Genomic DNA, 137,908 nt, shown 5'->3' with positions numbered 1-137,908 from the left:
AACCACTCACAGTATCCTGGTGTATTTTTTTTTATTACTTTTCTCAGACATGTATACAGAAGCTGTTTCTCACTACTAACTAAACCCTGCATGAATATTGTGTTTGTCAGTGTGAGAGTAATGTATATTATTCGCTATTTCGTATTGTGCGAATGTGTGGATACATGCGCACACTGGGTGCATGCGCACGCAATGGTGCATCATGGACTGTACCAACATAAATTGGACAGCGGATGACCAAATCATCCGATAACAGTTGAATTGCGGTCGCATGCAATTATTCGACTTCGACAGAAGCGAGTGGTGAAGCTTGGAGTTAAATTCACCACAAGTAAAATAATTCGCTAGGCGGTTATTTTACTCCTCATTTATGCACACTGACCCTATCGCTTAGCGGGAAAGTGGTGCATAGCGGGAAGAAGCGAGCGGCTAAAGCTTGGTTTAATGTCGCCGCAGGTAGAATAATTTACAATAGGTGGTTATTCTGCTCCTCATTGTGGAAGCCGACTGTAACACCCGGTGGGCCGACTGTGCATAACGGGAGGGAGTGCGTGAATGTAGCTCTCTGAAAATCGTTCACCAATCGAAATTCTCTAGAAATTGCTAAGCGTTTTCTCAGATGGGTGTAAGGCAATCTCTAGTAATGGTCGATGATGTGCTGCTGATGGAAGGGCCGACTGGATCGGCCAGCTATGTTATGTTTAAAAAGTATGGTGCGTACGCTATGGCGTACTGTGACATATGGGTCAACATGACCAAGAAATGTAGAACACCTTTTCTTAAGATTGGTAGCTTTGATTCGGAGGTACTGAATATTGTTAGAGAGAGTATATGTTTAGTGAATTCTCTAAAGAAAAGGATAAAGTTTAATGACTGTTTAAAGTTGTGGCAGCACGAGGGAAACATGTGGCTTAGCAGTGTGCATGTGCCGCTAACTAGCGTCACACCCACGATGCAAGGGAGCACTTACGCAATGCTAAATAGCATGTGTGTGCTGAAGAAAAAAGCGCGCACGCACTGCAAGGTAGCGTTGCGGAAGGTGTAGCGCATGCACACCACCTCCGCCTTATGCGGATGGGGGTCAAGGTACAGTCAATCTCAAAAATCATAAAAATGTATCAAGTAACTTGTACCCTATCCTGAGTAACTATAAGGAACATGTTTTTGATGCAGATGATAAACCTGTTGTAATGTCAGCTCTTTCCCATGTTGCCCAAATATTAGATGTACCATCACAGCAAGCACAGGTAACTGCCCCGCTAGTACCAGAAATGGAGGTAGCCACACCAGTGCAGGAAGTATTAACACCCACGTTAACAGTAGCGGAGGTTGTTAATACCATACGTAAGTAGTAGTAGGCTGAACCCTCAACCAGGTAATCAGGCCAAAGGTAGTAGTGTGGCAGGCATCCATCCCGTCCGGACAATAACTGTTCCCAATGGGAATCCGGACGTACATGGTGTAATGGCCACAAGGAATGTATCGATGCATTGTCCATGGACAAGAGCAGAGCTACATTCCATAATGACAGATTTCCCTGACCCTAGGAAAGAACTAACAAAGTGCCAGAGATTTGTAAAAGATTTAGGTAATGCTCATGAGCCAACCAACAAAGATTGGAGAGTGGTATTACGGGCCTGTCTTCCACACAATACCAACGTGAAAAAGTTTATCACGGCCTGTGTATTGGATGGAGATAGTCCCATAACTGATGAAGGTAATCAGGACAATATAGCCCACATTGTCACCCAGTTGGCCGTATATTTCCCAGTAGTAATTAACTGGAGTAAGATTTTTACAATTAAGAAGAAAGAGAATGAGCCTGCAGCAGATTATTTCACCAGAGCACTGAAGACTATTACCCAATACACAGGTATAGAGGATATAAAAGACAACACACACCACAGGGAAATGACAATCACGGTGCTTATGGATGGTCTTAAAGACACTCTAAAGGCCAGGGTTCAGACCTCACTTCCTGGTTGGAGGGGAGTTACGGTAGACACACTCAGGGAATCTGCAATTGAACATGATAAAAACATCCTTAGGAAGAGAGAAATACAGAGCGAGAAACTAATGGCTGTTAGTATTCAAGCTATGGAAGGAATGCAAATAACACCGCAGCATTCTTATCACACACAGCCACAATACACTCATCCCACACAACCTCCAAACCCTTATCCCCATAGACAACCACAATCTTCATACCCCCAACCCACACAACAACAACCTTTCAATACACGTCAACCACAAAGGTGTTATAGATGTATCAAGGAGGGGCACATAAGTAGGTTTTGTAAAGCTAGACAGTGGGAAACCCCAAACCAGGGAACACCGAGATACCCACAGAAGGGACACCCACCACTATCAGGACAATTCCAGCCATCACCTGCTCACATTGTAGCAGTGAATGCTTTGCTGGAAGAAGATAGTCAGCTCTAGGAGTCAGGTCACACCTGTAGTCTACAGCCAGTCAGGTTAACTGGGAGTACTAGGGAATAACCTGTAATGATGGTTGATGTAGCTGGTACTAAACATTCTTTTCTTGTAGACACAGGAGCGACCAGATCAGTGATAAAATCTCCATCTAATTTACAGGTGACCAGAAAAACAGTACCAGCAATGAGTGTAATGGGTAAAGTACAACATTATCCTTTAACCAAATCTGCAGAGGTTACTATCGGTCCATTGTATACCAGGCATTCCTTTCTCCTGGCAGCAGCGGCCCCTACTAACCTACTGGGAAGGGATTTGTTATGTAAAATGAGATGTGTCATTTATTGTATTGTCATTTATTGTACCCCTGATGGTATATTTTTAGATAGCCTAGAGAGAGTTGCGCACGAGGTGAGGGATATATTCGACACTCCCCAAAGGTTAATGTTTAACTCTACTGTTTCAGATAAAAATCCATCTCAGGTAGAGCAGATATGATCTCAAATACCAGGTTAATTTTGGACCAAAGATGGACAGGACACTGGATTGATGGCAAATGTAGCTCCCGTAATTGGTAAATCTAAAAAATGGAAGGCAAGCTCCAAAAATTCCCCAGTACCCGTTAAAACCAGAAGTAGAGATAGGGGTTTTTCCCATAATTGAGCGGTTACTACAACAGGGAATTTTAGTTCGTACAGCAAGTGTAGCCAATAGTCCCATTTTTCTAGTGAAGAAGGCTGGGGGAAGGGGCTATAGGTTAGTACAGGACCTTAGAGGGGTTTATAAGGTAGTTGAGAGCCAATTTCCCGTAGTGCCAAATCCAGCTGTCATTCTCATGCAGATCCCACCAACTGCAACCCATTTTACTGTCATTGACCTCTGTTCTGCTTTCTTCTCTGTCCCTCTTCATCCTGACTGTCAGTACCTATTTGCATTTACATACAGGGGGGTACAATACACATGGACACGATTTCCCCAGGGCTTCATAGACAGCCCCAGTATCTTCTCCCAGGCCTTACACGACTGTTTACAATCTTTTCAACCTGCCAATAGATCTGTTCTAATACAATATGTAGATGATTTATTGTTGTGTTCTGATTCGTTTATGTCATGTTTAAATGATACTAAACTACTGTTGCTTCATCTCTCACAGACAGGACACAAGGTTGCTAAGCACAAATTACAGCCATGCAAGACCAGGGTTAAATACTTGGGACACTGCCTAACCCAGGGGTTACGACATCTGACTAATGACAGGACACAGGCCCCGATTCAGAGCCGGACGCTCTGAAAGAGCGTTCGCTCTGAATCAGGGTTTTTTTTTTTTTTATGCGGCCTCCTGGCCGCTCGCATAGCTGTGGGTGACCACCCACAGGTATTGTTTGGCTGAGGCAGTGCACGGTCTGACTCACCTGGGAAAGCAAGGTATGTGCAAGTTGGTCAGGGTGTACTGGTGTGCACCAGGTTTCTCTTCCCAAGCCAAAAAGAGGGCAATGACCTGCTTGACATGATTGAGGAAGAATGTTGGAAAAACAATACCAACCGAGCCATCCCACATTCCTCCAACAGACGGACTCTTTCAGGTAATACAAATTGATTGCATCCAATTACCACCCTGCAGGAACCTCAAGTATGTATTAGTTTGTACAGATGTATTTTCTAACTGGGTAGAGGCATACCCAGCTGCCACTAATACTGCTGCGTTCACTGCTAAAAAGATTGTACAGGAGTTTGCATGCAGATATGGTATCCCTAGAATTATTGAAAGCGATAGGGGTACTCATTTCATAGGTGATGTCTTCCAGAACATGTGTAAGTTGATGAGCATTAATGGTAGACTTCACACCCCTTACCGACCGCAAGCCAGCGCCAAGGTGGAGAGGGTAAACGGTACTATTAAGAATAAATTGAGTAAGATCATGGTAGAAAGTGGACTGGGATGGCGAGAATCATTACCGCTAGTCCTTCATAGCATCAGGACAACTCCTAGACCCCCTCTTAATCTGTCCCCCTTTGAGATACTGTTTGGCAGATAACCTTATTTGATTGTAAGTCCACAGGAAGATTTGAAGAGTAATAATGAGGTAACTGTGAAGTATCTTTTAACAATGAGTAAACAGTTGAAACAGCAGCAGCAGAAACTTGTTACGTTCAGGTTGTCTGACAGATCGGTGGGAAGGTCCGTATCAACCAACCAGTGGAGATACAAGAAGGAGTCGAGACAGATAACGTAGACCTGTCAATTGCAAGCTTGTTCTGGGAGAGTTAAAAGTTGCAGTGAGGCACCCGAGCTAAAAATAAATTTGTAGATCACTTTTCCAGCAATGGAGCGGTGTGTTGGGGTTATGTCTGAGTCTTTTTCCAGAGTTTTTATCATCCTCATTTGTTCCGGGATTTCTGGTTTCTGTGACGGAGGACAGATGACAGAGAGAGGAGTTGATGATGATATCGATGGAGTGGAGTTGGAAAAAGGAGTGCTAAACCTATCGGGGAAGTATTTGACCAAACCCATTACAGTATTACTAAGAGATCTGTTGTTTTGGGAACTCGGAGACAGTGTGAAGGTCTATCGTCTGAGGACTATTGTATTTGTGAGTTTTGTGGGTCCCTAGTCGATGAGAGATGCATCCAGCGGTGTCAGCCTAAGTATAACCCGTATTGGGGTGGGTATCCTTTAGAGGATTATCATAACATGGTGGGCAAAGTTTTAAACCAAACTGACTGTTGGGTGTGCTCTCACGTGCCCTAGGGATAGCATAAACAGCGGGTTAGTGCCATTCCCATTGAATGTCTCTGAGGTTTTAGAATTGCAAAAAGGGGAGGCACTGGATGGAAAATGTCTTATGTCCAAACCACCCCATTTTAAACTCCACCTGTACCAAGTAGATAGATCACTTTTATGTTTGAACATCACCAACTCCAACAAACCAGGAAGTTGGGAGGTGACTGGGAATAATCAGACAATGACCTTCTCACTAAGAGCTGACAATGAACCTATTCATTTTGAACTTTTACGCTGCATTAGACTAGGTGTTTGACACTTCTGGTATAAATATACACTTAGTTCCACCAAGGAAAAGGTTGGTAGGGTACCAGAAAGGTACTGTGCCAGGATTATACAACCAGAAATGTGTGCTAGTCGAATGGGGAAAATCTGAAATAGGACTATTTGTTAGAGAATTATGTTCAACAATAATGATATATTCCATCCCTTATGTACTCCCAGAAGATATGTATTGATATGTGGAAGGAAAGCGTATAAGTGGCTCTCTCCGAGTTCCGAAGGTTTATGTTATTAGGGAAGGATACTTCCAGAGGTTATGACCCTTACACATGCTGAAATGCTTGGTATCCATAAAAACACACCATCTCCATATCTCCATACGCATTATGAACACTGGTGACCCCAAGGAGGTGATAGACTAGAAGATGGATGAAATTCTGCAGCTGAAATGGGAATTTTGAAAGAACCATAATGCTTCACTGGTTGAAGTAGAGGAAAAGGTAGAAGAGTGGTTCACTTGGTTGAACCCTGTGAAATGGTTCTCCGGTCTAGGAGAGTGTGTCCAGGAACTGGTTGCTACTGTGGGTAAACTACTGATCCTTATACTGATTGTCATCATAGTAATTGGCTTATGTGTCAGGTGTGTTCCTAATGTATTGAAGTGCAGAAAATGTACCAGGGAGAACAGAGAAACCAAGATGATGATGATGAGCAATGATATTATGGATACCAAGGTCAAGGAGGAACTGTATTACAATCCTGAATTAGAGTTTACAATATGATGATATAATCTAGATTCGTTTGGTCATGCAGAGATGTATTGTTGATGATATTTTTAAATCATCCTAGATAATGCACTCCCCATCCCCCTTCAAGACTTTCCTTATAGGTTAGGTGCATCCCCACATCTTTCCCATGATCCCTTATAGATCCACGTTGTGCATATAAGGGTAGTTTTATGTCCCTTCCAGAGGTGCATTATTTAATGGTTCAAATGACCACACTGTGTCATACCATACATAACATTATCCAGTATATTATCATGCATGGCTAAACAGATTCAGGACAGGTTGTGATAGCGCTTTATTTGCTATCAAAGGGTGGACTGTCGAAGCCGGATGGTTGGCTAAGACAGAATTTGTTAAAATCAAAATCTGCATGACGCCATTTGCGAATGGCTACTCAGTGCCATTTTGCGAATCCTACACAGTATATGGCGATATGTTATTATTTAGCGTCGTGCATTTCCTATGCAATAGAACACTGTTAAAAGTCCTTACGAAAACAATACGTACATTTATTAATACACATATATTAGTGATGACAGACAAAGTCTTGTAGATATGTCTGTGACAAATAATTAAGAATACACAAAGATACTGTGAGTGTTTGCTCCGCATACAGAAACAGTATGTCTGTGACAATTGAAGTATAACACAGACATTGATATGCTCAGAGAGAGTGGATTTAGAAACAATTGTCAGACGTTTAGCTATCGTTTAACAATTGTAGGCCTTGTATCCAATGCTGATGTGGTTAAGTAGAACGAACGGTTGTATTCTGGATAAACATAGGAAAGCCTTTTGTTAAAATTATCAGACTGTTAATTACATTGTCTGTCATTGTCTGTCATTTTTTAGCTCAGACAGAAGTAATATTGATAGTAACCAGTGACTGTTTGAAACTGTATAATATATATATATATATATATATATTAATATATATATAATATATATATATAAATATTAATATATATAATATGTATTCGTATATATACACTTAAACGATCGCATGTGTATCCACAATGCGTGAACACATATATACTGTTGCAATGATAAATAGAAACACACAGCGCACCTTTTACACTGCATGTAGACACACAACGCATACTTACATATAATCATTCTGTATGTAGTGTCTATTGATTAGTTACAACACACACAAAGAGCCATTGGAGGGCTGAACTACCATTGTACAAACTAACCTACGACAGAAGAACCAAGAGGAAGAACCAATGGGATTATGCCAACTTGTTCCTATTGTATTGCCTGCTCTCTGTAAGGGTGTATATTCAGGCGCTCTATATTCAGTAGTTAATCATCATATTCTTTCTGTTGACGGAGGCTTCACCTTTGATGCCGGAAATCTGAATCCAGAGCGCCTGCATAATATATCGACTGTACTTTATTTCTGTATAATCCTTTGCGCTAATTGTACTTAGATCACAGCGTGTAACTAAATGCTTTTTATGTGAATAACAACTTTTTGTGCTTTGGAACCACACTCAAAGTCTGGAAAGCAATTATTTCTTGTGCGACTTACAACGCTAAATAGCGACATTTAGGGTGTATAGATTATTAGATATTCATAAAAGGTACCAGTGGGCCTGTAATGCCCCGCATGCTGGTACTTGTTGTTCTCCAAGTACCAACATGCAGGGGAGGCTTGCTGGGATCTGTAGGTTCACAGCAAAAGACAATAATTTTACTTTTATCAAATGCACTACACTACACTATCAACCCAGCACCCACCACCTCAGGGGTGCTGGGGATAGCCCTGGGCTATCAACCTAGGCCTTGGGTGCCCTGGAGAGGGTGACCCCTTTATTGGGGGGTCCCCAGCTTCCCAGGGATCCCTGGCCAGGGCTGACTAGCGGTCAGGGTTAATGCTTTGGATTGGGGGCCCGGAGGCTGTGGCATTAGCCTCCGCTAGAAAAAGTTCTGTGCTGGTTCTGGATAATACAGGGTGACCCTACTAATTTTTTCCCCCTGTATTTCCAGAAGCAGGACCGGATCAGAGCCCAGTGCTGGTTGCGCAAAGTAGGGGGGACCCCTACGTCGTTTGTCCCCCATATTTTGGCAACCAGGGCTGGTTCTGACTAGCCCGGTGCTGGTTGTTCTTAAGTATAGGGGACCCCTACATCATTTGTCCCCTGTATTTAAGCACAATCAGCACTGGGTCACTAAAAGCCCGGGGCTGGTTGCTCTTTTTTGGGGGGGGAACGCTATTTTTTTTCTTTTTTTACACAGGTTTTTTTTTTTCTTCACCAAAGCAGCACAGACGGGTCTCTCTGATCCTGCCCATACTCTGTGTCAATGACACAGATGTATGTAGCACGGATCTCTTGGTCCATGTGTGCATCTGTGACATTGAAATACACAGCAGCACAGATGGGTCTCACTGAGGGGTGGTGTGACAGGGGGGTGGTGTGACAGAGGGGTGGTGTCACAAGGCTGTTGACAGAGGGGTGGTGTGACAGAGGGGTGGTGTGACAGGGGGGTGGTGTCACAAGGCTGTTGACAGAGGGGTGGTGTGACAGAGGGGTGGTGTGACAGGGGGCTGGTGTGACAGGGGGCTGGTGTGACAGAGGAGTGGTGTGACAGGGGGCTGGTGTGACAGGGGGCTGGTGTGACAGAGGGGTGGTGTGACAGAGGGGTGGTGTGACAGGGGGGTGGTGTGACAGAGGGGTGGTGTGACAGAGTGGTGGTGTGACAGGGGGCTGGTGTGACAGGGGGGTGGTGTGACAGGGGGCTGGTGTGACAGGGGGGTGGTGTGACAGGGGGGTGGTGTGACAGGGGGCTGGTGTGATAGAGGGGTGGTGTGACAAGGGGGTGGTGTGACAGGGGGTTGGTGTGACAGGGGGGGTGGTGTGACAGGGGGCTGGTGTGACAGAGGGGTGGTGTGACAGAGGGGTGGTGTGACAGGGGGGTGGTGTGACAGAGGGGTGGTGTGACAGAGTGGTGGTGTGACAGGGGGCTGGTGTGACAGGGGGGTGGTGTGACAGGGGGCTGGTGTGACAGGGGGGTGGTGTGACAGGGGGCTGGTGTGACAGAGGGGGGGTGTGACAGGGGGGTGATGTGACAGGGGGCTGGTGTGACAGAGGGGTGGTGTGACAGAGGGGAGGTGTGACAGGGGGGTGATGTGACAGGGGGCTGGTGTGACAGAGGGCTGGTGTGACAGAGGGGTGGTGTGACAGGGGGTTGGTGTGACAGGGGGGTGGTGTGACAGGGGGCTGGTGTGACAGAGGGGTGGTGTGACAGAAGGGTGGTGTGACAGGGGGGTGGTGTGACAGAGGGGTGGTGTGACAGAGTGGTTGTGTGAAAGGGGGCTGGTGTGACAGGGGGGTGGTGTGACAGGGGGCTGGTGTGACAGGGGGGTGGTGTGACAGGGGGCTGGTGTGACAGAGGGGTGGTGTGACAGAGGGGTGGTGTGACAGGGGGGTGGTGTGACAGAGGGGTGGTGTGACAGAGGGGTGGTGTGACAGGGGCATGATGTGTCAACGGGCTGGTGTGACAGAGGGGTGGTGTGACAGAGGGGTGGTGTGACAGGGGGGTGGTGTGACAGGGCGGTGATGTAACAGAGGGGTGGTGTGACAGAGGGGTGGTGTGACAGAGGGGTGCTGTGACAGGGGGGTGATGTGACAGAGGGGTGGTGTGACAGGTGGCTGGTGTGACAGGGGGCTGGTGTGACAGAGGGGTGGTGTGACAGAGGAGTGGTGTGACAGGGGGCTGGTGTGACAGGGGGCTGGTGTGACAGAGGGGTGGTGAGACAGAGGAGTGGTGTGACAGGGGGGTGGTGTGACAGAGGGGTGGTGTGACAGAGTGGTGGTGTGACAGGGGGCTGGTGTGACAGGGGGGTGGTGTGACAGGGGGCTGGTGTGACAGGGGGGTGTTGTGACAGGGGGCTGGTGTGACAGAGGGGTGGTGTGACAGAGGGGTGGTGTGACAGGGGGGTGATGTGACAGGGGGCTGGTGTGACAGAGGGCAGGTGTGACAGAGGGGTGGTGTGAAAGAGGGGGTGGTGTGACAGGGGGTTGGTGTGACAGGGGGGGTTGTGTGACTGGGGGCTGGTGTGACAGAGGGGTGGTGTGACAGAGGGGTGGTGTGACAGGGGGGTGTTGTGTCAGAGGGGTGGTGTGACAGAGTGGTTGTGTGACAGGGGGATGATGTGTCAACGGGCTGGTTTGACAGAGGGGTGGTGTGACAGAGGGGTGGTGTGACAGGGCGGTGATGTGACAGGGGGCTGGTGTGACAGAGGGGTGGTGTGACAGGGGGGTGATGTGACAGAGGGGTGGTGTGACAGGGGGCTGGTGTGACAGGGGGCTGGTGTGACAGATGGGTGGTGTGACAGAGGAGTGGTGTGACAGGGGGCTGGTGTGACAGGGGGCTGGTGTGACCGAGGGGTGGTGTGACAGAGGGGTGGTGTGACAGAGGGGTGGTGTGACAGGGGGCTGGTGTGACAGGGTGGTGGTGTGACAGGGGGCTGGTGTGACAGAGGGGTGGTGTGACAGAGGAGTGGTGTGACAGGGGGCTGGTGTGACAGGGGGCTGGTGTGACAGAGGGGTGGTGTGACAGAGGGGTGGTGTGACAGAGGGGTGGTGTGACATGGGGCTGGTGTGACAGGGGGGTGGTGTGACAGGGGGCTGGTGTGACAGAGGGGTGGTGTGATAGAGGGGTAGTGTGACAGGGGGGTGGTGTGACAGAGCTGTGGTGTGACAGAGTGGTGGTGTGACAGGGGGCTGGTGTGACAGGGGGGTGATGTGACAGGGGGCTGGTGTGACAGGGGGGTGGTGTGACAGGGGGCTGGTGTGACAGAGGGGTGGTGTGACAGGGGGGTGATGTGACAACGGGCTGGTGTGACAGAGTGGTGGTGTGACAGAGGGGTGGTGTGACAGGGGGGTGATGTGACATGGGGCTGGGGTGACAGAGGGGTGGTGTGACAGAGGGGTGGTGTGACAGGGGGGTGATGTGACAGGGGGCTGGTGTGACAGGGGGGTGGTGTGACAGGGGCCTGGTGTGACAGAGGGGTGGTGTGACAGAGGGGTAGTGTGACAGGGGGGTGGTGTGACAGTGGTGTGGTGTGACAGTGGTGGTGTGACAGGGGGCTGGTGTGACAGGGGGGTGGTGTGACAGGGGGCTGGTGTGACAGGGGGGTGGTGTGACAGGGGGCTGGTGTGACAGAGGGGTGGTGTGACAGGGGGGTGATGTGACAACAGGCTGGTGTGACAGAGTGGTGGTGTGACAGAGGGGTGGTGTGACAGGGGGCTGGTGTGACAGAGGGGTGTTGTGACAGAGGGGTGGTGTGATAGAGGGGTGGTGTGACAGGGGGCTGGTGTGACAGGGGGCTGGTGTGACAGAGGGGTGGTGTGACAGAGGAGTGGTGTGACAGGGGGGTGGTGTGACAGAGGGGTGGTGTGACAGAGTGGTGGTGTGACAGGGGGCTGGTGTGACAGGGGGGTGGTGTGACAGGGGGCTGGTGTGACAGGGGGGTGTTGTGACAGGGGGCTGGTGTGACAGAGGGGTGGTGTGACAGAGGGGTGGTGTGACAGGGGGGTGATGTGACAATGGGCTGGTGTGACAGAAGGGGTGGTGTGACAGAGGGGTGGTGTGACAGGCGGGTGATGTGACAGGGGGCTGGTGTGACAGAGGGGTGGTGTGACAGAGGGGTGGTGTGACAGGGGGGTGATGTGACAAGGGGCTGGTGTGACAGAGGGCTGGTGTGACAGAGGGGTGGTGTGACAGAGGGGTGGTGTGACAGGGGGTTGGTGTGACAGGGGGGGTGGTGTGACAGGGGGCTGGTGTGACAGAGGGGTGGTGTGACAGAGGGGTGGTGTGACAGGGGGGTGGTGTGTCAGAGGGGTGGTGTGACAGAGTGGTTGTGTGACAGGGGGCTGGTGTGACAGGGGGGTGGTGTGACAGGGGGCTGGTGTGACAGGGGGGTGGTGTGACAGGGGGCTGGTGTGACAGAGGGGTAGTGTGACATAGGGGTGGTGTGACAGGGGGGTGGTGTGACAGGGGGGTGGTGTGACAGAGGGGTGGTGTGACAGGGGGATGATGTGTCAACGGGCTGGTTTGACAGATGGGTGGTGTGACAGAGGGGTGGTGTGACAGAGGGGTGGTGTGAGAGGGCGGTGATGTGACAGGGGGCTGGTGTGACAGAGGGGTGGTGTGACAGAGGGGTGGTGTGACAGGGTGGTGATGTGACAGAGGGGTGGTGTGACAGGGGGCTGGTGTGACAGGGGGCTGGTGTGACAGAGAGGTGGTGTGACAGAGGAGTGGTGTGACAGGGGGCTGGTGTGACAGGGGGCTGGTGTGACAGAGGGGTGGTGTGACAGAGGGGTGGTGTGACAGGGGGCTGGTGTGACAGGGTGGTGGTGTGACAGAGGGGTGGTGTGACAGGGGGCTGGTGTGACAGGGGGATGGTGTGACAGGGGGCTGGTGTGACAGGGGTGTGGTGTGACAGGGGGCTGGTGTGACAGAGGGGTGGTGTGACAGGGGGTTGATGTGACAACGGGCTGGTGTGACAGAGTGGTGGTGTGACAGAGGGGTGGTGTGACAGGGGGGTGATGTGACAAGGGGCTGGGGTGACACAGGGGTGGTGTGACAGAGGTGTGGTGTGACAGAGTGGTGGTGTGACAGGGGGCTGTTGTGACAGGGGGGTGGTGTGACAGGGGGCTGGTGTGACAGGGCTTGTGGTGTGACAGGGGGCTGGTGTGACAGAGGGGTGGTGTGACAGGGGGGTGATGTGACAACGGGCTGGTGTGACAGAGTGGTGGTGTGACAGAGGGGTGGTGTGACAGGGGGGTGATGTGACAAGGGGCTGGGGTGACACAGGGGTGGTGTGACAGAGGGGTGGTGTGACAGGGGGGTGATGTGACAGGGGGCTGGTGTGACAGAGGGGTGGTGTGAGAGGGGGCTTGTGTTGCTGAGAAACCACCATAAAAGTAAGGTGTATTTTTATTGCATACACACAAAACTAGATTTTATTACTGGACTGTAATATATATCTAGCCCAACATGCCCCAGTTTGATACCGGCTCTAACATTTATTTTTATTTCCCTTTAATTTAACCCCACACGCTGGACACGCCACCTCTCTTGCAGACTTGGGGAGTGGGGGGGGCGCTGTAGCATGCACATGCTCTGGGCGCTTGTCCACATGCTACACCTCTGGGTGGGTTAGTCCCATTTTTATGGGACTGTCCCACCCGCTAGCCACAGTGTCCCACGGTGTGGGGGGGATGTTGGGGTGAGCACACACAGCTGCTCTGCATAGCAGCAGATGAATTGATGCCATGCGCATGCATCTATACTGTGCAGGGAGTGTCTCTGGGGGAAGCCCATCATTTCCGGGACTGTTGGGCACGCCACCAGAGTGACGGAATGGCGGAATGCGGCAAGACCGTGACCCCTCCCCACTAGGTCACGCCCGAGTAGTCCCTCTTCCAGGATCTATAATGTTGGGAGGTATGGCTGCCTGATCTGCATCAACGTTACCGATGTTTACGCTGGTGTGTGATGTCGGATGGATATGAGGAGGCAGCAGCGGGTGTCCCTATGTTCAGGTAAGCTTTGGAAACAGAATAGTTTTGCAGATGCGATTGCATTAGCACACATCTGTGAATCAGGCCCAGTGACCGATGTTGTGTATGGGACCGTTCCCATTTGAGCTGGCAGTGGCCGTTCCTGGGAGGTGAGCTGAATTAAACTTAGAAAAGATCATCTTATGAGAGTGTTTCGGATGTGTCAGTGAATGCGGCTGTGTTCTAAAACGCAGATCCAAAACCACAAAGGCCATGTTCAGAGGATTTTCAAAAGGAACCACTGCACTAGCCTAATGCTGGCCATACACTAGGACGATTTTAAGCTGATTGCCAGATTTTTGACGCGCCGTACGATTAATCGTGTAGAAATAATGTATTTTTAAGTAGGATACGATCCGATGCATGCTCCCGCATCTACTAAGATGTATCGTATGATCAGAGATGCAGCCTATATGATCCATCGTATCGTGAGAGATCGTACCGTATATTTTGTGCATTCGATACATCATACGTCCATTCATGTCATTTCAATGACTTTTTCCTGATGAACGGTTCACGCATGCGCATTGCGATGCGTACGCATGTGCAGAATGCAACAATTGGCCGATTGCATGCGTATAAGCAACTGTGGGCCTGATTCAGACCTGCTCGCGAGCGCTGAGCGCTCGCAAGCGGGTCGATGTTGCCCAAGTGTGCATGTGCACAACAGAGGCTGCTCCGTCGTGCGCATGCGCGAGACCCGAATAACGACGGTCATGCCGTCGTTATGGGTCTCGCACCTTTGGTGGGCGTGCCGGGGGCGTGGCTGCCCAGACGGAGGCGTTCCCATGGGAACGCCTACCGTCTGGGTCCGGCCCCACTGACATCACTAGTGAAGTCAGTGGGAGTGTTTTTGGCTCTGTTAGAGCCAAAAGCACTCTGGGCTTGCGGCCAACGAGACCCTACCGCAAGGGTCTCGTTGCAAGCCCGATGGTCGCGATGGTCTTGACCATCGCGACCATCTTTTTGGCCGCTCGCATAAGCTGTGGGTGGTCACCCACAGCTATGCGAGCGGCCCTGATTCAGAGCGAGCGCTCTTGTCAGAGCGTCCGGCTCTGAATCAGGCCCAGTGTCCCCTATAGAATCAGGCCCTTAAACACATATAGCATGATTGAATGCAATACAGATGTTTGCACAGTTGAGCGATTATTTGCTATTGCGTATGCACAAAAAAATACTTAAAACCCCTAGGATTAATGCATTCCACTGACTGTACGCTATTGTTTACGGCACCAGTGGCATTTGGAACGGCAAGGCAAAATAATGGGCCTGATTAAGAGGTGAATGCAATGAAAAAGTTCACGCAGTTGAGCGATCTTTTGCTCCTGAACATGCGCGAAAAAGTCCTGGAAACCTTTACGGCGCATGCATACCACTGAGTGTATGCAGGCTGCTGTTGCGCATGGGATCGTTCCCATTTAAGCTGGTGGGCAGAAAGCCATGGACGTTCCTGGGAGGTAGCCTGAAGTGATCACAAAAAAGTCCGTCTTGTGAGTTTTGGGATTGTCAGTGAACGAAGCTGCACTGTCAGATGTCGAGCTGCAGTCACAGAAGCCATGTTCATATGAAATTAAGGAGCCATTGCGTCTGCCATAGGCTGGTTCAAGGTCGATGGTACTCTTATGGTGGAGTGTTCAGGACCACCGGCTGTCCACAGTAATTGAAAGTGGGCATCCTAGGTCTTGCACTGCCCAATGCACGCTAGTACACAAGGGGAGGGCTGAAACTAGCATTTGCATTTTATCACCATGGGCTGGCTCGGGGACAGTACATGCGTAAGGGGCACCACCCACTAAAGGGCGCAGTGCGGTGGAAATCGGTACAGATGACTGGTACTGGCCACATCATAGGCAAACGCAGGGGGGTTTCCGATTGCCTGGGAACCCCCACCCCAGCCCACACCATGACCACAATAGAAATAGTAATATAACAGAATTTTTCTAGTTCTGCATATTCTTCTCAGTTTCACAAATGAAATAATCAGCACCACCTGTGCAGGGTCGGATTTAGCCTTCGGGGGGCCCGGGGCACTAAAGACAGGGGGGCAATCTCCCTCTTGTCAGCACCGCACCCGTCTGGCTGTGCTCGCTGTGTCTGTCCCCCAGCACCTCCATGACTCAACAGCTCAGGTCCTACCTGCACTCCTACAGTGGGGGGCAGACTCTGGAGCTTCCTCTCGGTATGGATGGATCTAGACTTTCCTTTTATAGGGAAGGGTGGTTTAAGAATTAAATTTTCCTACTCCCACTTTCAATCCCAAATCTTTTGGGCCTTGCACCTCTCTACACCGCATTCGGACACAGGCTGAGCACACCTACTGAGTGGGATGCAGGTCTGTGTGCTATACGTTACACTGTGCAGCTGGGTATTGCCGTCACCGTTGCTGCAGTTACTGGCACTATACGGTGTGTCTGCAGCACGTCTGCTCAGTAACGTGTGAGGAGAACTGTAACACAGACCTTGTTATGCATGGTGTGCAGGGAGACTGGCTGTGAGCTACACACTGGTCAGCACTAGGAGATGGGCACACATCTATGTAATCTGACTGTCCTGGAAAATAGTATGTTTTGTGTATATTCTATCAGCGGCTGTTGCACCTCAGTGGTTAGATCTCTGGGCCTGATTCAGAGCTGAACGCTCTGACCAGAGCGCTCGCTCTGAATCAGGGCCCTCCTCCATGAAAATGGAGCGGCCTCCTGGCCGCTCGTATAGCTGTGGGTGACCACAGCTATACGAGCGTCCAAAAAGATGGTCACGATGGACTTGACAACCGCGACCATCGGACTTGCGACGGAGACCCTGCGGTATGGTCTCCCTGCCACAAGCCCTGGAGTGATTTTGGCTCTATCACTAGTGATGTCAGTGGGGCTGGCTTCAGACGGTAGGCGTTCCCATGGGAACGCCTCCGTCTGGCAGGCACGCCCCCGGCACGCCCACCAAAGGGGGCGTGCTGTCAATCAACATCGACAGCACGCCCCCTTTGGTGCGAGACCCGGAGCGATCGAAAGCCCGTCGCTCCCCGGGTCTCGCGCATGCGCACGGTGGAGCTCCCTCCGTCGTGCGCATGCGCAGTGGGGAACATCGACCTGCTTGCGAGGGTACTGCCACTCACAAGCGGGTCTGAATGACCCCCTCTGTGCGGAATACCATAACTCTACATATTACACCAGGTCTACCTTATGGATGTCCCGCAGAGGGTAATGCACCAGGATGCCCATGCATGTAAGGGAAATGCCTGTAGTGCCAGCGGCCCTGCTGTCCTCTGTATCTGTAGTACAGTCGCTGGATGAAAACATCACACACTGACCTGATTAGGACCATCTGCAACTCCGTTCCCCAGTGCTTCCTCTTGGTACCTCTTATAGTGGCAGCACTGGACTTACAGCTGTACAGCTGCCACATAAGGAACACTTTAATTCATAACTATAAAATGGCTGCAAAAGCTGCAACATCCATGATGGTGGCTTTGTTCTTGTCCATATGCTAATACTCCTCCACTCCCTCCAATACATCACAGACCCATATTTCTGCAGTGGTAACTTATTTTCATTCTTGTATCATAAAGTTGACTCCTTACCTTTTACTGCCTCTGGTCTGGGCTGTTACTGAACAATGCATGCACCTTCAGGCTCTGTCTCTCCTCCTACTGGCTCTGCCCCCATTCCTGCTCCTCACTCCCCTAACTACTGTGCTGGGGCTGGCGGGTCTCACCGCTGGGGTGGAGCGGACTGTGGACACCACAGCACAGACAGTGTAGAATCCCTAGGACTGTCTGCAGACAGTCAGGTGAATGCAGATGCAGCCTGTCACCCCTCCTCGCCAGACGTGACATGCAGGGAGCAGGGCAGATCAATGTACTAGTAGGGTCTGCCTCCTAGAGTACCGGGAAGAGGGGCTGTACCACTCACAAGCCCCTCTTCCATCCGCTGTATGACATTACGTGTGCGGCTGTGCACGTGTCCACCTCTCCCTTGGATCTGTCCTTGCCTATCTGGCAGCACAGGGACTGCTTCTTCTCATCTCCAGCCTCCGTCGATGCTGCTGACTGCGGAGGCTGGAGACAGCAGCACCAGAGCTGGGGCAGAGCAGCTCTGGCTGGGGGGCCCCCTCAGAGAGGGGAGTCCGGGAGTACTCGCCCCCTATGCCCCCCCCTTAATCCGGCTCTGCACCTGAGGATTTTTTAACATTTGTCAGTCAGTAGTAAATACACCCGTGCACCAACTAGGAGATATGGAAACATGCATTGTTAGGGACTGAACCCTGAGTTTTGGTTTTGGATCTGTGGGCCTGATTCAAACCCGGTTGCGACGGCATAGCGCTCGCAAGAGGGTCAATGGTGGAGTACTGCACACGCGCACTGTGCGCATGCGCAAGCTCACTACCAAAGGGGCGGCTGTCGATGTTGATCGACAACTCGCCCCATTTTGTAGGCGGGGAGGGGGGGTGGCTACACAAACGGAGGCATTCCCGAAGGAACGCCAGCCATTTGTGGGAGGCACCACTGACATCACCAGTAATGTCAGTGGAGAGCTTCCTGCTCTGTTAGAGCAGGAAGCTCTCTGGGGCTTGCGAAGGACGAGACCCTACCACAATTGTTTTGATGCAAGGGTCTCATCACCCACAGCTTAGCGAGCGGCCAGGAGGCCGCAACAAAAAATAAAAAATGCCCTGATTCAGAGTGAGCGCTCTTCAAGAGCGTCTGGCTCTGAATCAGGCCCTGTATCTCCCTCGTGTTTTGTATCTGGATTTGGTTTCGCCAAAACTTCCCTTGCATGTTTTTTTTTTTTTTTTGGTTTTGGATCTGTATCTTTTCTAAAAAAAATCATAAAACTGCTGAAATCCCATAATTTATGCCTGTTTTTGTTACTACAGTATTATTAACCTCAGTAACATTTATTTCCAGTCATTTCCAGTCAATGTTGACCACCTCACAGCTGACAATTAGGGGTGAGCGGGTTTGGATTTCCGAAATCTGAACCCCCCCCTCCTCGAGCTTCCCTGATTCAAGCTGGGAACCGAGTCTGACTCGGGTTTTCCTGCCTGGCTTGGAACTGAAATCAAGGCAAAACATCATCATCCCGCTGTCGGATTCTCGCGGGTTTTTTATTCTATAAAGGTCCCGCGATCACCACCATTTTTCTTTCCGGCTGTGAGTTAGGAGGGAGCTGGGAGCACAGTGTGTTAGAAGGACTGGTCTGTTATAAAAAAAATAATAATAATAAAGTACAGCTGGCTACTGTGAAGAGGGAGGAAGCTGTTGCTGATGCTGACCATATGGGCTGGCTGGCTGTAGGGGTAATCTCTTACAAATAATTGTTATAGGGGTTGCCCTGTCTGCTGTAGGGGGACACTCATACAAATAATTTTTACAGGGACTATTCACTCCATAAAGATAATGGAGAACAAAAAATTGGAGGATAAAAAGAACCACTTCCCCCTAGTGCTGAAGCTGCTGCCACTAATCATGACATAGACGATGAAATTCCATCAACGTCGTGTGCCAAGGCCGATGCCCAATGTCATAGTAGAGGGCATATAGAATCCAAAAAGCCAAAGTTCGGTAAAATTACCTTAAAAAATAAATTTAAATCGTCTGAGGAGAAACGTAAACTTGCCAATATGTCATTTACGACATGGAGTGGCAAGGAACGGCTAAGGTCTTTCCCTATGTTCATGACTAGTGGTTCAGCTTCACATGACGATGGAAGCCCTCCTCCCACTAGAAAAATGAAACAAGTTAAGCTGGCAAAAGCACAGTGAAGAACTGTGCGTTCTAAGAAGATATCACAAATCCCCAAGGAGAGTCCAAGTGTGGCGGCGGTTGCGATGCCTGACCTTCCCAGCACTGGATGGGAAAAGGTGGCTCTATCCACCATTTGCACGCCTACTGCAAGTGCTGGAAGGAGCACCCACAGTCCAGTTGCTGATATTCAAATTGAAGATGCCACTGTTGATGTACAACAGGATGAGGATACTGGTGTAGCTGGTGCTGAGGAGGGAGTTGATAAAGAGGATTCTGATGGTGATGTAGTTTGTTTAAATCAGGCTCCGGGGGAGACAGTTGTTGTCTGTGGGATGAAAAAGCCCATTGCCATGCCTGGGTAGAAGACCAAACATTCCACCTCTTTGGTCTGGAAATATATCAGTCCAAATCCGGACAACTACTGTCTTGCATATGTAGCATATGTAAAGGTGTAATAAGTAGGGGTAAGGACGTTTATTTTTATTTATTAACAGTTTCTTATATAGCGCAGCATATTCCATTGCTCTTTACAATTGGAACATTAATAGAACAAAACTGGGTAATAACAGACATATATACAGGTAGGAAGGCCCTGCTCGTGAGCTTACAATCTACGTTAACCACCTAGGAACATCCTCCCTTATACGTCACCTGCAGCACGTTCATAAAGTGTTACTGACAAGTTCAGAAACTGTGGCTAAGACCATAAGCTATTCAGGGACACCTATATCCCTTTGTCCTGTTGTATCCAAGCGCCTGCAAACCACACTAGCAACTCCCTCCTCATCAATTTCCTCCTCAGTCAGGATTGGAAGAAGACCTGCAGGCCATGTCACTGGCATGACTGACTCCTCTCCTTTCCAGAATTACTCTGGAGGATCCTGCATTGCTACGCCTACTGCTGCCACTGCTGCTGATTCTGCTGGGAGTCATTCATCATTCCAGAGAGGAAGTTGGAACATCACTACTTCTATTACTAAGCAATTGACCCTCCAACAGTCCTTAGTGAGGAGGATGAAGTACGACAGCAGTCATCCTGTTGCAAAGCGGATAACTGAGGCCTTGATAGCTATGTTGGTTTTAGACGTGCGTCCAGTATCCGCCATTAGTGTAGTGGGAATTAGACAATTGATGGAGGTAGTGTGTCTCTGGTACCAAATCCCGTCTAGATTCAACTGCACTAGGCAGGCGATACCGAAAATGTACAGAGACGTCAGAAAAAGTGTCCTCAGTGTCCTAATAAATGCGGTTGTACCCAATGTCCACTTAACCACGGACATGTAGACAAGTGGAACAGGGCAGACTAAGGACTATGGGCTTTATTCAGAGGCGGCCGTATGGTCTACGACCGCATGGCCACCTCGATGTTTGTCCAGTGCGCATGCTCACGCGGGAGCCGGCTCCTTCGTGCGCATGCATGAGACCCGCTACGACCGACAGCGCCGGTCGTAGCGGGTCTCTTTCCAAAGGGGGCGAGCTGTCGATTTTGATTGACAGCTCGCCCCGTTTGGAAGGCGGGCCGGGGGGTTGGCACCCCAAACGGAGGCGTTCCCATGGGAACGCCTGCCATTTGGGGGGGGCCCCACTGACATCACTAGTGATGTCAGTCTAGAGCTTCCGGCTCTGACAGAGCCAGAAGCTCTCCGGGGCTTACGACAAGTGAGACCCTACCCTAGGGTCTCGTCGTAAGCCCCGATGGTCACGATGGTCTCTGACCATCGCGACCATCACCCTAGCGAGTGTTAGAGCTGTGGGTGTAAACCCACAGCCTAACGACCGAAACAGAGGCAGGCGGTCAGGATGCAAGCGGCCGCCCAGTTTCTGAGCGACCGCTTGCATCCTCCGACCACCCCTGAATGAGGGCCTATATGACTGTAACAGCCCACTGGGTTGATATATCGCCTTATGCAGAAACAGCAGCGTCACCAGTAGCAGCATCTCAGAAACGCTAGCTCGTTCCAAGGCAGGCTACGCTGTGTATCATCGGTTTCAGTAAGAGGCACACCGCCGACAACCAGTTAGAAAAACTGAGGGAAATCATCGCCCAATGGCTTACCCCACTTAGACTCTCCTGGGGATTTGTGATATCTGACAACACCACCAATATTGTGCAGCACTACATCTGGGCAAATTCCAGTACGTCCCATGTTTTGCTCACACAATTTATTTGGTGGTGCATAATTTTCTGAAAAACGACAAGGGCGTGACCCAAAAATATTCTGCCCACTTTTGCCATTCAGCGACTGCGTGCCGAAGACTGGAGTGCCAGCAAACACTCTTGAATCTGCCCTGCCATCACCTGTAGCAAGAGGTTGTGATGCGGTGGAACTCAACCCTCTATATGCTTCAGAGGATGGAGGAGCAGCAAAAGGCCATTCAAGCCTATACATCCACCTATGACATAGGCAAAGGAGGGGGTATGCACCTGACTCAAGTGCAGTGGAGAATGATTTCCGTGTTGTGCAAGGTTCTCCAGCCCTTCGAACTTGCCACACGTGAAGTCAGTTACGACACTGCCAGCTTGAGTCAGGTCATTCCCCTCATCAGGCTTTTGCAGAAGCAGCTGGAGAAAGTGAAGGAGAAGCTAAGGTGGAGCGATTCCGCTCGGTATGTGGGACTTGTGGATGAAGCCCTTCATTTGCTTTGCCAGGATTCCAGGGTGGTCAATCTGTTGAAATCAGACCACTACATTTTGGCCACCGTGCTCGATCCTAGGTTTAAAGCCTATGTGGTGTCTCTCTTTCCGGTGGACACAAGACCTGCTGGTGAAAACACAGTCAGCTGAAACGTAAAGTGACATGTCAACAGCTCCTTCTTCATTTTCTCCTGCAACTGGGGCTACCATGAAACAAGGACCAAGTTTGGACATTTGGTCCAGACTAAAGGACCTTCCAACAATTTCTGACATGTCTACTGTCACTGCTTATGATACTGTCACCATTGAAAGAATGGTGGAGGATTAAATCGGTGACAGCATCCAAGTACGCATGTCAAACAGTACGTACCTGTACTGGCAGGAAAAAGAGGCAATTTGGAGGCCCCTGTACAAATTGGCTCTATTTTACCTAAGTTTCCCCCCCTCCAGTGTGTACTCCAAAAGAGTTTTTAGTACAGCCTGGAACCTTGGGCCTGATTCAGAGCCACGCGTAAGCGGCCGCTCGTTCGTTCCGAGCGATGTTAGCCCAACTGCGCATGCGTACGGATCGTTATACGCATGCGCTAACCAGTCAGTGCGGCCGAAATTCATGTGCTCGCAAAATAGCGAATGCCTGCTATTTTGAGTGACAGAAAGAGGCGTATGTGGGTGGTAACAGGGGAAGGAGCTTGAAAATGGGGAGTGGAAATCAGAACGCAGGCGTGCTTAAAGGTCAAAACGGTCGTTTTATGGGTGTGCATATTTAAAACAGCAGCGTCATTGACCACGTCACTGGGTTATTTTATAGTCAGAACTGCTCGCAAAATTGTGGTAGCAAACACCAACCCCAAGAATAGCGAGCAGTTCATACCCTTGTCGATGTACTCGATTAATCTAATAAATAGCGGACATGACGTAGGATGCGAGCGGCCAGGGGGCGTATTTTTCCAAAAAACGAACGCAAGTTTTGTTCGCTCGTTCAGACATAGAGGCGTGAACAGCGAACGGTTCATTTGAATAGCCACCCCTTGTTTTAGAACGAACGACCGCAAATAGCGAGTGGCTCTGAATGAGGGCCCTTGTCATCGAAAGGCGTAGGAGGTAGCTTCCACAAAACGTGGAGAAGATGATGTTCATCAAAATTAATTATCAATTATTCCAGGAAGACCAGCCTCCAAAAAGTACAGAGGGACCTGTGGTGGTGGATTCCAGTGGGGACTAATTAATACTCTGTGAGGATGAGGATGTACACAACACTGACGAGGGTGAGGAATTGGTGGATGAGGATGAGGAGGACATCTTGCCTCTGTAGAGCCAGTTTGTACAGGGACAGATTAATTGCCAGCTTGTTTTGTGGGGGCCCAAACGAACCAATCATTTCAGTCACAGTCATGTGGCAGACCCTGGCACTGAAATGATTGGTTTGTTAAAGTGTGCATGTCCTGTTTATACAACATAAGGGTGGGTGGGAGGGCCCAACGACAATTCCATTTTGCACCTCTTTTTTTTTTTTTGCATTAGGTACTCTTTGGGGCCTAGTTTTTCAAACTGCAATCCTGTCTGCCACTACAGTGCCACTCCTAGATGGGCCACATGTTTGTGCCACCCACTTGTGTTGCTTAGCATAGTCATCCAGCTACCTCGGTGCAACCTTTTGGCCTAAAAACAATATTGTGAAGTGTGAGGTGTTCAGAATAGACTGGAAAGTAGTGGAAATTAATGTTATTGAGGTTGATAATAGCGTAGGAACAAAAAAAAACATATTCTGTGATTTTAGCTGTTTTTATGCTTTTTTCAAAAAAATACAGATCCAAAATACAAAACCCAAAACACGGAAGGGTGGTTTTGGCAAAACCAATCCAGATCCAAACCACGAAGAAAGAGCCAGATCCAAAACCAAAACACAAAACACGAAAAGTGGCCGGTGCACAATATTGATTTCATCCAGTTTAGGACAAAAGGTTGCATCTACCTAGCTGGCTAACTATGCGAAGTGACAACAGTGGGCGTCACAAACATGTGGCAGTTCAGCTTTCAATATGGCACATGTAGGATACAGAATGGCACTACAGTGGCAGACAGGATAGCAGTTTAATAAACTGTACGGCAACATAGGAAGTTAAAACTAGAGATGTGCACCGACCCCGTTTTTTGGATTTGGTTTTAGATCTGTATCTCCTCTTGTTTTGGATCTGGATTGGTTTTACCAAAACCACCCTTGCGTGTTTTGTTTTTTGGTTTTAGATCTGCTAAAATCACATAATTTGGACCTGTTTTTGTTCCTTCAGTATTATTAACCTCCATAACATTTATTTCCAGTCATTTCCAATCAATTTTGGCTACCTCACAATATTGATTTTTTTCATGTAGTTTAGGGCCAAAAGGTTGCATCCAGCTAGCTGGCTGACTACGGGCCTGATTCAGAGCCGCTCGTAAGCGGACGCTCGTTCGTTCCAAGCGATGTTTGCCCAACTGCACATGCGTACGGATCGTAATACGCATGCGCGAACCAGTCAGGGCGGCCGAAAATTGTTTGTTCGCTAAATAGCGAATGCCTGCTAATATGAGTGACAGGAGGAGGCGTATGTGGGTAATAACAGGGGAAGGTGCTTGAAAACAGGGAGTGGAGATCAGAACGCAGGCTTAAATGTCAAAATGGGCATTTTAAGGGTGTGCATAATTAATACAGCAGCGTCATTGACCACGTCCCTGGGTTATTTTATAGTCAGAACTGCTCGCAAATTTGTGGTAGGAAAAACCAACCACAAGAATAGCGAGCAGTTCATACGCTGGTCGATGTACTCGATTAATCTAATAAATAGCGGAGATGACGTAGGATGCGAGCGGCCAGGGGGCGTAGTTATCCAAAAAACGACCGCAAGTTTTGTTCGCTCGTTCAGACATAGAGGCGTGAACAGACCGCAAAGAGCGAACGGTTCATTTGAATAGCCACCCCTTTTTTCAGAACGAACGACCGCAAATAGCGTCCGGCTCTGAATCAGGCCCTAAGCTAAGCAGAGAAAAAAGACATTTGCACCCCCGGGACACTGCAGCTAAATCAAAAATACTTGAATCCTACATGATAATAGAAATTCAGAGGTATTGGTTACATACATTTGCAAATATATGAATAAGCGCTGGGCCGACGTCAAGGCTCCTCTATACCAGCGTCCCTAACATTAAGGGGTTCACGTCTGAGAAGCAAGGCACCCTAAAAAATTCCAGCCAAGGACCATCCCCAGGGCATCACACGAAAAGGGGAAAAAAGGTGATAGTGAAGTGTAAAAGAATAGATGTGTAAAGATAAATCAATAAGTGTTAATGAAATGTAAAAGAATTAAAATGACATAAATAATATACAAACGAATAGAGAAGTGAAAAAATACAAGGTTTTGTATTCTCTTGGGAAATGAGTTTAAACAATTATGCGCAAAAAATAACAATCCTGCAGCTCCAAAAAACACAAAATGGAAGTAATACCAAACTTCAAGGCAACATTTTAAGACAAGTGGGTGTATTTAGTAGCACTTATTGTTGAAAACCTTTGCCTGAGGAAGGATCTCCAACGATCCAAAACGAGTTGCAGGAGGTGTTTTGTGGACCAGGAGGATCCTTTGTTTGGGAACCCAGCCATCCTTGGATTATTACGCTTTCTGCGGTGGTGCCGAGCGATTGAGGCCCGGGACCCTTTGCTACCCATTAGCACTAGCCCACCGCAGCACCTGACCTTGGTGAGAGGCTGTTATTTGGAACCCTACTCCTATGTCCTATATTGTAATATATTTATTTTCTAACTTGCTATTGCAAGTTTTACACATGTTTTTTACTTTGTTTGTTTTAAGTGTGTAATAAATGACCTTATTTTGCACACCCTTGGGTAATTTATCCATTATCCCGATTCAAAAGGTTTTCAACAATAAGCGCTACTAAATACACCCACTTGTCTTAGGATCACAAGGTTTTGCCTCGGAGATGGATCCGAGGCAGTCAGGGAGATCCGAGCTGTGGCTCGGATTGCCCCGGATCCTCGAAATTAGGGTGTGTCCGGTTCTCTGAGAACCGGACCTGCTCATCTTTAGTTGAAACCAAAAATGTGTTCACTAATCAAGAACTAGGTCAGAGGCTCAAGGGAGTTGGAGTATGTTTATATGCACCGTCGCACAGAGATTCTAAGGGCGTATTTGGGAGTAGACTCACTGAAGCCCTCACATTGTGCACTATGTGAACCAACCACCTAAAACCTGATTACCTGAGTGACATCTGCAGAGCACCTGTTGCTAATACAGTGAGAGCAGCAATATTGTGCCACATCCTGATTGCATATTGATCCAGCCCATATACGCTGTATATTTTTTACTTCTAATCGAAATGCGTTGGCCTTGCTTGTGGAGGTGCTGCTAAGCAGTACACACTGCAAACAGACATTCACTTTGTGCTCAGGGAGGTTGTTGGGGATAATGGGACCAAAACCTGCTGTTTACATAAGAGGAAAGCATCCTCTAGCTCTCCGGCTGAACTAGAACTCGCAGCATCCGTGATATTTGCCGGGCCTACTGAAAGTTGTTTGTCAACAAAGGATGGCATGCCTCAGGTTACCTCAGCCTGCTTTACACATTGTGGGCCTGATTCAGACTTGGGAATAGAGAGAGATATCTCTCTCAACTGATCATCTTGGTGAAACCATGCTGCACTGCAGGTGGGGCAGATTTAAAAAGTGCAGAGAGATTTAGATTTGGGAGGAGTGTTTCCAAACTGACATCTAAATTGTAGAGTAATAATAAAGCTGTGCAGTATTTGTGGGCTACATGCCAAAGCAGCCAGTATTTACCCCACATGTAAAAATAAGTATGTATTTACACCCCTTGCATTGCAATATGGTTTGTTCAGGTTCACAGTTGAGAGAGATATCTCACTCTATTCCCAACTCTGAATCAGGCCCTGTATGTAGCAAGTAAATATGTATATAATGTGAACAGAGGGCCTGATTCAGAGCCGGACGCTCTGACAGGGCGCTCGCTCTGAATCAGGGCCAGTCTTTTTTTCTTTTGGAACGGCCTCCGGGCCGCTCGCATAGCTGTGGGTGACCACCCACAGCTATGGCAAGCGGCCAGGAAGATGGTCGCGATGGTCAAGATCATCACGACCATCGGGCTTGCGACGAGACCCTTGTGGTAGGGTCTCTTGGCCGCAAGCCCCAGAGAGATTTTGGCTCTAACAGAGCCGATATCTCTCCAACTGACATCACTCGTGATGTCAGTGGGGTCGCCCCCAAACGGAGGCATTCACATGGGAACGCCTCAGTTTGGGCAGCCACTCCCCCGGCCCACCCAACAAAGGGGGCATGCTGTCACTCAACATCGACAGCAAGCCCCCTTTGTAGCGAGACCAGGAGCAAAGGTTTGCCTGTCGCTATCCGGGTCTTGCGCATGCGTACGACGGAGCCGGCTCCATCGTGAGCATGCGCACTGGGCCACCATCGACCCGATTGCGAGCAGGTCTGAACCAGGCCTAGAATACACAACTAATATTTGTATTAAACGCACTGTATTTCACACCCAAAGCCTTGTTGGGAAAACCTAATTGCAAGTGGGTCATATGTAAATGACCCAACTGTGTGAGATCCAAATGTCATATTAGTTGCACAAGGTTATCTAACCCTTGCAAAACTACAGGTACTTAATCAAATGTTAAAAATCTGGTGTTTGTGCCCACTTTACCAGCCTATTTCATGCCCAAAACCTTGCTTGGCAAGGCCAAATACAAATGGGTCATATGTAGGTGACCCCCCTCTCTGTGGATTTCAAGTGTCAAATTTGTTGTCCGAGGCTATTTAACCCTTGCACAACAACAGCTACTTATTCAAATTTATAAAATCTGGTGCATGTGCCCAATTTATCACCCTATTTCATGCCAAAACCTAGATGGGCAAGGCCAATTGCAAGTGGGTCATAAGTAAGTGACCTTCCTCTGTGGATTCCAAATGTCATATTTGTTGCTTAAGGCTGTTTAACCCTTGCACAACTACAGCTACTTATTCAATAATATAGTGATTGTGCCCACTAAACCACCATATTTCATGCCCAAAAACTTGTTGGGCAAGGTCAATTGCAATTGTCTCATATGTAAGTGACCACCCGGTGTGGATGTCATGTGTCAAAATGGTGCCCGAGGCTAATTAACCCTTGTACAACTACAGCTACTTATTCAAATATAGAAAATCTGGGACCTATGCCCACTTTACCACCTATTTCATGCCCAAAACCTTGTTCGGCAAGGTCAATTGCAAATGGGTTATATGTAAGTTATCCCCCTCTATGTATTCTGATGGTCACTTTTGTTGCCCAAGGCTATTTAACCCTTGCACAACTACAGCTACTTATTCAAATATATAAATCAGTCATTGTGCCCACTTTACCACCCTATTTTATGCCTAAAACCTTGTTGGGCAAGGCCAATTGCATGAGGGTTAAATGTAAAAGACCTTTCTCTCTGGATTCCATGGGTCAAATTTTTTGCCCAAAGCTATTTAACCCTCGCACAACTACAGCTACTTATTCAAATAAATAAAATATGGTGCTGATGCCCACTTTACCACCCTAGTTCATGCCGAAAACCTTGTTATGCATGATCAATTGCAAATGGGTCATATGTAAGTGACCCCCCTCTCTTAAATTTGTTGTACAAAGCTATTTGCACAACTACAGCTGCATATTAAAATTTATAAAATCTGGTCCCTGTGCCCACTTGATCACGCTATTTCATGTCCAAAAGCTTTGTGGGCCAAAATACAATTTCAATTTGTGTAATAAATACAAAGTTTTGTTTATTCAATGCAAGCTTATTGATTCTAATTGATAAAAATGTTTTAATATAACATGTTCTGAATAAGAAACTGGAGCTCGAACAAAAAGTGAATAAGAACTTCAGCCTCGTGTAATCACCAGCGATTGTGGTATCGCCTCTGTGTGACATCACAAGGAGGGGGCATGGCCTGCACCGGTCCCGCGGATAATGTTATATATATATATATATATATATGTGTGTGGACAGGAAGAGACAGCGGCACTCAGGGTCTTGTCAAAAAATCAACAAAGTGTATTCACAGAACGATCACAGCATGGTTCCAACGTTTCGAGGCTCGTAGCCCCTTTGTCAAGATGAGTGAAGGGGATACGAGCCTCTAAATGTTTAAATAATTTCTCAGAAGGCTCCTGGGCAGTTTCACTCAAGCTAGAGGAGTGCAAGTCCGTATCTAACTTTCTGAATATCAGAATGGCCCTCGGCAGAAAAAAGGTTCCCCACCCCTGATCCACTTTGGTGTGTAATCCAGTGGCTCCCAAACTGGGTGCCTCGGGACACTCTCAGGGGTGCCTCAGGTTGGTGGTCCAGCACCAAAACAAACCATTTTAGGACATACTTAATGTTGTTTTCATTTTGATGGTTTAGGAAACAATCCATCCACCGACAGTAATGTCACAGCTGTATTTCATGTCCAAAACCATGTTGGGCAAGGCCAATTGCAAGTGGGTCATATGTAAGTGCCCCCCCTTTGTGAATTTCAAGTGTCAAATTTGTTGTACAAGGCTTTTTAACCCTTGCACAACTATAGCTACTTAAGCTGGCCATCCACTATACAATTTTTTTGTCAGATATCTGTCCAACTGGCTGGTTGGAATGAAAACTTGGTAATGTATGGGAGCAAATGCCAGTCGATCATATGGTTGTAAGAACTAAAACAATCCATCCACCGACAGTAACGTCACAGTTGTATTTAAGAAGATGGTAACAGACAGGAAACTGGTAGAGGTTCGGCTTTGGGGGAAGAGCTCGCTCTGACCAGTGTACGTAGGAGATCTGTGTGACTTAGGAACATGGTGCAATTACAACAAAAACTCAGTAAAACAGGAGTCAGACAATACAGCCTAGGTCACTGTATATTAGCCCTGAAGATCACAGCAATAGTTACAGCCCAATTAGAGAGGAGGTGGGTGGCTCTTAGAAGAGACTTTGTGTTCATGTGGGAAGGAGAAGGAAAGCAGATCACATGGCGCTGGTGTACTTGGTCACGGCCTTGGTGCCCTCGGACACGGCATGCTTGGCCAGCTCTCCCGGCAGCAGCAGGCGTACAGCGGTCTGGATCTCCCGGGAGGTGATGGTGGAGCGCTTGTTGTAATGAGCCAGGCGGGAAGCTTCCCCTGCAATGCGCTCAAAGATATCATTCACAAAGGAGTTCATGATGCCCATAGCCTTGGAGGAGATGCCGGTATCTGGGTGCACCTGCTTCAGCACCTTGTAGACATAAATGGCGTTTAACAACGTTCTCCCAATTAAATTAATATGTAGTTTATGCTTCAGTTCTGATCCGTAAGGGCAGCTTACGGATTAGCAGCTCAGTGGATTTCTGGTAGCCACAAATTTGATCACATATTTGTGCTCGTTTAAATAGCACTTGTAATTTTTATCACACATAGCGATAGCTCTAATCTACATTAAATGTAATTAATCTTGGTGGGTATGTGTATGAAAACATTTGCTGTTATGTACCTAATTTAGGTTTCTTTCTCCAAGCCTGACCCACTCTTCCATGTAATTAGTGCTTTATATTATAGTCATTTCCAATAGACGGTCATTCACTGTCTCACAGGTAGCATGTATCAATATCATGCACAATTTTGCCGGCACCTCACTAGTTACTATGCAGCTTTACTCCAAAATGATTAGTAAATTAATGTTATCAGTATAGATCTGGTATTATATTGTTGGAGTCAGACCTATGGTGCTTGTATTATACCATCTCTCTATTTTATCTCACAGACACGATGCCACTGACGTGTCCTGTGAGTTGTTCGGATGTTGCCTGCATCCAAGTGTGCTACAAGCTAAGCACAGGATCACCTTATATAATCACTGTAATAGATATATCTAAGGCCGGCTGTCTTTCTGTACTCCCTACGTTAACAATCATGGAAAATGCAGATCAGGGCGTACTTTATTATCTAAATAAGGGATGGTTTTTATTCTGGATACATTTTAGCTCTTCAAAAATAGTTTCCCCTGAAAGAAACTATTTTTTTTGCAACCAGCAGAGTGCAAAGAAAACTATGCATGTAAGAGATTCAGGCTATACAGCCTCGGTTTCTGCGATTCAGCCAAGTATATAAGTAGGGTCACAGCACAAACCATGATAGTTACAGCCCGTTAAGAGAGGAGGTGGGTGGCTCTTAGAAGAGCCTGTGTTCATGTGGGAGGGAGAAGGAAAGCAGATCACTTGGCGCTGGTGTACTTGGTGACGGCCTTGGTGCCCTCGGACACGGCGTGTTTAGCCAGCTCTCCCGGCAGCAGCAGGCGTACAGCGGTCTGGATCTCCCGGGAGGTGATGGTGGAGCGCTTGTTGTAATGAGCCAGGCGGGAAGCTTCCCCTGCAATGCGCTCAAAGATATCATTCACAAAGGAGTTCATGATGCCCATAGCCTTGGAGGAGATGCCGGTATCTGGGTGCACCTGCTTCAGCACCTTGTAGACATAAATGGCGTTTAACAATGTTCTCCCAATTAAATTAATATGTAGTTTATGCTTCAGTTCTGATCCGTAAGGGCAGCTTACGGATCAGCAGCTCAGTGGATTTCTGGTAGCCACAAATTTCTCGAAGGGCAACAGTTAAAGCGCCCTTGATCCTGATTTCCTGAGAGAAATTCTTGGCGGGCTTTTTCAAAGTTACAACGACTTTATGTTTCCTCATCAATTGATTATGTACAGAATGTAAGATTACACGCCAGCGCGGAAATTACAATAAATGTTGTTTTTCGTTTTTTTTTTTTTTTTCTTATTTATTGAAATCAATACAATTTGTACCTGTGCCTAAATTTGGCAGCCTATTTCATGCCCCAAACCTAATTGGGCCAGGCAAAATATGAGTGGTTCATATGTAGGTTTTGGTATCTATTGGTTGAGTGGTTCATATGTAGGAGTTTGTATCTGTTGGTATCAAATGTCATATTAATGGCTCAAGATATTTAATCCTGGAAACACTACAGCTACTTAATCCAAATGGTAAAATATGGTGCCTTTGCCTACTTCGACAGCCTATTTGATGGCCAAAACATTTGTTGCCCATGCAAAATACAAGTGGGTCATATGTAAGTGACCCCCATCTGTTTGATACAAGTGTAATTTTTGTGGTCCAAGGCTATTTAACCCTTGCAAAACTACAATTACTTATTCAAATCAATACAATATGTGCCTATGCCCACTTTGCCAGCCTATTAAATGCCTTAATCCTTTTTGGGCCAGACAGTATACAAATTGGTCATATGCAAGTGACCCCCCTCGCTGTTTTTTTAAGTGTGATTGTTGTGGTCCAAGACAATTTAACCCTTGAAAGACTACAGCTACTTATTCAAAATGGTATAATTCGGTGCCTGTTCCTAATTTGCCAGCCTATTACATGCCCAAAACCTTTTTGGGCCAGGCAAAATACAAGTGGGTCATATTTAAGTGACCCCCCTCTGTTTGTTTCAAGTGTAATTTTTGTGGGCCAAAGCTATTTAACCCTTGCAAAACTACAGCTACTTATACAAATCAATACAATCTGTACTTGTGCCCACTTTACCAGCCTACAGTATTTAATGCCCAAAGCCTTGTTGGCCAGGGAAAATACAAGTGGGTCATGAGAAAGTGACCTCATGCTATTGGTTGGTAGTGTCAAATTTGGGGCCCAAGGCGATTTATCCCTTGCATCACTACAGCTACTTAATCAAAATGGTATGTGGTTCCCCCGAGCTGGCCCCTCTCGCTGGCTGAGGGCCAATGGCTTTGTTTCGTCCAGGCACGAAAGGCTCTCAGATCCGGGTCTTGCTTCTGTTGCAGGGCCCACTCGGGGGTAGTCCTCCATAGATGGAGGCCGCAGCTGGTGGTTTCTAGGGGTTGGGGGGGTGGCCTCACCCTGGCCAGGTCGGGGATTTCCAGCCCCTCCTGGTCTTCATCAGACGGGCCTCCAGGCATCTCGACGGGGAAGCGGGACAGGGCATCGGCGTTGGCGTTGTCCTTCCCCGGGCGGTATCTGATTTTGTATTGAAATTTTGCCAACCGGGCGACCCAGCGCTGCTCCAGGGCTCCCAACTTGGCTGTACCCAAGTGTGCCAGGGGGTTGTTATCCGTGACGACCTCAAACTCGGCTGCTGTCTGGTACTCTGCAAACTTCTCAGTCACGGCCCATACCAAGGCCAGCAACTCGAGCTTGAAAGAGCTGTAGTTTTCAGGGTTCCTTTCAGAGTCCTGCAGCCCCCGGCTCCCATAAGTGATCACCCGTTCTTGCCCATCCTGGACTTGGGAGAGAACCACCCCCAGCCCATTGTGACTGCCATCGGTGTAGATTAAGAAAGGCTTGTCAAAGTCCGCGTAGGCGAGTACTGGCGCCTGGGTGAGGGCCTTCTTCAGCTGGTTGAAGGCATCGTCCTGCGCACGGCCCCATGCCACCGTCCTTTTTCTTGCGTCCGTCACCACTCCTCTCAGCAGCTCATGCAGGGGTCCGGCTATTTTGGCAAAGCCCCGAATGAACCGGCGGTAGTAGCCGACTAGCCCCAGGAAGGCCCGTACTTCTGTCACGGTGGTGGGCGTCTTCCATCCCTGAATTGCTGCCAGCTTGCCGGGTGTGGGTTCCACCCCTCCTTGGGAGACGATGTGCCCCAAGTACTCCAGGCTCGGTTGGAGGAGGTGGCACTTCCTTGGGTTCAGCTTGAGCCCATATCGTTCCAGCCTCTGCAGTACCTGATCCAACCTCCAGAAATGCTCATCCAGTGTCGGGGCGAACACGATGATATCGTCCAGATAGATCAAGATGGAGTCAAAGTTCAGGTCCCCTAGACAACGTTCCATGAGCCGCTGGAAGGTAGCTGGCGCATTGGACAGTCCAAAGGGCATCCGGCAGAAGTCAAATAGGCCCATGGGTGTGATAAAGGCAGTCTTGGCTTGATCTCCTTCAGCCACTGGCACTTGCCAGTAGCCGCTGGCCAGGTCCAATGTTGAGAAGAAACAAGACTTCCCAAGGGCCGCCAATGACTCCTCAATGCAGGGCAGAGGGTATGCGTCCCGTACAGTGCAGTTGTTCAATCGCCGGTAGTCCACGCAGAAGCGTAGTGCCCCATCCTTCTTTTGAACCAGGACGATAGGAGCTGCCCACGGGCTCTTGCTTTCTTTGATGACGTGGTTATCCAGCATCTGGCAGATCATGGTCTTCACCTCCTGGTACAGCTTCGGTGGGATGGGTCTGTAGCACTCCCGGATTGGTGGCTGGTCCCCAGTGTTGATCTCATGTTCCAAATCCCGTGTGTAGCCGAAGTCCTCCTCGCTGCGAGAGAACGCCTTTTGCCTCTTCCACAGTAGTCGCTCGAGCTTCTTGACATTGGCCGGGCTGAACTCGTCCAGAGGGGCGTCCACTTGTTCCAGTATGACTCATCCATTCCAGTCCTCTGTGGGCTCTTCCTGCTCTTCTACCCTCACGGCCAGCGTCCATGGCTGACGCATGTTGGGATCTAGGAGAATGGTTTGTCCTGACTGGGCACCGCCTCTACTTGGGCCAGGATGGTCCTGGGTGAAATTCGGGCAGGGGAGTCCCCCAGGTTACAGATTCGGACAGGCACCACCCCATGCCTGACCACTGCCAAAGTCCGAGCTACGATTAATCCGGCTTCGGTCTGGCCAAACCAGCAGGGTTCTATCAGGACTTCCCTTCCCTCCAGTCACTGTTGTGCCCGTACGGCCAGGTCCAGGACCACCTCCTGCCTGGCGGGGATCTTTATCCTTTGGCTGTGGCCGGTTTTGATACGCCCCAGAGGGGATGCGTTGGAGGCTGGGGATGTTTCCTCGCACAGGCGCACCACCCTCTGCAAGGCCTGCTGCACAGGCTTCTGGACCCGCAGGTGTCTCCAATATCTGGGGCCTCTCTCTTGGACCAGAACTTGGTCCAAGCAATGTAGTATATTCATCCTTAGGATGACAGGTCCATGCTTCAACTCTTCTCCGGAGACAACCATGATGCCTTTCTTCCCTAGGGGTTGGTCGTATAGTCCCACCTCGATCCACACCACGCCCAGGATGGGAATGAGGAGGTTGTTTGTGGCCATGAGGGTTACCCAATCCCCGACGTTGGTTTTCTGCAGGTGGGAGTAGTTTTCTCTGAAGCATCGCTCGGACATGGTGGACATTTGGGAACCTGTATCCAGGAGGCAGCGATGACTTTTTCCCGCCAGCTGGGCTACTACCGTGGGGCACTCTTCAATGAGATCTGATGAGTGGGTCAGGTCCACTTGTTCGTCTCTCCTCCTCGAGGTTTGGCCCGCAACCGCGAGGGACGTTAGTTTAAATGTCTCCGGTGATTGTCCCGGCTGGGCCGTGCCTCCGGACACTCACGGGCGAAATGCCCAGGTTGATCGCACTCCCAGCAGAACAGACCCCGGGTGTCTCGCCGGCGGGGGCCTGTGGACTCCCAGCTCCGGGGTGGGTCCCGATCGACCGGCTGGCGACATGCGGTCTTGGCCCTCTTTCCTTCGGCTCTGTACTCCGACTCGGCCCGACGGTCCTCTGTTCGCTCCACCTGCTGTTTCAGCTGAGCCATCTCTTGCTGAACCAGGAGGAGTGCGTTGGTCAACTCCTTGAAGCAGCTCTCCATTGGGTTGAGGTGTGGTTTGGGGATGCGGTCATCGGGGTGTGCCGGCTTGAGGGACACAGAGCAGGAACCAATCTCTTCATCCTGCTCTTTCGCCAAGGCCTTTTCCAGCACTTTGTGGAACGTAAGGCGGGGGTCCTCCTCAATCCGGTCTTGGAGTTGGTGGCGTAGAGGCCTGCTCTTCAGCCCTGCCATGAATAAGTCCCGTAGGACAGCGTCTGGGTTGCCTGCCAGCCAGTCCGCGTCCGGACAGGCCTGTGTCTGTTCTGCGCAACGTTGGAGGGCGTTGGCAAATTGGGAGATTGATTCGTCCTCGCGCTGGATCCGGGCAAACAGGCATTTCCGGAGGTTGGTGGTTGTGGACCAGTTCCCGTACGTGGCCTTCAAGATCTTGAATACCCCTTGGAGGTCCCTCCTTTGGTCGGGGGGCCAATTGGTGACGGCTTGTTTGGCTGGCCCCAGAAGGCCTTGCAGTGCCAGTTCCACCTGTACCGTCCCGGGGAGGCTATACAGGTGGATTGCCGACTCCACCTGGTCCATCCAGTCATCCAGCTCCATGTTCTGTCCGTCAAACTTCTGGAGGATTTGTACGGCGGCACCGATGGCCAGGGCGACCTGAGGGTCAAAGGTTGGGACCTGCCTACCCGCTGACTGGCTTTTGGTTGGGGAACCGGCGGCTGGGTCCATCATCCTTCCTGAAGGTCCTCCACTCGCATCCGATCCTGCCGACTACGCCAAATGCAAGAGGGGCAAGGGGTGGGCTGGTGTGTGCACCTGCTGCCGTGCAGGTGTGGCTGAGCACTTACCTCTTGCACCCCGTGGCTCTCACCTTCAGGCCGCCTTGGTTACTCCGACCGACGGTCCTGGGTCTCTCCGGTTCTGCACAGCCAGGGACAGTCTAACCTGTAAGATAGGTCTAACAATATTGGATCAGAACATCTATGTACCCCTGCCTGTACCTTCTAAAATCCTTCCTATAAACCTCTAAGGATGACGCTAATTTGCGTACGCAGTCACACCATAAATAAAGACTTAGACATAGAACCTGTGGTTCCAAAGCACAAGTGATATTCAGGTGAAAGTTCAGACAGTTACACGCAATTGATCAAGACACAATTTAGGCGCAAAAGTAAATCATACAGACCACAAGTACAGTATACGTACGCAGGCGCTTCTGGACCCAGCGATAGGCTTCAGCAAGAGACCCCTCGTCATTCAGCACAAAGACTCCCAAATAATGTCCGTGCACCCATACTTATACCCCCCCAGTATAAACAAGACAAAAGGTATGTCTGTTGCTGATGTCATTGGTTCTCAGAGGTGAAGCATCTGTTACAGTGCATCTAACAGGCTGGTTTAAACAGACTTTCCCTGCTTCTAACAGCTAGGGGTTTTTCTCCTCACGCCTTCTTCAGCATCCTAACAGTTGAATCTATAATATACATTTTGGTTGCTTGTAGGCTCTGCGGTCCATAACTCGAGAATACATAATGCGATCTGCTCACCGATAGCACCAGGAAACTGTGGAAAGAGTACGCATCAGAACAACTCCAAGAATGACGTGTTTATCTTGTATAATTCCTTAGTTAAAAAATATCTTTATTTCTTAGCATTTAAACTAACTGAACCTTCTTGAATCATACACTTTAAAGCTTATTGAACCTTATGTATGAATATGAAATGTGTGGGTATTCAGGGTTTGGTATAAAGACATATTTAATGTGTGTATGAAAATGCATTTGTCTCTGAGTGAACATTTTAGCAGTGTGGCATGCTGGGTTAGATAGTTCTACATGTCCTGTCAGCAGCCCCCCCCACCTTTCCTGTGTTCAAAGGGAAAATACCTCTGTCGGTCTCTTGTGTGAAAATGCAAACTACAAGAGACATTCTAGCCAGACCACCCGTAGTGAGCAAACACTATGCAGGAAACTTATCTACACAAGCCAGTTGTCACCTGGTCACTTGCTTATCAATACTATAAAGTAATTTCTGGAATATATCCTTTATAATACGTAAAGTAATGAAATAGGCTTTTAGTGAATCACCGTAACATATAATAATGGTCACAGATGCATTCATATGATGCTAATGGTATTATCGCCACATGTACTAAAATGTGAGTTTATCTAAAATGGCGCTTAGGCAGCCATTTCGCAAAATGGCGTCTTGCGGCCAGTCGCAAGATGGTGTCGCTGCGATTCAATTTTAAACTGAACTTGTCTTAGCCAATTATTCAGCTTCGACAGTCCACACTTTGATAGCAAACAACATGCTATCACAATCAGCTATTAAAATTTAATTTAGGCTTACATTTACATATTATTTAGTGTTATTATGGGATGGCACAAGGTGGTTCTTAATCCATCAATAATGTGTCTCTAGGTGGGGACATAAAACTACTATTATATGCACACCACGGATCTTGGAAGATCATGTGAAAGGTGTGGGGATGCACCAGTCTTATAACAGCAGTCTTGAAGGGGAATTGAGACTTTACATTGTCTGAGGTGTTCTATAAATAACATTTAAATGATGGTACTTCCTAGCTCAGGGTTGTAATGCAGTTCTGTATCTACCTCAGTATACATATAATTTCTGACCACCATCATAGTTTCATTCTTTCGTTTTACTCTGTTTTTACATTTTCCACACTTCAACACAATAGGAACACACCGGACGCATATGCCAATCATTATGATGACCATCAGTATAAGGATTAAGAATTTGCCTATGCTGGCGATCACTTCCTGGACCCATTCCCCTAGACCTGAGAACCATTTCACTGGGTTCAGCCATGACACCCATCCCTCTATCTTTTCCCCTGCTTCAGCCACTGATGAGTTATGGTTCTTACGAAATTCCCACTTTAGCTGCAGAATCTCATCCATCTTCTGGTCTATCACCTCCTTAGGGTCGCTGGTATCATTGGTGACATACGTGCAACATTTTACTCCAAATTGGGTGGCTAATGTTACGCAATACCCTCCAGTAACAGCAGTTAAATAATTCAACACTAGTCTGTGTTGCACTAGTTCTTTCTTGTACGCTTGCAATTCTCTCCCTGTGTACCTGAATGTGTCATCGTACATCTCGGTGATATTATCTATTAATTTAGCAAGTTCCTGGATATATCTAAAATTTTATGTACCCTTAGCAATCCTGGTGGGATCCAGGGCGACTAAAACTTGGAAGCCAGTTGTCTCACTGATTAACTGAGCGGCTTTATGCATATCACCAGGTATCATATTTCTCTTGCCTCTGTGTTCATATTGTGTGTGAAGATATGGTGACGGTGTGTTTTTATTTATACCCAGCATTTCAACATGTGTGAGGTTCATAACTTTTGGAAGTATTCTTCCCAAATAACATAACAATTACAATACTAAAATTGGTCAGAAACTCCCCTGATTGGCATTGCACTTCTCCTCCTGACTCCACTCCATCAGCTCCGCCATCAGCTCACATCTCCTTTATCGGTCCCCCATCACAGAAACTGAGTATCCCCAAACAGATCATCATGACAAAAACTCTGGAAAGAAAAAGAACTAGGATGACCACAGCAGACCACTCCATTGCTGGAAGCACTGATTTACACATTTCTTTAGCTCAGATATCTCACCGTCACCTTTTTAATCCTTCCGGCACAAGCTCGCAATCGACAGGTCCACGTTATCGGCCTAGTCTCTGCCTTGTATCTCCACCGGTTGGTTAACCTCCCTATAGTGAGTGGAATGGACCCACATATCTTCCCCGGCCACCCTTTGAGGATGCTGTATCGTCAGATACGGACCTTTCCACCAATCAGTCAAACAACCTGAGCTAAAAAATTTTTGGATCATAACAAATTCTTCCAGATTTTGACATCATGACAGTTTGCATTAGATATGTTAGTTAATAACACTTTCAATTTCAGTTATTCTCATTCATCTTCGTGAGACCCTGCACAGTAACCTCATTATCATATTTTCACATGAGGCTGCCTATTTGAACAGTATCTCAAAGGGGGGCAAATAAAGGAAAAGACAGTTTGGGATAATCTCAGTGTTTTTACCCATCATCTTACACATGTTCTTGGAAACGTCACCTGTAAAATAAGTCCCCCTATCATTTTTAATAATTCTAGGGATATAGTATCTGCATACAGGTTCCTGCAATTAAATTTTGTTATTAATAGCTACTGCTCTAAATAATGCCTGTGCCACTGGGTTGGATAATATTCCGAGTAGTTGACCTTAGCCTGGCATGGCTGCCGTTTATCCTTAGCAACCTTGTGTCCCGTGAGTGGGAGACAAAGCACAACAATTTAATATCATTTAAACATGACCTAAAATACAACAATAAATCATCCACATTTTACATTAGAACAGATACATTGGCAGGTTGAAAAGATTGTAAACAGTCATATAAGGCCTGGGAGAAGATACTGGGGTTACCTAGTATGAACCCATGGGAAACTCGTGTTCCTGTGTGGTGTTCTTCACTTTGCAGTACTCACTTATGTGTCCCACTTGGTGACAGTGTTAAGGCTGAAATGAAATACCTCTGTATTGCCTCAAAATATTCTTTTTACAAGGTGATTTTATGTGAATGCATTAAACTGTCTTGAGCTAACTATTGCAGTGACCACAAAGGTTTGGAATGGGTTAACCACATAATAAGAAGTGATTTCATTTCTATTCTGGACTATGAGTTATAAGGACACGTTGGAAGTATGAGATATGGAGATGGTAATAGAAACTTATCCTGATACTGTATTGATTAAAAGGATTAAAATGATCATGCCACCTGGAAATCAAGATGGACAATGGACCTGTTGACTAGAGACTCTTATGAACTATAATGAACTACTTTATACCCCCTAAAGTGAAGACTCTGCATTTCTCGTCACGTAGCCCAGTAATTTCCCCTGGATTTGCTTTATTTGCCCACTCCCCTGAACGCCCCTTGCTATCCCCTCACCTCCTTTGTCACCTCCCTGTCACACCTTCTGATAACGGATTAACAAATCATGTTTCTGTAATAAGATGTATTGCAATGTAATTATGTACACCTTTTTCATTAATCATTGTCATTGGAGTGCATAAAATGTATTGTAACCTAATGAAATATAGGATATCTTATTGATAACTCAATGTGCATGGTCCACGTCTGTGCGCACAATCTTGTGACTGGTCCAGCTGAATAAATCTACCTTTGTTTCACTACAAGCTGACTTGAGGAAGATTTAATATTATCAACAGTTAAAACATAATTTTAAACGGGGTGGATGAAAAGATTGTTGTGGTATTTGAGCAAGAGGGAAAGGTGGTGGGTATGGGTAAGGATAGGGAGGGTAAGGATATTGTGGGGGATATGAGATTGGGACCTGTGGTTGTGTATGATATGTGGGGTAAGGATGTGTTTGCTGTGGTGTAGGATTGGTGAGGACCTGTAACTGTTCAGGTGCAGGTGTGTGTGTGGGTGCAGGTGTGTCGGTTGGCTGTGATGTTATTGTCATTCCTTCCAGAGCTTGTATACTGACAGCCATTAGTTTCTCGCTCTGGGCTTCTCTCTTTTTGGAGATGTTTTTATCATGTTCTATGGCAGACTCTATGAGGTTATCTATTGTAAGTCCCCTCCAGCCAGGTTGTGAGGTCTGAACCCGAATCTTTAAATCGTCTTTCAGACCGTCCATGAGTACCGTGACTATCATTCCCCTGTGGTGAGTGCTATCTTTAATATCTTCTATCCCAGTGTACTGGGTGATAGCCTGCAGAGCCCGATCACAGTAATCTTCTGCAGTCTCACTCTCTTTCTGTTTGATTGTGAAGATTTTGTTCCAGTTAACTACTACTGGAAAATATACACCCAATTGAGTTACAATGCGGGAAATGTTACCTTGGTTTACTTGGTCTGTTAAGGGAACGTCGCCATCCAATACACAGTCCGTGATAAATTTTGTCACGTCGGTATTGCGTGGTAGACAGACCCTTAACACCACACGCCAATCTTTATTAGTGGGCTCATGAGAACTACCCAAATTTCTCAAAAATCTTTGACATTTGGCTAGTTCCTTTTTGGGATTGGGGAAATCATTTATGATGGAATTTAGTTCTGCTCTTGTCCATGGACAATGCATTACTACTTCCCTCATGGGCACTACACCGTTTGCATCCGCATTTCCATTCGGAACAGTTATCGTCCGAATGGGATGCAGACCGGCAGCGTTTCTACCTCTGACCTGGTTACCTGGCTGGGGGTTTAATCTGCTGCTGCTACGTATGGTATTAACAACTTCCTCTATGGGTGCAGAGTGTGTTAACACTTCCCTTGCTGTTACCGATGGAGATGGCGGCACCACCCGTGATTGTGGTGATGCAGCATCTATCATTTGCACGGCATGGGAAATGGCAGACATTACAATAGGCTCATCATCTGTATCATGAACATTTTCTTTATAATTGTTTAAGAGAGGGTACAAGTTGCTTGTTACATTTTTATGGGGTTTTTTTGTTACTGTACTTACACCTCCATCCACATAGGGCGGGGGAGGTGCGCGTGAACTGCTGGCAATAGTCTCCACGATGCTACCTTGCCGCACATGCGCGCCAATTTGCGGCTCGCCCGTATTGCAACTCAGCGTCGCGGATGTATTTTCTGGCAATGCGCTCGCAACGCTAGTTTGCGTCATTTGCACATTTTAAAGCCAAGCATCCCCTTCATGCTCCCATAGTTTTAAACATTCAAAATACTTAATCTTTTTCTCTCGGGATCGCACCATACTGATGTGATCCTGGACATTATCTAACACATTTTTTTCAAAACTACCAACTCTGGGAAACGGTCTAACACTCTTTCTCGTCATATTAAACCATAAATCACAATACCTTATTGCATAAGTACCGTACTTGGTATGCATGATACGACGGGCCGATCCTATCGGCGCCTCCATTAGCAGCATATCATTGCCTAACATCTCTACTGTTTGCGTGGCTCCCATTCTGAGACAACTCCTACGCTTTTCAATAAAAATTTAAACTGGTGAAAGACAATCAAGATACTTTCACTTACCTACGAATTTCTAGATGTGCCCGCTCACCTACGGAAGAAATTCTAGATGCCCCGCTCACCCACGGAAGAAATTCTAGATGCCCCGCTCACCTACGGAAGAAATTCTAGATGCTCCCCGCTCACCTTTTATCTCTCAGCTCACAATCACACCCAAGGCCGGATTTACCATTACGCATCCTTGGCGTCTGCCTAGGGCCCGAAAAGTCCCAAGGGGCCCGTGACCGGGCCCCTGATCCGGCCCTGGAGAGGACCTGCTGCACTGATTGAACTGCTGCTAGATACACAGGCAGCAGCAGCAGCACGGCTCCATTTTCTGCTCCTCGCGTCAATCAGCTCCGCCCCCATGATGTGTACACTGCAGTGCTGCAGTCACAGCGAATGCAGCCAGGCTCCTCCGTTCCCCTTCCCCTGTATTGTAGCTAGCCCCCTACCCGCAGCATGTGCTGCTCATCTAACAAATGCTGCTGTAGCCAGCCAAACCCCCCCCCCACTAAGTCACAGCGATAGTAGCAGCAGCTGCCGCCACAGTGTAGCAAGCTCCGTCCCCAGCAGCATGCGCATCTACGCAGCCCCGTCCAAGCAACCTCCCCCGCATCTATAGCCAGTGCCCTCCTCCCCCGTAGTCACATTGATAGCAGCTGCAGATCCACCCTGACAAACCCCCCCTCCGCAGCGTAGCCAGCACCATGCGCAGATCTATGCAGCCCCCCCGCAGTCGCAGTGAGTGCAGCCCTCTCCACCCCCCTAGTCACAGTGCGGCCCCCCTCTCCGCAGTGTGCATTGCAGCCAGCCTCTGCTGGGAACCGCAGCAAACTTTCACTCCACTGACTGACATGGGGTGATTGCACTGGACACTGGTGTTCAGCCTGTGAAGACAGCATGCCACTCTAGACTGGGTAAGTTTAACTTCATTTTTTTTATATAGAGTTAAACAACACACCTGCTCTTTACTGTATGTGTGTAAAACTATTATATATATATATATATATATATATATGTACGTACCGGCGGCACTCAGTGCAGATAAATAACCACTCAGACAGCAGATATATGAATCAACGTTTCGATGTTACACCATCGTCATCAGGATATCAAAACGACATAAAACAGTGCACTTACTTATACCCCCACCAGCTAACACGCCTTCCGGGTCCGTCCCGGTGGCGCCCACAGATGACGTCACCAACGCGACCCGTTACCATAGCTTCTAAGCAATAAACAAACACATACATATATTCATGGTTATGGACAAGGAGGCTAATACATGGTTACTGGTATCATAATAACGATATACCGATCTCATCAAAGATGCAAAAAACTTCACACCATACTTGAAAACAATGTTAGCTAAACATAGTACATTGAATATCGTAATAATCGTAACCCGATGTCAGCATTAAACCCGGAGCATGCATATTGGATGAATTTCTTATAGTCCTGTTTAAAAATAACATATTCCAAAGACAAACATTTATAACAGACAAAGACACAAGTACTGTAAAAGCCAATCGAAAAATAGTATCAATTAACATCACCTATGAAGAGTCCACTGCAGAATAGTAAAAGGTCAACTCTGTAGCCAATCGGAATCTAAACATGCCAAACACAAAATTGCTAATAAGCATAAACAGCAAGGCATTGAAAACATATGTCAAAACTAGTTATAAAGCAAATGACCATATCTGTTATTGATAGACAGAATCTTAACGCTAATATGGTAATCCATAGCGTCTCACAGAAAACAATGTAAGCCCAGGTTGTCATTTAGCCCCTTAGGAGATAAAGTACCAAGTCTAAAAATCCACTGTGATTCACACTGCAACAGCCTCTTAGAACGATCTCCCCCACGAGTAAGAGGTGGGATGTGATCGATTAAAATATAGCGCAATGCTGAAATATTGTGCCCAGCCTGTAAGAAGTGCCTAGCAACCGGTTGGTCGCTAGCGCCCGTACTAATGGCCGCTCGGATGGCTGACCTGTGCAATGCCATACGCTCACGTAGGGTTCTGTCAGTTTTGCCGACATACCCTAGCCCACAAGGGCAGGTAATAAGGTAGATAACATATTTGGTCATACAACCCATTCTGTATCTAATGCTATACCGTTTGCCACTATGTGGATTGACAAACGAATCCCCAGTTGTCAAATATCTACAAGTTAGGCAATTAAGACACTTAAAGCATCCATTTTTTAACCTCATGAAATTACGTTCATCGCCTCCTTGTCCATAACCATGAATATATGTATGTGTTTGTTTATTGCTTAGAAGCTATGGTAACGGGTCGCGTTGGTGACGTCATCTGTGGGCGCCACCGGGACGGACCCGGAAGCTGCTTCCAGGCGTGTTAGCTGGTGGGGGTATAAGTAAGTGCACTGTTTTATGTCTTTTTGATATCCTGATGACGATGGTGTAACATCGAAACGTTGATTCATATATCTGCTGTCTGAGTGGTTATTTATCTGCACTGAGTGCCGCCGGTACGTACATATATTGGAGCCCCCGCAGCGGAGCTTCTCCGGAGGGCACCTGCTGTTTTTCTACTACATGTGAGTGCCACCCACAATGGCGTATATATATATATATATATATATATATATATAAATGTCACTAGCTATTGTGTATGTGTTTATTTTCTTGTCCGTTCCTCCAACTTTTCTTGTCTCCCTCTTTCCTTCTGTCTTACAATATTCTTCCCCATTTCCTCCTGTCCCCTCTGTTCCTCCCCCTTTCCTCCCGTCCCCTCTATTCCTCCCCCTTTCCTCCCATCCCCTCTGTTCCTCCCCATTTCCTCCCGTCCCCTCAGTTCCTCCCCATTTCCTCCCGTCCCCTCTGTTCCTCCCCACTTCCTCCCGTCCCGTCTGTTCCTCCCAATTTTTTCCCGTTCCCTCTGTCCATCCCCATTTCCTCCTATCTCGCTCTGTCCGCCCCCTTTCTTCCCTTCTTGCCCTATATTTCCCCCTTTCCTCCTGTCTCCCTGTTTGTCCCCCTAATACATTACAATATATAATGCGATCTAGTAACAACTACTGCAATAACTGTGCATATATTACAGTAGGTGTCGCTGGAGCAAGATACACAAATATATATATTAAGATGTGTGTATATAATATAAAGTGTGTATCTTGCTCCAGCCTACCTATTGTAATATATGCACAGAATTGTTTAAGGGAGGGGGGGCCCAAACCGGTGTCTTGCCTAGGGCCCCATGAAGTCGAAATCCGGCTCTGATCACACCTAGGGCGGCTCAACTACAATGCTCAAATATTATTGAACTCTGCAGTCACACTGTGAGCCGGTCCCTAACAAAAAAAAAAACCATACACCTGCTCTGTGTACTGAACGGTAAGCTGCTTACCGAGCGGCTAGACTAACCCTTGCACCTAGCCCTTAAAGATCATATGATACCCTTAACTGTCCAACACATACTCACTGTTACACACTTTTTCCTGCGCAGAAAAATACACGTTAACCCAGATATTGATAATAGAAAATAAATAAATAAATTAAAAATTTTTTACAAAAAATTAAAACCTCGATGGCTTTGTTCAAACACGTGGCAGCACAACCGGAAGTACGTAAACGCTATTGTGCAACTAGTCGCATACACAATAATGCGACTACCACACAACTGTATAATGGCTTTTTAACTGCGTACGCAAATGTGCGTCTTTTCTGTGCGCAAAACTGCGACTTAGCCGCATACTCAGTACTACGGCACTCCTTTTAAACGCTAGGTTCTACCAACAAAGGAAAACAAACTTTGTCCTTTCTTGTCCCTGGATTCTAGTCAGCTTCCTTTGCTCACACGAAAACGGATAGCGACTTTTCAGCACAAAGCGGTTGCAGGAAAACCCTGCATGTGGCCACTCCACCCTTTGCTGAGCTATCGCTAGACGTATGTGCCGTGTGAGTAGGTAAGTGACTTCACTCGATGAGCCCCCATCTAACAATATTGGATCAGAACCTCTATGTACCCCTGCCTGTACCTTCTAAAACAAACAAAAATGGCAGCTGCTCAATCAATCCAGCAGTACTAATCAGGTGCATGAAAGGGAGGGGTCACACTAAGTAGAAAAAGGAGGGGGATTTAACCCCCTATTGTACCTCAGCACACTGAATAATACCTGCAACAATATATGAAGACTATACGGTCATAGAAATATAGATATTAGTTGCATGCATTTGCAAATACATGGGAGGCTGCTGGGCCACGTCACTGCTTCTCTGTTACCAGCAGTCCCTAACACTAAGGGGTTCACGTCCGGGGCACAGTGCACCCCAAAAAATGTCCAGCCCAGGACCCCCCCAGGGCATCACACGAAAATGGAAAAAGAGTGACAGTGCAGTGTAAAGTATAGCTGTGTGTGAGTAATCATTAAGTGTGGAATGAGAGGTTAAAATATATGTGAAAAAATACATGAATAATAAACAAACATAAAAGATGATGTGAGAAGCAACTATGTGTATTAAGTGGTGATGCCCTGAGGAGGCCCAGCCAGACCAGTCCCGGGGGCCCTACGCCCAAACTCTCACCCCAAATGTAAAATATACCAATTATAAGGCCTCATGATAAAGGCACATATATAATTTTGTCAAATGTAAGGCCTCATGATAAAGGCACATACATAAATGCATCCAAATTGAGAGCCAGCTTACCTGGGAGTCACCCCTGGGAACTCCAACTAGCACTACTAGAACCAGCATGCCCTACTAATGCTGGCTCCTTCATGCAACTCATAACAAACAAACAAAAATGGCAGCTGCTCAATCAATGTGAGTAATCATTAAGTGTGGAATGAGAGGTTAAAATATATGTGAAAAAATACATGAATAATAAACAAACATAAAAGGTGACGTGGCCCAGCAGCCTCCCATGTATTTGCAAATGCATGCAACTAATATCTCTGAATTTCTATGACCATATAGTCTTCATATATTGTTGCAGGTATTATTCAGTGTGCTGAGGTACAATAGGGGGTTAAATCCCCCTCCTTTTTCTACTTAGTGTTACCCCTCCCTTTCATGCACCTGATTAGTACTGCTGGATTGATTGAGCAGCTGCCATTTTTGTTTGTTTGTTATGAGTTGCATGAAGGAGCCAGCATTAGTAGGGCATGCTGGTTCTAGTAGTGCTAGTTGGAGTTCCCAGGGGTGACTCCCAGGTAAGCTGGCTCTCAATTTGGATGCATTTATGTATGTGCCTTTATCATGAGGCCTTACATTTGACAAAATTATATATGTGCCTTTATCATGAGGCCTAATAAATGGTATATTTTAGGGGTGTGCACCGGCCACTTTTCGTGTTTTGTGTTTTGGTTTTGGATCTGGATCTTTCTTCGTGTTTTGGATCTGGATTGGTTTTGCCAAAACCACCCTTCCGTGTTTTGGGTTCTGGGTTTTGTATTTTTGTATTTTTTTGAAAAAAAGCATAAAAACAGCTAAAATCACAGAATTTGTAGGTTTTTCTGCTCCTATGCTATTATTAACCTCAATAACCTTAATTTCCACTCATTTCCAGTCTATTCTGAACACCTCACACCTCACAATAGTGTTTTTATGTCCAAAAGGTTGCACCAAGGTAGCTGGATGACTATGCTAAGCGACACGAGTGGGCGGCACAAACACGTGACCCATCTAGGCGTGATACTGCAGTGGCAGACAGGATGGCAGTTTGAAAAACTAGGCCCCAAACTGTACATAATGCAAAGAAAAAAAGAGGTGCAAGATGGAATTGTTATTATGTTGTATAAACAGGACATGCACACTTTAACAAACCAATTATTTCAGCGCCAGGGTCTGCCACACAACTGTGGCTGAAATGATTGGTTTGTTTGGGCCCCCACAAAACAAGCTGGCAATTAATCTGTCCCTGCACAAACTGGCTCTACGGAGGCAAGATGTCATCCTCATCCTCCTCATCCACCGATTCCTCACCCTCTTCAGTGTGTACATCCTCATCCTCACAGAGTATTAACTCGTCCCCACTGCAATCCACCACCACAGGTCCCTCTGTACGTTCTGGAGGCTGGTCTCCCTGGAAGAGCTGATAATTCATTTTGATGAACATCATCTTCTCCACATTCTGTGGAAGCAACCTCCTACGCCTTTCGCTGACAAGGTTCCCGGCTGCACTAAACACTCTTTCATATGCAGTGACAGTAGACATGTCAGAAATTGTTGCCAGGTCCTTCAGTCCGGACCAGATGTCCAAACTTGGTCCTGCCTGCCCTGCATCACCGCCATCGGGTTGCTTAGGATACCTAATTTTTTTCCTGGCAGCCCCAGTTGCGGGAGAAAATGAAGAAGGAGCTGTTGACGTGTCACATTCCGCTTCAGCTGACAGTGTGTTCACCAGCAGGTCTTTGCACCTCTGCAGGCTTGTGTCGGCCAGAAAAGAGAGACACCACATAGGCTTCAAAACCTAGGATCGAGCACGGTGGCCAAAATGTAGTGGTCTGATTTCAACAGATTGACCACCCTGGAATCCTGGCAAAGCGAATGAAGGGCTTCATCCACAAGTCCCACATGCCGAGCGGAATCGCTCCATCTTAGCTCCTCCTTCACTTTCTCCAGCTGCTTCTGCAAAAGCCTGATGAGGGGAATGACCTGACTCAAGCTGGCAGTGTCTGAACTGACTTCACGTGTGGCAAGTTCGAAGGGCTGGAGAACCTTGCACAACACGGAAATCATTCTCCACTGCGCTTGAGTCAGGTGCATACCCCCTCCTTTGCTTATGTCATAGGTGGATGTATAGGCTTGTATGGCCTTTTGCTGCTCCTCCATCCTCTGAAGCATATAGAGGGTTGAGTTCCACCGCGTCACAACCTCTTGCTTCAGGTGATGGCGTGGCAGGTTCAAGAGTGTTTGCTGGCGCTCCAGTCTTCGGCACGCAGTCGCTGAATGGCGAAAGTGGCCAGAAATTTTTCGGGCCACCCAAAGCGTCTCCTGCACGCCCCTGTCGCTTTTCAGAAAATTCTGCACCACCAAGTTTATTGTGTGAGAAAAACATGGGACGTGCTGGAATTTGCCCAGATGTAATGCCCGCACAATATTGGTGGCGTTGTCAGATATCACAAATCCCCAGGAGAGTCTAAGTGGGGTAAGCCACTGGGCGATGATTTCCCTCAGTTTCTCTAAGAGGTTGTCGGCGGTGTGCCTCTTACTGAAACCGGTGATACACAGCGAAGCCTGCCTTGGAACGATCTGGCGTTTCTGAGATGCTGCTACTGGTGACGCTGCTGCTGTTGCTGCGTAAGGTGATACATCTACCCAGTGGGCTGTCACAGTCATACAGTCCTTAGTCTGCCCTGTTCCACTTGTCCACATGTCCGTGGTTAAGTGGACATTGTGTACAACGGCATTTTTCAGGACACCAAGGACACTTTTTCTGACGTTTCTGTACAGTCTCGGTATCGCCTGCCTTGTGAAGTGGAATCTAGACGGGATTTGGAACCGGGGACACACTACCTCCATCAATTGTCTAAATCCCACTGCACTAATGGCGGATACCGGACGCACGTCTAACACCAACATAGCAGTCAAGGCCTCAGTTATACGTTTTGCTTCAGGATGACTGCTGTCGTACTTCATCGTCCTCGCTAAGGACTGTTGGAGGGTCAATTGTTTAGTAAAAGTAGTGGTGTTCCTACTTCCTCTCTGGGATGATGAACGACTCCCAGCAGCAGCAGCAGTGGCAGCAGTAGGCGTAGCAATGCAGGATCCTCCGGAGGAATCCCGGATAGGAGAGTCAGTCATGCCAGTGACATGGCCTGCAGGACTACTTCCGATCCTGACTAAGGAGGAAATTGACGAGGAGGGAGTTGATGGTGTGGTTTGCGGGCGCTTGGATACAACAGGACAACGGGATTTAGGTGTCCCTGGACTGCTTACGGTCTTAGCCAAAGTTTCTGAACTTGACAGTAACTTTTTATGAACGCGCTGCAGGTGCCGTATAAGGGAGGATGTTCCTAGGTGGTTGACGTCCCTACCCCTACTTATTTCACCTTTACATATGGTACATATGGCAAGACAGTTGTTGTCCGGATTTGGATAGAAATATTGCCAGACCAAAGAGGTGGAATGTTTGGTCTTCTGCCCAGGCATGACCGTGATGGGCTTTTTCATCCCACGGACAACAACTGTCTCCCCCGGAGCCTGATTTAAACAAACCACATCACCATCACCATCAGAATCCTCCTCGCCAACTTCCTCCTCAGCGCCAGCTACACCAGTATCCTCATCCTGTTGTACTTCAACAGTGACATCTTCAATTTGCATATCAGCAAGTGGACTGTGGGTGCTCCTTTCAGCACTTGCAGGGGGCGTGCAAATTGTGGAAAGAGCCACCTCTTCCCGTCCAGTGCTGGGAAGGTCAGGCATCGCAACCACCACCACACTTGGACTCTCCTTGGGGATTTGTGATATCTTCTTAGAAAGCATAGTTCTTCGCTGTGCTTTTGCCAGCTTAACTCTTTTGATTTTTTTAGTGGGAGGAGGGCTTCCATCGTCATGTGAAGCTGAACCACTAGTCATGAACATACTAGGGATCGACCTTAGCCGTTCCTTGCCACTCCGTGTCGTAAATGGCATATTGGCAAGTTTACGTTTCTCTTCAGCTGATTTAAATGTTTTTTTCAAGGTCATTTTCCTGAACTTTGGCCCTGATTCAGACCCACTCGCAAGCGGGCGCACGTACGTACAAAATTATTTAAATTCAATGGCTCGCTCGTATTTTCGTTCGCATCTAAAATTCCTCCCTAAACTCAGGCGACCCCTCCTCTAACTAATGAGCGTGCGAAATAGCGAGCGTACATCCCCAAAATGGCTTGAAGGGAACGCACGCACAAGTGAAACCGGAAGTGGCCTTGTCAGATGTCGATTACCTGCTCCTTTATTCTGCCTACCTCCCTCAATCGTATCATGCCAATCAATGTATCAATTAGCTTAATTGTTTTTTTTTTTTCAACACAATGCAAGAAACTTTACTCTTGTCCGTGTTTGTGTTTACCCGCAGAATACGTACGGGTGGAACATTCGCTTTTATTGTTCAAAAAACATGTGAACCACAATTAAACAATTGTTCTATTGCTGTGGATCCCCGCATATTTCCAGGGGTTCATTTCTTTTTTTAAATTTGCAAACGCATGTCACTGCATCAAGCCTATCATAACTCTCCAGAGATTTCTGGCCCTGTTGAACACATGACTCATACACTAACCAATAAAATTGCTCCTGTTAATTTCCAAAATACATTAGCCAATCAGAAATTTTTTGCACACTTTATCAAAAATGTTTTGTATGAAAAACTCCATTGCCATCATGAGAGCCTCCGCATTCACCAGGCGCGAGCTGCTGGTGCTTACGGAGGTGATGGATCGCCGTATCACCAGCCAGCCTCCACCCATCACCAACCGGCAGAAGAGCTCCGCGTATGCGGAGGCACGGTCCCGCCTGCTGTCCTTAGGTTCACGCCGCAACATCGGGCAGCTGGAGCGCAGGTGGTCAGACCTGCAACGGCGAACACCCCGCTTGCTGGCATGCTTTCGCATGCAGGTACTGGAAAGTAAGTGTTATGTATTGTGGTTTTCATGTTTGTGTTTGTGGGGCAAACTGCGTGTGCATGTTTTCCTGTCTGTCCTATTTATTATTTGTCCTCATATCTGCGTGTGCATGTTTTCCTGTCTGTAATATTTATTATTTGTCCTCATATCTGCGTGTGCATGTTTTCCTGTCTGTCCTATTTATTATTTGTCCTCATATCTGCGTGTGCATGTTTTCCTGTCTGTCCTATTTATTATTTGTCCTCATATCTGCGTGTGCATGTTTTCCTGTCTGTCCTATTTATTATTTGTCCTCATATCTGCGTGTGCATGTTTTCCTGTCTGTCCTATTTATTATTTGTCCTCATATCTGCGTGTGCATGTTTTCCTGTCTGTCCTATTTATTATTTGTCCTCATATCTGCGTGTGCATGTTTTCCTGTCTGTCCTATTTATTATTTGTCCTCATATCTGCGTGTGCATGTTTTCCCTCTATTTCTGTTTTTTTCATTCTACTCCTATTTGCATGTTTTTTGTTGGTGGTTTTTGGTTTTTTATTTGGGCCCCGGATTTGGCCAGGAACTAACCTCAATTTGTTTGACATATTTTAGGTGGACAGCCAAGACTACGCCGTCACCGTCCAGCCAGACGGCGTTCCCGGCCACTATCCCCAACCCCCAGCCAACACTCCACCCCAAATATTTCCCCTATACCCCACTCCTCCCCAGCCTTCCCAGACCCTCTCCCGGAACTGTCGGGCCTCATTCCCCTCCGTCCCACTTCCCCCTCTCCTCCACCCACCCCTCTTCCAATTACCCCCTCCCCGTAGTCCGTCATTACCCCTCCCCGTTCTTTGGGGAATGAAGGCTCCTCCGAGGAAGAACATGGAGGGACTTCCGGAGCTCCCGTTTTGGCTCCCGGTATGTTTTTCTTTCGCATTTTTTTTAAGCACAAACTGTTTGTATGTAATCATGTGTCGTGCCTTTATTCGTGATTTTTGGGTTTACTTTTGGTGATTTAGCAGTTTGCCTTTACCTCTTCCTGCTGGTTTCAACATACACATATCACACCTGTGGGAATTTGTACATAGGCCTTGTATTTTTGGCAGCACCCCCTTTTTGTTTTGGTTTCTTTTTTTTAGGTTTAGGAGTGATTTCGTTGTGTTTTTTTTTTTTTAATGTGGCTTCCCTATTGTTTTATTAATCCACACACTTTTCTCACCCACAGAGGAACAGAGGCGTCGGCAAGAGGTGGTCGAATGTGTTGGCCAGATGCACCAACATGTCATTGGCGTTCTTGTGGGCCTTGACCGGCTGTCTGGCATCCTTCGCCAGTAGTTTTTTTTTATTTTTTTCGTTTTCTAAATAAATTGTTGATTTCGAATATACGTTCTGGCTCATTCTTTTTTCCAAAACAAAAAAAAATTTCCCTGACATAAGTTGACTGTTCCTGCAAGGATTTCCCTTTTTTAAAAGTTAGATTGTGTTTTGTATTTGTATGTAAAACAGACACAAGAAACACAGAACAGTAACAATGTCATTTCCCTTTTTGGGTGTAGTGTCAATTAGATATTTCTACATTTTACAGGTTCCTAGTTGGTGTGCAAGCTGCTTAGGCCAATCTTCCAAATCCAAAGGTTTGGACAGGCTTCCTTTTGGTGTGGGTTGGGAACCTGAAAACATATTTCAGTTTACATCAACTGGTGTCAGTACTGGATTACCCCTTAGTCAAATGTAAGGTGTGTTAACCTGGTTACACTTGCTATTAACGTCCAAAAAAAGGAAGACCATTTCACTCTCCAAACATTTATTCACAACATAAATGAGAAATCAAAGTGGTCACTCCCTCAAAAAAAAACACAGTGATAAACTCAAATACAACACATACAAATAAAATATTTAAATTAAAAAAACAATCAAGAACTGGTTGACGAAGGACCATGCCAACATGATTCCACAAACATGGCGTTGCGATATGGGTTCCAGAATATATGCCCCAAATCACCAGATCCAGGTTTGGTAAGGGTAGCAGGAAGTAGTGAGCGTTGGAGTGCCAAAGATTATGTGAACAAACAGAAGATGGAGAAAAAAATACAAATAAATTAGATGTTCGCAAACAAACACAAACACATTAGGTATAAACACTGTAGTTTTGGTCAAACTTACCTAAAAAATCTGGCCACCACATCATCGCGTATGGCCCCCCCACATACTGACCTCCGACCAACCTCGGGGGGGCCATCCTCAGGTAAGGCATCCTCTGGCTGCATTGGGACACCACTCCTTATGGCGATGTTGTGAAATATCCCACATAGGACCACAATTTTCGACACCATATCCGGCAAATACATGAGCTCGCCACCAGAGCGGTGGAGGCATCTGAATCGGCCTTTTAAAAGGCCGATACAGCGCTCCACCACTTGCCTGGTGGCTGTAAGTGTGGAATTATACTCACTTTGTGGGCCTGGTGTGGGAGACAGATAAGGAGTGAGCAGCCAGGACATGCAAGGGTATCCACTGTCTCCTGTGAAAAATAAGAAACAACATCAGGAACACTGTGTATCAAGCTTAACATTGTTATGTACTAAAGGTCTCCACTTACCCAGAAGCCACGCATCACCAGCTTGTAGGTTGGTTAATTTCTGTCATATCCCTGATTGCCGGATGACGAAGGAGTCATGTGCACTTCCTGGTAATTTAGCATTCAGGGACAGGATCTGGAGGGAGGCATCACATACCACCATTACATTCAGGGAGTGATAGTGTTTCCTGTTTCTAAATATTGCCTCCAGCCGTGCTGGAGGCTGAAGTGGTATGTGAGTACCATCCACAACCCCTATGATGTGTGGGAAGCCAGCTATTTGGTAAAAATTGGCCTTGGCCACACTAAGGGCACCCATATCCAAAGGCATTTGAATAAAATGATGGAGGTGCTTGAAAAGTGCCTCCATCACTGCCCTCAGGATCCGGGAAAAGGAGGATTGGGAGATGCCCGCCACTATTCCCACTGTTGTTTGAAACGATCCTGAGGCAAAGAAATGTAACACCGCCATAAATTGCGTCAGTGGTGGTATTGCTGTTGGACTGTCAATTTCCCGCTCAATATCACTTTCTATTAATGAGAGAGTGTCTATGATGATTTTGGGAGGTAGACGGTAGCGTCTTAAAACCTCATCATCGGGCATTCCAAAAAGGGTGACACGTTTTCGAAATATCTGGGGCCTTGCATGCCTACGATGCCTACGCCTGGGATGAGATTGAGGTTGGTCGGCTTCTGGGAGCATGGCCAGAACAATCCGCCCCAGATCAACCTGAAATTCAAAGATTTCAAAGTAAGGCTTTTGACCCACCCCAAAGCTATATTAAAACAACTTAGCTTGATGATACCATCCATTTCTGCTTACATGCCGGGGTATTGTCATGATACGTCCAAACTGAAAATAAACACCAAAATTACTTGACACATTTCACTCTGTGCATTTTTGTTTATAAATTTTGTGCTAGACCAAAGTTAAAATATGCCAAACACCCATTTAGCAAAACCGCAAAGCGACATTTAACACAGTACATCAAAACGGGTCGAAATGTTGGCTCAAAAAGCGAAAGATAAACCACCAAAAATTTAGAATGATTATTAAGCTGTTTAAAATGCGCTAATTAGTTCGCTAATACAAGTCACAAGAGTAACTACTAAAAATGCGCTAATTAGTTCGCTAATACAAGTCACAAGAGTAACTACTAAAAATGCGCTAATTAGTTCGCTAATACAAGTCACAAGAGTAACTACTAAAAATGCGCTAATTAGTTCGCTAATACAAGTCACAAGAGTAACTACTAAAAATGCGCTAATTAGTTTGCAAATACAAGATAAAAAATGGACTTACCAAGAGCAAATATCTAAGATTCAAAATCAAAAGGTCTTTGGGGTCGAAAATAAACAAAATCTAAAATAGAAGAAATTATGGATCCAAAAATTACAAAATATATGAAACACAATGAAACAACAATTGAACAAAAGTTAGACTTCACAAAACTTACCAAATCAAGAAACGAGGTCCCAAAAATATAAACCAACAAAGATAACGGAAAAAAAAACGCAAATCTAACCAACAAACGAATCTCCAACCGCCAACTCCTTTCTACGCAATCAATAAACTCCAGCCAAGATAATCTCCAACAATCCAAAAACACCACCTCGACTTGAGACACACCAAGCCATAAATAGTATTTCGTTTCCCGCACAAATTAAGGAGGGATCATAGGGCCGCACAATCAATGATGCGGCCGCAAAATAAGGACGCATGTATAAATACGTCACGAAAACACATTCAAATTCTGGTGTATTTCTTGTTTGGACCTCAGACATGGCGACAGACCAGGGAAAAAATGCCCAAGAGTCAGGCGGTAAGTCTTTCATGCATTTTCTATCAATGATTAATTTGAAACATAAGATTAGGCAAGTTGTGATTTTGTGAATTCTGTAAATTTACACAAATAGGTGAGGAGGATGACATGGAAGAGGCTGCTGGGCCCAGTATTCCGGCCAAAGCGGCCAAAAAAAAAAGGCAGCCACATTTCACAAGAAAGGAGATGGAGGTTTTGATCCAGAAGTGTGTGGACATCCTGCCACAGGCAGACAGGAATATGAGTCTAAGCCAGAAGTGGAGAATGTGGGAAGAGGTAGCCGTTGCTGTCAATAGGGTGGGTGATTATGTCCGTCTAGCCCAGGATGTCAAACGGCGGTAAGTAAACCCTTGCCCCCCCTAAAAACAAACCCCATTTTAAACCAAAGGATAATGGCTTCCATTTTTCCCCACAGATGGGGCGACTTCAAATATCGCCTAAAGCAAAAACTCGCGGACAGGGCTAGGCATGCAAGGGGGACAGGTGGGGCTCCCACCCCTGTGTCATTGGAGTTGACGGATTTAGAAGAGCTGGCACAGGGGTGTGTGCAGCCTGTGGAGGTGTTTGGCGTGTCCAACATGGATACGGACATGCCAGACTTTGCGGCTCCTCATGTTGGCCCAGGTAAGTATTGTGATGTCACCAACTCTGAAATGCTATTGTGCCAATATGTAGATTCTAATGTGACTCTTTTCTCATTTTTCCAACAGAGACACAGGCGGATGAGTCTGCTCCAGAGGGAAGCCTTGGCCGCAGAATTTCTGCTGGCTCTGCAGGGGAGGAACCAGTACATCCGGCTGAGGACCCTGCAGAAGCCAGTCCAGGGCGTGCCCCCTCGCAGGCAGTGGGCCTCCTCACAGAACTCAATTTCAAATCGGATTTCCATACAGAGATTCTGCAGAGGATGGACGCCAGTCTGATACGGGTGGCTGAGGCCCTGGAGCAAAATGCTGCGGCCAACGTGACCATTGGTCAGGCCCTGGCGGAAAATACCAGGGCCAACATCCGCATCGCCCTGGAGCAGCTCGTTCGCCAGCACATGGTGGAGCCGACCTCCCTTCCTGCCGGAACATCAGGATCCTCCACCTCTGGCACAACATCAGCCAATCCTCCAAATGTGCCTAGCCCTGTGCCTAGTCCAGAGGCCACAACATCTGCCTCTGGACAGGCCAGCCCGATGGCATCCCGGACCCGGTCTGGCGCCCACCCTCCCCCATCCAAACGGGCAAAAAAACGGTGACAGCAATGGCGACTTTTCCCACACTCCTTCTGTGCTTGGCTCATATTCCTTTCTGGTCAAAACTTCCCTCTCCTTTCTTGTGAAATGTTTTTAATTTATTTTTGTACGTTTATGTTAGCAGTTATTGATTATTTATTTTTGCTAAAAAGTATCTTTGCCAGAAAAAAAGAAAACAAAATATTATGCCAATTGGTTTGTGTTTAAACAATAAATTTATGATAAAAATCTGACATTGTATTGTGACATTATTGTACAAATGGGTTACATTTAATCCTGGCCCTAAAGGCAAAAACTGCCACAAAAAACCATTTCATTTTTTTTAAAAAAAGGCCTCTTGAAGGAACGTTTAAAAAATCACATAATGATGCAAATTCCACAGTAAAAAAAAAAAGGGGAGCTAATTAAAACATGATGACATTATTGTCACAATAGGCCATAAACAACAAATTGAGGCCAAAAAACCCCCCCAAAAATGTACGCCAATTAATTGTGTAATCCTGACATTAGCAGGTATGATTTCCACCTGCGTACGGTTTTGTGCTATCCCAATAAACTGCTTTCCAAACACATACCAAGCCGGTTTTCAATACAACACTAATTGCTTTTGTGACCACCCGCGATTAATCGCTGCAACATCATGGAGTCCCGGGACGGAGGAGAAGGCCATCGCCAATGTGGTCGAGTAATCCAGACCCTAAACTGTGCGAGCATTTTGAAGGGAAAGAGGATGTTCCAGTGACGTATGTGACGGTCCGAACACATTTGACGTTCGCATCTGCTAATGTATGTACGCCCCAAAAACGCCTCGCCACGCCTGCGTTTTTCCATCTCCACCCCCGTCAACACCCAAAAACGCCCTGTTCTGTCAATCACATTTGACATGTCACTTCCTGTACGCTATTTTAGGAACGAGAGAAAAAAAGCTCGCAATCTGCCGTACGCACATGCGCAGTGTAACACCGACGCATGCGCGGTTAGTCAACATCGGAATGCAACGAGCGTACTGTTGGTAACGTGCGGCTCTGAATGAGGGCCTTTGTCATTTGGGATTGTATGTGCCCTCTATTATGACATTGGGCATCGGCCTTGGCAGACGACGTTGATGGCATGTTATCGTCTATGTCATGACTAGTGGCAGCAGCTTCAGCACTAGGAGGAAGTGGTTCTTGATCTTTCTCTATTTTATTTTTATCGGAGAAAGTTTGGTCCTCCATTTAAGTTATATCGATTTGATATATACGTGCGGCTAAAAACAGAAAATATTTTTTTATTTTTGCTGGAGAGTAGTGCACTTTGTGGGTTACACCACCCTTTAAGAAATGAGCCAGCCGGCTCTTTACTTATGGGACACAGGCGCACGCTTGGCGCTGCTCCTTTGTTGATGCACGTGCGGCTACTGCGCACACAATTCACAAACACAGAAAATAATTTTTTTTTGGTTTGGAGTGTACTTTGGGGGTTACAGCACCCTTTAACGGTCAAGCCAGCCGGCCCTTTACTTATGACACAGGCGCACGCTTGGCACTACTTTGTTGATGCACGTGCGGCTACTGCGCACACAATTCACAAACACAGAAAATATTTTTTTTTTGGTTTGGACTGGAGTGTACTTTGGGGGTTACAGCACCCTTTAACGGTCAAGCCAGCCGGCCCTTTACTTATGACACAGGCTCACGCTTGGCACTACTTTGTTGATACACGTGCGGCTACTGCGTACACAATTCACAAACACAGAAAATATATTTTTTTTTGGTTTGGAGTGTACTTTGGGGGTTACAGCACCCTTTAACAGTCAAGCCATCCGGCCCTTTACTTATGACACAGGCGCACGCTTGGCACTACTTTGTTGATGCACGTGCGGCTACTGCGCACACAATTCACAAACACAGTAAAAATATTTTGTTATTTGGTTTGGAGTGTACTTTGGGGGTTACAGCACCCTTTAACGGTCAAGCCAGCTGGCCCTTTACTTATGACACAGGCGCACGCTTGGCACTACTTTGTTGATGCACATGCGGTTACTGCGCACACAATTCACAAACACAGAAAATATATATTTTTTTGGTTTGGAGTGTACTTTGGGGGTTACAGCACCCTTTAACGGTCAAGCAAGCCGGCCCTTTACTTATGACACAGGCGCACGCTTGGCACTAGTTTGTTGATGCACGTGCGGCAACTGCGCACACAATTCACAAACACAGAAAATATTTTTTTTTTGGTTTGGAGTGTACTTTGGGGGTTACAGCACCCTTTAACAGTCAAGCCATCCGGCCCTTTACTTATGACACAGGCGCACGCTTGGCACTACTTTGTTGATGCACGTGCGGCTACTGCGCACACAATTCACAAACACAGTAAAAATATTTTGTTATTTGGTTTGGAGTGTACTTTGGGGGTTACAGCACCCTTTAACGGTCAAGCCAGCTGGCCCTTTACTTATGACACAGGCGCACGCTTGGCACTACTTTGTTGATGCACATGCGGTTACTGCGCACACAATTCACAAACACAGAAAATATATATTTTTTTGGTTTGGAGTGTACTTTGGGGGTTACAGCACCCTTTAACGGTCAAGCAAGCCGGCCCTTTACTTATGACACAGGCGCACGCTTGGCACTAGTTTGTTGATGCACGTGCGGCAACTGCGCACACAATTCACAAACACAGAAAATATTTTTTTTTTGGTTTGGAGTGTACTTTGGGGGTTACAGCACCCTTTAATGGTCAAGCCAGCCGGCCCTTTACTTATGACACAGGCGCACGCTTGGCACTACTTTGTTGATGCACGTGCGGTTACTGCGCACACAATTCACAAACACAGAAAATATATATTTTTTTGGTTTGGAGTGTACTTTGGGGGTTACAGCACCCTTTAACGGTCAAGCAAGCCGGCCCTTTACTTATGACACAGGCGCACGCTTGGCACTAGTTTGTTGATGCACGTGCGGCAACTGCGCACACAATTCACAAACACAGAAAATATTTTTTTTTTGGTTTGGAGTGTACTTTGGGGGTTACAGCACCCTTTAATGGTCAAGCCAGCCGGCCCTTTACTTATGACACAGGCGCACGCTTGGCACTACTTTGTTGATGCACGTGCGGCTACTGCGCACACAATTCACGAACACAGAAAAAATATTTTGTTTGTTGGTTTGTAGTGTACTTTGGGGGTTACAGCACCCTTTAACGGTCAAGCCAGCCGGCCCTTTACTTATGACACAGGCGCACGCTTGGCTACTGCGCACACAATTCACAAACACAGAAAAAATATTATTTTCTTTAGCACTTGGGGGGAGCACCCCTGATGGACAGAGCACCCCCTGGACAACACTACAGCACCCCTTTAGGACTGGGACACTACACAGGACTTTGGAGTGGACACAGCCCCTATAGAGAACTGACTGCACAACACAGTCCAGCCAGTCCTTATGGACTTTGAAGTAGTGGACACAGCCCCTATTAACAGCAGCACAGCACAACACAGCCAGCCCATATGGACTTTGAAGTAGTGGACACAGCCCCTATGGACAACAGCAGCACAGCGCAGCACAGCACAGCACAACACTACTCTGCACTACACTACACAGCCCAGCCAGCCCTACCTCCCACCCTCCCTCTTCACTGTCCACTGCCGAGTGAGAAAATGGCACCGACGCGGGTACCTTATATAGGATCCAAAACCCGCGAGACCCGGAAGGCGGGATGATGACGTTTTGCCTCGATTTCAGATCCGAGTCAGGTGGGAAAAGTCGAGCCTGACTCGGATCGGCCTCGGATCGGGAGGGGTTCGGATTTCAGAAATCCGAACCCGCTCACTCCTAGTATATTTTACATTTGGGGAGAGCGTTTGGGCGTAGGGCCCCCGGGACTGGTCTGGCTGGGCCTCCTCAGGGCATCACCACTTAATACACATAGTTGCTTCTCACGTCACCTTTTATGTTTGTTTATTATTCATGTATTTTTTCACATATACTTTAACCTCTCATTATACAACTTAATGATTACTCACACACAGCTATACTTTACACTGCACTGTCACTCTTTTTCCATTTTCGTGTGATGCCCTGGGGGGGCCCTGGGCTGGACGTTTTTTGGGGTGCACTGCGCCCCGGACATGAACCCCTTAGAGTTAGGGACTGCTGGTAACAGAGAAGCCGTGACGTGGCCCAGCAGCCTCCCATGTATTTGCAAATGAATGCAACTAATATCTCTGAATTTCTATGACCATATAGTCTTCATATATTGTTGCAGGTATTATTCAGTGTGCTGAGGTACAATAGGGGGTTAAATCCCCCTCCTTTTTCTACTGTACCTTCTAAAATCCTTCCTATAAACCTCTAAGGATGACGCTAATTTGCGTACGCAGTCACACCATAAATAAAGACTTAGACATAGAACCTGTGGTTCCAAAGCACAAGTGATATTCAGGTAAAAGTTCAGACAGTTACACGCAATTGATCAAGACACAATTTAGGCGCAAAAGTAAATCATACAGACCACAAGTACAGTATACGTACACAGGCGCTTCTGGACCCAGAGATAGGCTTCAGCAAGAGACCCCTCATCATTCAGCACAAAGACTCCCAAATAGTGTCCGTGCACCCATACTTATACCCTCCCAGTATAAACAAGACAAAAGGTATGTCTGTTGCTGATGTCATTGGTTCTCAGAGGTGAAGCATCTGTTACAGTGCATCTAACAGGCTGGTTTAAACAGACTTTCCCTGCCTCTAACAGCTAGGGGTCTACCTCCTCACGCCTTCTTCAGGATCCTAACAGTTGAATCTAAAATATACATTTTGGTTGCTTGTAGGTTCTGCGGTCCATAACTCGAGAATGCATAATGCGATCTCCTCACCGATAGCACCGGGAAACTGTGGAATGAGTACGCATCAGAACAACTCCAAGAATGACGTGTTTATCTTGTATAATTCCTTAGTTAAAAAATATCTTTATTTCTTAGCATTTAAACTAACTGAACCTTCTTGAATCATACACTTTAAAGCTTATTGAACCTTATGTATGAATATGAAATGTGTGGGTATTCAGGGTTTGGTATAAAGACATATTTAATGTGTGTATGAAAATGCATTTGTCTCTAACTGAGTGAACATTTTAGCAGTGTGGCATGCTGGGTTAGATAGTTCTACATGTCCTGTCACCAGCCCCCCCCCCCCACCTTTCCTGTGTTCAAAGGGAAAATACCTCTGTCGGTCTCTTGTGTGAAAATGCAAACTACAAGAGACATTCTAGCCAGACCACCCGTAGTGAGCAAACACTATGCAGGAAACTTATCTACACAAGCCAGTTGTCACCTGGCCACTTGCTTATCAATACTATAAAGCCATTTCTGGAATATATCCTTTATAATACGTTAAGTAATGAAATAGGCTTTTAGTGAATCACCGTAACATATGATAATGGTCACAGATGCATTCATATGATGCTAATGGTATTATCGCCACATGTACTAAAATGTGAGTTTATCTAAAATGGCGCTTAGGCAGCCATTTCGCAAAATGGCGTCTTGCGGCCAGTCGCAAGATGGTGTCGCTGCGATTCAATTTTAAACTGAACTTGTCTTAGCCAATTATTCTGCTTTGACAGGTCGGACACGCTGAGCCTATGGGCTGGACCTTGGTGCCACAGGACTGGCTGACAGTCAGGTGTTACGGGGACTAGAAGATGGTCATCTTTGGCACTTTTGGCATCAGGCTGGTTTACACCCGCGTGCAAGGCACATGGGTGCAACCCGAACGAAAATGCCCGAAAAGGGAAAAGGGAAGAGGGGATGACACACGACAATGATACGACACACGAACACAGCTTGCGCTCACCGGGTATACCCCTTGTCCCTTTGCTGGGCGAGTAGTCCTGGTCTTACTGCTTCCTGTAATAGAGCACAGACGCCTAGCGCCACGCAAGGGCAATACCTGCGGCCTAGCGCCGCACAGTGATGGTACCGTGGATATACAATAACCTAACACAGATACAGTGGTCTCAGCCTAGCGCCGCACGGTGGGGGTATGGTGGGTACACAATAACTTAACACAGATACAGTGGTCTCGGCCTAGCGCCGCACGGTGGAGGTACAGGGGGGGTACATAATGACCTAACAGATACAGTGGTCTCGGCCTAGTGCCACACAGTGGTGGTACAGTGGGTACACAATAACCTAACACAGATACAGTGGTCTCGGTCTAGCGCCGCACAGTGGTGGTACAGTGGATACACAATAACCTAACACAGATACAGTGGTCTCGGCCTAGCGCCGCACGGTGGTGGTACAGTGGGTACACAATAACCTAACACAAATACAGTGGTCTCGGCCTAGCGCTGCACAGTGGTGGTACGGTGGGTACACAATAACCTAACACAGATACAGATACAGAGGAGCAAAAAGGGGCCTCACTGAGGGATTACCAGATCCGCTGGACCGTGTCCTAGATCCTCTCCGGTGGCGATCCTGCAGCTCTCGTCACTCCCGCACGACTCCCCTCCCGGGCCGCACGCCGGTGTTTAAATATCCCACCGCACGTCATCCTCTTGTTGATGACGCGGCGGGTCCTCATTGGCCCTCCGCGTCGCTTGGTCATGCAGCGCCACACCACGTGGGCGCGCCCGGTGACGCGGGGTCCGGCTTTGGCCGGCGTCCTTGTGGGAGGCGGGGCGCTCTGCCCTGGACCTCTCACAAGGGTAAGGGGGAGTCAGCACTAGGCACCCCCTCAGGGGACTTAGGTTTAGGCGGTGGGAAAGGGGGGTTAGGTTTAGGCACTTAGAGGGGGGATTAGGGTTAGGCACTAGGGAGAAGGTTAGGGTAAGGCACCGCTAATGAAGGGTTAGGGTTAGGGGGTCGAAATAGGTTAGTATATACTTACCTTTAACGATCGGGATTTCCTCCTCTGCCGAGATGCCGCTGTCGGGATTCCAACTGCCGGGCATGGGTCTGGCGGTAAATCATACCGATTCCCTTTGCCAGCCTATTTCGTACCCAAAGCCTTATTGGGCCAGGCAAAATACAAGTGGGTCACGAGAAAGTGACCTCATGCTATTGGATGGTAGTGTCAAACTTGGAGCCAAAGGCGATTTAACCCTTGCATCACTACAGCTACAATACTTGTTCAAAATGGTATAATGTGGTTCCTGTGCCCACTTTGCCAGCCTATTACATGCCCAAAGCCTAGCTGTACCAGGCAAAATACAAGTTTGTTGCCCAAGGCTATTTAACCATTGCACAACTACAGCTACTTATTCACATATATAGGTATTGTGCCCACTTTACCACCCTATTTCATGCCTAAAACATTGTTAGGCCAGCCCAATTGCATTAAGGTTATATGTATGTGACCTTCCTCTGTGAACTCCAAGTGTCAAATTTTGTTGCCCACGGCTATTTAACCCTCACACAACTACAGCTACTTATTCATGTGTATAATATCTGGTTTCCATGCCCACTTTACCACCCTATTTCATGCCTAAAACCTTATTGGACAAAGCCAATTGCATGAGGGTTATACGTAAGTGACCGCCCTCTGTGGTTTCCAAGTGTCATATTTGTTGCCCAAGGCTATTTAACCCTTGCACAACTATAGCTACTTATTATTTTTATTATTATCATCATTTATTTATATGTCGCCACAAGTGTTCCGTAGCACCTTACAAACTATATAGACAAATAAGTAACCAGTGACTTACATTACAATACAATACATTACAATACAGGACATGGATAATAAACATTGCTATATTAGTGACCTTTACGCCCACATAAGCAGCCAAGTGTTAGTTGCCCTAGTGGGGAGTAAGATAAATTAAATGACAGTAGGGAGAAGCACAAGAGGGTAGAGGGCCCTGCTCGAAAGAGCTTACATTCTTAAAGGGAGGGGTACACAAACAGAAGTGACACAGAATGGGGTAGGCGGGGAGAAAGGAAGATGTAGCAGCAAGTTAGGATGAGAGCTGGGAGGCTTTAATGAAGTAGTGGGTCTTAAGAGCTTGTTTCAAAGATTGTAGAGAGGTGCAGAGTCTGATGGGGAGAGGGAGGGAATTCCAAAGGTGGGAGCAGCACGGGTAAAATCTTGGAGGCGGGAGTGGGAGGAAGTAATCAATTGGCATGAAAGGCGGCACGTATTAATTGAACAAAGAGGGCGTACAGAAGAGTGAAGGGAGATGAAATCAGAGATGTAAATGGGAGAGGAATGGGTGAGCGCTTTGTAAGTGAGTGTGAGAACCCTGAATTGTTTTCTGAAAGGGAATGGTAGCCAGTGGAGGGCTTGTAAAAGAGGGGAGGCAGATGTAGAGCGTTTGGAGAGGAAGAAGAGCCGAGCAGCAGCATTGAGCACACACTGGAGAGGAGAGAGATGGGATTTGGGGAGGCCAGCTAGGAGAAGGTTACAGTAGTCCAATCTGGACATGACCAGTGAATGTACGAGGGTTTTGGTAGCATCCTGGCTGAGAAAGGGGCTGATCTTGGAAATATTCTTGAGATGGAAACGACAGGACTGCGGGAGGTTCTGAATGTGTGGTTTGAAGGAGAGGGAAGAGTCCAAGATGTCTCCAAGACAACGTACTTTGGGACTAGATGAGATAGTTATGCCATCTATTAATAAAGAAATAGTGGGACATGATGTTATGTGGGAGGGTGGGAAGACTATCAGCTCAGTCTTAGACATATTAAGTTTGAGAAATCGCTGGTACATCCAGGAAGAGATAGAAGAGAGACAGTTAGAGATACGAGTCAGTAGAGAGGGGGAAAGATCAGGTGAGGAAATGTAGATCTGAGTATCATCAGCATAGAGATGATAATGGAGGTCAAAAGAGCTGATGAGTTTACCTAGAGAGGACGTATAGAGAGAGAATAGGAGAGATCCAAGAACAGAACCTTGGGGAACACCTACTGTAAGAGGCTGTGGCGTGGAGGAGTCGTCGTGAGAGGAAAAAGAGAAGGAACGGTCAGAGAGGTAGGAGGACAGCCAGGAGAGAGCAGTGTCACATAGACTAAGGGAGTGAAGGATATGCAGCAGTAGAGGGTGGTCCACAGTGTGAAAAGCAGCAGAGAGGTCAAGGAGAATGAGCAGGGAGTAGTGGCCCTTGGATTTGGCAGCAAGGAGGTCGTTGCTGACATCTGTGAAGGCGGTTTCAGTGGAGTGGAGAGAACGGAAGCCAGACTGAAAAGGGTCAAGGAGGGAGTGGGAGGAAAGAAATGTGGTGAGGCGGTTGTAAACAATACGCTCAAGGAGTTTGGAGGCAAAAGGGAGGAGAGAGATTGGTCGGTAGTTAGAGAGAATGTTAGGATCAAGGTTAGGTTTATTTAAGAATGGGGGAGACAAGGGCATGCTTAAATGCAGAAGGAACATTGCAAGAAGATAGGGAGAGATTAAGGAGGTGGGCTAGATGTTAGCAGGCAGAAGGAGAGAGGTAGCGGAGGAGGGGAGAGGTGGAAGGGGGGGAGGACTGGATAAGGGCCTTAACTTCCTCTCCAGTCACAGGGGAGAAGGATGTCAGAGTCAGTTAAATGGATGGGGAGGGGTGATCCAGGAAAGGAGGAGGTGGGGAGCTGGGGGACTGGTTGGATATTATGCCCTGATGTATAGAATCAATTTTAGATGTGAAATAGGTAGCAAAGTCAGTGGCAGAGAGCAAGGAGGGGAGACAAGGAGGGGGTGGGCAGAGGAGGGAGTTAAAGGTGGAAAAGAGACACTGGTGATAATAGGACAGGGAGGAGATGAGATTCTTGAAATATGACTGTTTAGAGTGAATATAGTGATTGTGCCCACTTTACCACCATATTTCATACCCAAAAACTTGTTGGGCAAGGTCAATTGCAAGTGGCTCATATGTAAGTGACCACCCTGTGTGGATGTCACGTGTCAAAGCGGTGCCCAAGGCTATTTAACCCTTGAACAACTACAGATACTTATTCAATTATAGAAAATCTGGGACCTATGCCCACTTTACCACTTATTTCATGCCAAAAACCTTAACCTCAATTTACCACCCTAGTTCATGCCCAAAACCTTGTTGGGCTTGGCCAATTGCAAATGGGTCATATGTAAGTGACCCCACTGTGTGAGTTCCAAGTGTCACATTTGTTGACCAAGGCTACAGTATTTGACCATTGCACAACACAGCTACTTATTCAAATGTATTAATTGGTGACTGTGCCCACTTTACCACCCTATTTAATCTCCAAAACCTTATTGAGCAAGGCCAATTGCAAGTGCGTCACATGTAAGTGACCCCCGTCTGTGGATTCCGAATGTCAAATTTGTTGCTCAAGGCTCTTTAACCCTTGCACAACTACAGCTACTTATTCAAATATAGAAAATCTAGTCCCTGTGCCCACTTTACACCTAATTTCATGCCCAAAAACTTGTTGGGCAAGGCAAATTGCAAGTTGGTCATATGTAAGTGACCCCCCCTCTGTGGATTCCAAGTGTCAAATTTGCTGCTCAAGGCAATTTAACCCTTGCACAACTTCAGCTACTTATTCAAATATATAAATTAGTCAATGTGCCTACTTTACCACCCTATTTCATGCCTAAAACCTTGGTGGGCAAGGCCAATTGCATGAGGGTTAAATGTAAAAGACCTTTTGTCAGATTCTGTCCAATCTGGCTGGTTGGAATAAAAACTTAGTAATGTATGGGAGCAAATGCCAGTCGATCATATGGTTTTAAGCACTAAAACAATCCATCCACGGACAGTAACATCACAGTTGTTTTTAAGAAGATGGTAAGAGAGACAGGAAACTGGTAGAGGTTTGGCTACGGGGGATGAGCTCGCTCTGACCAGAGGACCTGATTCAGAGCCGGACGCTAATTGCAGCCGCTCGTTCCGAAAAATGGGCTGGCTATTTAAATTAAGTGCTCGCTCTTTGCGGTCTGTTGACGCCTCTATGTCTGAACGAGCGAACGAAACATGCGCTCACTATTTTGGAAAAAACGCCCCCTGGCCGCTGGCATCATACGTCATCTCCGCTATTTATTTGATTATTCAAGTACATCGAAAGGCGTATGAACTGCTCGCAGTGCTTGTGGTTGGATTTTCCTACCGCAATCATGCAAGCAGTTCAGGCTAAAAAACAACCAAGTGACGTGGTCGATGACACTGCTTTGATAATTTTGCACACCCTTAAAACGCCCGTTCTGACAGTTTGGCACGCCTGCGTTCGGATCTTCACTCCCCGTTTTCAAGCACCTTCCCCTGTTACCACCCAAACGCCTCAACCTGTCACTGAAAATAGCAGGCATTAGCTATTTTGCGAGCACACGATTTTCGACCGCACTGACTGGTTCGTGCATGCGTACTAAAACCCATACGCATGCGTAGATGTGCGAACATCGCTCGGAGCGAACGAGTGGCCGCTTACGAGCGGCTCTGAATCAGGCCCAGTGTACCTAGGAGATCTGTGTGACTTAGGAACATGGTGCAATTACAACAAAAACTCAGTAAAACAGGAGTTAGACAATACAGCCTAGGTCACTGTATATTAGCCCAGGTCACAGCAATAGTTATAGCCCAATTAGAGAGGAGGTGGGTGGCTCTTAGAAGAGCCTTTGCGTTCATGTGGGAGGGAGAAGGAAAGCAGATCACTTGGCGCTGGTGTACTTGGTGACGGCCTTGGTGCCCTCGGACACGGCGTGCTTGGCCAGCTCTCCTGGCAGCAGCAGGCGTACGGCGGTCTGGATCTCCCGGGAAGTGATGGTGGAGCGCTTGTTGTATTAAGCCAGGCGAGAAGCTTCCCCTGCAATGCGCTCAAAGATATCATTCACAAAGGAGTTCATGATGCCCATAGCCTTGGAGGAGATGCCGGTATCTGGGTGCACCTGCTTCAGCACCTTGTACACGTAAATGGCGTAACTCTCCTTCCTGGTCTTCCTACGCTTCTTACCATCTTTCTTCTGGGTCTTAGTCACTGCTTTTTTTGAGCCTTTCTTGGGTGCTGGAGCAGACTTGGCTGGGTCAGGCATTATCGATATAACAGATTTTCACACAGAAAAAACATGTAACTGAAAGCTCCCAGACCTGCTTCATTTATAGTCAGCTCATGCAAATAAGGATTTACCCGTGCTGAATGCACTATTGGGTAGACGTGTCATGTGATGTACTCCGCCTAAAAAAACCATTATTCATTTGCCGATTGGTTCGTGCATGAACATGTATTGCATTGGTTGCTTTTTAAGCAGACCAATCACAGAGCAGGTTGTAGGTCCCATCTGAGTGTATATATAACAAGCAGTTCAAGATCGCAAACTTGTTTCAATCAGATTTATTATATTGTATCTTTGTGAGTCGGACTCAAGAATGTCTGGAAGAGGGAAACAAGGCGGCAAGACCCGGGCTAAGGCAAAGACCCGCTCATCTCGAGCTGGGCTCCAGTTTCCAGTTGGTCGCGTTCACCGTCTGCTGAGGAAGGGAAACTATGCACAGCGTGTTGGAGCCGGGGCACCGGTGTACCTGGCCGCAGTTCTCGAGTACTTGACGGCTGAGATTCTGGAGCTTGCCGGAAATGCCGCCCGTGACAACAAGAAGACCCGCATTATCCCCCGCCACCTGCAGTTGGCTGTGCGTAATGATGAGGAGCTAAACAAGCTGCTCGGTGGGGTGACTATCGCTCAGGGAGGCGTCCTGCCCAACATCCAGGCTGTACTACTACCCAAGAAGACCGAGAGCCACAAGGCAGCTAAAAGCAAGTAAAGTTGCTTTTAGATACATGTCCCCATAACACAAAGGCTCTTTTCAGAGCCACCCACCCCGTCCCTAAAGAGCTGGTTCATGGCTTCAAATATACCAGTGCTAGTAAACGAGCCCGATTTAGCGGTAGAGCCATTGTGCGCCTTCTAGAATTAGAAAACTTGTAATAGTGCAGACACCTAAAGGGGAAGTTTATAGCTCTGTGTATAGAACGTGGGGATGGCTCTGTAAAGGACTGTACAGGGAAACCCAACATTCTGATATAAACATTAAAGGTTTTTAACTTGATTTGCAACGACTACTTGTGACTTGTTAGCCTAGTTCCCTTTGCCAACGCTGGATAGATGAGACTTCAGCCTTTAACGATGGCAGCGACAGGCTGGCAGGAAGGAGCGGGGTACTACAGAGTGTGGCAACTAAATAAGGAGACTGGTCATGTAGCCTCCACCGCGGGGGTAAACGGAGCTGAGATTTTAACAACGTTCTGCCACTTAAATTAATATGTAGTTTATACTCCAGCTCTTTTAGAAAGATTTGGTGGCTCTGAAAAGAGCCTTTGTGTTTTTTGTGTGTATAGGAGTGCCGAGTACCATCTATGCCCTCTCCCCTCGGATCCTGCGGGCCAGCTGGATGTCTTTGGGCATGATGGTCACCCTCTTGGCGTGGATGGTGCACAGGTTGGTGTCCTCGAAGAGCCCGACCAGATAAGCCTCGCTGGCCTCTTGTAGGGCCATGGCAGCAGAGCTCTGGAAGCGCAGGTCGGTCTTGAAGTCCTGGGCGATCTCTCTCACCAGACGCTGGAAGGGTAGCTTACGGATCAGCAGCTCAGTGGATTTCTAGTAACGGCGGATCTCTCGGAGGGCAACAGTTCCAGGTCGGTAGCGGTGAGGCTTCTTCACACCGCCGGTAGCTGGGGCGCTCTTCCGGGCAGCCTTGGTTGCCAGCTGCTTGCGGGGAGCTTTCTCTCCAGTAGATTTGCGGGCGGTTTGCTTGGTTCTGGCCATCGTGCTATACGCTAGTACTGTTGGAAGTAGAATGAATATGACTAAAATAGTCGGCAACATCTCTATTTATGCGCTGTGATTTAATAAATTTAGAGCGCCCTTCTTCCTGATTGGCTGAGGGAAATTTTTGGCGGGCTCTTTCAAAGTTACAACGACTTTGTTTCCTCCTCAGTTGATTATGTACAGAATGTAAGATTACACGCCAGCGCGGAAATTACAATAAATGGTGTTTTTCGTTTGTTTTGTTTCCTTCTATTCCAGCCAGAATAAACAACGAGAAACATACGGACGGTGATACGCTACAATTGTGGACTCTGTTCGGGTGTAAAGTCTCTTGAAATAAATGACATAATCACATACAGTACTGAATAGCTGCCCTGAGCGGGAACAGTTTTGTGTTTAAACAATATGATACCTTCAAGCTACACTCCGGGAGATCATAGTATATACTGTAACTGCAGTAAAAGCAGCCTAGCTCAATGTATCAGCAAAATTCACAATATAATTATAACCATTTTACTAATAAAGCATTAGGAATACATTTATATTATGGTAGGTATCAGTTGTCAATTTGTCATATTGTAAATAGTATTTGAAATGAGTATACTCAGAAGTTTTGCATGCAGTGGATACAATACGATACTAATGAGAAACAGTTGCTTTTGTTACAATCCTATGAAACATTAGTGGATACAATCTGTGGCACATTAGTCCACAAGTTAAACTTCATAAATCGGAGAAACTACAGGAAGAAATACAGGGCTACCTCTGGATAATATATAAGGGTTCACAAAATACTGTACTCGGTGGAAATACAATTCAGAACCATTGTACTAAAGCTTTAGTATAGAAAATAAAACCCTTTTAATGGCTATAATAATCCCTGAATTTTTCTATCTGCACAATCAATATTCTTATTTATTATTTTTCGGCTGTTCTATTTCTACTGTCCATGACTCCTGAACATGCAAATACTTAGTTATTACTGAGATATAATTAGTAATAGGGAATAAAATATCATATGATATGAGAAAAAAGGAGACAAGAGAAATGGTTATCCAACATATGATATAACTTAAACATGCGACCAAAGGAAAATATATTCGTTTATGTTGTTTCCATTATTTTCCCCATCAAGTTAGTTAGTACCCAGTAGAAGAATACATAGCATAATAATCATCACATCAAATCCAGTTATCAGATCTCCCCCATCCTCCTGTTACTACAACATCTCCCCCCACACTCATCCATTTCTAAGCTCCTATCCTTCCTCTTTGGGGTAACACAGGCTGATCTGTCCCAGATGCTCTGCACCGGCGGAGATGTGTCTATCATTTGACGTCCATAACTCGAAGCTACAAAGCGCACCCGGTAATTTGCTTAATGGTTCAGGGTCTATAGAACCTAGCATGGATCTTGGTCACTCAGTCACCACGCATGAGAAGGATGGTTTGCGGCCGGCCACCCACTCTAGGAATTCTGGAGACAGTTTTAGCAGATAATGAGCCAGGAACTCATGTCACTTCTTTGCCTGTTCTGTTGATCTTCCATCCATCAGGTCACAATTGCCTCTGCTAGGTGCCATATACCCAAATCGAGCTATAACCACCTTATTGATAGCTCAGAATCTTACACCTACGACTCTGAGGTGACAGATACATTGTATATGTTAATATGCTCATACAGGTCACTTGATGCAATACTGGGTGAGTAGGGATGTTAGGCCGGATTACAACATTAGTATTTATTTGGACCCGTCATTCGCTGGCTCGCTATCTGCTGTGCAGGGCTGTCTTTCCCTCTTCCTTCTACACTCTCCCATCATTCCGCTTTGTATTTGTCCAGTCTACCGTCTGTTCTTCTTGTCTCCCCATATTGCTCCCATCTCTCCCTTTTCAAATCATAAAGTAATGGGATCAGGCCGCCATCATTCTTTTTACAGACACATTTATCTTATTAAATACACAGAAATGACAAGCAACGTGGATCACTAGAGGAACATTTTGGTAAAATGCCCCCAGCATTCTCCACATCCCGGGATCCCAGGCTAGATTAATCTGTAGCTGACTGTGCTATCTGTCCTTATCATGAAGAGCCCACACATCACATTTCTGTCTTTCAATATGTGCCCTGCTCTGTACAGATTGTGCCGCAGAGCACCTTCATTATCTCCAGGGCCAGGAGGAGAGAAAAAAGCCCCGATGGAACATTTTAGCAGCAGAAAAAAGGAGAAATGTGATACATGCCGGGCAGGTGCAGCCTGGTGTGGGTGAGCTGCCAGTGGCTATTCCTGTTTTCCTTCGCAACATCAAAGCCAGCATTGACCATAAAGGGCCAGGAGAGACCATGGAGCACAAGTGTGGTGCAGATAGCCAGCTCGTTTCTCTTCTCATGCCGTATAAATTACTATTTTTCTGCGCTAGGGAAACACAAGTTGACACCAGAATGTCCCTTACACAAAGACATTGAAGGGTTTACACGGCTACATATTCTGCCAATGGGAACACAGAACGCCCCACGCTCAGCAGCCAATCACAGCACAGCCAGATGGGTATATAAGCAAAATCATAGTTGTATTATTGTTATTAGTTGTTATACTCAGAAGTATTCCGTAAAATGGCAGGAACTGCACCAGCCGCCGCCGTCCCTGCTCCATCAGAGGACGCAGCCAAAAAGAAAAGACAGACCAAGAAAGCTGCGGGAGAATCATCCAAGAAGAGCCCAAAGTCTTCTGGTCCCAGTGTCTCAGAGCTGATCGTGAGAGCCGTGGCTGCCTCTAAAGAGCGCAGTGGGGTTTCTCTTTCCGCCTTGAAGAAGGCTCTGGCTGCCGGAGGCTATGATGTGGAGAAGAATAACAGCCGCGTCAAACTGGGCGTGAAAGCTCTGGTGACCAAAGAAATTCTCACCCAGGTGAAAGGCACCGGCGCTTCCGGCTCCTTCAAGCTCAATAAGAAGCAGGTTGAAAGCAAGAAGCCCGCCCAAAAATCTCTGAAGCCCAAGAAGCCTGCGGCAAAGAAAGTGGCCAAATCCCCGAAGAAGCCCAAGAAAGCTCCGAGTGCAGCCAAGAGCCCGAAGAAGGTCAAGAAACCAGCAAAGGCGGCTGCTGCCAAAAGCCCAAAGAAGCCTAAAGGCGTCAAGCCTAAGAAGGCTGCCAAGAGCCCGGCCAAGAAGGCAGCGAAGCCCAAAACTGCCAAGAGTCCGGCTAAGAAAGCAGTGAAGCCCAAAGCTGCCAAGAGTCCTGCAAAGAAGGCAGCTAAGCCCAAGAAAGCTGCGACAAAGAAGTAATGGATTAATCGCCGCATCCTCGCTTCCTTATTATCACACCAAAGGCTCTTTTCAGAGCCACCCACCCTCTCGTGGCAGAGCTGTAGGCAGATGACGGCCTGGAAGGGGCGCCCTGTACAATTGAGTCATTAGATACAGTAAAATAGAAATGAAATCTCCTGGGCTTACTGAGCAGCAGTCACTGCCTTAAGCTTGTGATTTCTGTGTGGTAACGCAGTGTTCTAGAATAGAGCTGATGCTGCAGCAGGACAGCTGGGGAAAGGTATATCGGATGCGCTGGTTTCTACTTTTAGCCGACTACTCGGAGCTAAAGACTAGTGCTGGGAAAAGCAGCAGCGCGCCATCTGCACAACATTCCCTTATACTTTTATCTAATATTATTTACTAATTTCCTCAAGGGAACCTAACACATTTATTAAGTTTCTTATATAGCGCAGCATATTCCGTTGCGCTTTACAATTGTAAACATTAATCTCCACCGAAGTGACGCCCAGCTGCTTAGTGTTATGATCGTTTATGCAGCAATGTCTGTAAACCATGTCCTTGTCTAGCAAGTCACTGGTTTCTTGTTCACTAATTTGTTTATGCACGGTGAAAGGTGATGCGGAACACTTGTGGCGCCATATAAATATGATCATATATAAATGAACAAACTGCAGGTTAGCCGAAAAGCAACAGGATTCTTTTTTTTTTGTAGCAAATAAGTTATTCTGTTCATTATAGATCAGGCGTTGACGATGCTGCTTACCGTGGAAAAAAAAATAAATCAAATAAAAGCAGTATGTTCATCCAGCTCATTTCAGGAGTGTTGTAGGTGGCCCTTAAAAGGGCCTTTGTGTTTCTGAAAACGAGATCAGCCAGAGCTAGTTAACCTCCAAAACCATACAGAGTGCGGCCCTGGCGCTTGAGAGCATAGACCACATCCATAGCGGTCACAGTCTTCCTCTTGGCGTGCTCGGTGTAGGTGACGGCGTCCCGGATCACGTTCTCCAGGAACACTTTCAGCACCCCGCGGGTCTCCTCATAAATGAGACCAGAAATGCGCTTCACGCCCCCTCTCCGGGCTAGACGGCGGATAGCAGGCTTGGTGATGCCCTGAATGTTATCCCGCAGCACCTTCCTGTGGCGCTTGGCTCCTCCTTTCCCGAGTCCTTTACCGCCTTTGCCTCTTCCTGACATCTTGAAACCTGTTCAAATCTGTAACAAAAAAGAAACCGTATAAGCAGCACAGCTTCCAGCTGCCCTTTATTAAGTCAATGTGCGGACCTGATGGAAGCCTTACATTTTTGAGAGGAGGAGCCATCTGTATCCCTCCCTTTCTTTTCTAAAGACAGGACTTAGCTCTCTGTGAAACTACTTACTACCATTACAATGCAGTCTCTGAAAATCAGCCGCAGTGTAACTTTAATTGTATCATTTCAGCTGCCTGAGACTGTAATGGATAGTGTTGCAAGTTCTTTTTAACTATGAATACTATTTCAAATTCAGAAACATGTAGCTTTTTCTATTGTCTTTGAAACTCAGCAGCTGTCCCACAATTATCCTACAAATTCCGCTGCCAGTGAAAACAGCACTCAAGATAAAATTATCATTGTAAGTCTATTATAGCAATATAGTGATTTCTAGTCTACAGTACGATGTGGATAATGTGCGGTTATTCTTTTATCCAGATTCTTATCAACAAAGGTTGTGATCACATATTTGTGCTCGTTTAAATAGCACTTGTAATTTTTATCACACATAGCGATAGCTCTAATCTACATTAAATGTAATTAATCTTGGTGGGTATGTGTATGAAAACATTTGCTGTATGTACCTAATTTTTGGTTTATTTTTCCAAGCCTGATCTACTCTTCCATGTAATTAGTGCATTATACTGTAGTCATTTCCAATAGACGGTCATTCACTGTCTCACTGGTAGCACGTATCAATATCATGCACAATTTTGCCGGCACCTCACTAGTTACTATGCAGCTTTACTCCAAAATGATTAGTAAATTAATGTTATCGGTATAGATCTGGTATTATATTGTTGGAGTCAGACCTATGGTGCTTGTATTATACCATCTCCCTATTTTGTCTCACACACACGATGCCACTGACGTGTCCTGTGAGTTGTTCGGATGTTGCCTGCATCCAAGTGTGCTACAAGCTAAGCACAGGATCACCTTATATAATCACTGTAATTGATATATTTAAGGCCGGCTGTCTTTCTGTACTCCCTACGTTAACAATCATGGAAAATGCAGATCAGGGCGTACTTTATTATCTAAATAAGGGATGGTTTTTATTCTGGAAACATTTTAGCTATTCAAAAATAGTTTCCTCTTAAAGAAACTTTTTTTGCAACCAGCAGAGTGCAAAGAAAACTATGCATGTAAGAGATTCAGGCTATACAGCCTCGGTTTCTGCGATTCAGATAAGTATAGAAGTAGGGACATAGCACAAACCATGATAGTTACAGCCCGTTAAGAGAGGAGGTGGGTGGCTCTTAGAAGAGCCTTTGTGATCATGTGGGAGGGAGAAGGAAAGCAGATCACTTGGCGCTGGTGTACTTGGTGACAGCCTTGGTGCCCTCGGACACGGCGTGCTTAGCCAGCTCTCCCGGCAGCAGCAGGCGTACAGCGGTCTGGATCTCCCGGGAGGTGATGGTGGAGCGCTTGTTGTAATGAGCCAGGCGGGAAGCTTCCCCTGCAATGCGCTCAAAGATATCATTCACAAAGGAGTTCATGATGCCCATAGCCTTGGAGGAGATGCCGGTATCTGGGTGCACCTGCTTCAGCACTTTGTACACGTAAATGGCGTAACTCTCCTTCCTGGTCTTCCTACGTTTCTTCCCATCTTTCTTCTGGGTCTTAATCACCGCTTTCTTTGAGCCTTTCTTGGGCGCTGGCGCAGACTTCGCAGGCTCAGGCATTTCGAAGCAACAGACAAAATCTCTTTCGACAATGTAGAAAATGTGTTGCTGACACAGCCCAGATCTGCTCCATTTATAGTCAGTCCATGCAAATGAGGCTTTAGCCCTTCTGGATGTACTATTGGGTAGACGGTTTGGTTTTTTTCAAATGTCGAACGGCAACATAACTCCACCCTCTAAATGCTGATTGGTTTGTGCATGACCCTAAACTGCATTGGACATTGTGTAAAGGGGACCAATCACAGAGTAAGCACTGGATTTCCTGTTTGGAATATAAGGAGTATGGCTGGCTTATAATTCATTTAGATTTTTTTAGCGCTTGTAAATCGATCATGTCTGGAAGAGGGAAACAGGGCGGCAAGACCCGGGCTAAGACAAAGACTCGTTCTTCTCGGGCTGGTCTCCAGTTTCCTGTTGGCCGCGTTCACCGTCTGTTGAGGAAGGGAAACTATGCACAGCGTGTGGGAGCCGGGGCACCAGTTTACCTGGCCGCAGTACTCGAATACCTGACAGCTGAGATACTGGAGCTTGCAGGCAACGCTGCCCGCGACAACAAGAAGACCCGCATTATCCCCCGCCACCTCCAGCTCGCCGTACGCAATGATGAGGAGCTAAACAAACTACTCGGTGGAGTGACCATCGCTCAGGGAGGGGTCCTGCCCAACATCCAGGCCGTGCTACTGCCTAAGAAGACGGAGAGTCACAAGTCGGCCAAGAGCAAGTAATGTAATCCTGGCAACTTCCACTACAAAACCGATGTCTCTGTAATAGAACAAAGGCTCTTTTAAGAGCCACCCACGTCTTCCTACGAGAGCCTGGAACACGGCCATTGTTTCTTATTGTAGTGACGCCTGGCTGCTCAGCAGCGCTTTGTTTTACCCCATCCCCAACATTCCATCCAGATTGGGGATAGCAGCTGTGCAGAGGAGGCTCTGCTCTATACACACGTCCATTAAAGACTACTGCTGCTAAAACGCTCCCTCATGTATAGAAGCTTTGATCTGTTATGGCACAAGTCTAGTAATAGTCTTTCTACTTCAGGGTCTATAGGGTATCCACAGGATACCTTGGGGTATAGGCGATGACGGCAGACATCCAGGCACCACAGAGTTACATTTTCAGCCTCCCAGGATGCACTGGGGTCCCTCTCCTATACCCCGCCCCGAGCCTCAGGCCACTCAGTTTTCGTAGGTGTCTGGCCGGACCAGTCGCACCGTACAGAGGGGGGTCTTTTTAAGGCCCCTGAATATTTCTTCGCAGCTGTGGCTGCACAACTAGAGTGCTCCAGCATAGGACAGTCAGTATTGACGTCCATGCTGTCACTCCTACACCCCGCCGGTACCAGAACGCCGGTACCGATCCGGGTATGCTGGTAGGTAGCTGGGGTCACAGCTAGCGGTGATCCTCGGCTACCTGGACTGTGGCCGGATGCACGGGGAACAAGGTAAGCTGCGGGGTCCCGCGGTGGGCACCCGCCGGTAACACAGTCCTGTTTGGTCCCCAGGCAGGGGGCTCCCTGGGGACCAGCTGCGCGTGGGGCCAGGTACTGATCCTGCGCCTTCCACTAGACCACCAGGGACAGCGGGCCGCAGCATGTGCGGTACAGCATGGCGTCCCAGGGGTTAATAGCACGCCAGGGGAGAACGCCTTCCCTGTCTCACAGCCGGCGTCTCCCCCGCTGCACAGTGCCATTCCACAGCGGTCTGAGCGGGCTGTGTCAGCGCTCCTCCCCCGGGCCCTGCCTTCTCTCTGCTCCTCGGTGGCCATTTTCTCACTACATGTGATGGGGATGGCAAACGCTGCTGGAAGCTGATACAGATGCCATTGCGGTCCGGGTCCCCCACATACCTCTCCTTCAATTAAGGTCAGTGTATGCAGCACTGTTTCCTACCAGGCTCTGGTCTGTGTAGTTGATCGCAGTGCTTGTAATGCAGGATGTTATCTGTGCATTGTATGTGACTTAAATGCTAGCGCTGTTTGCCTGTACTTTCATTTCTGATTCTCAGCCTTTTCCTATCCCCGTTCTTCTGCTACAGCCCTTGCGGTGCGGTGTCGCAGGGTGTTTATTACCTCACAGTAAACGTGGTTTTTCTGTGTGGGAGGTCACATACGCTCCGTTCACACTCCTCATGTCGGAAAGTGAATGAGGATATCCTCTTCCAGCTATAATGTACTGATATCATGTGCAGTTAGCGGAGGGATATGTAGACGCTGAGGGTTTATGGAGGGCATGTTGTATTATATATCATGCCCTATTTCTGTCACTGTGCCTGCACAAAAAAAGGGGACCGCCCTCGGCTGGCTAAGATGCTTACAGCCTTTGTGGGCAACGCCCCCTGCGTTTCCCCAAGGGGTTATCGCAGCCTGTGGTGGTCTCATCACATGCAGGGGTCCCTGGACAGTTGATGGTACCCCAGTGTATCCTGTTTTTCGCCCCCCCAGGTCTCGCAAGAGCCTGTGTTGGTGAATTTATTGTCCAAATGGTATAGCACCTAATGGACGTTTTACAGGGGGAGTCACCATTTCGGCCTTCTAAACGGCCTTTCGGGTCTCAGACGGGTACAGACATGACGTCTGATGACGGTGACATTATTGACTTTTTCAGACACGAGCCCCTTAGTGCAAAGGAGGCGTAGTCTGGGTCTAAAGTCTATATACCTGGCCTTCTACGGGCAGTCCGTGCGGCTTTGGTTATTACATATCCCCCGTGGCTAAATCCAAATATGCCTTCTTTAAGGATAAGGGTGTTGCCACTGTAATTCCTCTATCTGGTCAGGTGGATCATTTAGAGGAGGCGTGGAAAATCCGGATAAGCGGTTCCAGCCTCAAAAACGGTTGACCTTTTGCATACCCCTTTTGCGGATAATTACATTTCCGAATGGGAGTTACCTTTACGGGTAGATTCTCATGTTACACGCCTAGTGAGGAGTGCTACGTTGCCCATGCCCTCCAGGTCCTCTTGAAGGAGGTTCCAGATTGCAAGGTGCTAATGTATCTAAAATCCAATATTCCCTTGCTGGAGGGGCTTCCAGGCCGGCTATGGCCGTGTGCTGGGGGGCCAGAGCCATGGAACACTGAGTAGGTAACTGGATCTCTGCACACTGACTCTCCAGCAGAGCAGGTGGATAGTGGCAAATTCTCAGAGACTTTGCCACGTTCATAATGAGATGGTCTTACATATAGCCTACTCCTTTCCAGAATCTCCACGGCAGCAGTAGCGGCTTGCCGCTCCCTGTGGTTGCGCTCTTTGAAAGCGGACGCAGATTCCATTTGGAATGCTTTGCCTTTTACGGGACAAGTCCTGTTTGGCCCTCGTCTGGACGCAATTGTGGCCCTGCAGGCAGCAGCTACGTCTGCGTGTCTGCCATCGGCTACAGTCCCATCAGGGTCTGGGACTTTGTCTTTTCGGCCCTGTGAGGCCAGGGTAAGTCTAAAATACAGCTTTCCAAGGCAGTCAGTAGCCAGGAAATCTGCTCAGCCATAAGAACAGGCTTGGAGTACAAGACGTCCTACTACCAAGTTGGACTATAAGCCTTCAGCCTCACGGGACGGGCCTCCTCTTGGGAGCCCCCAGAGTTGGAGGCCGGCTTCTCCAGTTCATCCTGTGCTGGTGTCTGACCACCACGGACACTTGGGTAAGAGAAGTATTTTCTTGAAGGTATGTCCTTTCCTCCCAGTAAAAGCCTCCCAGATGGTTTTTCGTTACAGGTCTTCTGTCAATTCAGGACAAGGCCCTGTAATTTTTGAGGGTGTTACACTCTATGTTCCAGGCAGGAGTTATAGTACCTATTCCGTTGCCCCAAAGGGGAACGAGGTATGACTCCATCCTCTTTCTGGTACAGACACCCAATGGGTCTTACCAGGACATTCTCAACCTCGAATCCTTCAACAAATTCTTAAGGGTTCCTCGGTTCGGGAGGGGGACCCTGCATTCCATCATTCAATGGAGCCTGGGAATTTTGTGGTGTCGTTAGATATATTCAGGGTGACTACCTGAATATCCCTCTTTTCTTAGCACACCAGTGTTTTCCTCAGGTTTGCAGTGGTCGATAAGCATTTCCAGTTTCTGGCATTGCCCCTTGGTCTGGCCTCCACACCTCACGGTTTACCAGGGTCATGGTAGTTATGGCAGCCCACCTGCGGATGCAGGTGGTCCGCTTGTTACCCTATCCGAGGGACCTCCTGTTGTTACCACGGTCTCCAGAGATACTTCAGTGCCATATGCAACGGACAATATCTGTGTTGCTACGTTAGGGCTGACTGATAAACTGGAAATGGTCCTCTCTGATTCTTCACAGAGGATGCTCCATATCCCAACATCTGAGGATCTTTGTGATTGAGGAAAAGATCTCTGCATTACAGGCAAAGGTATGCAGTTGCCTGCAGAGTCGCCGAGTGTCTATTCACTTGGCAATGTGGTTCCTGGGTTCCAGGATGTCGCTGTTCGACATGGTGGAGAGTACCCAGCTTCACTCTAAAGAACTTGATCCTTTCCGGATGGGATGGGTTGCCCCATAGGATAAAGTCAATAGGCTTTCCCCGGAGGTTTGTCTCTCTCTGGCCTGGTGGCTGCAGAAAGCTCACCTAAACAAGGGGCACCCCCTTTGGGATTGCGGACAGGGTCCTTCTGACGACGGACGCCAGTATCCATGGCTGGGAAGCATGACGGGTCCACACTTGTTCCAGGGCAGGTGGACACCAGTAGTTTTTGCGCTTCCCATAAACATCTGAGAACTCTGAGCAGTATTCAGGGTTCTCCAGCATGCAGGACAGGTCCTCCACGGAAATACCGTGCAGGTACAGTCTGACAATGCCATCAGAGGTTCCCGAAGTCAGGCGACACTAACAGTGGTGTCCCGAATTCTGGCTTGGGTGGAAGGCTATATCCCTGCCGTCATCGGCAGTGTTCATTCAGGAATCCTCAGATGGAAAGCAGGCTTTCTCAGCCCTCAAGACGTGCATTCAGGGAAATGTCCTCTTTATCTGGAGGTGTTCAATCTTCTGGTGAACAAGTGGAGCCTTTCAGAGATGAGACTCTTCTGATAGACGTAGGTAGGTCCAGTGGACCTTCCAAGTTGTGTACCTCGTCCCTCCGTTATCCCTTCTTCCTCCAGTAATAGCAAGAAGGAGGCACGCTCCTGCTGATAGCTCCAGCGTAGGTCAGATGGCACTATTATTCAGATCTTCGGAGCCTCTCAGTTACCACTCCGAAGCTGTTGTCTCTACGCCCGGACCTGTTGTCTCAGGATCCTGGCTGATACCCAGACCTGGGTTGTCTGTGGTGGAGACTGCCCTCTTAAGGTCTAGGAGTTTTTCCAGCTCTATAGTTAGCAGGGGCTCTGTCCATGCTAAGAGCTCGGAAGTTTTATCTGCAACAATTTACCATTAGGTATGGTATACTTTCTTTCAGGTGTCGCCCTAGAGGCTAGGCTCCTCGGGTATTCCGGATATCCAGAGGTTGGCTTTCCTACAGGTGGGCTTAGATAACGGTATTCGCCTTGCTTACCTCAAGGTGCAGGTTTCTGCCCTGTTAGTATGGTTTCAGTGTAGGATTGCTACTCTTCCTGATGTCCGCACCTTTGTGCAGGGTGTAAGTTATATTCAGCATCCCTTTGTTCCACCTGATGCTCCTTGGGATTTGGCTGTGGTCCTTAGGGCTCTCTGAGGACCGCCATTTGGTCCACTGGGCTCAGTGGATTTCAAATGGCTTACGGCTAGGACTGTATTCCTTCTGGCTCTTAATTTGGCCAGTAGGATCTCAGAATGGGAGGCTCTGTCATGTAGACCTCCCTTTTTCTCATCTTTCCTAGGAACAGGGCAGTGCTTGCCTTTACTTCCCCAGTCCTGTCTGCTGGTGAGGCCTATTTGGCTGTGGTACGGGCGCTAAGAATTTAAATTGATCGTACCAGTCCATTTAGGAAATCAGACTCTCGGTTTTGTCCTTTCTGGTTTCCATAAAAAGGGTTGGCCTGCCACTACGCTAACTTTGGCAGGATGGATTCACAGGTCTTCCTGTTCCATCCTCTATTAAAGTTCTTCCACTAGGTCTGTGGGTCCTTCATGGACAGCTCGACGTGGCACTTCAGCGGTGATTGGCTGCCACGTGGTCATCTGTCCATGTTTTTGGTAAGGTATTATGCTTTTGATACCTTCGCCTCTCAGGATGCTTCCTTTCGGCGGCGGATTCTCCTTACAGCACAGGAGCGTCCCCACCCTTAGAGGATACTGCTTTGGGACATCCCCAAGGTATCCTGTGGATACCCTATGGACCCTGAAGTAGGAAATATGAGATATGGTAAGAACTTACCCTTGTTATCTCTATTTCTACAAAGTCCATAGGGTTCCACAGGACTCCCGCCCTGTCGCACCTGTACTGCAGATGGGCTTTGATCTGGTCACCGGTTTCTCAGTCTGGAACACACAAGAATCACATTCTCACCAGAAGGAGACTGTCTTCTCTCTCTTTTTTGCTCCTGCTCCGGCCTATGGCTTGTTACGAAACTGAGTGGCCTGAGGCTCGGGGGCGGGGTATAGGAGAGGGACCCCAGTGCATCCTGGGAGGCTGAAAATTTAACTCTGTGGTGCCTGGATGTCTGCCGCCATCACCTATACCCCAAGGTATCCTGTGGAACCCTATGGACTTCGTAGAAATAGAGATAACAAGGGTAAGTTCTTACCATATCTCATTTTTTTTTTTTCTTTACCATCACCTCTTCTCACAAAAGACCTTTATCTACTGTATCTTATATCTGGTAGGCGGATTTATATACATGCTCATAGTGTAACTGCATACGGATTTCAAATTAATAAAGTTGCTAGTGTAAAATGAATTGCGCTCGGTTTCCCTTTTTTTTTTTTTGTCATGAACGTGAGAAGATTAATTTAACATGATGGAATTGTGGTGTAACCACTGAAAGGAAATAAAATATTGACGGCTTTCTGGCAAGTTAAAATCAAGTAAATACAATACCATTAGGGTTGTTGCTGACCTCACAATTGAGATTATTTAAAGACAACCTCACATTTCCAAATAGTTTGTACAGAAGGGGTCTGGAATCTGGCGCACCTATAATTTGTATGATCCACAGTGTAGTAATATAATATTTGTTTTCTTTGACTATCAAAATATCGCGGAGAGTGAGTCCAAAGGGAAAAACAATCCCTGTACTGTGGAACATTAAAGCTCTAATGTAATATATCCTCCATGATGGGGGGTTATTTTCATGCAAGTGGCTGCGGGTTTTGTAGGTGCACCGCATTTTAATTCCCCCCCCCCCCCCCCCCCCCATAAAGAGGCTCCTGTCGCCATCCAAAACAGCGACATGCTGCCAGAAAGGAGACGGGGAAGACAGATAATGCGCTTTGAACTCCGACTTTTAATGGGAGTTTTGTACTTTCTTACCCACCTAGTTGGAGAGCAGAGTTGAGGATTACCTAGTATCCTGTTGCTCAAACTAATACGTAGTTTATGCTTCAGCTCGCTTAGAAAGATGTGGTGGCTCTGAAAAGAGCCTTTGTGGTTTTTTGGTGTGTATAGGAGTGCCGAGTACCATCTATGCCCTCTCCCCTCGGATCCTGCGGGCCAGCTGGATGTCTTTGGGCATGATGGTCACCCTCTTGGCGTGGATGGCGCACAGGTTGGTGTCCTCGAAGAGCCCGACCAGATAAGCCTCGCTGGCCTCTTGTAGGGCCATGACAGCAGAGCTCTGGAAGCGCAGGTCGGTCTTGAAATCCTGGGCGATCTCTCTCACCAGTCGCTGGAAGGGCAGCTTACGGATCAGCAGCTCAGTGGATTTCTGGTAGCGACGGATCTCTCGGAGCGCAACAGTCCCGGGTCGGTAGCGGTGAGGCTTCTTCACGCCGCCGGTAGCTGGGGCACTCTTCCGGGCAGCCTTGGTTGCCAGCTGCTTGCGGGGAGCTTTCCCTCCTGTAGATTTACGGGCGGTCTGCTTGGTCCTGGCCATTATTCTTCCAAAGTGACTAAATACACAGACAGTGACACAACAGCGTTTAGCAAACCTATATATAAAGAGTGCTTCACGCTGATTGGAAGAAGTAGTCCTGCCCTCTCCACCGATTGGCTTTAAAAAATAAAAATAAACGCTTTTTCAAAAATCCCGCCGTTTAAACGTCCCGTCTACTGATAAAAAAATAAATCCCCCTTAAAAACCCCACTTCTTGGAAAAAATGCTGATGACACTTACCCTAGGTAGAAATATTTAAATGTATATTGAAATTGATACATAAGGAGTCCCATACATTTCAATTACCCTCATTACAGTCGGCAATAGTAATGCGATTGGGAGGCAGACTGCAATAGTATGTATTCCCGGAATACATGCTGTAGTCTGTAGCAGTCAGCTTTACATTATCAGAGGTGCAAGACCTATCGGAGCACTGTAAGAAGTTATAGCCGGCAGCTAGCTCAGGTCGCCCCATCACCCATAGTCTAGGTCCCGGACCTAACCCCACGCACCAACCAGAGGCGACTCTCGCACAGCGTTTACAGGGCTATATTCCAGCCTACCTACCACTCTCCTCAAATACGCTGGACATAAGGAAATCTTTTCACATCCAGACAAATATCATAATAGATCATTTTGGGGTGTCTCTGGGAATGAACATGCATTTGTAATGACCATTAGAATAATATGTTGTTATTCCCCCCGGGGCTTTAGCAAAACTTTTCAGAGACTTCCTCCGCAGGGTAACTTTAGCCACCAGATATTTTCGGGGGTGGCTGGGGCAATAGCCATCTCCGAGAAGCAGTTACCCAATCTATTATCAGCCTCATCAAATGCCACCCCACCGTGGGAACCGGATGAATGGGCTGTATAGCCCTGTCTCACTCTTGTATTTTTCCAGCAGGAGTCCGAGTCACCGCTCTAGGAACGTGTCTGTGTGGGTAAGAAAGTCTAAACAGTCTTCTGCCAAACCAGGAGCAGCGTTAGTTTGGCTTCTGATTGTCGCTAGACGACTGAAAACAATCTGGCTATTTTAATAATTGTCAGATAGACTGACTGACTCATTTACTAATATGTCTTCAAAACACTGAATATCTCTATTCCTTTGTGCAGTGTGTTGTAATTCCAGTGTGGTTTAGTGGTTCTATCTTCTGATATATATATGATACTGTTACAATAGAGGCTAAGGCTTCCATAGCCCATATTGTAACTGTATAAAGCTCGTTCATTGCTACATTTACATTCAGTTGCAAACATGACATACCACCAATGTTATTCACATTTACTGCTCTAGAAGATAAAACTCTGTCTTAAACCAGTGTAATGCTCTGACATTTGACAAATTACTTTTAAAGGAGGGTATGTCTGAAAATGGATCTTAATGCTGATTTAAATGTATGCAATGTGTAATTCTTTACACAAAATAGAGCAGGAGCCCTTCCCAGGCAGAAAGGGGGTTGTCAATACTTTTCTTTTAAAAGGGATTTCCTACAGTTAACGTTTAAAGAAGCACTGACCATTGCGGTTGTTTCTTTATAAACAGTGTAATTATCAGTCTAGAACTAGTCAGCCACATACACTGATTTGTGCCATTTTAGAAACAGAGGCCGTAATAATCTAACATAGGGACACCCATAGGACAATGCTTTAATGCACTCACTCGATACATTTACAAGACCGACAGCGAGTGACTACGTGCAGATTTCACCTATAAGCTGTCGTTTCCCCATAATTTACTAGTAACGATCTAAATATAAACCAGCACACAGGCTTATATTAGGACTCTGTATAAGGTCTGGCGTCAGCCAGGACAAGATACATATAATAGTACAAGGGAATAATTATAGCGCTCTCATAGAAGAAATAGGCGGCCCTGAAAAGGGCCTTTGTGTGGGTGATAGTATTCAATGTACATCAGTGTTCAGCCCCCGAATCCATAGAGAGTGCGGCCCTGGCGTTTCAGAGCGTACACCACATCCATAGCGGTGACTGTTTTCCTCTTGGCGTGTTCGGTGTAGGTGACGGCGTCCCGGATAACGTTCTCCAGGAAGACCTTCAGCACCCCGCGGGTCTCCTCATAAATGAGACCAGAAATGCGCTTCACGCCTCCTCTCCGGGCGAGACGGCGAATGGCAGGCTTGGTGATGCCCTGGATGTTATCCCGCAGCACTTTCCTGTGGCGCTTGGCTCCTCCTTTTCCGAGCCCCTTTCCGCCTTTGCCTCTGCCAGACATGTTGCTTTTTAATCACTTGTATTGTATCACTCGCTGTAAAGAGAACAATACTGTTACAATTACAGCAAAGTCCTCCTTTTATACAGTGCGAGCGGACCAAATGGGAAACCTCTGGTCTATGAGGGAGGAGTCCTCCAAGGCGTCACATCCTGCTGCTTGTGACGCTCCTAATATAGGGACAATATCAGTTTCGGGATTCCTACCAATGCAGTTATTGATATTTTACTTTATACAAGAACTCATCCTCCAATCAGACTGAACTGAGACGGTGTATGTGTCTAATGAGTTATGTGTCTCTATTAGATGGTGATTATGACATTACTGTTCCTATGCACTGGCGTGTTCTGCCCCTTCCCAAACTGTCTCTCCCGCCCTCTCTCATTTTGAAATCTCACTTTTCTGGGTCTTTTGTAGTCTTACCTGTGATCTCCTGCAGTCTCCGCTGGAGACACTAACCTAAATATTGAAACTTCTCATCCCACTTTAGCTGCCCCATACTCATCCTTCTTACCCACCTCATTCCCCTCACCACTCTCATTATCTGCCTATATTGCTATTCTCCAGCCTCTACACCAGCAGTTATATTTTTACCACCTCTCTCTTTTCATACGTCATTCCCTGCCTGTTCACCTTTACCTGACTCTACTTCATCCCTCCATTCCTCTCACCCCTCATTGAATGATGCTGCTCAGGGCTGCTGCTGCAGACTGATGGTGCATACACACGGTCAGATGTATCAGATGAAGGATTTGAGCAACAATTTGAACGATTCTATGAACAGTTTGAACGATTTCTGACTGCATTAAAATAAATGGAATCGTCCAAATCTGACTGCAAACACATCAGATTCAGATATCGTTTTCTGACAAGCGGGAACGCGCATCGTTCATCGTTGAAGGCTCATGTCAGATTTTCTGTCAGATTTGAATGATTTTTAAAATCGTTATCGTTCAGATCTGACAGGAAATTTGACCGTGTGTATGCACCATGAGACTTTAGAGCCGACCCACTCGCATAGGTCTGAGTCCAGGGCCCTATGCAAGAAAGGGACCGTGCCTGTTACTCTGCTCGCTTGGCAAAGCTGGGCACCATCGATAAAGGGGCATGGCCTACTTTCCATATGCAACGATTCCTAGATGACGTTACTTGGGGGCATGCCCGTATGGCACGCCTCCCATTTCATGTCAGGCTGGGGACAAGCCCAGTTTTCTGTCAGCAGCTGGGCTGCCCCAGCCATCTACCAGCACTGAATGGATGCCACACGCATGCCCTTAAAATTATAATATGCAGAACTGTAATCTCAGCACGGGAGTGGCTCCGGGGGCCCTATGTAAGTCCTCAGAGAAACAGCACAGTAGTAGTTGCTCCATCACCTATCCTTTCAATGCGTTTTGGGACCATTTGTCCCTTTCTCGGTGGTAATGAGAAATGAATTCACTTTAAATAGCCGTGCAGCCAGTCCCTTCCGGTACCGGTTTGAAGAGATCCGGTGTGGGAAGAGACTGTAGCTTTGCGTATTCCCTGATGTGTCATACGCTCTGTCATGTACACCTAATGGTGGTCCCTCGGATCTGACATGAGTTGCAGTCTTTTCCTTCTGTTTATCTTTTCCGAACGTGGCCGGAAGTGACGTCCTCGGGCGGCCCGGATGCAGGGAAACTTTGTCTCTGAATATATTGTCCCTAGGCTTGCGATGTTGTTGTGGAAACTGAGGCCCCCATTTATCAATGAAGGTAAACACCAGCACAATTTTTAATTTAGGAACACTGTGATACAAACAAAAAATTCACTGTTATTTACCAATACTTACCCCTCCAGCGAGGACCCGCGAATTCCTCCTCCTCTGCGATGTCCTCCGCTGGGCTGCTGGCAACCTCACGCTGGTAGCGACAGGGTCTTGTGTAATACGCATGTGCGACACGGGGACCCAGCAGTGGCTGGAAGGCTTTGCTGAAGCCAGAAGGGCCGCGACTGGTGCCCATTGCCGTCAATGGGGACTTCAGTGCTCTCGCCATCTTTGATTACCGCTGTTTGTTAAATGCAAAAAAGAAGTCATAACCCCAAGCGAGCGCTAAAGGAAATATACTATGTTGATAAATGGGGGCCTGAAAGTGTCTTTATTGTAGTTGCCAGAATACTGTTTATGATGGAGGATATTCTCTCATTAGGAAAAGTGATAGAGTTAATCCATTTTCTTCTCCTTTGTGTAAATCATATGGGGCATTCTAACTTCTTCTGCATAACAAACAGTGCATTGTGAGTGTCTTCAACATTCTGTGCAGCACAGGTAGATTTCTACTCTCACCTGCTGGTGCTGGGTCCCGCTATTTATGTAAGTGCTCCGTTGGTTGCAAGTGTCAAATTTGTGGCCCAAGGGTATTTAACCCATGTAAATCTACAGCTACTTGTTCAAATTAATACAATCTGTACCTGTGCCCACTTTACCAGCCCATTTCATGCCTGAAACCTTGTTAGGCCAGGTGAAATACTAGTGAGTCATAAGTAAGTGACCTCCTGCTGTTGGTTGGAATTGTCAAATTTGTGGCAAAAGGCTATTTAACCCTTGCAACACTACAGCTACTTATTAAAAAATATATAATTTGGTGCCTTATGTCCACTTTGCCAGCCTATTTCATGCCCAAAACCCTTTTGGGCCAAGCAAAATACAAGTGGATCATATGTAAGTGACCCCACTCTGTTTGTTTCAAGTGTCATTTTTGTTGTCCAAGGCTATTTAACCCTTGAAACACTACAGCTACTTATTCAAAATGGTATAATTTGGTGCCTCTGCTCACTTTACAAGCCAATTACATGCTCAAAATCTTTTTGGGCAAGGCAAAATACAAGAAAGTCAGTGGCGAAAGTCTCATACTCCAACTGACTTGCTCACATATAAGACTATCTACAACTCTTATCGTACTGCTCTGGATACTGCCAAACAAACATATTTCCAATCTCTTATCTCTGCTCAAGCCTCTAACCCCAAGCGACTTTTTAATACATTTAAACTGCTTCTTACCCCTCCCTCACCCAAACCACCTCCTACTATCTGTGCACAAGATTTTGCTTCCTATTTTAGGGACAAGATTGATGAGATCCGAAATGAAATGGTATGTTCTTCCTCAGCTAGTGACCTGCTCAATTCCCTACCTGAATCCTATGGCACATTCTCTTCATTTGATCTCACAAATGAAGATGAAGTATCAACACTCGTCTTATCCTCCTACTCTATTACCTCTTCTCTAGATCCTATACTCTCACAAATCAGTAAAGCTCTGTCTCCTGTGCTTATCCCAACCGTATCTAAAATCTGTAATCTCTCTCTCTCTCTACTGGCAACTTTCCATCACTGTTCAAGCATGCAATGATTACTCCTATTCTGAAAAAACAAAACTCTGAATCCAACACTCTCTCAAATTACTGTCCTATCTCCCAGCTCCCATGCCCCTCCAAGCTACTTGAGAGACTTGTCTACACCAGCTTCACACACTTTCTTAACTCACACAACTTATTGGTCCCACTTCAGTCCAGCTTCCATTCCCAACACTCCACAGAGACAGCACTGACTAAGGTAGTAAATGATCTGGTCACTGCCAAGGCTAAAAGCCATTACTCACTCCTAATTCTTCTAGATCTCTCTGCTGCTTTTGACACTGTTGACCACTCTCTTCTCATACAAACACTACAATCCCTAGGTCTTAAGGACACGGCTCTTTCTTGGTGCTCTTCCTACCTATCTGGTCGCTCTTTTACTGTTCATTTGCTGATTCTGCCTCCTCTTCGCTACCTCTATCAGTTGGAGTACTGCAAGGCTCTGTCTTAGGGCCTCTGTTATTCTCAATCTATACCACTAATCAGCTCTTTTGGATTTCAGTACCATCTGTATGCGGAGGATACTCAAATCTACCTATCTTCCCCAGATTTATCACCATCTGTACTCGTCCGTGTCACTGAATGTCTTTCTGCCATTTCATCTTGGATGTCATCTCGTCACCTGAAACTTAATATTTCTAAAACAGAATTAATTATATTTCCACCAGCCAATAACAGTTACCAACCTGATCTCTCTATCACTGTTGATAACTCGACAATCCACCCTGCCCCACAAGCTTGCTGCCTAGGAGTCATACTTGACTCTGAACTGTCCTTTGTTCCCCACATTCAATCTGTCTCAAAATCATGTTACATACATCTAAAAGACATATCCAAAATTTGACCATATCTCATACAAAACGCTGCAAAAACTCTAATCCATGCACTCATTATTTCCCGCATTGACTATTGCAATGGCCTTCTTACTGGTCTTCCCAAAAACAGGCTATCGCCATTACAATCAATTATGAATGCAGCAGCATGGCTTATCTTCCTTGCCAAACGTTCATCGTCTGCTGCCCTGCTCTGTCAGTCCCTCCATTGGTTGCCGGTTTTCTACTGTATTCAAAACAAAATAATCTTACTTACACATAAAGCTATTAACCAAACCACACCAACATACATTTCTTCACTCATCTCAAAATATCTCCCTACCCGACCTCTCCGCTCAGCACAAGATTTGCTCTCTCATCCCCACGCATTACTTGCTCCCACTCACTCACGGTTACAGGACTTTCTTCAGGCTGCACCCACTCTATGGAATGCCATACCACGCACAATACAACTTTCCTCTAGTCTCCAATCCTTCAAGCGATCCCTGAAAACTCACCTCTTCAGGCAAGCTTATCAAATCCCAGAACGGCCCACATAACCTTCATAGCTTCCATATCTAATTACATCCCCTTTCGCAGTCCACACAAAACCTCACACATCCTCTTTCTCTCACATCCTCATGACATTTGGCCGACATTCCGGTGTGAATGGATCATGCAGCCCACCAAGAAACTGTGCATTCTGGCTGGACCAAAATGCAATATATAGCACCTGTCCTTGTGTATCAATGCCTATTTCCCTATAGATTGTAAGCTTGCGAGCAGGGCCTTCCTACCTTTATATTGGTCTGTTATTACCCAGTTTTGGTCTATTAATGTTTGCAATTGTAAAGCACAACGGAATATGCTGCTCTATATAAGAAACTGTTAATAAATAAATAAAATAATGTAAGTGACCCCCCTTTTGTAGGTTGCAAAGTTCAAATTTGTGGCCCAAGGCTATTCAACCCTTGCAAAACTATAGCTACTTTTTCAAATCAAAATAATCTCTACCTGTGCCCAAATTAAGCAGCCTGCTGTATTTCATGCACAAACCTTTTTTGGGCCAGGCAAAATACAAGTGGTTTATGTGTTACTGACCTCCTCTGTTGGTTTTAAGTGTCAAATTAGTGGCCCAATGCTATTTAACCCTTGCATCACTACAAATACTTATTCAAAATAGTATAATGGGGTACCTGTGCCCACTTTGCCAGCCTTTTTCATGCCCAAAACCTAGTTGTACCAGGTAAAATACAAGTGGATCACGAGTAAGTCACCTCCTACTGTTGGTTGGAAGTGTCAAATTAGTGACCCAAGGTTTTTTAACCCTTGCAACACTACAGCCATTTATCCAAAATGGTAAATTATGGTGCTGTGCCCACTTTGCCAGCCTATTTCATGCCTAAAACCTTGTTGGGCCAGGCAAAATACAATTGAGTCATGTGTAAGTGACCCCCTCTGTTGGTTTCAAGTGTCAAATTAGTGGCCCAAGGCTATTGAACCCTTGCAAAACTACAGCTACACTACATAATCAAATCAATACAATCTGTGCCCACTTTGCCAGCCTATTCAATGTCCAAAACCTTGTTGGGCCAGGCAAAATACAAGTGTGTGACAAGTAAGTGACCTCCCTCTGTTGGTTGCATAGGTCAAATTTGTGGCCCAAGTCTGTTTAACCCTTGCAAAACTACAGTTACTTATTGAAATCAATACAATCTGTACCTGTGCCTAAATGTGGCAGCCTATTTCATGCCCAAAACCTAATTGGACCAGGCAAAATATGAGTGGTTCATATGTAGGTGTTGGTATCTGTTGTTTGAGTGGTTCATATGTAGGTGTTGGTATCTGTTGGTATCAAATGTCATATTAATGGCTCAAGATATTTAATCCTTGAAACACTACAGCTATTTATTCAAAATGGTAAAATATGGTGCCTTTGCCTACTTCGACAGCCTATTTTATGGCCAAAACATTTGTTGGCCATGCAAAATACAAGTGGGTCATATGTAAGTGACCCCCATCTGTTTGATACAAGTGTAATTTTTGTGGTCCAAGGCTATTTAACCCTTGCAAAACTACAGCTACTTATTCAAATCAATACAATCTGTACGTGTGCTCACTTTTTGCCAGGTATTCAGTCGGGAAGCCGGCGGACCTAATCCCGATAGCCGGCTTCCTGACTGTCATATCCCGGCAAGGGTCTAAAGGCAGGCGTCGATATGCCGACGCCTGTCATTAGACATACACTCGGAGCCCGACGCCCGGCATCCCGATCGAAGGGACGCCGAGCGCGGATAGCCACAGGGGGGGAGAGTTAGGTTTAGGGTTCCCGGGGGGGGACTTAGGGTTAAACACCCCCCCTGGGAGTTTAGGTGTAGGCTATGGGAAGGGGGAGTCAGCATTAGGCACCCCCTCAGGGGACTTAGGTTTAGGCGGCGGGGAAGGGTGGTTAGGTTTAGGCACTTAGAGAGGGGATTAGGGTTAGGCACTGGGGGGAAGGTTAGGGTAAGGCACCGCGAAGGAAGGGTTATGGGGGTCAAAATAGGTTAGTATATACTTACCTTTAATGATCGGGATTTCCTTTTCTGCCGAGATGCCGCTGTCAGGATTCCAACTGCCGGGCATGGGTCCAGCGGTAAATCATACCGATACCCTTTGCCAGCCTATTTCATACCCAAAGCCTTATTGGGCCTGGCAAAATACAAGTGGGTCACGAGAAAGTGACCTCATGCTACTGGTTGGTAGTGTCAAACTTGGGGCGCAAGGCTATTTAACCCTTGCATCACTACAGCTACAATACTTGTTCAAAATGGTATAATGTGGTTCCTGTGCCCACTTTGCCAGCCTATTACATGCCCAAAGCCTAGCTGTACCAGGCAAAATACAAGTTTGTTGCCCAAGGCTATTTAACCATTGCACAACTACAGCTACTTATTCACATATATAGGTATTGTGCCCACTTTACCACCCTATTTCATGCCTAAAACATTGTTAGGCCAGCCCAATTGCATTAAGGTTATATGTATGTGACCTTCCTCTGTGAACTCCAAGTGTCAAATTTTGTTGCCCACGGCTATTTAACCCTCACACAACTACAGCTACTTATTCATGTGTATAATATCTGGTTTCCATGCCCACTTTACCACCCTATTTCATGCCTAAAACCTTATTGGACAAAGCCAATTGCATGAGGGTTATATGTAAGTGACCGCCCTCTGTGGTTTCCAAGTGTCATATTTGTTGCCCAAGGCTATTTAACCCTTGCACAACTATAGCTACTTATTATTTTTATTATTATCATCATTTATTTATATGGCGCCACAAGTGTTCCGTAGCACCTTACAAACTATATAGACAAATAAGTAACCAGTGACTTACATTACAATACAATACATTACAATACAGTACATGGATAATAAACATTGCTATATTAGCGACCTTTACGCCCACATAAGCAGCCAAGTGTCAGTTGCCCTAGTGGGGAGTAAGATAAATTAAATGACAGTAGGGAGAAGCACAAGAGGGTAGAGGGCCCTGCTCGAAAGAGCTTACATTCTTAAAGGGAGGGGTACACAAACAGAAGTGACACAGAATGGGGTAGGCGGGGAGAAAGGAAGATGTAGCAGCAAGTTAGAATGAGAGCTGGAAGGCTTTAATGAAGTAGTGGGTCTTGAGAGCTTGTTTCAAAGATTGTAGAGAGGTGCAGAGTCTGATGGGGAGAGGGAGGGAATTCCAAAGGTGGGAGCAGCACGGGTAAAATCTTGGAGGCGGGAGTGGGAGGAAGTAATCAATTGGCATGAAAGGCGGCGCGTATTAAGTGAACAAAGAGGGCGTACAGAAGAGTGAAGGGAGATGAGATCAGAGATGTAAATGGGAGAGGAAGGGGTGAGCGCTTTGTAAGTGAGTGTGAGAACCCTGAATTGTTTTCTGAAAGGGAATGGGAGCCAGTGGAGGGCTTGCAAAAGAGGGGAGGCAGATGTAGTAGAGCGTTTGGAGAGGAAGATGAGCCGAGCAGCAGCATTGAGCACAGACTGGAGAGGAGAGAGATGGGATTTGGGGAGGCCAGCTAGGAGAAGGTTACAGTAGTCCAATCTGGACATGACCAGTGAATGTATGAGGGTTTTGGTAGCATCCTTGCTGAGAAAGGGGCTGATCTTGGAAATATTCTTGAGATGGAAACGACAGGACTGCGAGAGGTTCTGAATGTGTGGTTTGAAGGAGAGGGAAGAGTCCAAGATGTCTCCAAGACAACGTACTTTGGGACTAGATGAGATAGTTATGCCATCTATTAATAAAGAAATAGTGGGACATGATGTTATGTGGGAGGGTGGGAAGACTATCAGCTCAGTCTTAGACATATTAAGTTTGAGAAATCGCTGGGACATCCAGGAAGAGATAGCAGAGAGACAGTTGGATATACAAGTCAGTAGAGAGGGGGAAAGATCAGGTGAGGAAAGGTAGATCTGAGTATCATCAGCATAGAGATGATAATGGAGGTCAAAAGAGCTGATGAGTTTACCTAGATAAGATGTATAGAGAGAGAATAGGAGAGATCCAAGAACAGAACCTTGGGGAACACCTACTGTAAGATGCTGTGGCGTGGAGGAGTCGTCGTGAGAGGAAAAAGAGAAGGAACGGTCAGAGAGGTAGGAGGACAGCCAGGAGAGAGCAGTGTCACGTAGACCAAGGGAGTGAAGGATATGCAGCAGTAGAGGGTGGTCCACAGTGTGAAAAGCAGCAGAGAGGTCAAGGAGAATGAGCAGGGAGTAGTGGCCCTTGGATTTGGCAGCAAGGAGGTCGTTGCTGACATCTGTGAAGGCGGTTTCAGTGGAGTGGAGAGAACGGAAGCCAGACTGAAAAGGGTCAAGGAGGGAGTGGGAGGAAAGAAATGTGGTGAGGCTGTTGTAAACAATACGCTCAAGGAGTTTGGAGGCAAAAGGGAGGAGAGAGATTGGTCGGTAGTTAGAGAGAATGTTAGGATCAAGGTTAGGTTTATTTAAGAATGGGGGAGACAAGGGCATGCTTAAATGCAGAAGGAACAGTGCCAGAAGATAGGGAGAGATTAAGGAGGTGGGCAAGATGTTAGCAGGCAGAAGGAGAGAGGTAGCGGAGGAGGGGAGAGGTGGAAGGGGGGGAGGACTGGATAAGGGCCTTAACTTCCTCTCCAGTCACAGGGGAGAAGGATGTCAGAGTCGGTTAAATGGATGGAGAGGGGTGATCCAGGAAAGGAGGAGGTGGGGAGCTGGGGGACTGGTCGGATATGATGCCCTGACGTATAGAATCATTTTAGATGTGAAATAGGTAGCAAAGTCAGTGGCAGAGAGCAAGGAGGGGAGACAAGGAGGGGGTGGGCAGAGGAGGGAGTTAAAGGTGGAAAAGAGACACTGGTGATAATAGGACAGGGAGGAGATGAGATTCTTGAAATATGACTGTTTAGAGTGAATATAGTGATTGGGCCAACTTTACCACCATATTTCATACCCAAAAACTTGTTGGGCAAGGTCAATTGCAAGTGGCTCATATGTAAGTGACCACCCTGTGTGGATGTCACGTGTCAAAGCGGTGCCCAAGGCTATTTAACCCTTGTACAACTACAGAAACTTATTCAATTATAGAAAATCTGGGACCTTTGCCCACTTTACCACTTATTTCATGCCAAAAACCTTAACCTCAATTTACCACCCTAGTTCATGCCCAAAACCTTGTTGGGCTTGGCCAATTGCAAATGGGTCATATGTAAGTGACCCCACTGTGTGAGTTCCAAGTGTCACATTTGTTGACCAAGGCTACAGTATTTGACCATTGCACAACACAGCTACTTATTCAAATGTGTTAATTGGTGACTGTGCCCACTTTACCACCCTATTTAATCTCCAAAACCTTATTGAGCAAGGCCAATTACAAGTGCGTCACATGTAAGTGACCTCCGTCTGTGGATTCCGAATGTCAAATTTGTTGCTCAAGGCTCTTTAACCCTTGCACAACTACAGCTACTTATTCAAATATAGAAAATCTAGTCCCTGTGCCCACTTTACACCTAATTTCATGCCCAAAAACTTGTTGGGCAAGGCAAATTGCAAGTTGGTCATATGTAAGTGACCCCCCCTCTGTGGATTCCAAGTGTCAAATTTGTTGCTCAAGGCAATTTAACCCTTGCACAACTTCAGCTACTTATTCAAATATATAAATTAGTCAATGTGCCCACTTTACCAACCTATTTCATGCCTAAAACCTTGTTGGGCAAGGCCAATTGCATGAGGGTTAAATGTAAAAGACCTTTCTGTCTGGATTCCAAGGGTCAAATTTGTTGCCCAAGGCTATTTAACCCTCACACAACTACAGCAACTTAGTCAAATTTATAAATTGGTGTCTGTGCCCACTTTAATGCCCTATTTCAAGCCCAAAACTTTGTTGGTGAAAGCCAATTGCATTTTAAATAAATGTAATTGACGCCCCTCTGTGGATTTCAAGTGTCAAATTTGTTTCCCAAGGCTATTTAACCCTCACACAACTACAGCTACTTATTCAAATGAATAAAATATGGTGCTGATGCCCAATTTACCACCCTAGTTCATGCCAAAACCTTGTTGGGCAAGGCCAATTGAAAGTGGGTCATTTGCAAGTGACCTTCCTCTGTGGATTCCAAGTGTCAAATTTGTTGCCCAAGGCTCTTTAAACCTTGCACAACTACTTATATCAATATATAAATTGGTGCCTGTGCCCACTTTACCACCTAATTGCATGCCCAAAAAGCTTGTTGGGCAAGGCCATATGTAAGTGACCCCACTGTGTGAGTTCCAAGTATCAAATTTGTTGCCCAAGGCTATTTAACCCTTGCACAACTATAGCTACTTAAGCTGGCCGTCCACTATACAATTTTTTGTCAGTTTCTGTCCAATCTGGCTGGTTGGAATAAAAACTTAGTAATGTATGGGAGCAAATGCCAGTCGATCATATGGTTTTAAGCACTAAAACAATCCATCCACGGACAGTAACATCACAGTTGTTTTTAAGAAGATGGTAAGAGAGACAGGAAACTGGTAGAGGTTTGGCTACGGGGGATGAGCTCGCTCTGACCAGAGGGCCTGATTCAGAGCCGGACGCTAATTGCAGCCGCTCGTTCCGAAAAATGGGCTGGCTATTTAAATTAAGTGCTCGCTCTTTGCAGTCTGTTGACGCCTCTATGTCTGAACGAGCGAACGAAACATGCGCTCACTATTTTGGAAAAAACGCCCCCTGGCCGCTGGCATCATACGTCATCTCCGCTATTTATTTGATTAATCAAGTACATCGAAAGGCGTAAGAACTGCTCGCAGTGCTTGTGGTTGGATTTTCCTACCGCAATCATGCGAGCAGTTCAGGCTAAAAAACAACCAAGTGACGTGGTCGATGACACTGGCATTAGCTATTTTGCGAGCACACGATTTTCGACCACACTGACTGGTTCGTGCATGCGTACTAAAACCCATACGCATGCGCAGATGTGCGAACATCGCTCGGAGCGGCCGCTTACGAGCGGCTCTGAATCAGGCCCAGTGTACCTAGGAGATCTGTGTGATTTAGGAACATGGTGCAATTACAACAAAAACTCAGTAAAACAGGAGTCAGACAATACAGCCTAGATCACTGTATATTAGCCCAGGTCACAGCAATAGTTATAGCCCAATTAGAGAGGAGGTGGGTGGCTCTTAGAAGAGCCTTTGCGTTCATGTGGGAGGGAGAAGGAAAGCAGATCACTTGGCGCTGGTGTACTTGGTGACGGCCTTGGTGCCCTCGGACACGGCGTGTTTAGCCAGCTCTCCCGGCAGCAGCAGGCGTACAGCGGTCTGGATCTCCCGGGAGGTGATGGTGGAGCGCTTGTTGTAATGAGCCAGGCGGGAAGCTTCCCCTGCAATGCGCTCAAAGATATCATTCACAAAGGAGTTCATGATGCCCATAGCCTTGGAGGAGATGCCGGTATCTGGGTGCACCTGCTTCAGCACTTTGTACACGTAAATGGCGTAACTCTCCTTCCGGGTCTTCCTACGTTTCTTCCCATCTTTCTTCTGGGTCTTAGTCACCGCTTTCTTTGAGCCTTTCTTGGGCGCTGGCGCAGACTTCGCAGGCTCAGGCATTTCGAAGCAACAGACAAAATCTCTTTCGACAATGTAGAAAATGTGTTGCTGACACGGCCCAGATCTGCTCCATTTATAGTCAGTCCATGCAAATGAGGCTTTAGCCCTTCAGGATGTACTATTGGGTAGACGGTTTTGTTTTTTTTCAAATGTCGAACGGCAACATAACTCCACCCTCTAAATGCTGATTGGTTTGTGCATGACCCTAAACTGCATTGGACATTGTGTAAAGGGGACCAATCACAGAGCAAGCACTGGATTTCCTGTTTGGAATATAAGGAGTATGGCTGCCTTATAATTCATTTAGATTTTATTTGCGCTTGTAAATCGATCATGTCTGGAAGAGGGAAACAGGGCGGCAAGACCCGGGCTAAGGCAAAGACTCGTTCTTCTCGGGCCGGTCTCCAGTTTCCTGTTGGCCGCGTTCACCGGCTGTTGAGGAAGGGAAACTATGCACAGCGTGTGGGAGCCGGGGCACCAGTCTACCTGGCCGCAGTACTCTAATACCTGACGGCTGAGATACTGGAGCTTGCAGGCAACGCTGCCCGCGACAACAAGAAGACCCGCATCATCCCCCGCCACCTCCAGCTCGCCGTACGCAATGATGAGGAGCTAAACAAACTACTCGGTGGAGTGACCATCGCTCAGGGAGGGGTCCTGCCCAACATCCAGGCCGTGCTACTGCCTAAGAAGACGGAGAGTCACAAGTCGGCCAAGAGCAAGTAATGTAATCCTGGCAACTTCCACTACAAAACCGATGTCTCTGTAATAGAACAAAGGCTCTTTTAAGAGCCACCCACGTCTTCCTACGAGAGCCTAGAACACGGCCATTGTTTCTTATTGTAGTGACGCCTGGCTGCTCAGCAGCGCTTTGTTTTACCCCATCCCCAACATTCCATCCAGATTGGGGATAGCAGCTGTGCAGAGGAGGCTCTGCTCTATACACACGTCCATTAAAGACTACTGCTGCTAAAACGCTCCCTCATGTATAGAAGCTCTGGTCTGTTATGGCACAAGTCTAGTAATAGTCCTTTTTTCTTTACCATCACCTCTTCTCACAAAAGACCTTTATCTACTGTATCTTATATCTGGTAGGCTGATTTATATACATGCTCATAGTGTAAGTGCATACGGATTTCAATTTAATAAAGTTGCTAGTGTAAAATGAATTGCGCTCGGTTTCCCTTTTTTTTTTTTTTTCCATGAACGTGAGAAGATTAATTTAACATGATGGAATTGTGGTGTAACCACTGAAAGGAAATAAAATATTGACGGCTTTCTGGCAAGTTAAAATCAAGTAAATACAATACCATTAGGGTTGTTGCTGACCTCACAATTGAGATTATTTAAAGACAACCTCACATTTCCAAATAGTTTGTACAGAAGGGGTCTGGAATCTGGCGCACCTATCATTTTTATGATCCACAGTGTAGTATATAATATTTGTTTTCTTTGACTATCAAAATATCGCGGAGAGTGAGTCCAAAGGGAAAAACAATCCCTGTGCTGTGGAACTTTCAAGCTCTAATGTAATATATCCTCCATCATGGGGGGTTGTTTTCATGCAAGTGACTGCGGGTTTTGTTGGTGCACCGCATTTTATTTTCCCCCTATAAAGAGGCTCCTGTCGCCATCCAAAACAGCGACAGGCTGCCAGGAAGGAGACGGGGAAGACAGATAATGCGCTTTGAGCTCCGACTTTTAATGGGAGTTTTGTACTTTCTTACCCACCTAGTTGGAGAGCGGAGTTGAGGATTACCTAGTATCCTGTTGCTCAAACTAATATGTAGTTTATGCTTCAGCTCGCTTAGAAAGATGTGGTGGCTCTGAAAAGAGCCTTTGTGGTTTTTTTGTGTGTATAGGAGTGCCAAGTACCACCTATGCCCTCTCCCCTCGGATCCTGCGGGCCAGCTGGATGTCTTTGGGCATGATGGTCACCCTCTTGGCGTGGATGGCGCACAGGTTGGTGTCCTCGAAGAGCCCGACCAGATAAGCCTCGCTGGCCTCTTGTAGGGCCATGACAGCAGAGCTCTGGAAGCGCAGGTCGGTCTTGAAATCCTGGGCGATCTCTCTCACCAGTCGCTGGAAGGGCAGCTTACGGATCAGCAGCTCAGTGGATTTCTGGTAGCGACGGATCTCTCGGAGAGCAACAGTCCCGGGTCGGTAGCGGTGAGGCTTCTTCACGCCGCCGGTAGCTGGGGCGCTCTTCCGGGCAGCCTTGGTTGCCAGCTGCTTACGGGGAGCTTTCCCTCCTGTAGATTTGCGGGCGGTCTGCTTTGTCCTGGCCATTATTCCTCCAAAGTGACTAAATACACAGACAGTGACACAACAGCGTTTAGCAAACCTATATATAAAGAGTGCTTCACGCTGATTGGATAGAAGTAGTCCTGCCCTCTCCACCGATTGGCGTTAAAAAATAAAAATAAAACCGCTTTTTCAAAAATCCCGCCGTTTAAACGTCCAGCCTACTTTTCCAGATTCTGGAAGTGAATGCAGGAAGGGTTGCTGAGTTTTTGCTCACCATTGTACAAACTACACATCCCAGCCTAAAGGTGTTCTGTTAGGGCATGTTACATCTGTGGCAGCCTGGCATGTGAAGGTCACCATCAGTTATAATGCCATAAATTGCCTATTCCTAGTACAAGCAGAAGTGATAAAAAAAATAAATCCCCCTTAAAAACTCCACTTCTTGGAAAAAATGCTGATGACACTTACCCTAGGTAGATATATTTAAATGTATATTGAAATTGATACATAAGGAGTCCCATACATTTCAATTACCCTCATTACAGTCGGCAATAGTAATGTGATTGGGAGGCGGACTGCAATAGTATGTATTCCCGGAATACATACTGTAGTCTGTAGCAGTCAGCTTTACATTATCAGAGGTGCAAGACCTATTGGAGCACTGTAAGAAGTTATAGCCGGCAGCTAACTCAGGTCGCCCCATCACCCATAGTCTAGGTCCCGGACCTAACCCCACGCACCAACCAGAGGCGACTCTCGCACAGCGTTTACAGGGCTATATTCCAGCCTACCTACCACTCTCCTCAAATACGCTGGACATAAGGAAATCTTTTCACATCCAGACAAATATCATAATAGATTATTTTGAGGTGTCTCTGGGAATGAACATGCATTTGTAATGACCATTAGAATAATATGTTGTTCTTCCCCCCGGGGCTTTAGCAAAACTTTTCAGAGACTTCCTCCGCAGGGTAACTTTAGCCACCAGATATTTTCGGGGGTGGCTGGGGCAATAGCCATCTCCGAGAAGCAGTTACCCAATCTATTATCAGCCTCATCAAATGCCACCCCACCGTGGGAACCGGATGAATGGGCTGTATAGCCCTGTCTCACTCTTGTATTTTTCCAGCAGGAGTCCGAGTCACCGCTCTAGGAACGTGTCTGTGTGGGTAAGAAAGCCTAAACAGTCTTCTACCAAACCAGGAGCAGCGTTAGTTTGGCTTCTGATTGTCGCTAGACGACTGAAAACAATCTGGCTATTTTAATAATTGTCAGATAGACTGACTGACTCATTTACTAATATGTCTTCAAAACACTCAATATCTCTATTCCTTTGTGCAGTGTGTTGTAATTCCAGTGTGGTTTAGTGGTTCTATCTTCTGATACATATGATACTGTTACAATAAAGGCTAAGGCTTCCATAGCCCATATTGTAACTGTATAAAGCACGTTCATTGCTACATTTACATTCAGTTGCAAACATGACATACCACCAATGTTATTCACATTTACTGCTCTAGAAGATAAAACTCTGTCTTAAACCAGTGTAATGCTCTGACATTTGACAAATTACTTTTAAAGGAGGGAATGTCTGAAAATGGATCTTAATGCTGATTTAAATGTATGCAATGTGTAATTCTTTACACAAAATAGAGCAGGAGCCCTTCCCAGGCAGAAAGGGGTTTGTCAATACTTTTCTTTTAAAAGGGATTTCCTACAGTTAACGTTTAAAGAAGCACTGACCATTGCGGTTGTTTCTTTATAAACAGTGTAATTATCAGCCTAGAACTAGTCAGCCACATACACTGATTTGTGCCATCATAGAAACAGAGGCCGTAATAATCTAACATAGGGACACCCATAGGACAATGCTTTAATGTACTCACTCAAAACATTTACAAGACCGACAGCGAGTGACTACGTGCAGATTTCACCTATAAGCTGTCGTTTCCCCATAATTTACTAGTAACGATCTAAATATAGACCAGCAAACAGGCTTATATTAGGACTCTGTATAAGGTCTGGCGTCAGCCAGGACAAGATACATATAATAGTACAAGGGAATAATTATAGCGCTCTCATAGAAGAAATAGGCGGCCCTGAAAAGGGCCTTTGTGTGGGTGATAGTATTCAATGTACATCAGTGTTCAGCCCCCGAATCCATAGAGAGTGCGGCCCTGGCGTTTCAGAGCGTACACCACATCCATAGCGGTGACTGTTTTCCTCTTGGCGTGTTCGGTGTAGGTGACGGCGTCCCGGATAACGTTCTCCAGGAAGACCTTCAGCACCCCACGGGTCTCCTCATAAATGAGACCAGAAATGCGCTTCACGCCTCCTCTCCGGGCGAGACGGCGAATGGCAGGCTTGGTGATGCCCTGGATGTTATCCCGCAGCACTTTCCTGTGGCGCTTGGCTCCTCCTTTTCCGAGCCCCTTTCCGCCTTTGCCTCTGCCAGACATGTTGCTTTTTAATCACTTGTATTGTATCACTCGCTGTAAAAAGAACAATACTGTTACAATTACAGCAAAGTCCTCCTCTTATACAGTGCGAGCGGACCAAATGGGAAACCTCTGGTCTATGAGGGAGGAGTCCTCCAAGGCGTCACATCCTGCTGCTTGTGACGCCCCTAATATAGGGACAATATCATTCGGGATTCCTACCAATGCAGTTATTGATATTTTACTTTATACAAGAACTCATCCTCCATTCAGACTGAACTGAGACGGTGTATGTGTCTAATGAGTTATGTGTCTCTATTAGATGGTGATTATGACATTACTGTTCCTATGCACTGGCGTGTTCTGCCCCTTCCCAAACTGTCTCTCCCGCCCTCTCTCATTTTGAAATCTCACTTTTCTGGGTCTTTTGTAGTCTTACCTGTGATCTCCTGCAGTCTCCGCTGGAGACACTAACCTAAATATTGAAACTTCTCATCCCACTTTAGCTGCCCCATACTCATCCTTCTTACCCACCTCATTCCCCTCACCACTCTCATTATCTGCCTATATTGCTATTCTCCTGCCTCTACACCAGCAGTTATATTTTTACCACCTCTCTCTTTTCATACGTCATTCCCTGCCTGTTCACCTTTACCTGACTCTACTTCATCCCTCCATTCCTCTCACCCCTCATTGAATGATGCTGCTCAGGGCTGCTGCTGCAGACTGATGGTGCATACACACGGTCAGATGTATCAGATGAAGGATTTGAGCAACAATTTGAACGATTCTACGAACAGTTTGAACGACTTCTGACTGCATTAAAATAAATGGAATCGTCCAAATCTGACTGCAAACACATCAGATTCAGATATCGTTATCTGACAAGCGGGAACGCGCATCGTTCATCGTTGAAGGCTCATGTCAGATTTTCTGTCAGATTTGAATGATTTTTAAAATCGTTATCGTTCAGATCTGACAGGAAATTTGACCGTGTGTATGCACCATGAGACTTTAGAGCCGACCCACTCGCATAGGTCTGAGTCCAGGGCCCTATGCAAGAAAGGGACCGTGCCTGTTACTCTGCTCGCTTGGCAAAGCTGGGCGCCATCGATAAAGGGGCATGGCCTACTTTCCATATGCAACGATTCCTAGATGACGTTACTTGGGGGCATGCCCGTATGGCACGCCTCCCATTTCATGTCAGGCTGGGGACAAGCCCAGTTTTCTGTCAGCAGCTGGGCTGCCCCAGCCATCTACCAGCACTGAATGGATGCCACACGCATGCCCTTAAAATTATAATATGCGGAACTGTAATCTCAGCACGGGAGTGGCTCCGGGGGCCCTATGTAAGTCCTCAGAGAAACAGCACAGTAGTAGTTGCTCCATCACCAATCCTTTCAATGCGTTTTGGGACCATTTGTCCCTTTCTCGGTGGTAATGAGAAATGAATTCACTTTAAATAGCCGTGCAGCCAGTCCCTTCCGGTACCGGTTTGAAGAGATCCGGTGTGGGAAGAGACTGTAGCTTTGCGTATTCTCTGATGTGTCATACGCTCTGTCATGTACACCTAATGGTGGTCCCTCGGATCTGACATGAGTTGCAGTCTTTTCCTTCTGTTTATCTTTTCCGAACGTGGCCGGAAGTGACGTCCTCGGGCGGCCCGGATGCAGGGAAACTTTGTCTCTGAATATATTGTCCCTAGGCTTGCGATTTTGTTGTGGAAACTGAGGCCCCCATTTATCAATGAAGGTAAACACCAGCACAATTTATAATTTAGGAACACTGTGATACAAACAAAAAATTCACTGTTATTTACCAATACTTACCCCTCCAGCGAGGACCCGCGAATTCCTCCTCCTCTGCGATGTCCTCCGCTGGGCTGCTGGCAACCTCACGCTGGTAGCGACAGGGTCTTGTGTAATACGCATGTGCGACACGGGGACCCAGCAGTGGCTGGAAGGCTTTGCTGAAGCCAGAAGGGCCGCGACTGGTGCCCATTGCCGTCAATGGGGACTTCAGTGCTCTAGCCATCTTTGATTACCGCTGTTTGTTAAATGCAAAAAAGAAGTCATAACCCCAAGCGAGAGCTAAAGGAAATATACTATGTTGATAAATGGGGGCCTGAAAGTGTCTTTATTGTAGTTGCCAGAATACTGTTTATGATGGAGGATATTCTCTCATTAGGAAAAGTGATAGAGTTAATCCATTTTCTTCTCCTTTGTGTAAATCATATGGGGCATTCTAACTTCTTCTGCATAACAAACAGTGCATTGTGAGTGTCTTCAACATTCTGTGCAGCACAGGTAGATTTCTACTCTCACCTGCTGGTGCTGGGTCCCGCTATTTATGTAAGTGCTCCGTTGGTTGCAAGTGTCAAATTTGTGGCCCAAGGGTATTTAACCCATGTAAATCTACAGCTACTTGTTCAAATTAATACAATCTGTACCTGTGCCCACTTTACCAGCCCATTTCATGCCTGAAACCTTGTTAGGCCAGGTGAAATACTAGTGAGTCATAAGTAAGTGACCTCCTGCTGTTGGTTGGAATTGTCAAATTTGTGGCAAAAGGCTATTTAACCCTTGCAACACTACAGCTACTTATTAAAAAATATATAATTTGGTGCCTTATGTCCACTTTGCCAGCCTATTTCATGCCCAAAACCCTTTTGGGCCAAGCAAAATACAAGTGGATCATATGTAAGTGACCCCACTCTGTTTGTTTCAAGTGTCATTTTTGTTGTCCAAGGCTATTTAACCCTTGAAACACTACAGCTACTTATTCAAAATGGTATAATTTGGTGCCTCTGCTCACTTTACAAGCCAATTACATGCTCAAAATCTTTTTGGGCAAGGCAAAATACAAGAAAGTCAGTGGCGAAAGTCTCATACTCCAACTGACTTGCTCACATATAAGACTATCTACAACTCTTATCGTACTGCTCTGGATACTGCCAAACAAACATATTTCCAATCTCTTATCTCTGCTCAAGCCTCTAACCCCAAGCGACTTTTTAATACATTTAAACTGCTTCTTACCCCTCCCTCACCCAAACCACCTCCTACTATCTGTGCACAAGATTTTGCTTCCTATTTTAGGGACAAGATTGATGAGATCCGAAATGAAATTGTATGTTCTTCCTCAGCTAGTGACCTGCTCAATTCCCTACCTGAATCCTATGGCACATTCTCTTCATTTGATCTCACAAATGAAGATGAAGTATCAACACTCGTCTTATCCTCCTACTCTATTACCTCTTCTCTAGATCCTATACTCTCACAAATCAGTAAAGCTCTGTCTCCTGTGCTTATCCCAACGGTATCTAAAATCTGTAATCTCTCTCTCTCTCTACTGGCAACTTTCCATCACTGTTCAAGCATGCAATGATTACTCCTATTCTGAAAAAACAAAACTCTGAATCCAACACTCTCTCAAATTACTGTCCTATCTCCCAGCTCCCATGCCCCTCCAAGCTACTTGAGAGACTTGTCTACACCAGCTTCACACACTTTCTTAACTCACACAACTTATTGGTCCCACTTCAGTCCAGCTTCCATTCCCAACACTCCACAGAGACAGCACTGACTAAGGTAGTAAATGATCTGGTCACTGCCAAGGCTAAAAGCCATTACTCACTCCTAATTCTTCTAGATCTCTCTTCTGCTTTTGACACTGTTGACCACTCTCTTCTCATACAAACACTACAATCCCTAGGTCTTAAGGACACGGCTCTTTCTTGGTTCTCTTCCAACCTATCTGGTCGCTCTTTTACTGTTCATTTGCTGATTCTGCCTCCTCTTCGCTACCTCTATCAGTTGAAGTACTGCAAGGCTCTGTCTTAGGGCCTCTGTTATTCTCAATCTATACCACTAATCAGCTCTTTTGGATTTCAGTACCATCTGTATGCGGAGGATACTCAAATCTACCTATCTTCCCCAGATTTATCACCATCTGTACTCGTCCGTGTCACTGAATGTCTTTCTGCCATTTCATCTTGGATGTCATCTCGCCACCTGAAACTTAATATTTCTAAAACAGAATTAATTATATTTCCACCAGCCAATAACAGTTACCAACCTGATCTCTCTATCACTGTTGATAACTCGACAATCCACCCTGCCCCACAAGCTTGCTGCCTAGGAGTCATACTTGACTCTGAACTGTCCTTTGTTCCCCACATTCAATCTGTCTCAAAATCATGTTACATACATCTAAAAGACATATCCAAAATTTGACCATATCTCATACAAAATGCTGCAAAAACTCTAATCCATGCACTCATTATTTCCCGCATTGACTATTGCAATGGCCTTCTTACTGGTCTTCCCAAAAACAGGCTATCGCCATTACAATCAATTATGAATGCAGCAGCATGGCTTATCTTCCTTGCCAAACGTTCATCGTCTGCTGCCCTGCTCTGTCAGTCCCTCCATTGGTTGCCGGTTTTCTACTGTATTCAAAACAAAATAATCTTACTTACACATAAAGCTATTAACCAAACCACACCAACATACATTTCTTCACTCATCTCAAAATATCTCCCTACCCGACCTCTCCGCTCAGCACAAGATTTGCTCTCTCATCCCCACGCATTACTTGCTCCCACTCACTCACGGTTACAGGACTTTCTTCAGGCTGCACCCACTCTATGGAATGCCATACCACGCACAATACAACTTTCCTCTAGTCTCCAATCCTTCAAGCGATCCCTGAAAACTCACCTCTTCAGGCAAGCTTATCAAATCCCAGAACGGCCCACATAACCTTAATAGCTTCCATATCTAATTACATCCCCTTTCGCAGTCCACACAAAACCTCACACATCCTCTTTCTCTCACATCCTCATGACATTTGGCCGACATTCCGGTGTGAATGGATCATGCAGCCCACCAAGAAACTGTGCATTCTGGCTGGACCAAAATGCAATATATAGCACCTGTCCTTGTGTATCAATGCCTATTTCCCTATAGATTGTAAGCTTGCGAGCAGGGCCTTCCTACCTTTATATTGGTCTGTTATTACCCAGTTTTGGTCTATTAATGTTTGCAATTGTAAAGCACAACGGAATATGCTGCTCTATATAAGAAACTGTTAATAAATAAATAAAATAATGTAAGTGACCCCCCTTTTGTAGGTTGCAAAGTTCAAATTTGTGGCCCAAGGCTATTCAACCCTTGCAAAACTATAGCTACTTTTTCAAATCAAAATAATCTCTACCTGTGCCCAAATTAAGCAGCCTGCTGTATTTCATGCACAAACCTTTTTTGGGCCAGGCAAAATACAAGTGGTTTATGTGTTACTGACCTCCTCTGTTGGTTTTAAGTGTCAAATTAGTGGCCCAATGCTATTTAACCCTTGCATCACTACAAATACTTATTCAAAATAGTATAATGGGGTACCTGTGCCCACTTTGCCAGCCTTTTTCATGCCCAAAACCTAGTTGTACCAGGTAAAATACAAGTGGATCACGAGTAAGTCACCTCCTACTGTTGGTTGGAAGTGTCAAATTAGTGACCCAAGGTTTTTTAACCCTTGCAACACTACAGCCATTTATTCAAAATGGTAAATTATGGTGCTGTGCCCACTTTGCCAGCCTATTTCATGCCTAAAACCTTGTTGGGCCAGGCAAAATACAATTGAGTCATGTGTAAGTGACCCCCTCTGTTGGTTTCAAGTGTCAAATTAGTGGCCCAAGGCTATTGAACCCTTGCAAAACTACAGCTACACTACATAATCAAATCAATACAATCTGTGCCCACTTTGCCAGCCTATTCAATGTCCAAAACCTTGTTGGGCCAGGCAAAATACAAGTGTGTGACAAGTAAGTGACCTCCCTCTGTTGGTTGCATAGGTCAAATTTGTGGCCCAAGTCTGTTTAACCCTTGCAAAACTACAGTTACTTATTGAAATCAATACAATCTGTACCTGTGCCTAAATGTGGCAGCCTATTTCATGCCCAAAACCTAATTGGACCAGGCAAAATATGAGTGGTTCATATGTAGGTGTTGGTATCTGTTGTTTGAGTGGTTCATATGTAGGTGTTGGTATCTGTTGGTATCAAATGTCATATTAATGGCTCAAGATATTTAATCCTTGAAACACTACAGCTATTTATTCAAAATGGTAAAATATGGTGCCTTTGCCTACTTCGACAGCCTATTTTATGGCCAAAACATTTGTTGGCCATGCAAAATACAAGTGGGTCATATGTAAGTGACCCCCATCTGTTTGATACAAGTGTAATTTTTGTGGTCCAAGGCTATTTAACCCTTGCAAAACTACAGCTACTTATTCAAATCAATACAATCTGTACGTGTGCTCACTTTTTGCCAGGTATTCAGTCAGGAAGCCGGCGGACCTAATCCCGATAGCCGGCTTCCTGACTGTCATATCCCGGCAAGGGTCTAAAGGCAGGCGTCGATATGCCGACGCCTGTCATTAGACATACACTCGGAGCCCGACGCCCGGCATCCCGATCGAAGGGACGCCGAGCGCGGATAGCCACAGGGGGGGAGAGTTAGGTTTAGGGTTCCCGGGGGGGGACTTAGGGTTAAACACCCCCCCTGGGAGTTTAGGTGTAGGCTATGGGAAGGGGGAGTCAGCATTAGGCACCCCCTCAGGGGACTTAGGTTTAGGCGGCGGGGAAGGGTGGTTAGGTTTAGGCACTTAGAGAGGGGATTAGGGTTAGGCACTGGGGGGAAGGTTAGGGTAAGGCACCGCGAAGGAAGGGTTATGGGGGTCGAAATAGGTTAGTATATACTTATCTTTAATGATCGGGATTTCCTTTTCTGCCGAGATGCCGCTGTCAGGATTCCAACTGCCGGGCATGGGTCCAGCGGTAAATCATACCGATACCCTTTGCCAGCCTATTTCATACCCAAAGCCTTATTGGGCCTGGCAAAATACAAGTGGGTCACGAGAAAGTGACCTCATGCTACTGGTTGGTAGTGTCAAACTTGGGGCCCAAGGCTATTTAACCCTTGCATCACTACAGCTACAATACTTGTTCAAAATGGTATAATGTGGTTCCTGTGCCCACTTTGCCAGCCTATTACATGCCCAAAGCCTAGCTGTACCAGGCAAAATACAAGTTTGTTGCCCAAGGCTATTTAACCATTGCACAACTACAGCTACTTATTCACATATATAGGTATTGTGCCCACTTTACCACCCTATTTCATGCCTAAAACATTGTTAGGCCAGCCCAATTGCATTAAGGTTATATGTATGTGACCTTCCTCTGTGAACTCCAAGTGTCAAATTTTGTTGCCCACGGCTATTTAACCCTCACACAACTACAGCTACTTATTCATGTGTATAATATCTGGTTTCCATGCCCACTTTACCACCCTATTTCATGCCTAAAACCTTATTGGACAAAGCCAATTGCATGAGGGTTATATGTAAGTGACCGCCCTCTGTGGTTTCCAAGTGTCATATTTGTTGCCCAAGGCTATTTAACCCTTGCACAACTATAGCTACTTATTATTTTTATTATTATCATCATTTATTTATATGGCGCCACAAGTGTTCCGTAGCACCTTACAAACTATATAGACAAATAAGTAACCAGTGACTTACATTACAATACAATACATTACAATACAGTACATGGATAATAAACATTGCTATATTAGCGACCTTTACGCCCACATAAGCAGCCAAGTGTCAGTTGCCCTAGTGGGGAGTAAGATAAATTAAATGACAGTAGGGAGAAGCACAAGAGGGTAGAGGGCCCTGCTCGAAAGAGCTTACATTCTTAAAGGGAGGGGTACACAAACAGAAGTGACACAGAATGGGGTAGGCGGGGAGAAAGGAAGATGTAGCAGCAAGTTAGAATGAGAGCTGGAAGGCTTTAATGAAGTAGTGGGTCTTGAGAGCTTGTTTCAAAGATTGTAGAGAGGTGCAGAGTCTGATGGGGAGAGGGAGGGAATTCCAAAGGTGGGAGCAGCACGGGTAAAATCTTGGAGGCGGGAGTGGGAGGAAGTAATCAATTGGCATGAAAGGCGGCGCGTATTAAGTGAACAAAGAGGGCGTACAGAAGAGTGAAGGGAGATGAGATCAGAGATGTAAATGGGAGAGGAAGGGGTGAGCGCTTTGTAAGTGAGTGTGAGAACCCTGAATTGTTTTCTGAAAGGGAATGGGAGCCAGTGGAGGGCTTGCAATAGAGGGGAGGCAGATGTAGTAGAGCGTTTGGAGAGGAAGATGAGCCGAGCAGCAGCATTGAGCACAGACTGGAGAGGAGAGAGATGGGATTTGGGGAGGCCAGCTAGGAGAAGGTTACAGTAGTCCAATCTGGACATGACCAGTGAATGTATGAGGGTTTTGGTAGCATCCTTGCTGAGAAAGGGGCTGATCTTGGAAATATTCTTGAGATGGAAACGACAGGACTGCGAGAGGTTCTGAATGTGTGGTTTGAAGGAGAGGGAAGAGTCCAAGATGTCTCCAAGACAACGTACTTTGGGACTAGATGAGATAGTTATGCCATCTATTAATAAAGAAATAGTGGGACATGATGTTATGTGGGAGGGTGGGAAGACTATCAGCTCAGTCTTAGACATATTAAGTTTGAGAAATCGCTGGGACATCCAGGAAGAGATAGCAGAGAGACAGTTGGATATACAAGTCAGTAGAGAGGGGGAAAGATCAGGTGAGGAAAGGTAGATCTGAGTATCATCAGCATAGAGATGATAATGGAGGTCAAAAGAGCTGATGAGTTTACCTAGATAAGATGTATAGAGAGAGAATAGGAGAGATCCAAGAACAGAACCTTGGGGAACACCTACTGTAAGAGGCTGTGGCGTGGAGGAGTCGTCGTGAGAGGAAAAAGAGAAGGAACGGTCAGAGAGGTAGGAGGACAGCCAGGAGAGAGCAGTGTCACGTAGACCAAGGGAGTGAAGGATATGCAGCAGTAGAGGGTGGTCCACAGTGTGAAAAGCAGCAGAGAGGTCAAGGAGAATGAGCAGGGAGTAGTGGCCCTTGGATTTGTCAGCAAGGAGGTCGTTGCTGACATCTGTGAAGGCGGTTTCAGTGGAGTGGAGAGAACGGAAGCCAGACTGAAAAGGGTCAAGGAGGGAGTGGGAGGAAAGAAATGTGGTGAGGCTGTTGTAAACAATACGCTCAAGGAGTTTGGAGGCAAAAGGGAGGAGAGAGATTGGTCGGTAGTTAGAGAGAATGTTAGGATCAAGGTTAGGTTTATTTAAGAATGGGGGAGACAAGGGCATGCTTAATTGCAGAAGGAACAGTGCCAGAAGATAGGGAGAGATTAAGGAGGTGGGCAAGATGTTAGCAGGCAGAAGGAGAGAGGTAGCGGAGGAGGGGATAGGTGGAAGGGGGGGAGGACTGGATAAGGGCCTTAACTTCCTCTCCAGTCACAGGGGAGAAGGATGTCAGAGTCGGTTAAATGGATGGAGAGGGGTGATCCAGGAAAGGAGGAGGTGGGGAGCTGGGGGACTGGTCGGATATGATGCCCTGACGTATAGAATCATTTTAGATGTGAAATAGGTAGCAAAGTCAGTGGCAGAGAGCAAGGAGGGGAGACAAGGAGGGGGTGGGCAGAGGAGGGAGTTAAAGGTGGAAAAGAGACACTGGTGATAATAGGACAGGGAGGAGATGAGATTCTTGAAATATGACTGTTTAGAGTGAATATAGTGATTGGGCCAACTTTACCACCATATTTCATACCCAAAAACTTGTTGGGCAAGGTCAATTGCAAGTGGCTCATATGTAAGTGACCACCCTGTGTGGATGTCACGTGTCAAAGCGGTGCCCAAGGCTATTTAACCCTTGTACAACTACAGAAACTTATTCAATTATAGAAAATCTGGGACCTTTGCCCACTTTACCACTTATTTCATGCCAAAAACCTTAACCTCAATTTACCACCCTAGTTCATGCCCAAAACCTTGTTGGGCTTGGCCAATTGCAAATGGGTCATATGTAAGTGACCCCACTGTGTGAGTTCCAAGTGTCACATTTGTTGACCAAGGCTACAGTATTTGACCATTGCACAACACAGCTACTTATTCAAATGTGTTAATTGGTGACTGTGCCCACTTTACCACCCTATTTAATCTCCAAAACCTTATTGAGCAAGGCCAATTACAAGTGCGTCACATGTAAGTGACCTCCGTCTGTGGATTCCGAATGTCAAATTTGTTGCTCAAGGCTCTTTAACCCTTGCACAACTACAGCTACTTATTCAAATATAGAAAATCTAGTCCCTGTGCCCACTTTACACCTAATTTCATGCCCAAAAACTTGTTGGGCAAGGCAAATTGCAAGTTGGTCATATGTAAGTGACCCCCCCTCTGTGGATTCCAAGTGTCAAATTTGTTGCTCAAGGCAATTTAACCCTTGCACAACTTCAGCTACTTATTCAAATATATAAATTAGTCAATGTGCCCACTTTACCAACCTATTTCATGCCTAAAACCTTGTTGGGCAAGGCCAATTGCATGAGGGTTAAATGTAAAAGACCTTTCTGTCTGGATTCCAAGGGTCAAATTTGTTGCCCAAGGCTATTTAACCCTCACACAACTACAGCAACTTAGTCAAATTTATAAATTGGTGTCTGTGCCCACTTTAATGCCCTATTTCAAGCCCAAAACTTTGTTGGTGAAAGCCAATTGCATTTTAAATAAATGTAATTGACGCCCCTCTGTGGATTTCAAGTGTCAAATTTGTTTCCCAAGGCTATTTAACCCTCACACAACTACAGCTACTTATTCAAATGAATAAAATATGGTGCTGATGCCCAATTTACCACCCTAGTTCATGCCAAAACCTTGTTGGGCAAGGCCAATTGAAAGTGGGTCATTTGCAAGTGACCTTCCTCTGTGGATTCCAAGTGTCAAATTTGTTGCCCAAGGCTCTTTAAACCTTGCACAACTACTTATATCAATATATAAATTGGTGCCTGTGCCCACTTTACCACCTAATTGCATGCCCAAAAAGCTTGTTGGGCAAGGCCATATGTAAGTGACCCCACTGTGTGAGTTCCAAGTATCAAATTTGTTGCCCAAGGCTATTTAACCCTTGCACAACTATAGCTACTTAAGCTGGCCATCCACTATACAATTTTTTGTCAGTTTCTGTCCAATCTGGCTGGTTGGAATAAAAACTTAGTAATGTATGGGAGCAAATGCCAGTCGATCATATGGTTTTAAGCACTAAAACAATCCATCCACGGACAGTAACATCACAGTTGTTTTTAAGAAGATGGTAAGAGAGACAGGAAACTGGTAGAGGTTTGGCTACGGGGGATGAGCTCGCTCTGACCAGAGGGCCTGATTCAGAGCCGGACGCTAATTGCAGCCGCTCGTTCCGAAAAATGGGCTGGCTATTTAAATTAAGTGCTCGCTCTTTGCAGTCTGTTGACGCCTCTATGTCTGAACGAGCGAACGAAACATGCGCTCACTATTTTGGAAAAAACGCCCCCTGGCCGCTGGCATCATACGTCATCTCCGCTATTTATTTGATTAATCAAGTACATCGAAAGGCGTATGAACTGCTCGCAGTGCTTGTGGTTGGATTTTCCTACCGCAATCATGCGAGCAGTTCAGGCTAAAAAACAACCAAGTGACGTGGTCGATGACACTGGCATTAGCTATTTTGCGAGCACACGATTTTCGACCACACTGACTGGTTCGTGCATGCGTACTAAAACCCATACGCATGCGCAGATGTGCGAACATCGCTCGGAGCGGCTCTGAATCAGGCCCAGTGTACCTAGGAGATCTGTGTGATTTAGGAACATGGTGCAATTACAACAAAAACTCAGTAAAACAGGAGTCAGACAATACAGCCTAGATCACTGTATATTAGCCCAGGTCACAGCAATAGTTATAGCCCAATTAGAGAGGAGGTGGGTGGCTCTTAGAAGAGCCTTTGTGTTCATGTGGGAGGGAGAAGGAAAGCAGATCACTTGGCGCTGGTGTACTTGGTGACGGCCTTGGTGCCCTCGGACACGGCGTGCTTGGCCAGCTCTCCCGGCAGTAGCAGGCGTACGGCGGTCTGGATCTCCCGGGAGGTGATGGTGGAGCGCTTGTTGTAATGAGCCAGACGAGAAGCTTCCCCTGCAATGCGCTCAAAGATATCATTCACAAAGGAGTTCATGATGCCCATAGCCTTGGAGGAGATGCCGGTATCTGGGTGCACCTGCTTCAGCACCTTGTACACGTAAATGGCGTAACTCTCCTTCCGGGTCTTCCTACGCTTCTTCCCATCTTTCTTCTGGGTCTTAGTCACCGCTTTTTTTGAGCCTTTCTTGGGCGCTGGCGCAGACTTGGCTGGGTCAGGCATTATCGATATAACAGGTTTTCACACACAGAAAAAAAAACATGTAACTGAAATCTCCCAGACCTGCTTCATTTATAGTCAGCTCATGCAAATAAGGCTTTACCCGTGCTGAATGCACTATTGGGTAGACGTGTCATGTGATGTACTCCGCCTCAAAAACCCATTATTCATTTGCCGATTGGTTCGTGCATGAACATGTATTGCATTGGTTGCTTTTTAAGCAGACCAATCACAGAGCAGGTTGTAGGTCCCATCTGAGTGTATATATAACAAGCAGGTCAAGATCGCAAACTTGTTTCAGCCAGATTTATTATATTGTATCTTTGTGAGTCGGACTCAAGCATGTCTGGAAGAGGGAAACAAGGCGGCAAGACCCGGGCTAAGGCAAAGACCCGCTCATCTCGAGCTGGGCTCCAGTTTCCAGTCGGTCGCGTTCACCGTCTGCTGAGGAAGGGAAACTATGCAGAGCGTGTTGGAGCCGGGGCACCGGTGTACCTGGCCGCAGTTCTCGAGTATTTGACGGCTGAGATTCTGGAGCTTGCCGGAAATGCCGCCCGTGACAACAAGAAGACCCGCATTATCCCCCGCCACCTGCAGTTGGCTGTGCGTAATGATGAGGAGCTAAACAAGCTGCTCGGTGGGGTGACTATCGCTCAGGGAGGCGTCCTGCCCAACATCCAGGCTGTACTACTACCCAAGAAGACCGAGAGCCACAAGGCAGCTAAAAGCAAGTAAAGTTGCTTTTAGATACATGTCCCCATAACACAAAGGCTCTTTTCAGAGCCACCCACCCCGTCCCTAAAGAGCTGATTCATGGCTTCAAATATACCAGTGCGAGTAAACGAGCCCGATTTAGCGGTAGAGCCATTGTGCGCCTTCTAGAATTAGAAAACTTGTAATAGTGCAGACACCTAAAGGGGAAGTTTATAGCTCTGTGTATAGAACGTGGGGATGGCTCTGTAAAGGACTGTACAGGGAAACCCAACATTCTGATATAAACATTAAAGGTTTTTAACTTGATTTGCAACGACTACTTGTGACTTGTTAGCCTAGTTCCCTTTGCCAACGCTGGATAGATGAGACTTCAGCCTTTAACGATGGCAGCGACAGGCTGGCAGGAAGGAGCGGGGTACTACAGAGTGTGGCAACTAAATAAGGAGACTGGTCATGTAGCCTCCACCGCGGGGGTAAACGGAGCTGAGATTTTAACAACGTTCTGCCACTTAAATTAATATGTAGTTTATGCTTCAGCTCTTTTAGAAAGATTTGGTGGCTCTGAAAAGAGCCTTTGTGTTTTTTGTGTGTATAGGAGTGCCGAGTACTATCTATGCCCTCTCCCCTCGGATCCTGCGGGCCAGCTGGATGTCTTTGGGCATGATGGTCACCCTCTTGGCGTGGATGGCGCACAGGTTGGTGTCCTCGAAGAGCCCGACCAGATAAGCCTCGCTGGCCTCTTGTAGGGCCATGACAGCAGAGCTCTGGAAGCGCAGGTCGGTCTTGAAGTCCTGGGCAATCTCTCTCACCAGACGCTGGAAGGGTAGCTTACGGATCAGCAGCTCAGTGGATTTCTATTAGCGACGGATCTCTCGGAGGGCAACAGTCCCTGGTCGGTAGCGATGAGGCTTCTTCACACCGCCGGTAGCTGGGGCGCTCTTCCGCGCAGCCTTGGTTGCCAGCTGCTTGCGGGGAGCTTTCCCTCCTGTAGATTTGCGGGCGCTCTGCTTGGTTCTGGCCATCGTGCTATACGCTAGTACTGTTGGAAGTAGAATGAATATGACTAAAATAGCCGGCAACAACTCTATTTATGCGCTGTGATTTAATCAATTTAGAGCGCCCTTGATCCTGATTGGCTGAGAGAAATTCTTGGCGGGCTTTTTCAAAGTTACAACGACTTTGTTTCCTCATCAGTTGATTATGTACAGAATGTAAGATTACACGCCAGCGCGGAAATTACAATAAATGGTGTTTTTCGTTTGTTTTTGTTTCCTTCTATTCCAGCCAGAATAAACAACGAGAAACATACGGACGGTGATACACTACAATTGTGGACTCTGTTCGGGTGTAAAGTCTCTTGAAATAAATGACATAATCACATACAGTACTGAATAGCTGCCCTGAGCGGGAACAGTTTTGTGTTTAAACAATATGATACCTTCAAGCTACACTCCGGGAGATCATAGTATATACTGTAATAATGAGCCAGGAACTCATGTCACTTCTTTGCCTGTTCTGTTGATCTTCCATCCATCAGGTCACAATTTCCTCTGCTAGGTGCCATATACCCAAATCGAGCTATAACCACCTTATTGATAGCTCAGAATCTTACACCAACGACTCTGAGGTGACAGATACATTGTATATGTTAATATGCTCATACAGGTCACTTGATGCAATACTGGGTGAGTAGGGATGTTAGGCCGGATTACAACATTAGTATTTATTTGGACCCGTCATTCGCTGGCTCGCTATCTGCTGTGCAGGGCTGTCTTTCCCTCTTCCTTCTACACTCTCCCATCATTCCGCTTTGTATTTGTCCAGTCTACCGTCTGTTCTTCTTGTCTCCCCATATTGCTCCCATCTCTTCCTTTTCAAATCATAAAGTAATGGGATCAGGCCGCCATCATTCTTTTTACAGACACATTTATCTTATTAAATACACAGAAATGACAAGCAACGTGGATCACTAGAGGAACATTTTGGTAAAATGCCCCCAGCATTCTCCACATCCCGGAGAATCCCAGGCAAGATTAATCTGTAGCTGACTGTGCTATCTGTCCTTATCATGAAGAGCCCACACATCACATTTCTGTCTTTCAATATGTGCCCTGCTCTGTACAGATTGTGCCGCAGAGCACCTTCATTATCTCCAGGGCCAGAAGGAGAGAAAAAAGCCCCGATGGAACATTTTAGCAGCAGAAAAAAGGAGAAATGTGATACATGCCGGGCATGTGCAGCCTGGTGTGGGTGACCTGCCAGTGGCTATTCCTGTTTTCCTTCGCAACATCAAAGCCAGCATTGACCATAAAGGGCCAGGAGAGACCATGGAGCACAAGTGTGGTGCAGATAGCCAGCTCGTTTCTCTTCTCATGCCGTATAAATGACTATTTTTCTGCGCTAGGGAAACACAAGTTGACACCAGAATGTCCCTTACACACAGACATTGAAGGGTTTACACGGCTACATATTCTGCCAATGGGAACACAGAACGCCCCACGCTCAGCAGCCAATCACAGCACAGCCAGATGGGTATATAAGCAAAATCATAGTTGTGTTGTTATTAGTTGTTATACTCAGAAGCATTCCGTAAAATGGCAGAAACTGCACCAGCTGCCGCCGTCCCTGCTCCATCAGAGGACGCAGCCAAAAAGAAAAGACAGACGAAGAAAGCTGCAGGAGGATCATCCAAGAAGAGCCCCAAGTCTTCTGGTCCCAGTGTCTCCGAGCTGATTGTGAGAGCCGTGGCTGCCTCTAAAGAGCGCAGTGGGGTTTCTCTTTCCGCCTTGAAGAAGGCTCTGGCTGCCGGAGGCTATGATGTGGAGAAGAATAACAGCCGCGTCAAACTGGGCGTGAAAGCTTTGGTGACCAAAGGAATCCTCACCCAGGTGAAAGGCACCGGCGCTTCCGGCTCCTTCAAGCTCAATAAGAAGCAGGTTGAAAGCAAGAAGCCCGCCCAGAAATCTCTGAAGCCCAAGAAGCCTGCGGCAAAGAAAGTGGCCAAATCCCCGAAGAAGCCCAAGAAAGCTCCGAGTGCAGCCAAGAGCCCGAAGAAGGTCAAGAAACCAGCAAAGGCGGCTGCTGCCAAAAGCCCAAAGAAGCCTAAGAAGGCTGCCAAGAGCCCGGCCAAGAAGGCAGCGAAGCCCAAAACTGCCAAGAGTCCGGCTAAGAAAGCAGTGAAGCCCAAAGCTGCCAAGAGTCCTGCAAAGAAGGCAGCTAAGCCCAAGAAAGCTGCGACAAAGAAGTAATGGATCAATCGCCGCAGCCTCGCTTCCTTATTATCACACCAAAGGCTCTTTTCAGAGCCACCCACCCTCTCGTGGCAGAGCTGTAGGCAGATGACGGTCTGGAAGGGGCGCCCTGTACAATTGAGTCATTAGATACAGTAAAATAGAAATGAAATCTCCTGGGCTTACTGAGCAGCAGTCACTACCTTAAGCTTGTGATTTCTGTGTGGTAACGCAGTGTTCTAGAATAGAGCTGATGCTGCAGCAGGACAGCTGGGGAAAGGTATATCGGATGCGCTGGTTTCTACTTTTAGCCGACTACTCGGAGCTAAAGACTAGTGCTGGGGAAAGCAGCAGCGCGCCATCTGCACAACATTCCCTTATACTTTTATCTAATATTATTTACTACCCTCAAGGGCACCTAACACATTTATTTATTACGTTTCTTATATAGCGCAGCATATTCCGTTGCGCTTTACAATTGTAAACATTAATCTCCACCGAAGTGACGCCCAGCTGCTTAGTGTTATGATCGTTTATGCAGCAATGTCTGTAAAACATGTCCTTGTCTAGGAAGTCACTGGTTTCTTGTTCACTAATTTGTTTATGCACTGTGAAAGGTGATGCGGAACACTTGTGGCGCCATATACATATGATCATATATAAATGAACAAACTGCAGGTTAGCCGAAAAGCAACAGGATTCTTTATTTGTAGCAAATAAGTTATTCTGTTCATTATAGATCATGCGTTGATGATGCTGCTTACCGTGGAAAAAAATAAATCAAACAAAAGCAGTATGTTCATCAAGCTCATTTCAGGAGTGTTGTAGGTGGCCCTTAAAAGGGCCTTTGTGTTTCTGAAAACGAGATCAGCCGGACCTAGTTAACCTCCAAAACCATACAGAGTGCGGCCCTGGCGCTTGAGAGCATAGACCACATCCATAGCGGTCACAGTCTTCCTCTTGGCGTGCTCGGTGTAGGTGACGGCGTCCCGGATCACGTTCTCCAGGAACACTTTCAGCACCCCGCGGGTCTCCTCATAAATGAGACCAGAAATGCGCTTCACGCCCCCTCTCCGGGCTAGACGGCGGATGGCAGGCTTTGTGATGCCCTGGATGTTATCCCGCAGCACCTTCCTGTGGCGCTTGGCTCCTCCTTTCCCGAGTCCTTTACCGCCTTTGCCTCTTCCTGACATCTTGAAACCTGTTCAAATCAGTAACAAAAACGAAACCGTATAAGCAGCACAGCTGCCAGCTGCCCTTTATTAAGACAAAGGGCGGACCTGATTGAAGCCTTCAATTTTTGAGAGGAGGAGCCATCTGTATCCCTCCCTTTCTTTTCTAAAGACAGGACATAGCTCTCTTTGAAACTACTTACTACCATTACATTGCAGTCTCTGAAAATCAGCCGCAGAGTAACATTAATTGTATCATTTCAGCTGCCTGAGACTGTAATGGATAGTGTTGCAAGTTCTTTTTTACTATGAATACTATTTCAAATTCAGAAACATGTAGCTTTTTCTATTGTCTTTCAAACTCAGCAGCTGTCCCACAATTATCCTACAAATTCCGCTGCCAGTGAAAACAGCACTCATGATAAAATTATCATTGTAAGTCTATTATAGCAATATAGTGATTTCTAGTCTACAGCACGATGTGGATAATGTGCGGTTATTATTTTATCCAGATTCTTATCAACAAAGGTTGTGATCACATATTTGTGCTCGTTTAAATAGCACTTGTAATTTTTATCACACATAGCGATAGCTCTAATCTACATTAAATGTAATTAATCTTGGTGGGTATGTGTATGAAAACATTTGCTGTTATGTACCTAATTTAGGTTTCTTTCTCCAAGCCTGACCCACTCTTCCATGTAATTAGTGCTTTATATTATAGTCATTTCCAATAGACGGTCATTCACTGTCTCACAGGTAGCATGTATCAATATCATGCACAATTTTGCCGGCACCTCACTAGTTACTATGCAGCTTTACTCCAAAATGATTAGTAAATTAATGTCATCAGTATAGATCTGGTATTATATTGTTGGAGTCAGACCTATGGTGCTTGTATTATACCATCTCTCTATTTTATCTCACAGACACGATGCCACTGACGTGTCCTGTGAGTTGTTCGGATGTTGCCTGCATCCAAGTGTGCTACAAGCGAAGCACAGGATCACCTTATATAATCACTGTAATAGATATATCTAAGGCCGGCTGTCTTTCTGTACTCCCTACGTTAACAATCATGGAAAATGCAGATCAGGGCGTACTTTATTATCTAAATAAGGGATGGTTTTTATTCTGGATACATTTTAGCTCTTCAAAAATAGTTTCCCCTGAAAGAAACTATTTTTTTTGCAACCAGCAGAGTGCAAAGAAAACTATGCATGTAAGAGATTCAGGCTATACAGCCTCGGTTTCTGCGATTCAGCCAAGTATATAAGTAGGGTCACAGCACAAACCATGATAGTTACAGCCCGTTAAGAGAGGAGGTGGGTGGCTCTTAGAAGAGCCTGTGTTCATGTGGGAGGGAGAAGGAAAGCAGATCACTTGGCGCTGGTGTACTTGGTGACGGCCTTGGTGCCCTCGGACACGGCGTGTTTAGCCAGCTCTCCCGGCAGCAGCAGGCGTACAGCGGTCTGGATCTCCCGGGAGGTGATGGTGGAGCGCTTGTTGTAATGAGCCAGGCGGGAAGCTTCCCCTGCAATGCGCTCAAAGATATCATTCACAAAGGAGTTCATGATGCCCATAGCCTTGGAGGAGATGCCGGTATCTGGGTGCACCTGCTTCAGCACTTTGTACACGTAAATGGCGTAACTCTCCTTCCTGGTCTTCCTACGTTTCTTCCCATCTTTCTTCTGGGTCTTAGTCACCGCTTTCTTTGAGCCTTTCTTGGGCGCTGGCGCAGACTTCGCAGGCTCAGGCATTTCGAAGCAACAGACAAAATCTCTTTCGACAATGTAAAAAATGTGTTGCTGACACGGCCCAGATCTGCTCCATTTATAGTCAGTCCATGCAAATGAGGCTTTAGCCCTTCAGGATGTACTATTGGGTAGACGGTTTTGTTTTTTTTCAAATGTCGAACGGCAACATAACTCCACCCTCTAAATGCTGATTGGTTTGTGCATGACCCTAAACTGCATTGGACATTGTGTAAAGGGGACCAATCACAGAGCAAGCACTGGATTTCCTGTTTGGAATATAAGGAGTATGGCTGGCTTATAATTCATTTAGATTTTATTTGCGCTTGTAAATCGATCATGTCTGGAAGAGGGAAACAGGGCGGCAAGACCCGGGCTAAGGCAAAGACTCGTTCTTCTCGGGCCGGTCTCCAGTTTCCTGTTGGCCGCGTTCACCGGCTGTTGAGGAAGGGAAACTATGCACAGCGTGTGGGAGCCGGGGCACCAGTCTACCTGGCCGCAGTACTCGAATACCTGACGGCTGAGATACTGGAGCTTGCAGGCAACGCTGCCCGCGACAACAAGAAGACCCGCATCATCCCCCGCCACCTCCAGCTCGCCGTACGCAATGATGAGGAGCTAAACAAACTACTCGGTGGAGTGACCATCGCTCAGGGAGGGGTCCTGCCCAACATCCAGGCCGTGCTACTGCCTAAGAAGACGGAGAGTCACAAGTCGGCCAAGAGCAAGTAATGTAATCCTGGCAACTTCCACTACAAAACCGATGTCTCTGTAATAGAACAAAGGCTCTTTTAAGAGCCACCCACGTCTTCCTACGAGAGCCTAGAACACGGCCATTGTTTCTTATTGTAGTGACGCCTGGCTGCTCAGCAGCGCTTTGTTTTACCCCATCCCCAACATTCCATCCAGATTGGGGATAGCAGCTGTGCAGAGGAGGCTCTGCTCTATACACACGTCCATTAAAGACTACTGCTGCTAAAACGCTCCCTCATGTATAGAAGCTCTGATCTGTTATGGCACAAGTCTAGTAATAGTCCTTTTTTCTTTACCATCACCTCTTCTCACAAAAGACCTTTATCTACTGTATCTTATATCTGGTAGGCTGATTTATATACATGCTCATAGTGTAAGTGCATACGGATTTCAATTTAATAAAGTTGCTAGTGTAAAATGAATTGCGCTCGGTTTCCCTTTTTTTTTTTTTCCATGAACGTGAGAAGATTAATTTAACATGATGGAATTGTGGTGTAACCACTGAAAGGAAATAAAATATTGACGGCTTTCTGGCAAGTTAAAATCAAGTAAATACAATACCATTAGGGTTGTTGCTGACCTCACAATTGAGATTATTTAAAGACAACCTCACATTTCCAAATAGTTTGTACAGAAGGGGTCTGGAATCTGGCGCACCTATCATTTTTATGATCCACAGTGTAGTATATAATATTTGTTTTCTTTGACTATCAAAATATCGCGGAGAGTGAGTCCAAAGGGAAAAACAATCCCTGTGCTGTGGAACTTTCAAGCTCTAATGTAATATATCCTCCATCATGGGGGGTTGTTTTCATGCAAGTGACTGCGGGTTTTGTTGGTGCACCGCATTTTATTTTCCCCCCATAAAGAGGCTCCTGTCGCCATCCAAAACAGCGACAGGCTGCCAGGAAGGAGACGGGGAAAGACAGATAATGCGCTTTGAGCTCCGACTTTTAATGGGAGTTTTGTACTTTCTTACCCACCTAGTTGGAGAGCGGAGTTGAGGATTACCTAGTATCCTGTTGCTCAAACTAATATGTAGTTTATGCTTCAGCTCGCTTAGAAAGATGTGGTGGCTCTGAAAAGAGCCTTTGTGGTTTTTTTGTGTGTATAGGAGTGCCGAGTACCACCTATGCCCTCTCCCCTCGGATCCTGCGGGCCAGCTGGATGTCTTTGGGCATGATGGTCACCCTCTTGGCGTGGATGGCGCACAGGTTGGTGTCCTCGAAGAGCCCGACCAGATAAGCCTCGCTGGCCTCTTGTAGGGCCATGACAGCAGAACTCTGGAAGCGCAGGTCGGTCTTGAAATCCTGGGCGATCTCTCTCACCAGTCGCTGGAAGGGCAGCTTACGGATCAGCAGCTCAGTGGATTTCTGGTAGCGACGGATCTCTCGGAGAGCAACAGTCCCGGGTCGGTAGCGGTGAGGCTTCTTCACGCCGCCGGTAGCTGGGGCGCTCTTCCGGGCAGCCTTGGTTGCCAGCTGCTTACGGGGAGCTTTCCCTCCTGTAGATTTGCGGGCGGTCTGCTTTGTCCTGGCCATTATTCCTCCAAAGTGACTAAATACACAGACAGTGACACAACAGCGTTTAGCAAACCTATATATAAAGAGTGCTTCACGCTGATTGGATAGAAGTAGTCCTGCCCTCTCCACCGATTGGCTTTAAAAAATAAAAATAAAACCGCTTTTTCAAAAATCCCGCCGTTTAAACGTCCAGCCTACTTTTCCAGATTCTGGAAGTGAATGCAGGAAGGGTTGCTGAGTTTTTGCTCACCATTGTACAAACTACACATCCCAGCCTAAAGGTGTTCTGTTAGGGCATGTTACATCTGTGGCAGCCTGGCATGTGAAGGTCACCATCAGTTATAATGCCATAAATTGCCTATTCCTAGTACAAGCGAGTGAACGTTTCTTCTTGGTATCAAGCAGAAGTGATAAAAAAAATAAATCCCCCTTAAAAACTCCACTTCTTGGAAAAAATGCTGATGACACTTACCCTAGGTAGATATATTTAAATGTATATTGAAATTGATACATAAGGAGTCCCATACATTTCAATTACCCTCATTACAGTCGGCAATAGTAATGTGATTGGGAGGCGGACTGCAATAGTATGTATTCCCGGAATACATACTGTAGTCTGTAGCAGTCAGCTTTACATTATCAGAGGTGCAAGACCTATTGGAGCACTGTAAGAAGTTATAGCCGGCAGCTAACTCAGGTCGCCCCATCACCCATAGTCTAGGTCCCGGACCTAACCCCACGCACCAACCAGAGGCGACTCTCGCACAGCGTTTACAGGGCTATATTCCAGCCTACCTACCACTCTCCTCAAATACGCTGGACATAAGGAAATCTTTTCACATCCAGACAAATATCATAATAGATTATTTTGGGGTGTCTCTGGGAATGAACATGCATTTGTAATGACCATTAGAATAATATGTTGTTCTTCCCCCCGGGGCTTTAGCAAAACTTTTCAGAGACTTCCTCCGCAGGGTAACTTTAGCCACCAGATATTTTCGGGGGTGGCTGGGGCAATAGCCATCTCCGAGAAGCAGTTACCCAATCTATTATCAGCCTCATCAAATGCCACCCCACCGTGGGAACCGGATGAATGGGCTGTATAGCCCTGTCTCACTCTTGTATTTTTCCAGCAGGAGTCCAAGTCACCGCTCTAGGAACGTGTCTGTGTGGGTAAGAAAGCCTAAACAGTCTTCTACCAAACCAGGAGCAGCGTTAGTTTGGCTTCTGATTGTCGCTAGACGACTGAAAACAATCTGGCTATTTTAATAATTGTCAGATAGACTGACTGACTCATTTACTAATATGTCTTCAAAACACTCAATATCTCTATTCCTTTGTGCAGTGTGTTGTAATTCCAGTGTGGTTTAGTGGTTCTATCTTCTGATACATATGATACTGTTACAATAAAGGCTAAGGCTTCCATAGCCCATATTGTAACTGTATAAAGCACGTTCATTGCTACATTTACATTCAGTTGCAAACATGACATACCACCAATGTTATTCACATTTACTGCTCTAGAAGATAAAACTCTGTCTTAAACCAGTGTAATGCTCTGACATTTGACAAATTACTTTTAAAGGAGGGTATGTCTGAAAATGGATCTTAATGCTGATTTAAATGTATGCAATGTGTAATTCTTTACACAAAATAGAGCAGGAGCCCTTCCCAGGCAGAAAGGGGTTTGTCAATACTTTTCTTTTAAAAGGGATTTCCTACAGTTAACGTTTAAAGAAGCACTGACCATTGCGGTTGTTTCTTTATAAACAGTGTAATTATCAGTCTAGAACTAGTCAGCCACATACACTGATTTGTGCCATTTTAGAAACAGAGGCCGTAATAATCTAACATAGGGACACCCATAGGACAATGCTTTAATGCACTCACTCGATACATTTACAAGACCGACAGCGAGTGACTACGTGCAGATTTCACCTATAAGCTGTCGTTTCCCCATAATTTACTAGTAACGATCTAAATATAAACCAGCACACAGGCTTATATTAGGACTCTGTATAAGGTCTGGCGTCAGCCAGGACAAGATACATATAATAGTACAAGGGAATAATTATAGCGCTCTCATAGAAGAAATAGGCGGCCCTGAAAAGGGCCTTTGTGTGGGTGATAGTATTCAATGTACATCAGTGTTCAGCCCCCGAATCCATAGAGAGTGCGGCCCTGGCGTTTCAGAGCGTACACCACATCCATAGCGGTGACTGTTTTCCTCTTGGCGTGTTCGGTGTAGGTGACGGCGTCCCGGATAACGTTCTCCAGGAAGACCTTCAGCACCCCACGGGTCTCCTCATAAATGAGACCAGAAATGCGCTTCACGCCTCCTCTCCGGGCAAGACGGCGAATGGCAGGCTTGGTGATGCCCTGGATGTTATCCCGCAGCACTTTTCTGTGGCGCTTGGCTCCTCCTTTTCCGAGCCCCTTTCCGCCTTTACCTCTGCCAGACATGTTGCTTTTTAATCACTTGTATTGTATCACTCGCTGTAAAGAGAACAATACTGTTACAATTACAGCAAAGTCCTCCTCTTATACAGTGCGAGCGGACCAAATGGGAAACCTCTGGTCTATGAGGGAGGAGTCCTCCAAGGCGTCACATCCTGCTGCTTGTGACGCTCCTAATATAGGGACAATATCAGTTTCGGGATTCCTACCAATGCAGTTATTGATATTTTACTTTATACAAGAACTCATCCTCCATTCAGACTGAACTGAGACGGTGTATGTGTCTAATGAGTTATGTGTCTCTATTAGATGGTGATTATGACATTACTGTTCCTATGCACTGGCGTGTTCTGCCCCTTCCCAAACTGTCTCTCCCGCCCTCTCTCATTTTGAAATCTCACTTTTCTGGGTCTTTTGTAGTCTTACCTGTGATCTCCTGCAGTCTCCGCTGGAGACACTAACCTAAATATTGAAACTTCTCATCCCACTTTAGCTGCCCCATACTCATCCTTCTTACCCACCTCTTTCCCCTCACCACTCTCATTATCTGCCTATATTGCTATTCTCCTGCCTCTACACCAGCAGTTATATTTTTACCACCTCTCTCTTTTCAAACGTCATTCCCTGCCTGTTCACCTTTACCTGACTCTACTTCATCCCTCCATTCCTCTCACCCCTCATTGAATGATGCTGCTCAGGGCTGCTGCTGCAGACTGATGGTGCATACACACGGTCAGATGTATCAGATGAAGGATTTGAGCAACGATTTGAACGATTTCTGACTGCATTAAAATAAATGGAATCGTCCAAATCTGACTGCAAACACATCAGATTCAGATATCGTTATCTGACAAGCGGGAACGTGCATCGTTCATCGTTGAAGGCTCATGTCAGATTTTCTGTCAGATTTGAATGATTTTTAAAATCGTTATCGTTCAGATCTGACAGGAAATTTGACCGTGTGTATGCACCATGAGACTTTAGAGCCGACCCACTCGCATAGGTCTGAGTCCAGGGCCCTATGCAAGAAAGGGACCGTGCCTGTTACTCTGCTCGCTTGGCAAAGCTGCGCGCCATCGATAAAGGGGCATTGCCTCGTAGGCAACGATTCCTAGATGACATTACTTGGGGGCATGTGTGTATGGCACGCCTCCCATTTCATGTCAGGCTGGGGACAAGCCCAGTTTTCTGTCAGCAGCTGGGCTGCCCCAGCCATCTACCAGCACTGAATGGATGCCACATGCATGCCCTTAAAATTATAATATGCGGAACTGTAATCTCAGCACGGGAGTGGCTCCGGGGGCCCTATGTAAGCCCTCAGAGAAACAGCACAGTAGTAGTTGCTCTATCACCTATCCTTTCAATGCGTTTTGGGACCATTTGTCCCTTTCTCGGTGGTAATGAGAAATTAATTCACTTTAAATAGCCGTGCAGCCAGTCCCTTCCGGTACCGGTTTGAAGATATCCGGTGGGGGAAGAGACTGTAGCTTAGCGTATTCCCTGATGTGTCATACGCTCTGTCATGTACACCTGATGGTGGTCCCTCAGATCTGACATGAGTTGGAGTCTTTTCCTTCTGTATATCTTTTCCGAACGTGGCCGGAAGTGACGTCCTCGGGCGGCCCGGATGCAGGGAAACTTTGTCTCTGAATATATTGTTCCTAGGCTTGCGATTTTGTTGTGGAAACTGAGGCCCCCATTTATCAATGAAGGTAAACACCAGCACAATTTTTAATTTAGGAACACTGTGATACAAACAAAAAAATTCACTGTTATTTACCAATACTTACCCCTCCAGCGAGGACCCGCGAAGTCCTCCTCCTCTGCGATGTCCTCCGCTGGGCTGCTGGCAACCTCACGCTGGTAGCGACAGGGTGACTCAGCAGTGGCTGGAAGGCTTTGCTGAAGCCAGAAGGGCCGCGACTGGTGCCCATTGACGTCAATTGGGACTTCAGTGTTCTCGCCATCTTTGATTACCGCTGTTTGTTAAATGCAGAAAAGAAGTCATAACCCCTAGCGAGCGCTAAAGGAAATATACTATGTTGATAAATGGGGGCCTGAAAGTGTCTTTATTGTAGTTGCCAGAATACTGTTTATGATGGAGGATATTCTCTCATTAGGAAAAGTGATAGAGTTAATCCATTTTCTTCTCCTTTGTGTAAATCATATGGGGCATTCTAACTTCTTCTGCATAAAAAACAGTGCATTGTGAGTGTCTTCAACATTCTGTGCAGCACAGGTAGATTTCTACTCTCACCTGCTGGTGCTGGGTCCCGCTATTTATGTAAGTGCTCCGTTGGTTGCAAGTGTCAAATTTGTGGCCCAAGGGTATTTAACCCATGTAAATCTACAGCTACTTGTTCAAATTAATACAGTCTGTACCTGTGCCCACTTTACCAGCCTATTTCATGCCTGAAACCTTGTTAGGCCAGGCAAAATACTCGAGAGTCACGAGTAAGTGACCTCCTGCTGTTGGTTGGAATTGTCAAATTTGTGGCCCAAGGCTATTTAACCCTTGCAACACTACAGCTACTTATTAAAAAAGATATAATTTGGTGCCTTATGTCCACTTTGCCAGCCTATTTCCTGCCCAAAACCCTTTTGGGCCAAGCAAAATACAAGTGGATCATATGTAAGTGACCCCACTCTGTTTGTTTCAAGTGTCATTTTTGATGTCCAAGGCTATTTAACCCTTGAAACACTACAGCTACTTATTCAAAATGGTATAATTTGGTGCCTCTGCTCACTTTACAAGCCTATTACATGCTCAAAATCTTATTGGGCAAGGCAAAATACAAGAACGTCAGTGGCGAAAGTCTCATACTCCAACTGGCTTGCTCACATATAAGACTATCTACAACTCTTATCGTACTGCTCTGGATACTGCCAAACAAACATATTTCCAATCTCTTATCTCTGCTCAAGCCTCTAACCCCAAGCGACTTTTTAATACATTTAAACTGCTTCTTACCCCTCCCTCACCCAAACCACCTGCTACTATCTGTGCACAAGATTTGGCTTCCTATTTTAGGGACAAGATTGATGAGATCCGAAGTGAAATGGTATGCTCTTCCTCATCTAGTGACCTGCTCAATTCCCTACCTGAATCCTATGGCACATTCTCTTCATTTGATCTCACAAATGAAGATGAAGTATCAACACTCGTCTTATCCTCCTACTCTATTACCTCTTCTCTAGATCCTATACTCTCACAAATCAGTAAAGCTCTGTCTCCTGTGCTTATCCCAACCCTATCTAAAATCTGTAATCTCTCTCTCTCTCTACTGGCAACTTTCCATCACTGTTCAAGCATGCAATGATTACTCCTATTCTGAAAAAACAAAACTCTGAATCCAACACTCTCTCAAATTACTGTCCTATCTCCCAGCTCCCATGCCCCTCCAAGCTACTTGAGAGACTTGTCTACACCAGCTTCACACACTTTCTTAACTCACACAACTTATTGGTCCCACTTCAGTCCAGCTTCCATTCCCAACACTCCACAGAGACAGCACTGACTAAGGTAGTAAATGATCTGGTCACTGCCAAGGCTAAAGGCCATTACTCACTCCCAGGGCCGGATTGATGGCCACATGGGCCTGGAGCTGAAAATGACCAAAGGGCCTATTATGAGAAGCAGAGGAGGCGTGACCAGTGCTGTGTGGGTGTGGCCAGTGTCATGTGGGCGTGTACCCCCTATACTCTCTGCTCCAATGTCTCCCTAAATATGTAAAATAAAAAAAATCCTTAATTTTGTGAGGTAAATAGAAATACAATTTTACTACTTATGATTTATGGCTGACCGTGTGGAGACCAGATGGAGAGACATCATGTTGTCATGACAATGGGCCTATTTTTATGTGGAGGCCTGGAGCTGGAGCTCTATCCGCCCCATTGTTAATCTGGCCCTGCTCACTCCTAATTCTTCTAGATCTCTCTGCTGCTTTTGACACTGTTGACCACTCTCTTCTCATACAAACAATACAATCCCTAGGTCTTAAGGGCACAGCTCTGTCTTGGTTCTCTTCCTACCTATCTGATCGCTCTTTTACTGTTCATTTGCTGATTCTGCCTCCTCTTCGCTACCTCTATCAGTTGGAGTACTGCAAGGCTATGTCTTAGGGCCTCTGTTATTCTCAATCTATACCACTAATCAGCTCTTTTGGATTTCAGTACCATCTGTATGCGGAGGATACTCAAATCTACCTATCTTACCCAGATTTATCACCATCTGTACTCGTCCGTGTAACTGAATGTCTTTCTGCCATTTCATCTTGGATGTCATCTCGCCACCTGAAACGTAATATTTCTAAAACAGAATTAATTATATTTCCACCAGCCAATAACAGTTACCAACCAGATCTCTCTATCACTGTTGATAACTCGACAATCCACCCTGCCCCACAAGCTTGCTGCCTAGGTGTCATACTTGACTCTGAACTGTCCTTTGTTCCCCACATTCAATCTGTCTCAAAATCATGTTACATACATCTAAAAGACATATACAAAATTTGACCATATCTCATACAAAACGCTGCAAAAACTCTAATCCATGCACTTATTATTTCCCGCATTGACTATTGCAATGGCCTTCTTACTGGTCTTCCCAAAAACAGGCTATCGCCATTACAATCAATTATGAATGCAGCAGCATGGCTTATCTTCCTTGCCAAACGTTCATCGTCTGCTGCCCTGCTCTGTCAGTCCCTCCATTGGTTGCCGGTTTTCTACTGTATTCAAAACAAAATAATCTTACTTACACATAAAGCTATTAACCAAACCACACCAACATACATTTCTTCACTCATCTAAAAATATCTCCCTACCCGACCGCTCCGCTCAGCACAAGATGTGCTCTCTCATCCCCACGCATTACTTGCTCCCACTCACTCACGGTTACAGGACTTTCTTCAGGCTGCACCCACTCTATGGAATGCCATACCATGCACAATACGACTTTCCTCTAGTCTCCAATCCTTCAAGCGATCCCTGAAAACTCACCTCTTCAGGCAAGCTTATCAAATCCCAGAACCGCCCACATGACCTTCATAGCTTCCATATCTAATTACATCCCCTTTCGCAGTCCACACAAAACCTCACACATCCTCTTTCTCTCACATCCTCATGACATTTGGCCGACATTCCGGTGTGAATGGATCATGCAGCCCACCAAGAAACTGTGCATTCTGGCTGGACCAAAATGCAATATATAGCACCTATCCTTGTGTATCAATGCCTATTTCCCTATAGATTGTAAGCTTGCGAGCAGGGCCTTCCTACCTTTATATTGGTCTGTTATTACCCAGTTTTGTTCTATTAATGTTTGCAATTGTAAAGCACAACGGAATATGCTGCTCTATATAAGAAACTGTTAATAAATAATTAAAATAAAATAATGTAAGTGACCCCCCTTTTGTAGGTTGCAAAGTTCAAATTTGTGGCCCAAGGCTATTCAACCCTTGCAAAACTATAGCTACTTTTTCAAATCAAAATAATCTCTACCTGTGCCCAAATTAAGCAGCCTGCTGTATTTCATGCACAAACCTTTTTTGGGCCAGGCAAAATACAAGTGGTTTATGTGTTACTGACCTCCTCTGTTGGTTTTAAGTGTCAAATTAGTGTCCCAATGCTATTTAACCCTTGCATCACTACAAATACTTATTCAAAATAGTATAATGGGGTACCTGTGCCCACTTTGCAAGCCTTTTTCATGCCCAAAACCTAGTTGTATCGGGTAAAATACAAGTGGATCACGAGTAAGTCACCTCCTACTGTTGGTTGGAAGTGTCAAATTAGTGACCCAAGGTTTTTTAACCCTTGCAACACTACAGCCATTTATCCAAAATGGAAAATTATGGTGCCTGTGCCCACTTTGCCAGCCTATTTCATGCCTAAAACCTTGTTGGGCCAGGCAAAATACAATTGAGTCATGTGTAAGTGACCCCCTCTGTTGGTTTCAAGTGTCAAATTAGTGGCCCAAGGCTATTGAACCCTTGCAAAACTACAGCTACACTACATAATCAAATCAATACAATCTGTGCCCACTTTGCCAGCCTATTCAATGTCCAAAACCTTGTTGGGCCAGTCAAAATACAAGTGTGTCACAAGTAAGTGACCTCCCTCTGTTGGTTGCAAAGGTCAAAATTGTGGCCCAAGTCTGTTTAACCCTTGCAAAACTACAGTTACTTATTGAAATCAATACATTCTGTACCTGTGCCTAAATTTGGCAGCCTATTTCATGCCCAAAACCTAATTGGGCCAGGCAAAATATTAGTGGTTCATATGTAGGTGTTGGTATCTGTTGATTGAGTGGTTCATATGTAGGTGTTGGTATCTGTTGATTGAGTGGTTCATATGTAGGTGTTGGTATCTATTGGTTGAGTGGTTCATATGTAGGTGTTGGTATCTGTTGATTGAGTGGTTCATATGTAGGTGTTGGTATCTGTTGGTATCAAATGTCATATTAATGGCTCAAGATATTTAATCCTTGAAACAGTACTGCTATTTATTCAAAATGGTAAAATATGGTGCCTTTGCCTACTTCGACAGCCTATTTGATGGCCAAAACATTTGTTGCCCATGCAAAATACAAGTGGGTCATATGTAAGTGACCCCCATCTGTTTGATACAAGTTTAATTTTTGTGGTCCAAGGCTATTTAACCCTTGCAAAACTACAATAACTTATTCAAATCAATACAATATGTGCCTATGCCCACTTTGCCAGCCTATTAAATGCCCAAATCCTTTTTGGGCCAGACAGTATACAAATTGGTCATATGCAAGTGACCCCCCTCGCTGATTTTTTAAGTGTAATTGTTGTGGTCCAAGACAATATAACAATTGAAACACTACAGCTACTTATTCAAAATGGTATAATTTGGTGCCTGTTCCTAATTTGCCAGCCTATTACATGCCCAAAACCTTTTTTGGGCCAGGCAAAATACAAGCGGGTCATATTTAAGTGACCCCCCTCTGTTTGTTTCAAGTGTAATTTTTGTGGGCCAAAGCTATTTAAACATTGCAAAACTACAGCTTATTAAGATCAATACAAGCTGTACCTGAGCCCACTTTGCCAGCATTTTTCATGCCCAAAACTTTGATGGGTCAGGCAAAATGTAGGTCATATGTATGTGACAACCCTTTGTTTGTTTTAAGGGTAATTTTTGTGGACCAATGCTATTTAACCCTTGCAAAACTACAGCTACTTATACAAATCAATACAATCTGTACTTGTGCCCACTTTACCAGCCTACAGTATTTCATGCCCAAAGCCTTGTTGGGCCAGGCAAAATACAAGTGGCTCATGAGAAAGTGACCTCATGCTGTTGGTTGGTAGTGTCAAATTTGACAAAGTGACCAAGGCTATTTAACTCTTGCACAACACAGCTTATTATTCAAATGTATAAATTGTCTGTGCCCACTTTAATGCCTTATTTCATGCCCAAAACCTTGTTGGGCATGGCCAATTGCAAGTGGGTCATATGTAAGTGAATCTCCTCTCTGGATTCCAAGTGTAGAATTTGTTGCCCATTGGCTATTTAACCCTTGCAGAACTACAGCTACTTATTCAAATGTATAAAATCTGGTGACTGTGCCCACTTTACCAACCTATTTCATGCCCAAAACCTTGTTGAGCAAGGTCAATTGCAAGTGCGTCATATGTAAGTGAATCCCCTCTGTGGATTCCAAGTGTAAAATTTGTTGCCCAAAGCTATTTAACCCTTGCACAACTACAGCTTCTTATTCAACTGTATTAATTGGTGCCTGTGCCAACTTTAATTCCCTATTTAATGTCCAAAATCTTGTTGGGCAAGGCCAATTGCAAGTGGGTCATATGTAAGTGACCCCCCTCTTTGGATTCCAAGTGTAAAATTTATTGCCCATTGGCTATTTAACCCTTGCACAACTACAGCTACTTATTCAAATTTATAAAATCTGGTGACTGTGCCCACTTTACCACCCTATTTTATGCCCAAAACCTTGTTGGGCAAGGTCAATTGCAAGTGGGTCATATGTAAATGAATGCTCTCTGTGGATTCCAAGTGTAAAATTTGTTGTCCAAGGCTCTTTAACCCTTGCACAACTAAAGCTACTTATTCAAATGTTTAAATTGGTGCCTGTGCCAAATTTAATGCCCTATTTAATGTCCAAAACCTTGTTGGGCAAGGCCAATTGCACGTGGGTCATATGTAAGTTACCCCCCTTTGTGGATTTCAATTATCAAATTTGTTGCATAAGGCTATTTAACCCTTGCACAACTACAGCTTCTGATTCAACTGTATTAATTGGTGCCTGTGCCAACTTTAATTCCCTATTTAATGTCCAAAATCTTGTTGGGCAAGGCCAATTGCAAGTGGGTCATATGTAAGTGAATCCTCTCTGTGGATACCAAGTGTAAAATGTGGTTCCCAAGGCTATTTAACCCTTGCACAACTACAGCTTCTTATTCAAATGTATTAATTGGTGCCTGTGCCCACTTTACCACCCTATTTAATCTACAAAACCTTATTGGTAAAACCAATTGAAAGTGGGTCATATGTAAGTGACCCCCATCTGTGGATTCCATGTGTCAAATTTGTTGCCCAAGGCTCTTTAACCCTTGCACAACTATAGCTACTTATTCAACTGTATTAATTGGTGCCTGTGCCAACTTTAATGCCCTATTTCATGTCCAAAATCTTGTTGGGCAAGGCCAATTGCAAGTGGGTCATATGTAAGTGAATCCCCTCTGTGGATTCCAAGTGTAGAATTTGTTGCCCATTGGCTATTTAACCCTTGCAGAACTACAGCTACTTATTCAAATGTATAACATCTGGTGACTGTGCCCACTTTACCACCCAATTTCAT

At 46.3% G+C, this 137,908-nt stretch overlaps 19 protein-coding genes and 2 pseudogenes across 19 annotated transcripts; 7 read left to right on the top strand and 14 right to left on the bottom strand.

Moving 5' to 3' along the window:
• Positions 1-70,347: 70,347 nt before the first annotated feature.
• Positions 70,348-71,193, top strand: LOC148515541 (histone H2A type 1-like). The gene has a single exon (XM_088479989.1). The coding sequence runs from the start codon at positions 70,382-70,384 to the stop codon at positions 70,772-70,774; it is 393 nt and encodes a 130-aa protein (XP_088336115.1). The 5' UTR covers positions 70,348-70,381; the 3' UTR covers positions 70,775-71,193.
• A 156-nt stretch (positions 71,194-71,349) lies between these two features.
• On the bottom strand, positions 71,350-71,790 carry LOC148515540 (histone H3-like; annotated as a pseudogene).
• A 2,588-nt stretch (positions 71,791-74,378) lies between these two features.
• LOC148515539 (histone H1.5-like) lies at positions 74,379-75,118 on the top strand. The gene has a single exon (XM_088479988.1). It carries the CDS (start codon positions 74,392-74,394, stop codon positions 75,058-75,060), a length of 669 nt encoding a protein of 222 aa, XP_088336114.1. The 5' UTR covers positions 74,379-74,391; the 3' UTR covers positions 75,061-75,118.
• Positions 75,119-75,927: 809 nt separating this feature from the next.
• Positions 75,928-76,239, bottom strand: LOC148515538 (histone H4). The gene has a single exon (XM_088479901.1). The coding sequence runs from the start codon at positions 76,237-76,239 to the stop codon at positions 75,928-75,930; it is 312 nt and encodes a 103-aa protein (XP_088336027.1).
• Positions 76,240-77,567: 1,328 nt separating this feature from the next.
• LOC148515537 (histone H2B 1.1-like) lies at positions 77,568-78,005 on the bottom strand. Its single transcript, XM_088479987.1, has one exon. The coding sequence runs from the start codon at positions 77,975-77,977 to the stop codon at positions 77,597-77,599; it is 381 nt and encodes a 126-aa protein (XP_088336113.1). The 5' UTR covers positions 77,978-78,005; the 3' UTR covers positions 77,568-77,596.
• Positions 78,006-78,299: 294 nt separating this feature from the next.
• On the top strand, positions 78,300-78,775 carry LOC148515536 (histone H2A type 1-like). The gene has a single exon (XM_088479986.1). It carries the CDS (start codon positions 78,310-78,312, stop codon positions 78,700-78,702), a length of 393 nt encoding a protein of 130 aa, XP_088336112.1. The 5' UTR covers positions 78,300-78,309; the 3' UTR covers positions 78,703-78,775.
• A 6,629-nt stretch (positions 78,776-85,404) lies between these two features.
• On the bottom strand, positions 85,405-85,955 carry LOC148515535 (histone H3). The gene has a single exon (XM_088479985.1). The coding sequence runs from the start codon at positions 85,939-85,941 to the stop codon at positions 85,531-85,533; it is 411 nt and encodes a 136-aa protein (XP_088336111.1). The 5' UTR covers positions 85,942-85,955; the 3' UTR covers positions 85,405-85,530.
• Positions 85,956-87,862: 1,907 nt separating this feature from the next.
• On the bottom strand, positions 87,863-88,174 carry LOC148515534 (histone H4). The gene has a single exon (XM_088479900.1). It carries the CDS (start codon positions 88,172-88,174, stop codon positions 87,863-87,865), a length of 312 nt encoding a protein of 103 aa, XP_088336026.1.
• Positions 88,175-100,061: 11,887 nt separating this feature from the next.
• Positions 100,062-100,500, bottom strand: LOC148515533 (histone H2B 1.1). The gene has a single exon (XM_088479984.1). The coding sequence runs from the start codon at positions 100,470-100,472 to the stop codon at positions 100,092-100,094; it is 381 nt and encodes a 126-aa protein (XP_088336110.1). The 5' UTR covers positions 100,473-100,500; the 3' UTR covers positions 100,062-100,091.
• Positions 100,501-100,805: 305 nt separating this feature from the next.
• LOC148515532 (histone H2A type 1-like) lies at positions 100,806-101,198 on the top strand. The gene is made up of 2 exons (XM_088479899.1): positions 100,806-100,932; positions 101,008-101,198. Exons 1-2 carry the CDS (start codon positions 100,806-100,808, stop codon positions 101,196-101,198), a joined length of 318 nt encoding a protein of 105 aa, XP_088336025.1.
• A 1,152-nt stretch (positions 101,199-102,350) lies between these two features.
• Positions 102,351-102,777, bottom strand: LOC148515531 (histone H3). The gene has a single exon (XM_088479983.1). The coding sequence runs from the start codon at positions 102,759-102,761 to the stop codon at positions 102,351-102,353; it is 411 nt and encodes a 136-aa protein (XP_088336109.1). The 5' UTR covers positions 102,762-102,777.
• Positions 102,778-104,866: 2,089 nt separating this feature from the next.
• LOC148515530 (histone H4) lies at positions 104,867-105,178 on the bottom strand. Its single transcript, XM_088479898.1, has one exon. The coding sequence runs from the start codon at positions 105,176-105,178 to the stop codon at positions 104,867-104,869; it is 312 nt and encodes a 103-aa protein (XP_088336024.1).
• An 11,875-nt stretch (positions 105,179-117,053) lies between these two features.
• LOC148515529 (histone H2B 1.1-like) lies at positions 117,054-117,476 on the bottom strand. The gene has a single exon (XM_088479982.1). The coding sequence runs from the start codon at positions 117,458-117,460 to the stop codon at positions 117,080-117,082; it is 381 nt and encodes a 126-aa protein (XP_088336108.1). The 5' UTR covers positions 117,461-117,476; the 3' UTR covers positions 117,054-117,079.
• A 287-nt stretch (positions 117,477-117,763) lies between these two features.
• Positions 117,764-118,611, top strand: LOC148515528 (histone H2A type 1-like). The gene has a single exon (XM_088479981.1). The coding sequence runs from the start codon at positions 117,800-117,802 to the stop codon at positions 118,190-118,192; it is 393 nt and encodes a 130-aa protein (XP_088336107.1). The 5' UTR covers positions 117,764-117,799; the 3' UTR covers positions 118,193-118,611.
• Positions 118,612-118,679: 68 nt separating this feature from the next.
• Positions 118,680-119,207, bottom strand: LOC148515527 (histone H3-like; annotated as a pseudogene).
• Positions 119,208-120,750: 1,543 nt separating this feature from the next.
• LOC148515526 (histone H1.5-like) lies at positions 120,751-121,808 on the top strand. Its single transcript, XM_088479980.1, has one exon. It carries the CDS (start codon positions 120,766-120,768, stop codon positions 121,417-121,419), a length of 654 nt encoding a protein of 217 aa, XP_088336106.1. The 5' UTR covers positions 120,751-120,765; the 3' UTR covers positions 121,420-121,808.
• Positions 121,809-122,282: 474 nt separating this feature from the next.
• LOC148515525 (histone H4) lies at positions 122,283-122,594 on the bottom strand. The gene has a single exon (XM_088479897.1). The coding sequence runs from the start codon at positions 122,592-122,594 to the stop codon at positions 122,283-122,285; it is 312 nt and encodes a 103-aa protein (XP_088336023.1).
• Positions 122,595-123,899: 1,305 nt separating this feature from the next.
• On the bottom strand, positions 123,900-124,362 carry LOC148515524 (histone H2B 1.1). Its single transcript, XM_088479979.1, has one exon. It carries the CDS (start codon positions 124,331-124,333, stop codon positions 123,953-123,955), a length of 381 nt encoding a protein of 126 aa, XP_088336105.1. The 5' UTR covers positions 124,334-124,362; the 3' UTR covers positions 123,900-123,952.
• A 268-nt stretch (positions 124,363-124,630) lies between these two features.
• LOC148515523 (histone H2A type 1-like) lies at positions 124,631-125,132 on the top strand. Its single transcript, XM_088479978.1, has one exon. The coding sequence runs from the start codon at positions 124,667-124,669 to the stop codon at positions 125,057-125,059; it is 393 nt and encodes a 130-aa protein (XP_088336104.1). The 5' UTR covers positions 124,631-124,666; the 3' UTR covers positions 125,060-125,132.
• A 1,018-nt stretch (positions 125,133-126,150) lies between these two features.
• LOC148515522 (histone H3) lies at positions 126,151-126,637 on the bottom strand. Its single transcript, XM_088479977.1, has one exon. The coding sequence runs from the start codon at positions 126,619-126,621 to the stop codon at positions 126,211-126,213; it is 411 nt and encodes a 136-aa protein (XP_088336103.1). The 5' UTR covers positions 126,622-126,637; the 3' UTR covers positions 126,151-126,210.
• Positions 126,638-128,754: 2,117 nt separating this feature from the next.
• LOC148515521 (histone H4) lies at positions 128,755-129,066 on the bottom strand. The gene has a single exon (XM_088479896.1). It carries the CDS (start codon positions 129,064-129,066, stop codon positions 128,755-128,757), a length of 312 nt encoding a protein of 103 aa, XP_088336022.1.
• Between the last annotated feature and the right edge of the window lie 8,842 nt (positions 129,067-137,908).

The sequence above is a fragment of the Taudactylus pleione genome, unplaced genomic scaffold (assembly GCF_031769625.1).
Source record: "Taudactylus pleione unplaced genomic scaffold, aTauple2 ptg000248l, whole genome shotgun sequence".
In the NCBI taxonomy this organism is placed as follows: Eukaryota; Metazoa; Chordata; class Amphibia; order Anura; family Myobatrachidae; genus Taudactylus; species Taudactylus pleione.
The sequence above is the reverse complement of the archived record's forward strand: the minus strand, read 5'-3'. Positions and strand labels throughout refer to the sequence as shown.

Bases quoted from the DNA above. Each gene is read 5' to 3' on its own strand.
- LOC148515521 (XM_088479896.1), bottom strand. From the start codon at position 129,066: ATGTCTGGCAGAGGTAAAGGCGGAAAGGGGCTCGGAAAAGGAGGAGCC.
- LOC148515523 (XM_088479978.1), top strand. From the start codon at position 124,667: ATGTCTGGAAGAGGGAAACAGGGCGGCAAGACCCGGGCTAAGGCAAAG.
- LOC148515529 (XM_088479982.1), bottom strand. From the start codon at position 117,460: ATGCCTGACCCAGCCAAGTCTGCGCCAGCGCCCAAGAAAGGCTCAAAA.
- LOC148515531 (XM_088479983.1), bottom strand. From the start codon at position 102,761: ATGGCCAGGACAAAGCAGACCGCCCGCAAATCTACAGGAGGGAAAGCT.
- LOC148515532 (XM_088479899.1), top strand. From the start codon at position 100,806: ATGTCTGGAAGAGGGAAACAGGGCGGCAAGACCCGGGCTAAGGCAAAG. The intron at 100,933-101,007 runs GTGTGGGAGCCG...TGGAGCTTGCAG, and splicing joins GAAGGGAAACTATGCACAGC to GCAACGCTGCCCGCGACAAC.
- LOC148515525 (XM_088479897.1), bottom strand. From the start codon at position 122,594: ATGTCAGGAAGAGGCAAAGGCGGTAAAGGACTCGGGAAAGGAGGAGCC.
- LOC148515526 (XM_088479980.1), top strand. From the start codon at position 120,766: ATGGCAGAAACTGCACCAGCTGCCGCCGTCCCTGCTCCATCAGAGGAC.
- LOC148515541 (XM_088479989.1), top strand. From the start codon at position 70,382: ATGTCTGGAAGAGGGAAACAAGGCGGCAAGACCCGGGCTAAGGCAAAG.
- LOC148515539 (XM_088479988.1), top strand. From the start codon at position 74,392: ATGGCAGGAACTGCACCAGCCGCCGCCGTCCCTGCTCCATCAGAGGAC.
- LOC148515535 (XM_088479985.1), bottom strand. From the start codon at position 85,941: ATGGCCAGGACCAAGCAGACCGCCCGTAAATCTACAGGAGGGAAAGCT.
- LOC148515537 (XM_088479987.1), bottom strand. From the start codon at position 77,977: ATGCCTGAGCCTGCGAAGTCTGCGCCAGCGCCCAAGAAAGGCTCAAAG.
- LOC148515534 (XM_088479900.1), bottom strand. From the start codon at position 88,174: ATGTCTGGCAGAGGCAAAGGCGGAAAGGGGCTCGGAAAAGGAGGAGCC.
- LOC148515538 (XM_088479901.1), bottom strand. From the start codon at position 76,239: ATGTCAGGAAGAGGCAAAGGCGGTAAAGGACTCGGGAAAGGAGGAGCC.
- LOC148515533 (XM_088479984.1), bottom strand. From the start codon at position 100,472: ATGCCTGAGCCTGCGAAGTCTGCGCCAGCGCCCAAGAAAGGCTCAAAG.
- LOC148515528 (XM_088479981.1), top strand. From the start codon at position 117,800: ATGTCTGGAAGAGGGAAACAAGGCGGCAAGACCCGGGCTAAGGCAAAG.
- LOC148515536 (XM_088479986.1), top strand. From the start codon at position 78,310: ATGTCTGGAAGAGGGAAACAGGGCGGCAAGACCCGGGCTAAGACAAAG.
- LOC148515524 (XM_088479979.1), bottom strand. From the start codon at position 124,333: ATGCCTGAGCCTGCGAAGTCTGCGCCAGCGCCCAAGAAAGGCTCAAAG.
- LOC148515530 (XM_088479898.1), bottom strand. From the start codon at position 105,178: ATGTCTGGCAGAGGCAAAGGCGGAAAGGGGCTCGGAAAAGGAGGAGCC.
- LOC148515522 (XM_088479977.1), bottom strand. From the start codon at position 126,621: ATGGCCAGGACAAAGCAGACCGCCCGCAAATCTACAGGAGGGAAAGCT.